We start from the raw sequence: 105,320 nt of genomic DNA on the forward strand, positions 1-105,320 counted from the left end.
ACACTCACATGTGAGTGGATGTTTGAGTGGGCACTGTGGCACACACTCACTCACATGTGAGTGGATGTTTGAGTGTCTGGGCACTGTGGCACACACTCACATGTGAGTGGATGTTTGAGTGTCTGGGCACTGTGGCACACACTCACATGTGAGTGGATGTTTGAGTGGGCACTGTGGCACACACTCACTCACATGTGAGTGGATGTTTGAGTGTCTGGGCACTGTGGCACACACTCACTCACATGTGAGTGGATGTTTGAGTGTCTGGGCACTGTGGCACTCACTCACTCACATGTGAGTGGATGTTTGGGTGTCTGGGCACTGTGGCACACACTCACATGTGAGTGGATGTTTGAGTGGGCACTGTGGCACTCACTCACTCACATGTGAGTGGATGTTTGAGTGTCTGGGCACTGTGGCACACACTCACATGTGAGTGGATGTTTGAGTGGGCACTGTGGCACACACTCACTCACATGTGAGTGGATGTTTGAGTGTCTGGGCACTGTGGCACACACTCACATGTGAGTGGATGTTTGAGTGTCTGGGCACTGTGGCACACACTCACATGTGAGTGGATGTTTGAGTGGGCACTGTGGCACACACTCACTCACATGTGAGTGGATGTTTGAGTGGGCACTGTGGCACACACTCACTCACATGTGAGTGGATGTTTGAGTGTCTGGGCACTGTGGCACACACTCACATGTGAGTGGATGTTTTCCCCACTCCTGTCTGTGCTCCATCCCACGGGGGTGGCATTGTCCCCGTGCCTCTTTTGTGCAGCATGAAAATCTCTCTCTCTTATTTAGATGAACGCTGAGGTACCAAAAATGCTCATTTCCTAAGAGGCCACAGGGAAAGTGTTTCAAAATGATGGAGTTACAATAACTTAGTAAGAAAACTTTGGATTGCTCAAAGCTACAGATGAGATTGGTCTGAACTGAGAGGAAAATGTTCTTCAATTGTTACTACTGGGTCATGGAGAAGAGCTGTACTCCTAATTTCTTCAGGCAATTGTAGCTCTTGGGGCTCTCTTGGAAGAGGCACAGGATTTGTCTGCATTTCTTGGCCAGGTTTGAACAAGGTGATCACATTTTACCTCCGGGGAGGGAGAGCCTTTCCAATAACTCCAGAGCACCTGTGCATTTCCATTATGAAATGATACAAAAATGTACATTGCCAAGTTTTCGTGTCTCCCACAGAAGGGAGTGCAAGTGGTTTCTCTCTCCAAGGGAGTGCAGAGTAAGTGGAGCAGTAATGACCTCTCCAGGCCCAGCTCTGATGGATTGCTACACTCAAACAGCCTGGGGACTGCACCCACCGTGTGTCAAAGATTTCAGTGTCCTCTAAAGGAAACAAGAAGATTTTGTGGACCAAGATGAGGTGGATCCAACTATCAGAGTCAAAGTAGCCACTGTTAGAAAGTCAGGCCTTCTGTGCCCGTAGCCAAGCTTCCCCTGCCAGTTAATCAAGAAGGAGCAGCATCTCAGATATCACCTTAATGGTTAATAGGAGCAATTCGGGCCGTCAGATGCTGGATACAGACAATGCCACAGGCTGCAGTAAATCTGCATAATTGGTACTTAATCAGTAACAGTGGAATCAGTTAGAGCTGTAATTAAGAGAGTGAAATTTCAGTGTTTATTCCATAGGTGTAATGAGGCCAGAGCCTCTCTCCCAGGCATAACTCTGCCACCAGCCACCACCAGCACCTCCAGTGTGACCCAGTGGCACAACTTCTGTGGTGAGACACAGCCCTGCCACCGGCCAAGGAGCAGCCTTTCCTCTGGGTGCTCCCACTCAGGCCCAGCAGAGCCCAGAAGAGCCGTGGAGAAGCCAAGAACACACATTTGCTCTGTCCTCACCCTCCTGAGGCTGCTCTGGGAAAAGCCCGAGCAGCAGGGCTGACATCTCCGAGCTGAGCTGGGAGGGCAGGCGTGATGGAGACACGGCTCTCTGGGGACAGCAGGAGCTGAAGGCTTTCCAATTAGCACTTTGGAGTGGAGTCAAGGGCTGGCAGGGCCTTAATTTACTGAGCAGTGTCCCTCTCCCCATATATCCCTGTGACAGCTCATTCCTTTAGGCTTGATGGAGTGCATGGCTGGCCTCTAGCTGTTCTCCCATCCATCTCCCTCCCCAGTTTGCTTCCTCAAAAACATTTTCCAGAGGAGAATTTTCATGGCTTGTGGTCACCCAGGTTAATTTATGCCAAATAGTTATTCCTGCTGTAAAACAAAAACTCGAATTTCTCTGAGTCCTTTCCATGCCCTGAGGTGAGGATGCTGGTTGGTGTAACTCACCATAGAGAGGGGACAACAACAACAGGGATTTGTTGATGCCCCATTCCTGGAATCCAAGGCCAGGCTGGACACTGGGGCTGGAGCAGCCTGGGACAGTGGGAGGTGTCCCTGCCATGGCAGGGGGGCACTGGGTGGGATTTGAGGTCTCTTCCCCCCCAAAGCAGTCTGGGATGTTCTGACTCAGAAAATCTGCAGCTCCAGCAGAGGCACTGCCCTGGGCTCCTTTGGTGCTCCAGGGAGTCAAACAGGGGGTGAGGCACCCGGTTTGGTTTAGGAGTTTACTCAGGATGGGACGAGCCATTCCTGGAATATCCATTTTGTTCCTGGATGGGGAATGGAGGGTGGGCAGCTAATTTGGATGGAGATGTGAACACCCATTTAAAGCCACAGAGATTTTAAGTTTTGAAGACCTGAAATGCTGTGACTCCAAATGAACGTAATTACAGGGTGCATAGGAAGGAAGGACGCACCAACATCACCGGGAGGCTCGCAAAAAAAAAAGCAACAAGAACACAAATGCAGAGCCAAGAGCACAATTCTGCTGTGAAAGAGGCATCAGGGGTCAGATCACGTCTGGTGGGACCTGCTGCCCCCCTCAACTCCTGCACTGCCGGGATGAACCCAGCGCCAGGCAGAGGTGCAGCACGGGCAGTGAGTGCATGGGTTGGAAGGGCAGTTTGAGATCCCACATTTCCTCAGTGTGGGTGAGGTTTCAGGGACACAAAGACACCTGTGCCTCGGGGCACACTGCCGGGAAGCAAATCCCTCCGAGCCTTTGTGCCTCTGCATCTTTTCTATTCAGCTGCGTTACAATGAAAAGTACTGTAAAGGCAGAGTTGGGAGGGGGAGCAGGGATCAGGAAGCACTGAGATCAGTCTTGTTAGTTGTTAGACTGACAAGAATAATGGAAAGGAGGAGGAGAGGGCAGGAGAGAATGCAAAAGCATTAGGCAGAAATTCTGTGAAGCTTGTGCAACCTAAAATAAACCACGCTCTGCACGCAGTGCCGTTTAACCTCCCGCCCCTGTGACTAATGAATTTCCAGTGCTGAGGGAAAGAGAAAAAACCCAAACCAGCACCACAACAACGACAAAAAGCCGCTGTAACCCACAATTAACTGGCCAGCAGCACAAGCCCTGTTTTCCAGGCTGCCTTGCAGAGCTGTTCCTGCAGGGTATCTTCGGGGCCATCGCTGGAGATGGACAGGCTCAGCTCAGGGCTTCAATTCCCCGGCATTGTCTGGCTGATAAAGATTTTAATTGCGGTGTTTATGTTTCCAGTTCTCCAGCAACACAAATCTGTGCTGATAATGTGTTTTAAGGGACCAGAGGTAACATTTGGAAGATAAATGTGATGTCAGCTGCCCACTGGGTTACACAGACATTACGGCCAACGAAGGATTCATTATCCATTGTAGTTTGAGGGTTTTTAATGGGTTTTCCAGGCATCCAGCTCTGGTTTTATGGAACTTTGCCTCTTTCCTCTGCTTTTAGACACCAGTTGAGATTATCAACTGATGTAAATCAAGCAATTCTCCTTGACTGGCTTAGGTGGGGTCTGGGGTAGGATCCTGAACAGCAGAGTTACCCTGAAAACAGGACACTACTGTTCTTATTATGGCCTGGGATTTGGGGCTGGAGCCCCTCTGCTCTGGGAGAGCTGGGAATGTTCCCCTGGAGAAGGGAAGGCTCCGGGCAGAGCTCAGGCCTGGAGGGGCTCCAGGAGAGCTGGAGAGTGACTGGGGACAAGGGACAGATGGACAGGACCCAGGGAATGGCTTTGAACTTAAGGAGAATAGATTTAGATTGGGCATTAGGAAGAAATTCTTGGCTGTGAGGGTGGGGAGGCCCTGGCACAGAGCAGCTGTGGCTGCCCCTGGATCCCTGGCAGTGCCCAAGGCCAGGCTGGACACTGGGGTTGAAGCAGCCTGGGACGGTGGAAGGGGTTGGAAGTAGATGATCTTTAAGGTCCCTTCCAACACAAACCATCCCATATTTCCATAATTCTGGGAGTCCAGCAGCTCTCAAAATAGGGGCACCAACAAGATAAGGGTGTAAGTGGAGGAGCACCAATTGGTTCTGAGCTTCAGGAGACAATCCTTGTCTGCGTAGGAAAGGGTTTCACCCTCTGCCTGAGGGGCAGCCCTTGGGGCTGTGGGTGCCTCTGGACCCTGGCTCAGAGGAGGGCAGAAATTCCTGGGTGCATTTCCTCCTGGTGGGGAGTTCCAGGCCGAGTCCCAGCCCCAGTGTGGGGACAGCTCTGCCTGGGCAGCCGTGGGGGCTGCTCCAAACCCAGGGGTCCTGGAATCATTCAGGCTGGAAAGGGCCCTGGCATCACCAGCCCTGGTGCACCCAGCAGTGCCAGGGAGGGCTCCCTGGCAAGGGCAGGTATTGTAAAGGCAGGTGAACCCAGAGGGAAGAAATGCTGATGTGTGACCCCAGCTCAGAAGGCTGAATGATTTCTTTATTATAACTATGCTGTAATCCATTAATATACTATTTAAAGGAGATACTAAAACTACAAACCTACTTCTCTAACTACCAAATCTAACTCACAACTCGTGACCCTCTCTGAGAGTGCAGCCACAAGTGGGTTGGATTGGCCACCAGGCTCAAACAATCCTCACCTGAATCCAACCAAGCAATCACCCCAGGGAAACAATTCTCCAAACACATTCCACAAGGGAAAAACAAGGAGCAGAAATAGAAATTGTTTTCTCTTTCCTCTGTGCTGCTCTATGAAAAATCCTGAGAGAAAGAAGAATATCCCTGCAACAGGCAGGGATGTCCCTCCCTCCCTCCCTGGCAAGCACAGGCCATGCCCCACATTTGCCTCCCCGTCTCCAGTGACTCGATTAACATGAGGAAGTCAGTCCAGCACAGATTGATTTGGGTTAAGTGCCTGTGGGACGTGTTCCAAAGTGCCTCCCTGATGCTGGGAAGCTGGGAGAGCGTGGTCCTGGATGTGCCATGGAAGGAAAACTGCTGGGCAAGCTCCATCTTGTTCGCCCAGCAGCTTTAGTTTGGAGCCACCCATGGGGAAGATGCACTCCCAGGTAGGAGAATCCTTTCCCCCAGCCTTCAAAGTGAATTTGAACCTGCTCCAAGGAAGTTTCTGGGCCTTGTACAGAGTTCAAACCCTCTCAGGTGAGTGAGACGTTTCTTTGTGTCTTTACAGCTGGATTTCAACAGTAACAGTGCTGGAACCCTCCCGTTGGTCCCCCCCAAAGCCCACATTTGTCTAAAATCAGAAGAAAACCAGAAGGAATATTTTCCCTTCAAAGGTGCTGAGAGGTGAAAATTTCCCCCCACGATTTCTGGTCTGCTTTGGTTCTTCCCTTGCAGCTTCCAGAGCCGTCAGACTCATCTGAGCTTGGGAACACAGAGACAGAAAATATTTAGAATTGGCACTGGATTTATTTTCAGTCTTCCAAAGGCAGTCCAGAAGGGAAAAGCAGACTCTGAAGATTTGTATGTTCTTTGGATAAGCAGTGAGCAGAGCTTTTAATTGATCATAGCTAATTTAAAGTGAGAGCTGAGCAAACCTGGGGCCGTTGCAAGGCCAGGACTAACAAAGATACACTTCCTCATGGCCTGGGAAATCCCAGTGCTAGAGGTAAGGTCCTCTGCTGCTGGAAAATTCTTACTCCTAGCAGTATCCTTCAGCCTCAAGTCCCTGGGAATGACGTGCCCACCCGTGGGCTCATGGGCAGATACCAAGTGCCACAAAAGAATGTCTTTGGAATCTCTTTAAGGCTTAATGAGAGTCTTCTGCTTCTCATTTTGGGCTGCAACCCCCAAATTATGGCTGTCCTTGCCATTGCTGGTGAACAGCAGAATCCAAGGGAAGACAGCAGAAATTAAAAGCAGTCGTTAACCAGCTGGGACCAGACATTGTGTCGAGACCTGTGGAGCATTTTTCACTGGGAGTGAATTCAGTTAGAAGTGGAGGGATGGGGGCTGTGGGTTACTGCAGAATATGGGCTGAGGGTAGCTGGTGGTTTGAACTGAAAATAAAAGTAAGGCGATGATGGAAGTGAAATGTCAAAATACTTCTTTTCAACCTGTCTTATGTTTCACATCAGAAACACCAGAGCACTTTCAAAGCAAAACCTTTCCGCTTCCATTTGTCATCTGAAAGAGGAATTTCTTTCATAGTGTGCCTGGTTATTTTTAAAAACTTGAAAATTAAGCAAAAAATTTAATTAGGAGGAAAAGGGAAATATTTTGGGTTGACCCCAAATGATCTTTTTTTCATTTTTTTTTTTAATTTCTCTGAAAATAAGAGGGGAAATAGTTGGGCTTGATTTACTTTAGTTGTTTTTCATTGATTGCAGTAAAATCAGGGGCTTGAAAAAAAATTATTCACAAGCTCTGAACCTTGCTCTGAACCAGGCTGCATCTCCTGGGGGCGTGGGTTAAGCACCTTCTCCTGATTATAAATAGTCTCTGCTTATAGACAGTAATTGAAAACATGAAGATGTGAGAAAAAAATATATTCCTTCTGAACTTCTGAGCAGTTTCCTGCATGCTGGCAGGTCTCAGATCCACTGGGGATGTAGCTGGACGCACATCTGTACCTGGGAGATGGACAGGGCTGGAGAGAGCCCTGGGACGAGGGGCTGGCTGTGGGAAGGGTGGGGACGGAGCCCCGGGCTGGCTGCAATGAGTGGGCTCCAGGCATGGCCACCCTGCTCCCTTCCAGAGCAGGAGGAGCACCAGGGGGGGAATCTCAGCTCACATCAGCTCCCTGAGCATCATCCCTGAGCATCATCCCTGAGCATCATCCCTGAGCATCATCCCTGCCAGTAGCACCCCATGCCACACTGTGCTGTGCCATCCCCATCCCATCCCATCATCCCACCCCAGCCCATCCCGGAGCTGCAGGCTCTGTGTGCCTCTCCCCACAGGAGCTGTTGATTTGTTTCTGTTTCCTGCTGAGATCTGCAACTCCTCCTGCAGGGGCTGGCCCGGATCTGCTGGGCAGCCCCATCCAAAACAAGCCAGAAGGTTTGAAGTCTGGCCCCGTGCCAGTGGTGGATGTGGAGCCCCTGCCTTGCAGACTTCTGTGAGCTGCAGGGTGTCCCCGTTGTCCACCCCAGGCTGCCACAGCCACACTTACATCCCCCAGTGCCTGTCTCCTAAAGGACTGGGGCTATTTCTGCCTCTTTCTGCTCCTCCCTTTCCTCCTTCTCCCAGCAACTCCTGAAACCATTTCTTTCAGCCACCTTCAAAGCAGAGAGACTTTTTTACAAGAGCCTGGAGTGCAGGACAAGGGGGAACAGCTTCCACTGCCAGAGGGCAGGGCTGGATGGGACATTGGGAATTAGGAATTGTTCCCTGGCAGGGTGTGAGGCCCTGGCACAGGGTGCCCAGAGCAGCTGTGCTGCCCCTGGATCCCTGGCAGTGCCCAAGGCCAGGCTGGACACTGGGGCTGGAGCAGCCTGGGACAGTGGGAGGTGTCCCTGCCATGGCAGGGGTGGCACTGGGTGGGCTCTGAGGTCCTTCCCACCCAAACCACTCTGGGATTCTAAGACAGTTCCCTAGAGGTGGAGCAGGTCCAAGGCAGCATGTTTTCATTGGGGGATGATGGTGCAAACACCTCCCCACCACACCAACAGGGAGCTGCTGGCTCCCAGCAGTGCTGCTGCAAAGGTGGAAAGAGAAGATTTCCAGTGCAAAACTTCTCAGTGAATCTCCCTTGTAGACTGACACATGTTGGGGCTGTTAGCACTGAAATTTGAACAGCCTGGGATCTCCTTTCCTCACACGTTTGCGCTCTCTGGAGAGTCCTCTGTTCTGTATCTGTCACCTTGGCATTGAATCCACACTCCACACCTTGCTCTCACCACATACAGATACAAAAAAGAGAAAAAAGGAATAAAAATCAACCAAAACAACAGCCTAAGGAAACAGTTTCTTCTGCAGGACCAGAGGGACAGCACAGCAAGAGAGGCTCTTTGGAGGAAAGAGCAGCTAGGCAGGCAGCGATTCTCTGCACCGAGGCTGTGAGCTGCAGAATCCCACCCGTGCTCTCAGCCTGATTTCTGGGCAGCTGCACCATGAAAAAAAATTGCAAACTAATCAATCCATACTCTGTGCTGTTCCAGAGAACACTTTGGGGAAATTGCTCTCCTGTATTGTCTGTCACGGAGAAGGAGGAAAAGAGAGACATCTTTTTCCACAAACATTTCATTTTACAGGCTCACAGGGAGGACCAGGAAGGGCAGGAGGAAGGGGCTGGTGCTCACCCTGGGCTCCAGCAGAGCTGGGGGATGCACAGCCATTGACCCCAGCTGAGAAATCAGGCCCAGGCCTCATTATACAGGCAACACTGAATCCTGATTTATTGTTTTCCAGGAATGAGGGAGGGAGATGGAGGTCAGGCAGCATAAAATCAGATAAATAGGAGATGTGAGTCATCTGGGGCCAGCTGGCACTGCTACAGACTCAGGACAAGCAACTTGTTTGCTGTAGGAAAGCTTCCTCCAACACTGCAGGGCAGAGGGGCCTCCACGCCAGGGCCACAGAGCCTGTGCTGCACATGGGGGCATCTCCTGCCTTTCCCATCATCTCCTGCCTTTCCCATCTCCTGCCTTTTCCACCGGAGCAGGGAGCTGGACAAGGCTCCAACCAGAGGCAGAATTAAGCAGAAGGAAGATCCTTGTCAGAGGAACCAGAGTTTCTGATGAGAACCACAATTAGTCCAGAATACAGAGTCCAGAGTAGAGAGTCATCAAATTATGGAAGGGTTTGGGATGGAAGGAACCCTAAAGATGATCCCATCCCACCCCTGCCATGGCAGGGACACCTCCCACTGTCCCAGGCTGCTCCAAGCCCAGTGTCCAGCCTGGCCTTGGGCACTGCCAGGGACCCCGGGGCAGCCACAGCTGCTCTGGGCACCTGTGCCAGGGTTCTTCCCCACACAGAGAAAAATCTCTCCCTAATATCCAACCTAAATCTCCCCTCCTCCAGCTGAACCCATTCCCCCTTGTCCTGCCAGACTCTGCTGAGTGGTGCCACAGGAGGAGCAGGGGGAGAGCAGAGCACCTTCCTTTTGAACCACAAAAGGATCTTTAGGAGTACAGGGCAGAGAAAATAACTGCAGCTCCTCTCTGGACATCCGTCCCTGACTCTGCCTGGCCTCCTGGAGCAGGTGGAAAATCACCACGTCTGATGGACTCCTGGGCTAGGAAGCTGTGCCTGTGGCCCAGCCCAGGGGGAGATGAACTACAAGGGCATAGATTATAATTGTCAGGGGAAGCAAAGAACATCCTCCAGTGCTTCCCTGGAGGGAAGCCACACAACGTGTAATTTAAAAGGTGTGAGAGTAAATGGGAGAGAATAAAGGCCTGGACAATAATGCTCTCCCTCACATTTGGAGTGGTTATTGGAAACACCAACTGGAGAGCACAGAGCAAGGTCTAGCATGCTGTGCTTTTAAACAAAACAAACACATAAAATGTCCTGCTTAATGAAATGGAAGTATCTCCTCTGATAAACTGGAAAGTGCTCTCTGAAGGAGTCACACCGTGAGTTGCACTTCAGGAGAGGATACAGGGCACAGGTGTATGCTGCAGTCAGAGGGATCACAGGGCCAGGGGATCACACAATAGTTTGCCTTGGAAGGGACTTAAAAAATGCTCTTGCTCCACCCCTGCCATGGCAGGGACACCTCCCACTGTCCCAGGCGGCTCCCAGCCCGATATCCAGCCTGGCCTGGGACACTGCCAGGCATCCAGGGGCAGCCACAGCTGCTCTGGGAATTCCAGCCCAGCCCCTCCCCACCCTCCCAACCAGGAATTCCTTATTCCCAAGATCACGTCCAGCCCTGAGCTCCCTCAGATTAAAGTTTAAAAGTCAGCAAAGGAACATGACCTGTGCACAGGCTTGCCAGAAGTGTGGGAAGTGTTCTGTGCCAGAGGAAGGATATAGAGTGCCATGCCCTGGGCTCCTAAAGGTGAATGGAAACAGCTGTGACATCCATCCATCCATCCATCCATCCGTCATCCATCCATCCATCCATCCATCCATCCATCCATCCATCCATCCGTCATCCATCCATCCATCCATCCATCATCCATCATCCATCCATCCATCCATCCATCCATCCATCCATCCATCCATCATCATCCATCATCCATCCATCCATCCATCCATCCATCCATCCATCCATCCATCATCCATCCATCCATCCATCCATCCATCCATCCATCCATCCATCCATCCATCATCCATCCATCCCATCCATCCATCCATCATCCATCATCCATCCATCCATCCATCCATCCATCCATCCATCATCCATCCATCATCCATCCATCCATCCATCCATCCATCCATCATCATCCATCCATCCATCCATCCATCCATCCATCATCCATCATCCATCCATCCATCCATCCATCCATCATCCATCATCCATCCATCCATCCATCCATCCATCCATCCATCATCCATCCATCCATCCATCCATCCATCCATCCATCCATCATCCATCCATCATCCATCATCCATCCATCCATCCATCCATCCATCCATCCATCCATCCATCCATCATCCATCCATCCATCCATCCATCCATCCATCCATCATCCATCCATCATCCATCCATCCATCATCCATCCATCCATCATCCATCCATCATCCATCCATCCATCATCCATCCATCCATCCATCATCCATCCATCATCCATCCATCATCCATCCATCCATCCATCCATCCATCCATCATCCATCCATCCATCCATCCATCCATCCATCCATCATCCATCCATCCATCCATCCATCCATCCATCATCCATCCATCCATCCATCCATCATCCATCCATCCATCCATCCATCCATCCATCCATCATCCATCATCCATCCATCATCCATCATCCATCCATCCATCCATCCATCCATCCATCCATCATCCATCCATCCATCCATCCATCCATCCATCATCCATCCATCCATCCATCCATCATCCATCCATCCATCCATCCATCCATCCATCATCCATCCATCCATCCATCATCCATCCATCCATCCATCATCCATCCATCCATCCATCCATCTATCCATTATCCATCCATCCATCATCCATCCATCATCCATCCATCCATCATCCATCCATCCATCATCCATCATCCATCATACATCCATCATCCATCCATCCATCATCCATCCATCCATCCATCATCCATCCATCCATCCATCATCCATCCATCCATCATCCATCCATCCATCATCCATCATCCATCCATCCATCATCCATCCATCCATCCATCATCCATCCATCCATCCATCCATCCATCCATCCATCATCCATCCATCCATCCATCCATCCATCATCATCCATCATCCATCCATCCATCATCCATCCATCCATCCATCCATCATCCATCCATCCATCCATCCATCCATCCATCCATCCATCCATCATCCATCCATCCATCCATCCATCATCCATCCATCCATCCATCATCATCCATCCATCATCCATCCATCCATCCATCATCCATCCATCCATCCATCCATCCATCCATCATCCATCCATCCATCCATCCATCCATCCATCCATCATCATCCATCCATCATCCATCCATCCATCATCCATCCATCCATCCATCCATCATCCATCCATCCATCCATCCATCCATCCATCCATCATCCATCCATCCATCCATCATCCATCCATCCATCATCCATCATCCATCATCCATCCATCCATCCATCCATCCATCCATCCATCCATCCATCATCCATCCATCCATCCATCCATCCATCCATCCATCCATCCATCCATCCCCTGATCACTTGACTCAGGAGGAAGGAGCCTGGGTGGTGAGGATTTAAGAAAAGCAGTGTTTGGCAGTATTTCTACTAGAAAATTATCTAGTAAGTTAAAAATTGGCAGTGTATCCGGGGGATAGCTGCTGAAATATATGCAATTATATCATTTGTAAGTGATCTGAGGGAAATGGAACAGTTTACTTTTTTTTTTTTTTTCTTTTTGGTGTGTGTGGAAAGTGTCTGCTTCCTTTGAAAATACTCACATTGCTCATTGAAGACTGAACCTGGGGAGGCTTTTTTTGCCAAAACCTCACTAAACACTGGGTTCAGTGAAAGGTTGATATTTTTTTATCCTTGAAAGAACAGAAGCTCTTCTGTTTTGATTTTATCTCTGTTTTCAGGAAAGAACAAAACATTTGCTAACCATATCCACCTTAAAGGCTGGTAAGGTCAAAGTCTTGGAATATCTTAGAGAACTTGGAAGTGGTCTCAAAAGTTTCAGTTCAAACCTTCCTCTGGGCTGCTCTTACACCCTCTGAGGTAATGAACAAATGGATGACACCAACATCAAGGCCCTGGAGAGGTGTGAAAAATCCCTTTGAAATCGACACCAATTTCTGGCTCAGAATTCTCCAAATTGTTGAGACAGCTGCTAAGGGCAGATCCAAATTCTTCCTAATCCAAGACAAGTTCTGAGCACTTTGAAATGTAACTTGATTCGAAGCTTGGATCTGAATTCTGCTGGAAACACCTCCCTCCTCTCCTGCAAAGATGCTTCAAAGAGCATCAAAGGTGCCGGAACATTCCATCAGGACAAATCCAACTTGTGCAGTGAATTTCTTTTTGAAAGTTGGTTTTTCACTGCTGGTTAGTGAAAAGGAGGACAGCTGTGTGGCAGGAGGAACGTGCACAGGAAGGTTGTCCGCTCTGGGATGGTTTTGTGGGTTGGCTCCAGCATCTCCCAGCCCAGGAGAATCAGACTGGGTTGACTGGGGGCCAGGCAGGGACCCGGTCCTAGCAAGACCTCAGGTGCAGATGATCCAAATGAGAATGGAACTCAGTTCCCTGCTGGTTTGTACCATCCCAAGACTCGATCAAAGAGAATTACAGAATCCCTAAGGTTGGACAGGACCTCCAAGATCATCCAGTCCAACCTTTGACCAAGTCCAAAGTAAATGAATCTGTTCCAGCACAGGGCTGAGCTGGGCTTGCAGTGCTCTTCACCCTGCTGCTGAGGCACCTTCCCACGCCAGCACAGCCTCCCGGCCCCACAGCTCCAGCCGTCCCCCACAAAGCACCCACCTGAGCATCTTCCAGGACTTCTGGGATCACAGAATCATAGAACAGTTTGAGTTGGAAGGGATTTTAAAGATCCTCCAGTGCTACCCCTGCCATGGCAGGGACACCTCCCACTGTCCCAGGCCGCTCCAAGCCCCAGTGTCCAACCTGGCCTTGGGCACTGCCAGGGATCCAGGGGCAGCCCCAGCTGCTCAGGGCACCCTGTGCCAGGGCCTCACCTCCCTCCCAGGGAAGAAGCTGTCCTGCTATCCCACCTAACCCTGCTGTGTCAGTCTGAAACCCCTCTCCTGCAGGGTGTGAGCCCAGCTCTGGTCCCACGGGACTCTGTGGGTGCAGCTGGAGGTGCCATCCCCGTGCCTTTGCTCCATGCCTGGTTCCAGCAGTGGGGCCAGTTCTTCCCTGGCCATGAGCGCAGTTCTAGCACGTGCCTGGCCCCGGGATCAGAGGAGAGGAGGCAGCCTCGGGGAGCTCTGGAGTCCTTGGCAGCATCCTGAAAGCCTGTGCAGCCACAGACACAACACTCGGCTGTCCACGCCTGGCAGATGGAAAATCCGACACCTGATGGCATCAAATCAGCACCTGAAAGCTCTCTCTTTGTAGCCTGCAACTGAAAGCGTGCATGGAGCAGCACTTCACCCCAGGAAATCTCTCCTCCCTCGGGCACAGCTTTGGCTACTGCTGCTGACTCTGCAGCTGGAACATCTGCCTGTCTGCTCAGGGCAGAAACACCAGCACGATCCAGCCCCTCCTGATTCGTGCAGTAGCAAGAGACAGCAGTCTGGGCTGCTGGTTTTTGGAAGGGGGGGCCTGTAAAAATGTAAATGCACGCTGGAAACCAGCTCCCATGGAGCCATGGCCTTGTGCTTTCCTGTGGAAGGTTCCCTGCCCACGGCAGGGGGTGGAACAAGGTGCTCTTTGAGGTCCCTCCCAAGCCAAACTGTTCTGTGATTCTGTGAAACCTCCATTCCTGTCGAAGCCACTACCTCATCCTAGCCCTGTGTGGGCAGGTCATACAACAGCCTAGTTCATGTTTGCAGGACCTGGTGTTGTGAGGCTGAGACCAGAACCAGTGAAACATCTCTGACACAGCTCCTGCAGGGGGTTTGCCCTGCAGGAGAAGGACAGACAGCCCTGGACACCAAACATTGGTGCTGCTGACTTGTGATGGGCACAAGTCTAGCACAGAGATCAGAGTCTAACAGAGAGATCAGAGCCTAGCACAGAGATCAGCCTAGCACAGAGATCAGCCTAGCACAGAGATCAGTCCAGCACAGAGACCAGCCTAGCACAGAGCCTAGCACAGAGATCAGTCCAGCACAGAGATCAGTCCAGCACAGAGATCAGCCTAGCACAGAGCCTAGCACAGAGATCAGTCCAGCACAGAGATCAGTCCAGCACAGAGATCAGAGCCTAGCACAGAGATCAGAGCCTAGCACAGAGATCAGCCTAGCACAGAGATCAGTCCAGCACAGAGACCAGCCTAGCACAGAGCCTAGCACAGAGATCAGTCCAGCACAGAGATCAGTCCAGCACAGAGATCAGTCCAGCACAGAGATCAGAGCCTAGCACAGAGATCAGCCTAGCACAGAGACCAGCCTAGCACAGAGTCTAGCACAGAGATCAGCCTAGCACAGAGCCTAGCACAGAGATCAGTCCAGCACAGAGATCAGCTGCCGTTGCAGAGCCAGGGGACAGCCCCATGGCCAGCCTGTGGGTGTCTGCAGGGAGGTCCCTGCTCCCGGCTGCTGCTCTTCAGAGCCCGGGGAGCTAGGAAGACACAGCTCATGGGAGCAGATGCTGACATACCTTGGGACAAGAGGAGTTGAACCCTAAACCCCCTGCTACTCCCCTCTGACTCGGAGGGAAATGTCAGTGCCTGCCCCCAGCAATCAGCCTGACACGTGTTTGGAGTTCCAGCCTTGTGTTTGCCGGGGAAGGCACACCCCGGGCACACCCCGGGCACACTCCGGGGACACCCCGGGCACATCCCGGGCACACCCCGGGCACATCGCAGGCACATCCCGGGCACACCCCGGGCACATCCCCGGGCACCTCCCCGGGCACACTCCGGGCACACCCTAGGCACATCGCAGGCACATCCCGGGCACATCCCCGGGCACATACCGGGCACACCCCGGGCACACCCCGGGCACATCCCCGGGCACATCCCGGGCACATCCCGGGCACATCCCGGGCACACCCCGGGCACATCTCCGGGCACATCCCGGGCACATCCCGGGCACACCCCGGGCACATCCCCGGGCACCTCCCCGGGCACACTCCGGGCACACCCTAGGCACATCGCAGGCACATCCCGGGCACATCCCCGGGCACATACCGGGCACACCCCGGGCACACCCCGGGCACATCCCCGGGCACATCCCGGGCACATCCCGGGCACATCCCGGGCACACCCCGGGCACATCCCGGGCACATCCCGGGCACATCCCGGGCACATCCCGGGCACACCCCGGGCACATCCCCGGGCACATCCCGGGCACATCCCGGGCACATCCCGGGCACACCCCGGGCACATCTCCGGCACATCCCCGGCACACCCCGGGCACACTCCAGGCACATCCCGGAGCTGTGGGTGCAGGGAACACTCCTGGCCCTGGGGCTCTTTGCTGCCACTTGTCTCAGCAGGCACAGGCACTGCCAACATCTGCCTCTCCCACAGACACGTGCGTGTGCTGCCCCAGAGATGTGTGACGGGAACGTGGACCACGAATCCTGGGAAGAAAAAGGGTTCATAAATGAGCACAGGGCATGTATTTGTGTTCCTGCAGAAGCACGTTCCATGCCATGGTTTCTTACACCCAAGCAATTCTCAGGTCCCTGGCCCCTCTCCCGAGCACTACTCGTTTTTCAGTCGGGGAAACTGAGGCAGGCTGTGGGAGCAGCAGTGACTGTTCCGAGGAGGTCAAAGCAAAGGGGGGGACGCTAGGCCAGTGCTTTGAGCGTTACAAAATGTCCCTTCCGGGATGTGACACGGCTCCCTCTCCGGCCTGGGAGGCAGAACGTCGCCTGCAGGTGACAGCCGGCAGCAGATTTAAGGCAGGGGAAAAGGAGGAAGATCAAAGGACAGAACCAAAGCTCATCCCCCGTGGCATCTTTAACACAACCATTTCCCTTTGCAAAGTACCGAACATCCATTAAGGAAGCTTTTAGGACCAGCCCTTCTTTTGTCTTACAGAGGAGCCCAGATGTCAAACCCCCAGGAGTGGCAGCGGCCGAGCACAAAGTGAGCCGGAGTCCCCTCTGAGCCTGCCAGCAGCACGGGGCCACCCCAGCAAGGTCCTCACGGGACCGTCCATCACCCCACGACATCGCTGCTGCTCGAATTAAAAGGGAGACCGTAAAGATTTGGATTTTTTATCAGATATTGGAAAGCAAAGGCACTCACTGCCGGGGCGGTTGGGGCCGTTGATAAGGAGGAGTTCCAGTCGATCAGCACCGCTGAGGGATCCTGGAGCGCTTTTGCTTCTCAGGAGCAAAGGGGCTGGTTCAGCAGGGATCAGAGCATGGAAGGAGTTTTATTTTGGTAGTCTTGCTTCTAGTTCAATAACAGCTTGTGAGAGGAGGGGGCCACGTCTCATCCAGCTGTGACACGAAGCAGACCCTAATTATCTTCTTTTACATGAAGGAAAAGGATCCAGGGGTATATTTATTTGCTACCTTTTCCTCTGAGCATCTTCATCTTCTTAACCCCTGCCCCTGCTGCAGCAGTAGTGAGAGTGTGAACCCCAAACCAAAACTCAGGGGACCTCCTGAGCTCTCCCATTGCAAAGTCACCCATGCCAGGACAGGCAATGAGCAACCAGCTCCTTTCTAATGCTCTCCTCTCCTGACAAAGCAGCTCTGGTTTAGGGAGGGTTTGAGCCATGGAGGAGATCATAGGATTGGGAAAGAGAAACGTGTGGGGTTTTTAACGTTTAATTGAGCAGGTTTCCATCAGGAAAAAAAAAAAAAAAAAAGCCTAAATTGACAGTGAGCAATGTGTTCATGTTTCATTATCAAAACTTAAACTCATTATTAAAACTATTAAAACATTAAAATGAAGGAAGTCATCCTTCACTCCTCAGTGGCAACTTTTGTCCTCTTCCAAGGAATCTTTTGAGATGTGAAGGGAGTTTTGAACTTAGCACAGAACCACGGAATATCCTGAGCTGGGAGGGATCCACCAGAGTCACCCAGTCCCACCCCAGGCCCTGCCCAGACCCCCAAAATCCCACCCTGGCCATCCCTGGCAGCGCTGTCCAAAGGCTTCTGGAGCTCTGGCAGCCTCGGGGCCGTGCCCATTCCCTGGGGAGCCTGGGCAGTGCCAGCACCCTCTGGGGGAAGGACCTTTCCCTAAAATCCAACCTAAACCTGCCCTGCTCCAGTTCCAGCCGTTCCACCTTTGTGAAGAAAAGATAATTCTTTGCCCTTTTATTCCACCTTCTCAACCCTTCCTCCTCCACCTGCCCTGCATCTCTGCAGGGCTGCCTGGACCTTGCTGCATTTCCCATCCCAGCTCCTGTTTTCCTGTCCTGCTGGCAGTTTTCGGGAGCATTTCCATTACAGTGCAAGGGACTGGAAGTCACTGGGTATCGGTGCCCTTGAAGCCAGACCTCCCTCTGATGTAAAACACAGCCTTTAGGAGAAGTTAAGGACAAAACCCATCCCTTACAGAAGCACTCCCTGTGACAGCCTCACTAATTAGTTGTTATTAACAGTGATAACAGAGCTATCCGATCTAATCGACAGCAGATTATGGTAATTACAGGCATTCGCCGGCTATGGGAGCCTTGGCTCTGGGGACAGGCGGATTTTTCAGGCAGCTCCAGGGAAGGGTGTTCCCCGTGCAGGAAAGCACGGCTGGGAAGAGGCACCAGCCGCTGGAACCTCCAAGGGTTTTGGCAAGCCCTCATTCCACGGCCTGTCCAATAACCACAACCATGGGAACACTCCTGAGGACCACCTCGTCCTCCTCCAGCACCAGAGGCATTTCCCTCCGTGCTTGCATTTCCTTTTCCATGCTGGATTTTTCTTGATGAAATCGGCCTTGAGGAATAAAACCCAACACAGCACACAGACACAGCAACGCATCCCCGCCGGGGAGCGTGGTTCCCAGCGGCAGCCCCATCCCTGTTTTCCCACTGCCACTGTCACTGCCACTGTCACTGACACCCTCCCTGGTTCCTGTAACCCCCAGTCCCACCCCACACCGTCCCGTTCACCAGCCCTGGAGCAAACCCCTGCCTGGAGCCACGGTGCACTGAGAGCCCCTGAGGGGCCACTGCTTCTCCAGCCTGCACCCCGTGGTGTGAGCAGAGCCCAAACATTCCTTTGCCATGAAAGAAGTGCCCTGGGCTGCACGGAGATGGAGGTGAGAGGCTGAGGGGATGCACAGGGGGGCCACACCACGGTGCTCCCTGCACTGGCCTTTCTAACCCAGATCCAGGGGTGTCTGAAGATCCCCCCTGAGTTCAGCTCCTTGTTAGGCACATCTGGAGATCAGCACCTTGCTGGGCACATCTGGAGTTCAGCACCTTGCTGGGCACATCTGGAGTTCAGCACCTTGTTGGGCACATCTGGAGATCAGCTCCTTGTTGGGCACATCTGGAGATCAGCTCCTTGCTAGGCACATCTGGAGTTCACCTCCTTGTTAGGCACATCTGGAGTTTGGGACCTTGTTGGGCACATCTGGAGATCACCTCCTTGTTGGGCACATCTGGAGTTCAGGACCTTGCTGGGCACATCTGGAGGAAGAGTTAGAGCCTGCTCCAAAGCACTGGGGACACCACAGCGGGAGGAGGAATCCACAGAACCTGTGAGGTTGGAGAAGCCCCCTGGGGTCCCCGGAGGGATTTCCCAGCCCTGTGGATGTGGCAGTCGGGGACGTGGGGCAGAGGTGGCAGTGCTGGGGGGGGCTGAGCTGGCTGATCTTAGAGGCCTTTCCTCATTTATTGCTCCCAATGTGCTGCACAGCTCTGCTGGGGGCTCACGGGAACAGGAGCTGGGGGAAACAGCCCAGGCAGCTCCTGCCCGCTTCCGTGGGTTGGCTGCTCTGGGTCTGCATTAAATCAGCCTTTTTGGTATATCCAGAGTGATCCAGAGCTGACATTTACGAGGGATTTTGGTTCAAAGGGGTTACAATAGAGGTGCAAATACTGATAAATTATCTTCCTCATTTTTTTCTCTCTCACAAAGCAGAATAAAAATGCCACAGACTCAATTTCTATAATGTTCTGTTTTCATCTGTAAGAAGAAAATTTTCAAGCTTAGGTGCCAAAAGCAGGAAAATGAAATCTCTATTTAGACAGTTAAATAAGAGGCTCAATTTTCAAAGGCATAATACCTTGTATTCTTAATTGCTGCCAGAAGAGACTGAAACCTTACTTTACTTTTAAAAGGGTATTTTCTAAGTCTATAAAGAAAACTTTCTTATTTGTAAGCATCTCAACAGAAAATGTCCACCGGAATGAAGGACAGATGTTCACTGAAAAACAACGTGCTCATTTTTCCTTTTAAAGTTCAATTCCGTGCAATAGGCAACTGAGATGGATTCAGGAGCAATGGAATAATAGAAATCAGAGGGAAATCAGAGGGAAATCAGAGGTCCCATGCTCAGCTCTTCTTCCACTCCTCTGCACTGAGGGGCTGCACCCAAGCTACTGCCAGTGGAAATCAGGAAATTTGGGGAAGGGTTTGGAGCCTCAGGAGAGGCTGAGGGAGCTGGGAAAGGGCTGGAGAGCTCCTGAGGGAGCTGGGAAAGGGGCTCAGAGAAAAGGAGGCTCAGGGGGGACCTTGTGGCTCTGCACAGCTCCTGCCAGGAGGGGACAGCCAGGGGGTCGGGCTGGGAACAGGGAACAGGGACAGGAGGAGAGGGAACGGCCTCAGGCTGGGCCAGGGGAGCCCCAGGGTGGGCACCAGGAGGAATTTCCTCATGGAAAGGGAGGTCAGGCCTTGGCAGTGCCCAGGGAGGTCTGGAGTGCCCATCCCCAAGGGATTTCCCAGCCCTGTGGCTGTGGCACTTGGGGACATGGGGCAGTGGTGGCCCTGGCAGTGCTGGGGGTGGTTGGGCTGGATGGGCTCAGAGGGATTTTCCATCCTGAAGGATTCTGTCATTCCAGGTTTGCTCTTAGCTCCATTTCCCCAACAAGCTCCTTGCTGGGGGCAGCTGCCTTTAGTGCCAGTTCTAACCCCTCCCCTGAGAGCAGTTCCAGTACAGACAGCTCTAAGTCCATTTGTCACTCCAGCCAGGGCAGAGGCACCACGGCAAGGCTCGGCACGGGGAAGGCTCAGTGCCTGCAGGAGGGCAAGGCTGTGCCCCACACTGGGCCAGGCAGAAGAGGGAGAAGCTTTTATGGAAATACTTCCAAATCCCAGCAATAATATGAGAAAATCATAGTTTAAATTTGCTTTCAAATTCATTCCTCCCCACATCCAATGTAACTTCTGCTGACACCTAGTCCCCTTCCTGAGCTAAGTACATTCCTATGTTCCCCAGGTTTTAAAAGTATAATTCTGTTTTAGCCAGTCTTGGTTTTAATGGTGATCTCCTTAGCCCTCAGCGCAGGCAGGGAGGTCTCTAAGCAGACAGGAATGCTGGCAGAGTGCAAGCCTCAGGAGCTGACCTTGACTGGACCAAGTCATGAAGGGCTGTGGAACTGGGTCTGTGCTAAACACTTCCCATCATTCCTCCCCAAACGCCCAGGCCCAAGATTAACACTGACGGGAGATCAGATGCTCTGAGATAACTTAATGCATGGTGAAAGGGCTATCAGGGTCAGAAAGCAAACGAAAATACAACCCATAATTCTGAGGGGAAATGGAGATTTGTCATGAGCCACTGAAAAACAGCCTGGTGCTGGAATGAATAACGCTGTCTGGAGAAGAGCTGTCATCTCCTGATGGGTGCACTTCGTCCCCTTGTCCTTCCAGCAGAGCTCCGGGAATGCCAGCACAGCCGTGTGGGAAATGTTTCCTGTGTCAGCCCTCCAGGCAGAGGACAAACAGAGGGCTCTGCTCCCCAGGGCTGTCCGTCAGCCTCGAGACCATCCCAGCCACCCCAAATAAACAAGTGTGGAAAGCAAATGCTCAGGCTTTGCAGGAGGCTCTCCCACACGGGGCAGGTGATCCTTTGCCTGTGTTTTGCGCTGTATTTTGTGCTGTGCTTACACTCCTCTTGGCTCCAAGAGGACGGTTTCAATGTGGGTGATGTTGTGCAAACCAAGTGAACAAGTGAGATTTCCCTTTCAGAAAGGCTCAAGGGTGCCAAACACACATTTCAGGGTGAAAGTTGTTCAAGCTGCGGCTGTTTCTGGAAATACAAACAGGTTGGTGCTGCTGTATCACTGTTTTCATAATGCTGGGGCTGTTCTCCAGCACCTGGTACCTCTAATAACTCCTGGGATGAACTGTGGGTCACTGGGTGTTGACTGCTGAGGGGTGGAAGTGCACTGGGGGCAACTGAACGGGGCTCTGCGCCCTCGAGTACGCTCCTGCATTACCCAGGACAATGATGGCAAATCTCAGTTATGAGCCAGTTATGAGCACCTGGATAAAGCAGCAGGACACAGGCTGCTCTCCAGGTCATTAGAGAAAGTTAGAAATGAGAACAATATCCCCTTGTTATTAACAAAAGTAGGAGGGAAGGAAAGCATTTCAGCAATTAAAAAAAAAAAAAAAAAAAATCAGTCTCTGGTTTATTTAAAAAATACTAAAACAATGAACAATGAGCTGCAAATGGGGAATCCAGAAAACTCCTTTGATAAATGTCAGTACTTTTAAATTAGGACAAAGGAATTAGAAAAATGGAGGCTTATGTTTAATTCACTTGAAAGCAAATTAAAGGGTTCAGCTTATGGATGAAAGAGAAAATTAGGTTATTTTTTTCCCTGAGAGTTACCAAGGCTACTGCAGCCCAGAGAAAGCCACACAGCTTGGCGAGCCGCTGTTGACAGGGCTGTTAGCACATCTTAAGTGGATTTAGGAGAAGTGGTTCCATCTCAGGAACTGGGAGCTGGACCAGACATGGTGTCACACCCTGGCAGGGACAGCACGCTGCTGGGCCTGTCTAACCCAGGGATCTTCCCCAGAGCAGTCCTTCTTTCTCCTCACTTCACAAGGGCTGATGAGCAGGAAGCCTCCAGCAGTGGGTGGTTTGATTTTTCAGAGGCTCAGGTGCTTGAAAAGCACATCCTGCACCTGGGCATGGTGCCTCCAGCGTTTCCATGTCAGCAGAAATGTTCCCCCCAGTCCACGTGTGCCCAAGGCCAGTTCATCCTGCCATGGCTCACTGGGAATTCCATCCGGCAGAGAAAGGGTGTATGAGGGCCCTTTTCAAGGAAACTTTCACGTGCAGGTGCATGGCTTCAGAGTCTGTACTATGTCATCCTGTTTCTTGAGGTCTTCTGTGAGATATTCAGCTCCTGCTACATTTCATGGAGGTTTTTCATTGGAACTTAATTTCCATCTTGGGAGCCAAAATTGTTATGGCAAATCTTAAACAAGTCAGGCGTTCAAGGCCAGGCTGGATGGGGCTTAGAGCACTCTGGGACACTGGAAGGTGTCAGGGGCTGGAACAGGATGGGCTTTAAGGGCCCTTCCACCCTGAACCATCCCATGAATCTATAATTCTCATTTCTCAGCACTTTTCTTTCTCAGTGCACTTTGCATTTTCCACCCTCTTCGGTGGTTCATATTACAGAAAGCAAAGCTGTCACATTGATTTTTTTTTCTAAGGGATCTTACGGACACCAAGGCAAACACAAAACTGGGTATGAGCCATGATTCTTCCTTCATTTCTGGACAGTGTCTGTCCAGCTTCCGTTTTGTCCTTTTGAGGTATCCCCTGAATGAATATACAAAGAGTACAGGGAGATTGGGGTCATTACATCACTCAGATTCCCTTTTCCCTTTGGAAACATCAAAATTATTGCAAGCCATGGCAAGTCAAACCTGCTTGGCAGTGAGTTTACACACCCTTCAGGTGCTGGGACCCTCCAGGGTCCTTGGGAGAATGAAGATATTCCTGAAAGGTTTCACAGCAGCTGCAGTTACTGGGGTTTGCTTTGGTTTTATTTGATCCTAAATGTTAACAAGCAACTCTCCACTCAGTCCAGTTTCAGAGGCTGAAGTGTTCCAGAAGTTCAGCAATGAGAGGGTCCCATAAGAACACATCTGCAAGCAATAAAGAGGAGCAAGAGGAAAAGTTCCTGAACACAACCCCCAGGTCTCAGTTCACAGCTCCTCCACCCTCACAAACAGCTGACAGGCCAGAGCCAGGGCCCTCCTCCTGCCCATCCTTCAATCAGGAGCAGCAGCACCTGACCAGAGAGGTGCTGCAGATCAGGTGAGCTGGGGCCCGAGCAGCAGGGGATGCAGGTCCCAGGAGGGGATGCAGGTCCCAGGAGCAGGGGATGCACATCCCAGCAGCAGGGGATACAGGTCCCAGCAGGGGATGCAGGTCCCAGAGCAGGGGGTGCACATCCCAGCAGGGGATGCAGGTCCCAGAGCAGGGGGTGCACATCCCAGCAGGGGATGCAGGTCCCAGAGCAGGGGATGCACATCCCAGCAGGGGATGCAGGTCCCAGCAGGAGGGGATGCAGGTCCCAGCAGGAGGAGGATGCAGGTCCCAGCAGGAGGGGATGCAGGTCCCAGAGCAGGGGATGCAGGTCCCAGCAGGAGGGGATGCAGGTCCCAGCAGGAGGAGGATGCAGGTCCCAGCAGCTTCTCCAGGTCAGGAGAGGGTGGCTGCTCTCAGCTGTCACCTCACTGCCCATGGAAAGTGGCACTGCAGCTCTCTTGCCTTGCTCCCATGGCTGGTTTGGGAGTTGGAGACCATCTCCTGCCATGGGATTGTGCATGGCAGAGTCCTGCACAGTGACCTGACTCGAGAGCACACACCAAAGTTGTCCTCAGTTTCCAGTGGGACCAGTTTGACTCTCACAAGTGCATTTCTTTTAATCAGCATATTTTATTTTCTTTCTCTGCCCGGTGATTTCTCCACGGACCTACCCAAACAATCCTTTCTTTCATTGCCTTTGCTAAATCTGTTGTCTGGAGCTCTGGGGAGCAGCTTTTTGGGATAGGTCTAACAGGAGCACCAATGGGATATTTTTCTAGCTGACTGATCAATACCTTGACTCATTTGCACAGAAAGGGAGCAGGTGATTTCGGGGGGTGGAAGGAGAGGCTTTACTTCACTCATCCCAGCACCCACCCAGGAGGAGGAGAGAGCCCAGCTCTGATGAATGAGGCAGCAGGGAACAATGGTTCCTCTCTCCCCACAGGATCTGTAGGATCTTTTCTGGGCAGCTTTTCCCAGTGCAACTCTTGTCTGTCCTGGTTGTCCCACGAGTAATTACAGAAGGCAGGAAATGCCTCCCTGCTGGGATGGCTGCTGGGGGTTGTCTGTGCCGGGACTTTCCACGTCCCCAAACCTCCCTGTTTTTTTTTTTTTTTTTTTTTTTTCCTCTTCAGACTTAGGAAGAAATGATGCTTTCATTGCACAGATTCCTTGGCAGCCTCCCCTTGTCCAGAGGGGGAGGCTGCAGCTTGTCCTCAGCCCAAGAGGTGACACCAAGGCAGCCTCCACGCTGTTCCTCCGGCTGTGGCTGAGGGCGTGCAGGAATTCCGTGCAGCTTCCCTGGTTTGACCAAAGGGAAGGATTTCCTGCTGCTCTGACCTCAAAGAGGGACAAGACAGAGCCAGGGAAAGCAAGTCCTCACATGCCAGCTCTCTCGTGTGAGGTGGGACACTGAGCTAAGCCCATCCCTTCCTCGATGTGATGGGGCTCAGGTCACCTCCTTTGGTCCAAGAGCATCAGAATTCCTCATTCCTGAGGGAGGCAAAGATATTTTCCAAGGAAAATATTTTTTTTTTTCCATTTGTTAAAAACCCCACTAAAACTCACATATGTTCCAGTGATTTTTTTTTTCCTGGACAAACAGCCACTTCAAAAATAGCACACTGAAAAAGAATCTGCAAAATAATTAAAAATAATAATAAGCAGAAAAATCCAATCATTTCCCCAGTTTCCCAGTTGATGTTTCGACTGCAGCTCAGTGCAATTTCAGCTTGAAATTTGCTTAAACATAATCATACTCTTCTTAAAGAAATCAAAAAACCCAGCTCCAGAGCAATGTTCTTTACTCCAAATGAGGCTTTATTAACATTTTCTTTTTCCCCACTGAGTAGCTCATTTTGGGTGTGAAATACAGTTGCTAGAGACATTCATGTGTTTACAACTTTTCAGTTCTGGCAGAGGACTGTTAAATGGATAGTTCCAGACTGGAACATGGTAGAAGCTTTCAAAAGGAGAGGAAGGCCGGGGAGGAAGGCCAAGGATTACACTTTCCTTTTGATTTGCCAAGTGGGAAGAAAAAAAAGGAAAAAAAAGAAAATAAAAAATACTTTCTTGACTTTTTCTGTTTGATATATAACACCTACAAATGGCTGTATGAATTATTTCCCTTCTCTGTTTTAATCCTGAAAAATAAAAGTGTGCAGCTCCTTTGCAGGAAGGATTAATGAGGTGATGCAACGAGGAAATGCAAGTTAAGAACCCTGAACAGCTCCAGCGGAAAAAAATAAAAACTTCCCAGAGCATTCAAATACCTGTTCAGTGAAAAGATCTGAGCCAGCAGTGGGAAAAAGCTCTCTCTGCAAATATCCAAAATCACTGCCTGGGAGGGGTGGGGAAAGTGTCCTGGTCATCCCTGAGTCATCCAGGGAGCCAGGGAAGGGAAGGGAAGGGAAGGGAAGGGAAGGGAAGGGAAGGGAAGGGAAGGGAAGGGAAGGGAAGGGAAGGGAAGGGAAGGGAAGGGAAGGGAAGGGAAGGGAAGGGAAGGGAAGGGAAGGGAAGGGAAGGGAAGGGAAGGGAAGGGAAGGGAAGGGAAGGGAAGGGAAGGGAAGGGAAGGGAAGGGAAGGGAAGGGAAGGGAAGGGAAGGGAAGGGAAGCTGTGTTAGGAGCAGGAGGTGGCTGAGCACAGCACACTGACTCGGGAACGAGGCTGTCCCTACTCCATCATTCAGTTAATTACTGGGGAGCCTGAAGATGCCACTACATGTTTTGTGTCTCAGGTACTCCATGCATGAAATGGAGGTGGTGAAAAATGATGCTCACTCATCATCATAAAGATGAAGGAGCCAGGCTCTGCTGCTTGGCTCCCTAAAACAGGGTCACTTGCTGGGCCGTAGGGATTAGAGCTGGGGGAAGCAGCAGGGAATGGTGGTGAGGGACCAGAGCACCACGATGAAGGAGGTGTGGGGACCTGGATGGAAAGTTATGGAAGCACATCACCCGAATTTACAGAGGGTTTTGGAGGAGAACTGGGAGGTCATCACGTTCCAGGGGATTCTGGAAGGTGCCGTGGCCGGGAGGGGGGTAGGACGTGCCCAAGTCTTCAGGGCAGTGTCACTGCCAACAACACTCGGGAGTAGGACGCATCTGCGAGGCGATGAGGCCGGTGCTTCCATCCGAATGGGAGGGTTGGGGAGGAGGGGAGAGATGTCGGGACCCTCCAGGAGGGCAGCGGGCAAGGAAGAAGCCAGCCTGGGGCTTGCAGGGTGACAGAGGACATGAACAAGCACTGGAGAACCCCCGCCCGGGGCCGGGGATGCGGGGCCGCGGAGGAGGAGGCGGGGGCCGGACCACCAAGCCCCTCCCCGAGGCCGCGGCGGGGCGGGAGCGGCCCGGGGAAGGCGGCGAGGCTGCCCCGGCGCTCGGGCACGGCGGAGCTGCGCCCGCCGCGAGTTCCGCTGCTGAGAGGGGAGGGAGAAAACAAAACATAAAAACACATCACAAGGGAAAAAAAAAAAAAAAAAAAAAAAAAAAAGGAAAAAATATAATAAGAGGAAAGGAAAATTGAGTAATTAATACGCATGAAATAATTGTAAGCAGCTCGGGAGCGGCCCCTCCGCGGAGGATGGGGCGGAGGGCGGCCGGCAGCCCGCGGTGCCCGGCGCGGCTGCGGGCATGACCCGGGGCCGGAGCGGGGCCGGGCCGGCCGGGGGAGCGCTCGGGCCGGGGGGGCCGGGCCGGGGCGCGGGGCCGCCTCCCTCCCTCCGCCCTGCCCAGCCCTCCGCGCATCCTCCGGCACCGCCGAGCCGCGCCGAGCCGCGCCGGGCCGGGCCGGGGGTCCGAGCCGAGCCCAGTCGGTGGGGCCGAGCCGTGCCGAGCGGGAGGATGAGGGGCGTCCTCTGCTTCTGCACCCTGATCCTCCTGGGTGAGTAGCGCGGCGCGGGGGGAACGGGGGCACAACTTTCTGCCGGGCTCGCTTGCGGGGGTATTTCGGGCACCCCCGGGCGGGGGGGGGGGGGGGGGTCTCCTCTCCCCAGCGCTCCGGGAGCGGCGATGAACCCGGGTGGCATCACCGAGGCCGGGCTGGACGGGCTTGGAGCCGCCCGGTCTCTTGGAAGGTGTCGCTGCCCGTGGCAGGGGGGTCGGAACGAGATGCTCGCGAAGGTCCTTTCCAGCCCAAACCATTCCACGACTCCGTGCTCATCAGCTTTCTGTCGCCTCCTCTGCTCTGCACCCGAGCGCTGGGCTCTGCTGCTGTCATTTCGGGTCGTCCTGCTGGCCGCGGGGATGCCCAGATGTGCCCCGGAATTCAGGCACTTCTCGGGGCAGAGGGGCTCGCACGGGCAGTGCTGGGAGCGGGGAGGCAGATGTGCACAGCGCCGGGAATGCCCCGGTGCCGAGGCCGGGAGATGCCGGGGTTCGGGGCAGGTGTGTGCGGGGTGGCAGCCCCAGCTCTGTCACCGCTCTGTCACCGCTCTGTCACCGCTCTGTCACAGCCTCGAGCGAGCCGCGCGTGTGGCGGGGTGCGCTCGGGGGTCCCTCTGCGGATTCCCTCACACCCCCCGAACCCAGCTGTCCTCAGGGCTTTGTTCTTGCACCGAGAGCAGGGAGTGAGGACCCCAGATGTTCCCCCCATCCCTGTGGAGCGCTAAAGGCAGCCCTCGTCCCCTGGCGTGGCTGGGAGCTGCTGTCCCCGTGTCCGCGGGGATGTGGCTGCAGCTCCCGTGCTTTGAGCATCCCGCTCGCATCCTCCCTCTGCTCAGCTCGGAGCGGCCGCTTCTCCTGCGCGGTTCTCGGGGCTCCCGCGTCCGGGAAGAAGGAAACGCGGGTGAAGGGGCTACAGCCCCCGGCAGCGGCTGGGGATGGCCTGGGTGCCACCCCGGCTCCTCCCCTTGGGGCATTTTGTCCCCTCCCTGTGCTCCGTTGAGGCAACAAACCCAACATTGAGCCTGTGCTTAAATGGACCTGGAAGGGTTGTGGGGAGGTTAGGAATAGGATGCGCCTGTTCTCTTCGGGTGCCACTGCAGGAGGAAAAGGTCTTGGGGTGACTGCAAGTGGCTGGGACATCGTGGGGCGCCCGGCACTCGCTCCCTGCACGGCCCTCCTCCCGCTGGAGCCCCGCTCCTGGGGAGAACCGAGCTCCTGGGCAGGACCGAGCTCCTGGGCAGGACCGAGCTCCGGGCAGGACCGAGCTCCGGGCAGGACAGAGCTCCGGGCAGGACCGAGCCCCTGGCAGGACAGAGCTCCTGGGGAGAACCGAGCTCCGGGCAGGACCGAGCCCCTGGGCAGGACCGAGCTCCGGGCAGGACCGAGCTCCGGGCAGGACCGAGCTCAGGGCAGGACCGAGCTCCGGGCAGGACCGAGCTCCTGGCAGGACAGAGCTCCTGGCAGGACCGAGCTCAGGGCAGGACCGAGCTCAGGGCAGGACCGAGCTCAGGGCAGGACCGAGCTCCTGGCAGGACCGAGCTCCGGGCAGGACCGAGCTCCGGGCAGGACCGAGCTCCGGGCAGGACCGAGCGGGTTCTCCCGCGGTGGGGAGGCTCTGCCGGAGCTCCAGGTGACTCCCCGTGCCGGCTCTCCCTGTCACTAGATGTCAGCAGCACCAACTCTTCCAAGTCCCAAAGGCGGGTGGAGGGCGAATTCGACCCCCCCAGGAGGGACCGGCCATGCTCAGCCAGGGCCCACTTTGCTCCAGGGGCTCGGAGTGCCCCGGAGCTGGGCACGGCCGGGCGGGGATGGCCGCTCCTCTGGGGGCACGGGCTGTGCCCCGGGCTGGGCTCAGCCTCCCGCAGAGCTGCAGTTTTCCCTAAGGCTCTCGGGGCTCGGGGTGCGAGTCCCGGTCCCTGCAGGATCCGTTTTCCCAGCGGCTCGGATTGGCTGGCTCATTGATTGACTGCTTGATTGACTGGTGGCCTGATCGATTTCTCTAGAGAAAGTGGACTTAGAGAAAAGAGCAAATGGCCAGTTCCATTGTCGGCAGTGCCATTGGGAATAGGGGACAGGTGTTAGGGATACTTGTCACCTCTGCTCCAAGCCAGAGCAAAGCCATCAGCTGCTATTCACCCTTTGCCCTTCTGGTCCTGGGGTCTCCGGCAGGACCTTTTCACCCCTGGACTGGCATTTGACCCCTGCAGGCACAGCAGCACCCCAGCAGATGCTCCTGGACACCCTCAGCCTTTTCCCTAGGTATTTTTGGGATGTTTGTGTTATGGATGGACACAGAGATGTCCCTGGGGGATCCCCTGGGGGATCCAGGGTGCAGGGCTGGAGAGGGCAGGCACGAGCCCGGCAATTCCCAGCCTCATCCCCGCTGGCTGTGCACCCTGTGGGCTGCAGTATGAGCTCCTCGCTTTTGGTGTGTCCCCCTCTGGCATTTTTGGGATGATCCTGGCTGGGGGAGGCAGTTTTTGGTGAGATTAGGGCTCTCCTAATGGCAGTGTCACCATCAGCCAGCCTGGATGAAGATCACAGGTTCCTGCTGGCACAAGCACACAGGGTGGCCCAGAGCAGGCAGCTTGCAGAACTGAACAATGTTTTTATTTTCCTCAGCTGCTGCTCAGCCAGATGAGCTCCCAGAGCTGTTTCCCCAGCAGCCACGCTGGTGGCAGTGTGAGGACAGAGCAGGAGCACAGTCCCACCCCTGAGGATGAGGAACATGGCTTTGGGAAGCTCGTGGCTGCTGTAGTGTCCCCTGATACTTACTTGAATTCATGGCAATGGCTAGAAATCCCACTCACGGGGCACTGGTGAGGCTTTCAGGAATACTTTATGGAAAATCAGGGCTGCAGGAAGCACTGATACAGTTAAATATAAAGAGTTAATGAATTTGACAAGGACACTGGGCTACACCTGGAAGCAGCTCCCAAGGAGCTGCCCAGATCCCAGAGGACACATCGGTCCCTGCACTTCCAGAACAGCAGTGCAAGGGGAGGATGGAACGCCGGGCACAGCTGGAAGCAGCAGTTTGCTCCTGAACCCCCTGGCACCAGGAGTCAGCTCTGGCCCTGCTGGAGGGCAGGACCCCCAGGTGGCCGATTCCTGCTGCAGCTTTTCCTGCACTGCTCTCTTGCAGAATTCCTAGCCTGTTTGCCACAGGCTCTTCACAGATGCAATCAAACACGAGATCGTTTGGTGGATTTTCACCTGGTTTGGGAACTCAGATCCCAGGGGAAAAGCAGAACCAAATCTCTTGAAAAATGCATCTGTGTGTGTGAGAGAGGGAAACACTCTTAAATTAGTGGCTTTGTCAGTTCTGACAGGAGCAATCCACTATTTGCATCAACAGGAATGTGATATTTATGTCTGTCCACGTTGGTGCAGAGGAGAAATAAAACTTCTCCCTCAACAGGCTGCCGCAAATGCTGTGCAGACTCCTCAGCAAGGACCTTACCACACCCAGAAAATATTTTTTCCAGAGCTCTAGGGCCTTTAATAGTAATTATTGCTGGGTAAAAATTAGTACTACTTAAGGCTAATAATTAGTATGAATTACTGTGAATAGCATTTTATTTTGCTTTTGGAGACAGAAATGTCTTCCTTGCTCTCCTAGCAATTTTTACAGATGATTTCTATTGTGCCTGAAATTCCCTTCATCATTTTCACACAAGACCTGTTCATTTTTATAACTTTCCACTTGGTCATTTTAAAACATGACTTCTAATGTCTCTAAAGTTTTCCACCTTTTGATAAAAATACCTTGCTATCAAGATAGTCATGATTTCTTTTTCCCTGTAGTAGGGACTTTATATTCCTTTTGCTTCCTTAAAAAATATATAAATGACCTCTTTCTTCTCAACCCAAAAGTGAGAGAGGACAAATTGAAAGGTAGTTCTCCTGCTGGAAGAATTTTTTTTCAGAAGAATATATTTCACTGAAAAAATAAAAAGCAACAAAACTATGAAAGGTTTGTTCCTGTCAACCTTCAGTTCAGTACAGCTCCCTTGTTTCAAAAAGCACCTGTGAGGATCCCCTGTGCTAGCACCTCCTGGCAGAGACCTCCGTGCCTGCTGGGCTGAGGCAGGAGGGCAGGGCAGACCTCACCCACCCGAGTCCCTGCCTTCCCCCTGTGCTCCATCCATCCCAGCTGGGAGGTGCAGCTGGGGCTCTGTGGGGCTGCACTCCTGGGAAAGCCCACTGGAGCCTCTGGCTGAGAGCGTGGGTCTAAGGAGGTGGACGGGAAGTGGAGCCACGGATGGATGATTCCTCCTGCAGAGGGAGAGGGAGGAAAGCCAAGTCTGTGTGGCTGGGCAGGGGGGTGTCCAGGAGGGGCTGTGCTGGTGGAGGACAAGGACCCAGGACTGCCTCACACAGGGCAAGGAGGGTTTCCAGAGGTGAAGCCACCATTTATCCTGGGCAAGGAGAACCTGGGAGTGCCCCAAGGAAGGAAAATGAGTCTGCAGGAAGGATATCTCACATTTAAATCACCCGTGAGTCATCCAGCACCTGGGGCTAATACCAGGGGATGCCACAGCTGGCTCTGGCTGAGCTGGGTGAGCTTGGTGGGTGTTGGGAGAGGCTGTGGTCCTCATGGATGTTGCCAGGCATCTCCCTGCATCTCAGCAGAGAGGTGGTGGAGGCCCCACCTCTGGAAGCATTCAAGCTGAGGCTGGATGGGGCTGTGAGCAACCTGGAGTAGTGGGAGATGTCTCTGCTCTTGAAAAGTTCCTTTCAACTCAAACCAGTCTGTGACCGGGATTTTCGATTAAATGAACTTTAAAAGGTCCCTTCCAAGCCAAACTCTTCTGTGACTCTGTGGTGAGAAGTCCTGCCCCAGCTGCAGGTCTGCCTTGGGGCCCTTTAGTCCCTCAATGTCACATCTTTCCCTGCCCTTGGGGACGATCCTTGCTCAGCACACAGCCGTGCTGTGCTCAGAGCCTGCTCATCCCCTGTGTCTCTGCCCCACTGCCTGCAGCAGGTGGCTGGAAGGGCTGGATGACCCCAGAGAGGCAAAATAAACCTCACTGTGCCCTGCCTCAGTGTCCTCATGGGGAAAAGTTCTTCCCTGTGTCCTGTAGTATTAGACAAATATTCCCCAGCTCAAAACTGCTCTGGCCATATCCTGTCACTTCCCTTCATGTCAATCCATCTCCTTCCTCCACAGGTGTCCCCTCCAAGCTCAGGGGGGACCTTGTGGCTCTGCACCGCTCCTGCCAGGAGGGGACAGCCAGGGGGTCGGGCTGGGAACAGGGAACAGGGACAGGAGGAGAGGGAACGGCCTCAGGGGAGCCTCGGGGTGGGCACTGGGGAAATTCCTCATGGGAAGGGCAGGGCTGGAGTGCCCATCCCTGGAGGGATTTCAAAGCTGTGTTGGTGTGGCACTCAGGGACATGGGCAGTGCTGGGGAATGGGGGGAATGGTGGGACTCAGTGGTCTTTTCCAATGTAGAGGGCTTTTCCAATTTAAATTACTCTGTGACTCACTTTTTCTCTTTCTATGCAAATCCATCTGGAAAGCAGTTTGCATGAAAGATTCAGTACGAGCAGTTGTGCTGTGGCTCTGATTTATAGAATCCAAGTGGCAAAGCCTGTGTGTGATACCTGTCCCCACGAGGGCTCTGGCAGAGTTATTGCAGCACTCCCCCTCTGCTGATGACATATGGCTCTGAGGGCTGCTTTGACACACAAGAGCAGGCAGCTGGGCTTTGAGGGGAGAGGAATGGGACAGATTTCTCGGTGCTTCTTCCAAAAGGAGGATCAAATTGCTCATCTTTCAAACACCTCCAAGCTCAGGCATCTCTTTGTTACCCTCAAGGGGTGGCAGTGCACTTTGGGATGGGAGTTTAAACACCTCCAGATGCTAACGGGCTGTGAGTTAAGGCTTGAGAAACCGGAGGGTTTTCCCTCCTCACCTCCTGTCACTTGTGCAGTCAAAAAGAAGGCCAGGCACACAGTTTGGGTTAGACCCCACCCGCAGTGCTGCTGCCCATGCTGCTCAGGGGGCTCAGCTCTCCTCTGCCTCCAGGGACCTGGGCCGCCCGTGGCTGCAAGCCAGGAGGAGTGGGAGCGCCCAAGGAAGAGTTCAGCTCCAGACAGTCAGCAAGGAGGAGCTCGCGGAGCCCTGCGTGATCTGAGGTCTCTGGAGCCTCAGAAATGAACTGGACCCAGCAAGTGTTCAGGACAGGTCCTGAGAGAGCTCCGGGGTGCCTTAAGAGGTGCTGAATTGAACTCCTTCTCTGTAAAATAATCAGGCTTTGCTTCGAGCTTTGCATCAAATGAGGCTGGCTGGTGCCTCCTGGGAAATCCCATCCTCCTCGATTAATCAGAGCAAAAGAAATACAGGGCAGCCACAGCCTCGTGGGAAGGGAGCCTTCACTTGGAACATGGCTGTGAATTCTTGTTTTGAGCAAACAGCGTGTCTGGGCCACCACTCTGCAGAGTTCATGTGGTCCTGTCCGTGAGAATTTTACATAAACAGCCAAATCAATCATAAAGGGGTCGGAATTTCTCCATTCATCTTCTTTTACTGTTGCAGTCTTTATTGAACACTTTGCTCTCATTTTTTCCTTCCTGCTGCCCAAACTGGACCCCCCTAAGTGTCACCTCCACCTTATTTAACTGCTGCAGCCTTTATTGAACACTCTGTTTTATTTTTTTCCTCCTGCTGCTCTAATTGGATCCCCCAAAGGCATCACCTCCACCGTGATTACAACTCAAATGTTTTTCTGTGCCTTTCTCAGTCTAGACAAGGTGTCCCTGCCCGTGGCAGGGGTGTAAGGGGATGAGCTGTAAGGTCCCTTCCAGACCAAACTGTCCCACGGTTCCATGGCTGTGTGCTGTGTCCCCATAGCTGCTGTCTGGGATCTGCACTCCCGCTCCAAAGTGCTGGCTGTAGAGGCAATGATTTGTCTTGCAGCCAACCCACCCCCCTTCCTCAAGGCTGCTCCAGTAAGGAAATGCAGGAGGAAGCTCACAGCTCCCCAGTCACCTGTGTCTGGCTCTGGATAAACAGCTCTTGGAGTCAGAGTACCTGTTTCCCCTGGTGCTGTCGCTTCCCTGCGTGTGCAGAGCGATAAGCTGCCCGTGCCAGCCTGCCCAGGGAGCTCAGCTCTCCTGCCTCAGTCCTGCAGCCTGCAGGGAGGCAGCAGCTGGCTCCTGCACAGCTTTGATGTTGGTGTGAGCAGCACGGGCACCTTAAAGAGCTGTTGCAGGGCTGGAGGTGACAGAAGCCCCTGGAATCTTCTGCAAGGAGGGCTGCAGGTGAGGCCATCATGTTAGTGCCTGTGAGTGGAGAGGAGAGCAGACCTGCATGCTGAATTCCCGGGGCTTGGGAAGAACCAGAGGTGTTTGAGCTGTTTGTGTGAGCCCAGCCAAGGCTGAGCATGCTGAAGCGTTCCCTGCCTGCCGAGGAGCTCGCTCCTCCCTGCAAGGTTAGCTGATCTGACACGAGTCACAGCAATTTCACGGCACATTCTTCCCCCCTTCCAAGACATTTGTCTTGTTTCTTCCTCTTGGTGAGAGATCATAACCCAGCGAGGCTGCTTGGGAGACAAACTGCTCACCTTGGGCTGTGTCACAGCCCTGGGGGAGCACAGAGCTTTCCTGCAGTGTGGGAAAAGTGCTCAGGGGTGGTGGTGCTCAGAGCCCGGGAAAACCTTCAAGGTAACGTGACAGAGGTGTCTCCACAAGGAGCTGGAATGAGGAGGAGCTCGAGCTGTGTGTGAGGAATGTAATAGCTTCAGAACAGACAATGCTGTGGCTCTGACACCTCCTCCTGAGCGCCCCAAATTTGGGCAAGACTGTGGGCTCACACCTTTTGTCTGCTGCCTGGCAGGGAATTGCTGCAGGAGAACGGAAATGGTTGCACTCTGTGATCTCAGAGGTATTTTCTAACCTAAAAGATTCTATGGTTCTCTTAATAAAAGCTTCGAAGGGAGAAGAGCCAGTTTCCCCTTAGCGGGCCGATGGGTTCACTGGAGGATTTGTCAGGTTTTGGAGAATTAGCAAACCTTAAACCAAAAATGCTGCCCTGTGGCACTCCCCAAAAGTGCCTGGGTGCCCCATTCCCTGGGAATATGCTGGTTTTCCCTACCCAGAGAGAAATCTTGTCTCCTTTTTGCTATCACTTGGAATGCTGAAAGGAAATGTCCTGAGATGAGAAACCCCCTGTAGGACGGAGCTTTAGAGGCTCTCCTGCTGTTTTGGGAACTCTGCTGAACTTGCACTACAGGAGCTCTCTGTTGGGGCCAGAGGTTTTGGGAAGGACACAGTGGAGAAGGCTCTGAGCAGATTCTGCTCTGGAGGTGGGATGTGGAAGAGAAGAGGCTCCTGAGGTGTCAGACGGGAGATGCAGATGGAGCTTCCCATGGTAACGGAATTCAGGAGCTGGGAGGAGGAGCATGCAGGGCTGGGAAGGTCTGAGAGCCATTCTGGATCCAGGGAAGCCCTGGGGGCTGGATTTTCCTTCTGTGGGAGGTGATGTGTTTCCCTGCAGGTGAAGTGACAGCTCTGGGAGTCTCTGTCAGTGTGGAGTGTGGACACATCCCGGGAAAGGCAGTGGCAGAGTTACCTCCTCCTGGGACTAGTGCAGGGAAATTTCTCTCCCTCTCCTGGTATTGCTTCGTGCCTCCTCCCAACGGAGCAGCCAGGGCAGCCCTTAATGTGTGCTGGAAAGCCTGTTAGTAATTAAGCACCTGACTCCAGGGGTCCAGATCTCTAATTGAGTTCATTAGATTCTATTGCATTACCAGTAAGTTTTGATCATAATGGAAGGGCTGGAGCAAAAAATGAACTAACAAACAGGAATTAAAAGAAACCCAAATAGCAAGAAGAAATCCAGTGAACTCCCCCAGAAGTGTTTAATCTGCAGGGTGAGTCTGTCCCATGGGATGAGGAATTGCAGCATCTGTCTCTGGGTCTCTCAGGTTTTGGATAATGATGCAAATTCACTGCATCCACATGTAAAATCAGGATATTTTTAAAACAGGGGAATTCTTGTGAGGCAGAACCAGGAGTGTTTGACCCAGGATATTTGCGTTTGTGGTCAGCAGCAAACTCCAAGCTGGGACCAGGAGCAATGTGACTTTCAGCTGCACCTGCCTGAGCACAGAGCCCACTGAGCTCTTCCTCTGTGCTCAGGCAGGACCAAAGTCAAGAGGAGTGCTCTGAGAACCAGGGGGAGCAGGGATCCTGCCTTGCACTGGGACTGGGTGTGCTCTGCTGAGGGCTGCTCAGCCACACAGGGGGAGCAGCCACGGAGCAGGACACGGAGCAGCCTCTGGCAGAAGGGCAAGCTGGAAAACAGAAGCTCATTTCCCAGAAAAATATTGGGCTTTTGGTACAGCTTGACTTTGGAACAACAATGACAGATCAGGAACAGTAAAATTGGAAATAAAAGATAGCAAGTGGAAAATAAAATGCTTATTAAGTATAATTCCAGGGGAAGAAAAATGAGGACTAAAATGAAGCCGCAGATGTTTCTCTTCTGTTTTATCTGCTTTTATTAAGACAACAGAAAATGGTCTTCCCAGAGGGACCTCGGACAGGAAGAGAAATGGAATCTGTCTCTCACTTGTCCCCTGCCCACACACCAGACAGGGATGGTCCCAGAGGCTGGAGGAAATGGTTTCCTCTCACCTGGTTTTCACTTGGTCTTCTGAGCTTCTCCTTTCAGTTGAGAGACGTTGGCAGGCCTGGAGGGACACTTCTCCTCCCTGCAGATTGGTGTTATGAAGTCAGTCCCAGTGACACTTTTGGCTCTTTTCTTGATCTGTGAGATGAACCCAGCTGAAGCCACCAAGTTCTCATGCCCTCCAGGGAGCAGCTGATGCTGGAGGGAGAAGTCAAGAACCCATCATTTCAATCTGCACAACTGAAACAATGAAAGATAAAGAAAATTAGATTAAAACATTATTTAGCATTTTGTTTTTCTACTTGCAAAGCCCAGATTTCCCCAGGGAACATATTTTTCCATGGTTAAAAGAGAAAGAAAGAAATCCAATTAGAAATTTCTGTTTCACAAACCTGATGGCTCTAGTCCTAATGGTGGTTGGAAGTACATGGAGTTGGTGACTTCTGGTGGTCACAGAGGCCACCCAGAGCCCAGGAGCATTTGGAGCCATGGGAGTTTGCTTGTCCCACCTGTCAAATCCCTGAAGAGGTTTTGGCCATGGCCAACCAGTCCTGTCCTGGGCACTGCTCCCAAGCCAAGGACCATTCCCAGCTGGCGTGTGAGGGCTTGCTCTGCTTTGCAGGGGAGGGGAGTTTACAGCCTGGCTGGGGCAGTTCTGGGCTGTTGGGACCTTGACTTTCCTGGATTCAGGAGCGAGGCAGGGCACTGAGACCTCCCTTCCCCTCCCTGCCCGTTCCCCAGGCAGCTCCCAGGCACTGCTGGACAAACACGTTTCAGTTTGGTCTCCTCCAGCCCTGCGTGCCTTCCCTTCCTGCTGCCTCCAGCCCCCAGGGCAGAGCGCTGGCCGTGACAGGAGCTGGCAGGACACAGATGGTGGCCCTGGCTGATGGATGTACGGGGAGCAGACCAATCTGCCCAGGGGTGGAGGTGTGAGCAAACCCAGAGCACCTGGAGCCAGCCCCAGGCCAGGCCGGTGCCTGCGAGGCCACCAGGAGCTCCCTGCAGAGCTCCGTGAGCTCTGCCCTGCCCTCTCCAGCAGGAAAAGCCTTGCTTGGCTTGCACTGCCCTGAGCACGGCCTCAAAGAGCAAGAGAAGGCACGGGAGAGATGCCTGGGGTGCCTGGTTTATCCACAGCTGACGAGGGAAGAAAGACACAGCAGAGAACATGATCACACTCTATAAATACCTTCAAGGTAACAGTGCCAGGGGAAGAAGAGGATTAGTCACACTCCTGTTAAGACAGGGAGGGGAGGAGAGACAGCAACAGCGTGAAGCAGTGAAGGAAAAAGTTTTGAGTATTAGGAGTGAAATGTTTAGGCTATTTTTCTTTCTCATTTATAAAGAAAAAAGAAATTGCAGGGTCTCAGTTGGAGCTATCCTTGAGGCTTGATGAATTTCTTCAGGGGAGTTGTGAGTCATAGGCATGAGGAGTAACCAGTGCATGGTTGTGTAGGGCCTGCAGGCCCTGGGTGCACCCAGGAGTCAAACAAGGGGCCAGAGTGGCCTTTGAGTCAGCAAGTGTCACCAGGCAGAGGGTCACCCTGCTGCCTGCAGGGCCTCCAGGGCTGGCCACAGCTCCTTCCTTTTCCCCCAGTACATCCCAAATTCGTGTGGAAGGTGGTGCTGCTCGGTCCCAGTGCCACTGGATGCTGGAGCTGGGTCGGGGCAAGCCCTGAGCTCTGCCTTGGCTCCTCCTCTGCACTAGAGCAGTGTGGAACCCCACACCAGTGTCCCCCTCTGCACCTCCCAGGACAGGAGAGCTCCTCCCTCACACCTGGCCCTGTTCTCCCTGGCATGGAGCTGGGCCAGGCAGGAGTTTGGAGGTCCCCTCCCTAGGGGTTGGCTCCAAGTCAAGCTTGGACAATCACTCCCATTGTCACCTTCCATTATGCTGGGACTCAAAAGTAAATGTTTTCCAAAAAATACAGGTTGCTGCCGCCAAGATTTTTCCCCCTCTCAAGTAAGGGCCAAGAACTCTGTCTTCTCATAACAAATCAGCTGGGCAAATATAAGTGTCCCTGGAGAAAACCCTCCAGGCTGGTAAGAATTAACACGTTGATTCAACTAAAGGTAAACAATTGAATTGTGTTGGTCTTCCAACTGTTTTTCTGAGGAAATGAATCTTGTGTATGTCAGTCTGTCCCCCCCAGTAGTTTTTGGGCCAATCAGACAGAATCACAGATTCATGGAGTGGTTTGTGTTGTAAGGGTTCCAAAAGCTCATCTCCTTCCACTAGCCCAGATTGCTCCAAGCCCCATCCAACCTTGTTTGATAAGAAGTTTCAGAAGAAGTTCAGATCCCACAAGCTTTGGAAATGGGATTGAGCTCCTTGTGCTCCCTACAGTGGGAAAAGTTAGCTCAGAGCAGAAGAGGAATGTGTGGAAGGAGATGTAGAAATCCAGCTGCTTTCCTAGTGCTGCCTATTTTGCGCCAGGTTGCAGGCACACAGTTTGTGGTGATTGGGAGTGGGATAAGCCCCATCCCCAGTGGGTGCAGCTGTGAGGAGCAGGTGAGCAGCACTGACAGCAAAGGCACACGGAGTGCCCAGGTGTGCTGAGCAACCTCACAGGGCACAGAGGGCACACGGGTGCAGGGTGTGAACGGGAGGGGATAAAAGGCTGGGCTGGAGAACAGGAGGTGTGGTGTTCCTGTGTGTGGGGTGAAGCTTTCTGAAACTGTGTGGTGATGCTCTGGGTATCATGGCTGTCTCAACTGTGACATGTGCTGCAACACCAGGTGAGTTTTTTTTTCTTAGGAGAGTGGGTGGCTTGTTGCAGGAACTCCCCAGGTTGTATTTTCTTGCTGTGGTGTCACCTTGGACGTGTCAGGGGTGTGGGAGGGTGGCTCGGGGGCAGCAGGAGACTGCTGGTGAGGAGGGGAACTGGGGAAAGAACAGGCTCAGGTAGAAACTCCCGGGGTTTGAGTCCCTCCTGGTGACAGAGCCTGGGGAACAGGGAGCACCTGGCTGTAGCAAGGCTTTTGGTCAGCTCCAGCCCCAGGTCTGTGTGCCTCCCCAAGCTGCTGGCTCGGGGGGGACACAGCTGTGTCCAGCCCACACTTTGTGGGTGGCAGAGGGCAGGGCCAGGGCAGGAGTGGTGAGGAACTGGCTCCAGCAGCTCCTGTGACCTTGCACAGGGAAGGGGCAGGGATTAGGTTAGAGGAACTGCCTGGTGCTTTCTCTGCCTCTGGGTGTTTGAGTGGTGTGCTCCCATCTGAACCTCACTGCCCCTTCCCTTCGTTCCTGGTCCTGCTGGCCCACAAATCCAGGCAGCAGAGCTTCTGATCTGCCCCTCTGTGTGTTATACAGAAATCACAGGGTGATAGATCACAAGGAAAAAAGGGTGAAAGAGAGGGAGGGAAAAAGATGTTCCTTCATGGTGCTTTTGTTTTCTAACAATGTTGACATTATGTGGAGTAACCGAGTAGAAAATCTGCCTATCGTTTGGGAGCTGGTGAGCAGGAAGATGTTATTATCCCAGCCTTTTATGCCTCTTTACCCTGTCTGGATCAGAGGAGATAAATGTGTAGATAGGAGCCTCAGCTCCTGTCTTTATTTAAGCTGTCAGGTACTGCTGTGTTATTTTATGATGATTGTTATAGAAAGCCTCCACAAAGAGATATATGTTTCTATATTCACCCTTGTTTCCTATTTTAATCTATAATTTAAAAACAAGAGATGCATTTCCCTTTATTATTTTTATTTGTAGCGTTAGTGTTTCTCATTCACTCTTATTTTTCAGATAAACATTCACAGTCACAAAGCACTTAAAATATGCACATAATCAATCTTCTCTGTTCTCTTTTGGGCTCCCTTTTGACTGTTATTGCAGTCGTACTTTAATTTACACATTAATGCCAAAGCATCTTTAGTGCAGAGCGCGTTCCCGGCGGGACACACGGACACGTGGCCATCACCTGAGCCACACCCACGCAGCTCAGGCCAGGCACACCTGCATGTGGAATGAGGCCAGAGCCACTTCTGTGGAGGTGACACAGCCCACGGAGCTAGGAGCAGTTTGGAACAGGGTGCCCAGAGAAGCTGTGGCTGCCCCATCCCTAAAAATGTTCAAGGCCGGCTTGGACGGGGCTCTGACCAACCTGATTTTGTGGAAGATGTCCCTGCTCATCACAGGGGGGAGGACTAGATGACCTTTGAAGGTCCCTCCAACTCAGACCATTCAATAATTCTGTGTTTCTCTCGCCCCAGAGGCAGACATGCTGCCCAGGCTGGTTTTATGTGGGCATGCAGCTAAAACCCCAGAGCCTCAGCAGCACGGGGCTGAGCTCAGCCTCCAAAGAAACGCTTCCCTCCAGGAGCTGGTCATTTCCCTCTCACTGCTCCTCAGCCCCGCGTTTCCCTCTCACTGCTCCTCAGCCCCACGTTTCTCACTCGCTGCTCCTCAGCCCCACATTTCTCACTGCTCCTCAGCCCACATTTCTCACTCACTGCTCCTCAGCCCCGTGTTTCTCTCTCACTGCTCCTCAGCCCCACATTTCTCACTGCTCCTCAGCCCCACATTTCTAACTCACTGCTCCTCAGCCCACATTTCTCACTCACTGCTCCTCAGCCCCGTGTTTCTCTCTCACTGCTCCTCAGCCCCACATTTCTCACTGCTCCTCAGCCCCACATTTCTCACTGCTCCTCAGCCCCACATTTCTAACTCACTGCTCCTCAGCCCACATTTCTCACTCACTGCTCCTCAGCCCCGTGTTTCTCTCTCACTGCTCCTCAGCCCCACATTTCTCACTGCTCCTCAGCCCCACATTTCTCACTGCTCCTCAGCCCCACGTTTCTCACTCACTGCTCCTCAGCCCCACATTTCTCACTGCTCCTCAGCCCCACATTTCTCACTGCTCCTCAGCCCCGTGTTTCTCTCTCACTGCTCCTCAGCCCCACATTTCTCACTGCTCCTCAGCCCCACATTTCTCACTGCTCCTCAGCCCCACATTTCTCACTCACTGCTCCTCAGCCCCACGTTTCTCTCTCACTGCTCCTCAGCCCCACATTTCTCACTGCTCCTCAGCCCCACATTTCTCACTCACTGCTCCTCAGCCCCACGTTTCTCTCTCACTGCTCCTCAGCCCCACATTTCTCACTGCTTCTCAGCCCCACATTTCTCACTGCTTCTCAGCCCCACATTTCTCGCTGCTCCTCAGCCCCACGTTTCTCACTCACTGCTCCTCAGCCCCACATTTCTCACTCACTGCTCCTCAGCCCCACATTTCTCACTGCTCCTCAGCCCCATGTTTCTCTCTCACTGCTCCTCAGCCCCACATTTCTCACTGCTCCTCAGCCCCACATTTCTCACTGCTCCTCAGCCCCACATTTCTCACTCGCTGCTCCTCAGCCCCACGTTTCTCACTCACTGCTCCTCAGCCCCACATTTCTCACTGCTCCTCAGCCCCACATTTCTCACTGCTCCTCAGCCCCGTGTTTCTCTCTCACTGCTCCTCAGCCCCACATTTCTCTCTCACTGCTCCTCAGCCCCACGTTTCTCACTCACTGCTCCTCAGCCCCACATTTCTCACTGCTCCTCAGCCCCACATGCGCACTCTGAGGCCGAGTTGCAACGGGACAGCAGCCAGCAAATGTGAGCAGTAAATACAAGGGGCACGGAGCTTTGCTGGTACATCCATGTTCACCCTCCTGCTTCTTCACAAGCATGGACAGGGACTCTTTCTCTTCCTTTTTTCTGGGTGAATTTCTACTGGTTTTTTCTGTTCATACCCCAGGTAGCCAAAGGCTGTGTGCTGGTGAAAGGGGTTTTGCTGGAAAAGCAAGTGATTGGCATATCAAAGGACAGAATGACAGACTGACAGACTGGTTTGGGTTGGAAAGGACCTGAAAGCCCATCCAGAGCCAACCCTGCCATGGCAGAGACACCTCCCACTGCCCCAGGCTGCTCCAAGCCCTGTCCAGCCTGGCCTAGGACACTGCCAGGGATCCAGGGGCAGCCACAGCTGCTCTGGGCACCCTGTGCCAGGGCCTCACACCCTCCCAGGGAACAATTCCTTGCCTTTTATAATACCTTCCAGAATATTGAGGTATTTTCATTGTATCAGGGCACTGAGCTTCCCATGGGTTCCTGGGAGAGCTGGGTACCAGAGAAGGAGGTGAATCTGTGGGCCTGAACCGGATATCTACTGTACATCTAGATTTTGGGTGAGTTCGCTTGAGCTGAGCTCATCTCCATGATTCCTCTGGTTCTTGTTGTCTCCAAGTCCTGTGGCCTTCCCTGCTTAAAACATCCCTGTATTCTGCAGCCATGGGCTCCAGACAGCACCACAGGAATGACCATGGCTGAAGCCAGCGCAGGGCTCGTGAGCTGGTGGTCTCCTGGGTTAAACAAAGGTTGTTGAAACCATCTCATCCCACTTCTTCCTCTGCAAATATGTCTTTCATCCTCTGCAGATACTTAGAATCCTTTGTCTTTTGGGAGAAAGTATCTGCCTTCTGTTTTGGTTTTATTTTTGGATTTAAAATTATGTCATGATATAGCCTTTACAGAGCTAAAAATGTTTCACAGGCAGAAACACGGCAGCCTGTCCATCCCTGGGATGGACATGAGGAGGGGCTGTGTGACTGACCCCTGTCCCAGGTCCATCCCTGGCAGGGGCTGTGACTGACCCCTGTCCCAGGTCCATCCCTGGCAGGGGCTGTGACTGACCCCTGTCCCAGGTCCATCCCTGGCAGGGGCTGTGACTGACCCCTGTCCCAGGTCCATCCCTGGCAGGGGCTGTGACTGACCCCTGTCCCAGGTCCCAGTGACCACGTGCTGTGCAAACATCCTCCCGGGGAGCCTGGTAACGACAGCTGCTTGAACAATTTCCAAGCAGGAACTTGGCACCACTTCAGGTTTAAAATACAGACAATTAGTAGAAGTGGTTTCAGTCTCGATTATTTCCCTCTTATGGCAGAGAAAGCATCTGTGGAAAGCTGGACAGTTTCTTTCCAAGAGTGTTACAATCATGTCCAAGGGGAGCAGGAGGGAATCCCAGAACTGGCTCAACATCTCCTATTCCTTCACATCTGAACCCTGTGCCAGGCAGTACCCACCTCTGTCCAACATTTTCTCAAGTCCTGGGTCTAGAAACTGTAATAGGAATTACAGGGGTTGCCAGCAACATTTTTGCTCTGTTTAGTTTAAATGCAGTCACTAACATCCAAATCAAAGGAGCTACATTTTTTAGAAAAAAAATTAGGAAGACTGAACAGCTATAGAAAAGATTCCTTCTGCTCCCAGGCTGAAACTTCCAAGAGGAAAAATCACATGAGGAGAACCCTGGTGCACACAGAGTCTAACACAGACATGTCTCTGTTCCAGAGGGGATTTTTCCCTGGGGTAAGCTGATATTTCTGTGTTGGCACTCAGCTCGTGCCCTGCTGTCAGGTCACAGGGCTGCAGGATGTTTCCCCACATCCATCACTTCTTGCAGGGGCAGTGGGAGGGTCCTTGGAGGTGTTCAGGAATCTGGATCCATGGGGAGGCTAGGGCACAGAGCTGCTGTCCCCACAGCCCTCAAAGCAAGGGGCGAGTTTCTCTGCATCACAGGAGAGCAGAGCTGCAGAGCTCAGCTCTGTCCTCTCCCTGCCAGTCCTTAGCTGACCTTTAAACTGGAAAGGTGCACAGAGCACCTTTTCCAGCACGCTTCCCAAGACTCAGGAAAAGTCTGTGCAAACTCTAGACGTGTGCTCCCTGCATCCCTGACCGTGGTGCTGCTCCCTGGGATGTGAGCCCCCAGGCTGGCACACCCGAGCTCTGTTTCTCCAAGGACAAGCTGCAGGGCAGGCTCCAGCAGAGGCTGAGGCATTTCCTTCCCCAGGGAGCTGCTCAGCAGTCAGGTCTGCAGTGTTCTGCAGGAGGTCCCTGTTGAGGTGCCCTGCTGCAGTCCTGGGCCCCCCAGCCCAGTGATGTCCCTGCCTCCCAGAGGGGTCCGTGTGGGGCACAGCACAGGCAGTGGGTGTGAAGGACCGGAGTGGTCTTAGCCTTGCCAATGGCCTGAACCTCTGAGCAATGACACTTATCCACTTATCACTTATCTTATTTTGTCTTCCTACGTGGGCAAGGAAAGTGCAGATCTTCTGGCTTCATGTAGGAAATTAATCCAAAGCTTGTGTGAGGGAATGACCCCTCTTGGTCCCACTGCATAGCCTTGTCCTTCTCCACCCCTGGCCACTTTTCCTGGCAGTTTGTGACAGCCAAATCCTACCTGTGGCTGTGCCACAGGCCCTGAAAACCCGCCCATCTCCCCAAAGCCTGCCCCACCAAACCTCAGAGATCTGGTCTAGTCAGAAGGTTTGCAGGGAAAATGAGGGTTTTTTCCTTCCTGGCTGGCTTCCATCAGCAGCAGCTCCCACTCTCCAAGGCACATCTCAATTAATTAATACAGTCAAACCTTATTAGAGACAATCGTTGGGCAGAAATTATCCAGTCCAGAGTTCTCTTTGCTTTTCTCCTTGTTACTTCTCACTGCTGCTTTCCTCCCTAGTACCTTTCTCTCCAGTGAAGCCTCTCCTGCAAAGCCTGCTGGAAGTGGAGTGGGAACTTTCTAGAGTGGAGAAGAGGCTCAGCCCTCCTCCCAGCCCAAAGCCCAGCTGCAGTCGGGGATCCTGAGTGGATCCCAGCCCAGCTGGACACATGACATGCCACCACCCACGCTGGGCAGCAGCAGGTTGTGGCTCTCAGGTGCCAGCAGCTTTCGTGTCACCTCAAATGTGGCGTTGTGGCACGAGCAGCAAGTTGCCTTTCTGAGAAAAGTGAGAGATGACCCCCAAGGCCTCTGTGATGGGTGGCACTGGGAATGCTGAAAATCCTCCAGGCAGGCTGAGGTTTGACTTGAGAGACTCTGAGGAGCCAAGGAAGGAAGGACAAAACCCAGACCCAGCACACTCAAAACCAAAGCACACATCAGCAAAAAGAAACAGGATTTGATTTTGTGTCAGCAGCCCCAGCAGCTGCAGAGTCCCTCAGCTTTTGTTGTGACACTGAAATACCAAAGTGCAGCAGGCCAGGGCATGGTCTGCAGGGCAGGATGGGATGGGGGGAGGAAGGTCCAGGACAGGGCCACGAAGGTGGAGGCAGCAAGAGCCCCTGCCACCCTCCCTGGTGAGAGATGCTGCTGCCCTGGAGCCTGTGCTGGGGCTGGGCTTTGCTCTGCAGGAGGACCTGGGGTGCCCCAGCTCCAGGAATGTCCCCAGCCCTCAGCCCCTGCCCTACCAGGCTATGACCCAGGGCTGTGGGACACCGGGCACAGAGCTGGCGGCTGCCCCCTGCCCAGCCTGGGACAGGGGATGCAGGTGGCTCAGAGGGATGGAGGCCATCCTCAGCAGGGAGCAGCCGTGTCCCAGAGCAGGCAGGTTCTCTGAAAGCAGTGCAGGCACAGCAGGAGCAGAGGCTGCTTTGTGTCTGTGGGTAAATGAGAGGCATTTTCCAGCGCTGTCAGGGCAGAGCTGACAGCCTCAAATTATTGTTATTATTTTCTTTTAACAGCAATGCAAATATGTCAGCCTTGCTAGGTGGCTTCATTAAGTACCCAGCACATCACTCAGAGCCTCACAATTCTTGTCAAGTAGCAACATCCCCATCCCATGTCCATTGCAGAGTCTGAATTCCTCTCACTCTGTCTCGTGATGACAAGCAGGTTCAGAATAGGATTAAAAAAATATCCAAAAGATAATAACAGTTGTTTTTCTTCCTTACAGCTGCTAAATAGCAGAGAAAATACGTGGCAGGGTCAGTGCAGCTCACAGCCGGGTAACTCAGTGCTGGGTCGTTGTGAAACGGGTGAAGAATTAGGGATTTAATGGATTTGGGCTGAAACATGGGGCAATGCCTCGTCCCCTCTGTGTGCAGGAAGGAGAAATTCCTCTTTTCCATTTTGCTTCTAGATTGAACAGGAGGGAACAAGAACAGTGCTGCAGGACCAGTATTAAAGCTGATCAAACTGAGACAAAAATAAATTGACTAACAACAGAAAAATCCTTTTATTACATAAAGGTCTTGATTAGTCTGTTTATTTTCACAAATACATTGAACTGTTCTTTAACCCTCAGTACATGACATTCCATTTCCTGGGATATTGCCCACCTTCTCCCCCAGGTATCAAACAAGGGATGTCCATTGCTTTGCCATGTCAGAGACCACCGTGGTCAGAGACCCCACAGGTCTCACCCATGTTTGCTGCACCATTTGGGCTGCCCCAGCACCTCAGAACATTCCCTCTCCTCGAGTCTACCTCAACCCTTTCAAGGTCTGTCCAGGCTGGTTTTCCTCTTCCACTGCAGCTCCTTCCTGTGTCTTGTAAGAAGCTCCTTCTCCTCTCAGGCTCATCCCACTGAGAACTCCTTCAGAGCCCCCAAAAGATGGGACAACTCAGTAAAATTCCTGAATAAGTGAAGCTTGGAGAGGTGCTTTCTACATCTCTGAGTGTGGGGACCTCAACTGAGAGATTTTGGAGCATAGAAGAAAACACAGTTAAACTCAGGGGGTTTTAAGAAAGACAAGTCATGACCAGTCACCCTGGCCCTGCTGCATTTCAAGATCAGTCACAAGAATGTGTTCAGTATTTGAGCAGAAGGGACAGCACATGGATTGGCACAGAGGGGGGATTGCTCCAGATGTGTGTGGAGAAGTCGGTGCTGGCTGATGAGCTGGGAGAGGCAGATTCAAATGTATTTTAGCAGCACTATGTCTTAAATGCCTGAGCCTTGACCTCCAGCTGTACAAAAAAAAATTAGGTATTTCAGGCTCCAAAGTCTTTCAGACACTTTATTTTAATGAAGGATAAGTACTCCAAAAATTACAGACTGAACTGGCAAAAGAAATGAAAGAATCTGGAGGCGCTAATTAAACCAACACAGGCACTGTTCTGTCACTCACACAGCCATGAAAGCTGTGGGGAGCTCAGACCAAGCTTTGCATTTGATGATGCAGTAATATTTGATAGCTGAGCGAACTTTGGCTGGGCTGGTTTGTTATCAGCCTCTGCAGGCCCACACCTGGTTTCTGGGGGTTTCTGTGCCCCCCTGCTCTCAGGGCTGCAGGTCACTGCTGGTGGCCCTTGTCACATCAAAGCTGCTGTGGCACAGAGCAGGGCTCAGGGCTCTGAGAGCAAAGGCACCTCTGCAGAGCCAGCAGTGAAATTCTGAGTGCACCAGTGGGGAGCAGGGCACTGTCCATGGGATAACAGCCTGCCAGCCTTTGGAAAGGAGGGCTGGGAGCTGCAAAACCCTCTGTGGGTGCAAAAGCAAGCAGAAGTCAGGGAGGAAGAAAGACCAATCTCCTAAGGTTAAATTCTTCCAGCTTGAGCAACATTCAATGCATACAATGTCAGCACCTCAGGGGGTGTTGTAAAAAAGATGGGGACAGACTTCTTTACAAGGGCCTGTAGTGACAGAAAAAGGGGAATGGTTTTAAATTGAGAAAGCATAGATTCAGAGTGGCTGTAAGGAAGAAATGTTTTACAATGAGATTGTGAGGCCCTGGCACAGGTGCCCAGAGCAGCTGGGGCTGCCCCTGGATCCCTGGCAGTGCCCAGGGCCAGGCTGGACACTGGGGATGGTGGAAGGTGCCCCTGCCATGGCAGGGGGGGAGTGGTGACCTTTAAATGTCCCCTTCAAGCCAGACCTTTCTGTGGTTCTGTGACATCCACTGGCTTGCAGCAAGCATTGGGAGAGCAAACCCCTGGGGAAAGTAGCCCTCAGCCAGGCTGGGAGAGGAGAGTGGCTAGATCCTGGGGCCTGCCCCGAGCTTGGGGTGCCTGGAGCCATCAGAGTGCTCCCTGATCCCCAGGAGTTCACACAGGGGTGTCCCAGAACCATGGAATGCTGTTTGCCTGCCTTTGCAGCCTGAGGACTGGGCTTTGACAGGAGGAGAAATGGCACTGGGAGGAGGGCTTAGCCGTGCTCCCAGCAGTGCTGACACTGCTGGGGGACAGGCACAGGAGGCTTCAGTGTCCTCTGCTCTGCTGCTGTGCTTTGCTTGGCAATTGTCCACACCTCAACACACCCTGGGCTCTTTACTCATTGTCTTTGCTTTTCACAACAAAACATTGCTCATTTCCAGAATTAGCCAGCTGTGTGCTTCTCCTCACTCCCCACCCCGATGATCTGCATGGGAATTGTCAGCATCAAATCTGACCAAGTCAGAAATCCACCTTTGAAACACGCGTTCCTTCTCACCAAAGCCTCCATGGCAGAGGAGACCTTGTGCATCCCAGCCTCCCCTGGCACGAGCCCCATCTGTGGGTTTAGCACCTCTGTCTCCTCGTGCAGCACCCCAGCCTGGAGGCCTCGGCTGTGTGGGTCTTCTTTGCTCTCTAGACCTCAATATGCAAATGGATTATTCTTTGGGTTTGGAGTGGTTTGCGGTGTTCTTTGTGTGACCCCAAAACACTTTGCTGGAGCAATGCTCCAGGCACAGCTCCGTGCAGGCTGCTGCTGAGAGGGTTTTATCTGCTCTGCAAGCAGAGGTGGGAGCTCTGCTGTGCAGAGATGGGAGCTCTGGAGAGCCCGAGTGCTGCGTGTGCAGCCTGGGCTCCAGCAGTGTCTGAGATGTTCCAGGGCTGCAGCAGGAGCAGCCCTTCATCGTGGGAGGGTGGGGCTGGGCAGAGGAGCAAATGAGTTGAAAACAAGGATTTTTAGCTCAGCGACTAAACTAAAATGAAAATCCATCTCAAGCTCATAGTTAATGAGCAAAAATGGGCTGTGCAGGCTGCAGTGGCTCTGCCACCCTTTTCTTAGTGTCTGGGAAAGCACTCCCCCTCAACTAAAAAAATGAACTCCTCACATTCCTTTAAGAGCAAGTAAATGCTGGGGAGAAGCTGCTGCTTGCAAGGTCCTACCTGGGGGTCCTGTCAGGGATTTTTAGTGCAGGTTTCTCAGCATCCCAAGACTAGAAATTTGATAAACTTGGAAAGGAAAAGGAAGATGTGTGCACCCCAGCAGAAGGACCCCCTGTTCAGTGCTGCAGTCCCCGTGCAGGGGGCCTGGGGCAGGGGGAGTCCTGTTCTTTGGGATTTCTGACCCTGCTGGGGGCAGTGCAGAGGGGCTGCCCTGGGGGAAGGACTCTCACAGTGCCCCCTTCAGAGTCAGGGTCACAGACACGACACTGACAGGGGTCTCTGAATCCGGGGTCTGCTTCTCCAGGTTGTTTTCTTGTCCCTTTGTCCCCATGGGAAGCGACTCCTTTCAAATCCAAACACAAACACCTAAAAAGCCATTATGTATTTTACATATTTGCAATGGGTTTCCTCATACTTTCACTCTCATTTTCACTCTTTTTCCCTTCAAAGGTCTGACCTTAAGGCAGAGAGAGTGATTCTGGAAATTTTACTTATGGCTGCAGTTGTCCTGTGGCTCAGGGCTGTTGTTACATGGCCACTCCAAATATCTTTTGATATTTTCCCTTCTAACTTCATTTTTTCCTATCCAAGAAAAGATCCAGGAACCAAAGCCAAGTAGTAAAATCATCCAACTCTATTTCCCCCACATACCCCCTTCCATTCCTGTTGTTTGCACAGGACAAGTCTGTTGGCATCACAAAAGGTTATTTCTCTTTTTTTGCAGCCTTTCCATAATTTTTTTTTTTAATTTAAAATATTTTAAGGAGGCTTTTTACACACTGCACTACACAGCCTTTTTTGCCCATGGTATCAAGCACCCATCTGTATCATATTTTTAGTGTTTAAAACATCAGGAGAACTTTTCTTCTCCTGAGCAACCTTTCAGTAGGGACAGCCCTGGGATGGATGACTTTTTTTCTCTATATTTTGCCTCTATCCAGGAAGAAGGTTTACAGGCTGGTAAGTCACTTTTTTGGGTTTTGGGTGTCATAGGACAGACAGAGGAGCCCCAGGTGAAACCCTGCTGCAGCAGCAGCACCGGCAGGCACCCAGGGAGGAAGCTCCCTGATGGGAATTTCAGCATGAAATATCTGTCAGAAGTAAAGCTGAAGAGATGGAACGCCCCTCCTGTGTCTCTGCTCTGTGCAGACCCTCCCTGTCACTCCAGGAAGGACCATTTTCTGCAAGTTCTGAGGTTCACAGGAGTGGTTCCAAGGTTCTGGAGTGGTTCAAGGGGCAGATGTCAGGTACAGAACCCGTGGAGCTCCTCACAGCAGGACACCGTGGCTGTTCACATGGGAGAAACTGGACATGTTCCCCCAAGAGAAACCTTTGAGGGTCACTGATCTGCACAGAAACCTCTTTTTGCTCAGGGAGGGTGTCCTGTCCCTAGCAGTGTCCCAGGCCAGGCTGGACAGGGCTTGGAGCCACCTGGTCCAGTGGAAGGCGTCCCTGCCATGGCAGGGGGACTGGACTGGAAGACCTTTAAAAGCCCCTTCCAACCCAAACAATTCTGTGGCTCCACGTCCACGGGGTGGGAAGAGCTGGAGCTGGAAAGGTACCAGGGGCAGCACCATGTGCTGGGCCCACCCTCACCATCCTCAGGACCTCCCCTGGGTGAGCACAGCCCTGCTCCCGAGGGGAGCTCAGCCGGGCAGGAGGGGCTTGGAGCAGCAGCCTGGGCTCTGCCAGGGTCCTGCAGGCTCCTCCAGCCCCGGGGGAGGAAGGGAAAACAGACAGAGATGGGCACAGCAGAGGTGCCTAGCTAGGACCCGCTCATGAGGTAACAGAACACGGGAGATGGAGAGGGAGAGCAGGAGGAGAAGGTGCTCTGGAAAGTAACCGGGCACAAACAAATAAATAAAGTTAATTTGTGAGTGTGGAGTTTGGGCTGGCACAAAGAGCAGCAGAGCAGGACCCGTGAATGCTTGGCAAGGGTAGGAGGAAGGAGTGCTTGTGTCCTGGGATTAATTTAAATCACAGAAATGTGATCCCAAGCAAATGAGCTGATTTCCAATGCCCGGGGCAAAAGGAAGGGGAAAAAAACTACACAAACCAAATTAAAGAGAATGGCAGTGATATAAAAACAAACATGGGCGTATCCACACCCAGCCCCCAGATTCCCAGCGAAGTTCTTAGTTTTGCATCCCCGTGTTTATGAGGGATCTCTGCTGATTCAGGTGTGCTGGAGTTCTGGCTCGACAATTTTAAGTGGCCAGCATTCCTTTAAAAGATAATTGGTGCCTGCAAAGGCTTTTCTTCCTCTTATCCACCTTCCCACCAGAATAAAAGATTTCCCCACATAGTAATTGGCCAAAATGGAAATTGCCCACGTTTTTCCCTAAGGTTTGCACAGCCAAGCATATGTGGTGTGGTCTCAGCTGGGAAGTTCGATTTTATTCTGCCATTCAGCCCAGGTGCTCAATAAAAAATGCAAGAGCGACAACAACAACAAAAAAATCAAAAATCAAAGGGCAAAGGAAGGGAATATTGCTGCCAGCTAAACAGCTCCTTTTAATCTGGGCTCCGTCCTCCTGCTTTTGAGGGGAATGGTGTTGCTATTAAAGTCAGATGAGAGGGAGAGATGGGATCCCAGGTGAGCGGAGCTGGAGTGGTTTTGGGAGATAAGATTTGATGTTGAGAGGCAGAGCTGGAGCTTTGTTGTTGCAGAAGGAAGGCTGTGAGTGCTTGGGAGGCTGGGGGGGCACCAGGGATGTTTGACTTGGCTGGGGGTCAGTGCAGGGCAGTGGGGGCTGGGTCTGTGTGGGTGTGCAAGGGCAGACCCAGCTGGGAAAGGAAACGGCTCCTGGTGGTGATTGGGTCTGGAAGCTTCCACCCCTTGTTGGGAAGAGCTGGGAGCTCCTACTGATACAGCCCTGCCTTCCTGAAGGGACCCAGAGGCACCTCTGGGTGGGAATGTGGGGGCTGCCAGAGCCTGCACTGCTGCAGGGGGAGCTGGGGCAGCTCCAGAGACTGTCCTGCTCCTGCATCCTCCAGGTGGCACTGAGCTCCACCCTCCCATCCCAAACTGCTCCTGCAAGTCCCTTCCTGTCTGTGGCACTGGGGTTCCCCCCTCCTGGTCCCTGGTGGTGGCTGGAAGGATCTTCTGCTGCTGCTGAAAGTGCTCGAGGACTTTTGGCCAAGGATGTTTTGGAGGAGGGTTGGAGATCCCGAGTGCAGTGCAAGTCCAGTTTTTCCAGACAGAGGAGCCCAGGTGGAATCCCTGGACACCAAATACCCAGCTCCATTTGGACAGGTGCTCGCTCGCCCTTTTGATGCCTTGGTTTTGGAGGAGCATGGACAGGGTTTGGCACCTCTGACAGGCAGACCACTGTCATGCCAGAGCAGCAGGCCCAAAGCAGAGGCAGAATGGATCCAAGGCTCAGCTGGACTTCTCAGGTCAGGAGTGAATACAAACTGGAACCACAGGACTGCTGGGGAAGCTGGGACTGTCTCTTCTCTGCCACAGATTTTTTGTGTTCCCTGGGGAATCCTCTCCACCCTGCCAGGCCCATGCCTGCCTTGTCTCTTTGTATGAAAAACCCACAGGGATGGATGGATGGATGGATGGATGCTGTGTTTATTATTTTGAAAAGGCTCTAGAGTACAATAACTGCCCTCAATGCAAGATATTCCAATTTTTAGCACTGAAATGGAGCAGAAGTTCAGCAGTAATCTCAACTTGATGAGAACTAGGTGTTTTCCCGTGTTCCAAAATGTCTATTTTTTTTTTTATTTTATTTTTTTTTTTTTTTTTTTTTTTTTTTTTTTTTTTTTTTTTTTTTTTTTTTTTTTTTGTCCCATGGTCCTTATGTCTACTGGGAAAAGAGGGGAATGAAAAGGGGAAGATTTTCTTGCTCTGTGAAAATGTAGTAGTCTGTGCAGTAGTCTGCTAAGGAAGAAAGGGTGAAAGCATCAGTCAGACATGGGCTTTATGAAGTCCAGCTGAATTTGACACTGAGCCTGCTGTTGCAGTCCCAGCTGAAAGACCCAGCAGGGTTAAGTTTGTGTCTCTTGCCGCTCACCCCAAATGCAGCCTCAGAAACGCAGTGCTTTGGGTAATGGTTTGAGTTTGCCCATGTATCCCCACTAGAACCTCTCAGAGAGCTGCTCCAGCTGCCTGTTGGGCAAAGAAAAGGACCCATGTGTGTGTCCTGGCAGGAGGGGATGGAGGGCCCGTGCAGGGGCTCAGCATCAGGTACAGCACACTGCTGCTGCCCGTCCCCAGCTCTGTCCTGGGCCGTGCTGCTCTGAATTGCTGCAGGATGGGCACCAGAGACGTCCCATCATTACCTGCTGTGGGCTGGGATCCCTTTAATGGGTTCCCAGAAAAGGCACACGCAGCCCTCCCAGACTCTATGGCAAGAATTGGGTGGGGCTGGTTTGAAGCTGAGAACTGTGTCTGGGGATCCCCACATCCCAACACCAGCTTCCCAATTATCCTTTTTTTGTTCAGATCAGGGCTTTCTGTTTGGTCTTGAAAACCTTCATAGCAGGGGCCATCTCTCTGTGGTGTGGGACAGGCTGCCCAGAGCAGCTGTGGCTGCCCCTGGACCCCCAGAGCTGTCCCAGGCCAGGCTGGACACTGGGGCTTGGTTTGGTGGAAGGTCCCTGCCCGTGGCAGAGAGTGGAACTGGGTGATATTTAAGGTGTCATTAAGGATGATATTTAAGGAATCATTCCATGATTCCATGCTTTAAAGACAGGTGGTGATGTGGAGGGGAACTTCACTCAGTCCCAGAATGAGCTAACAGAGAAGGGAAGTGACTTGTCCAGGGCTGTGCCACCAGCCTCTTTCAGGAGTGGGAACAGCCCCGAGGATTCCTGGTTGTGTTTGGTGCTTATTAAGAGGCTTTTCAATGACAAACTCAACCTCAGTCCTCACTATCTTGATGAGCTTTTTTGTGTGTTAACCAGCTGCCAAACACTTGCTCAGGAAAGTGTCTCTGAGCTTAACAGGGTGAGAAAACAGCCACACACTTCCACAAAAAGGCAGGGACTGAGCTCCCGCAGCAGACACTGGTGTGAGACAGTGAGAGCCCTCCAGATACTGAGTGTGTAACATCCAGACATCCTCCTGCATCCATAAAATTGGGGTCAATAACACCATTATTGATGCTAACTATGGCAGCCCCATTTCCCAGAGTGTCAGCTGTAATAAAACAGCTCCCCAAATGTCAGGCTGAGCATAAAGGGTATTAGAAGCCTAATGGAGCACATTCATACTTCTAATTGAGAGTAAAATATCATCAAACAACCGAGTACTTTGACAGGGTTGTTTAATAATTAGGCCAGGATGCGAGAGAGAGAGTTCAGCTTGCTGCTGAAAATGAGGCAGGGCTTATGATGAGGGGAATAAAGACAGTCTTTTACAAAAGCAATTTGAGAGGAAATGTTGCTGAAGAGTGCTGTAAAAAATGTCATGGATATGGTCTCAGCCTGCATAGTCCTGGGGAGGGAGAGTCCAGTGCACAGACTGCCCAGGGAGGTGAGTGCCAGAACTAGATGCTGGTGAATAAGCTACGTTTAAAGAGCAACTTTGTCATGTTTGCTTTCATTTGGATTTTTACATCAAAGATCTCATTTATCCTCTCCTCCAAGCAAAGGCTACAAGAGGCAGAGCCGCCCTTCTACCTGAGCAAAAAAAAAACTCCAGAGGCTTTGAGCTAAAAACATGAAACACCATCTTTGTGACCCTGCTTTGACTTTGACAGTCTCTGGAGATCCTCCCTGTCCTTTGGTGACTGAACTTCTCCAAGTGACAGTATCCCTCCTGGAGCTACATTCAAGTGGCAGGGAAATGTTTGGCACTGCAGAGATGAGAAGTTTTCCTTGTCCTACATGTGGACACAGCACTTTGAGCACCTCCTCTAGCAGCAGCTGCTGCCTCCAGGGGCTGCACCCCACACCAGCTCCATCAGCACCCCCCCGGTGGGCAGAGTTTGGCCACACCTGGCCCAGAGGGTCTGCGGGGACAGGGGGGGTTGTGAACACACACAGGGAGTGAGAGAGGCACTGCTGTGACAGAGCCTGTGACAGAGGCTGTGACACAGACAGGAGATGGTTGAGAAGAGCAGAGTGGTTTTAGCGTGCAAGTTTCCTGCCAGCACAGTGCTGGATGGATTTTAGGGTGCAAGTTTCCTGCCAGCACAGTGCTGGATGGATTTTAGGGTGCAAGTTTCCTGCCAGCACAGTGCTGGATGGATTTCAGGAGAGGAGGACAAAGGGATGGAGCACTGGTCCCATAGGAAAAAGCTGAGAGACTTGGGGGTGTTCAGTCTGGAGAAGAAAAGGATTGGGGGGTAGCTTTAAATGCCTTCCTGTGCCCAAAGGGACTGAAAGAAGATGGGGACAAGTGTTTTAGCTGGACCTGCTGCAATAGTATGAGGGGTGATGGTTTTAAAATAGAAGAGGGTTGTTTTAGATTAGATATAAATAAAATGTTTTTAGGATAAGGGTGGGCAGGCCCTGGCACAGGGTGCCCAGAGCAGCTGTGGCTGCCCCTGGATCCCTGGCAGTGCCCAAGGCCAGGCTGGACAGGGCTGGGAGCCCTGATCTAGTGGAAGGTGTCCCTGCCCATGGCAGGGGGTTGGAAATGGATGGGCTGGAGAGGCCCCTTCCAGCCCAAGGCATTCCCTGAAGAGGTGAAATGATCTTATCTTGCCTCCACCGGCTGTGCTCACAGAACAGCTCCTGTGCACTTCTGCCAAGACCAGCAGTGGGATCTCTGGCACCCTGGCCCTGCTCCAGCAGTAATAATTCTGTCCTGCCTCCCCAAATTCCTCCTGTTCTCTCAGTTAGAAACAATTTTCTTCTTCACTTCATGACCCAAACTGTTGCCTCAATTAGTTGTTCAGTGTTGATTAAACAAGCCAGTTCCTATAGATGGCTAGAAAGGAGTCTGTGGGGATTCGAGCACTAATGGAATGCACAATATTAACTGAAATCAATAGAATTAATGGGTTAATTCCGTGCTAATACATAGTGCTGGAGGAGAAGTTAGGCTAATGAAAATGCATGTATTCCCTAAACCATTCCATGTGCATCAGATGATTCATCCATCCCTGCTTCTTTCAAACACTAATGAGATTAAAAGCACATTTACTGAGTGTACATGCCCAGGCACAAGCTCTGCCTCACCAAGTTCTCCGGGTAGGTGCTGTCTCTGTAGCTGTTTCTCTGCAGGTTAGCTGGGTGCAGAGAGAACTGGGGATCTGCACAGGGGATTCTGCTCTGAGGGCAAGCAGCTCTTTGCTGCTGGCTGCAGGACGATTTGGCATGGACCCATCCCTGGGTCTGCCCTGGCCTTGTGAAGTGGTGGTGAGGAGTGAGAAAGGAGAAGCTGTGGTCATTCTGATGCCCAGCTAAACCTTGCCTTGCATCAGCTTTTGTTTTCTTATACTGGATAGACTCACTGGAAAATAAAACTTCTGGGTTTTTCTTCTTCTCATGCTGATTTCTAATTGGAAATGGGTCTCAAAATTTGCAAATGTTTGGGTCTTCAGGAAGAAATATACATTTTCATCAGAGTCATGGAATTATAGAATCATTAAGGCTATCACTGGGCTCCAGCCCTTTTCAAGGGGGAACCAGAGGGGCAGTGGGATTCATTTGGTCTGGATGTGTAGGGGGATGCAGCTGTGAGCAGCAGAGGAGGGGATCCACCCATTGCACACTTTTATAAAGGGCAAGTAGTCAATGACTTATCATAAGCAAAGATTAGAAGTTTCTGAGCACTGGGAGGAGAAACACTGACTTTAAGATATCATGGAAGTGTGCCAGGTGCAAGTGAGGTGCACATCTGTCAGGGATGCATGTGGAGGGCTCAGGGAAGCCCGGGTACAAAACTGCCCAGTCAGTTTTTCAACCTTCTCTTGTTCTTGCAAAATCAAAAGATCCCTGAGGTGAGTCTTGATGGCCATAAAGCCAGGTTTTCATGTATAAGAAAGGATTGATAGAAACATCAAAGAATCATTTAGGTTGGAAAAGCCCTCTAAGACCATCAAGTGCAGCCATTCTCCAGCACTGCCAAGGCCACCCATGTCCCCAAGAGCCACACCCACACAATCCAGGGATTCCATACCCCAGTGGCACATGAGTGAGCAGGCACTGCAGGCACTGATCACCCCTGGATCCTCACCTCTGTCCCACGAGCCAGTGGCACAAGCTGCCTTGCACTGTTGTGCTGCACATGGTGGGTAACACACTTGCATCATTCCATGTGCGGGGCCAAAGAGCATTTTGGCTCTGTGTGGTGGGGCTCAACAAACAGCCCTTCGTGGCCTGCATCCCCAGGCCACCCAGGAGGATGTGACTCACCCCAAAACAAGGCCAGAGCCTGCTGTGGGGCCATTCTGACACGGCCCACGGGGCAGACCCAGCCCAAAACCAACCCCAGGGAGCAGGTGTGGGCTTTAATTGAGAGTGGGCTGCAAAACCTTTGGAGTTTTACTCTGCTCTCTGGGAAATATTGACAAAATCAGGGCCAAGAAAGATGGCCCCAGTAATCTGATGAATTTTTGGCAAAAGAGAAAATGGTTTTGGCCAAAAAAAAAGGTGGTTTGGCTCCTGAGCTGAATCTGTAGAGATGAGCTCCAGCTGCAAAACTCTGAGCAGAACTGACCGGATTGGAGGACAGCCGGTGGCAGCAGTTCAGAGGCCACATTTGTCTTAGTTTGGGGATATTTGGGTTTTCTATTTATAGGCAAAAATATGTCATCTTTTTGTCTGTGCACCTCCATTTTCTCTGTGGGTGAGTAAAAAGAAATGTTTGATCCCACAGCACTTTGGGAGATCTTTCTTGGAGAGATTATTAGCTGGGAGTTGTAACTAGACAATCTTTAGGATCCCGTCTGACCTTTAATCTATGATTCTGTATAATAATTCATTCTATGATTCTATAAGAAATTTTCTTTAAAAAACTTTTATTTGGGACAATTTTTCCCTGAGAATAGGCCTTGCCCAAAATAAAATGTATGGAAGAGTTTGTTTCAGTAGGGGAAGGGAAGGATGGGTTACATAAGTTGAAGCAAACCCTTCCTTTTTGGTTTCAGTGAGGTTTCTTATCAAGTCTGCTCTGTGGAGTGACTACACAGCTGAGCTTGGGTCCAATCCTCTGATTCCAGCACTCTGTGGTGGGAGCAGCAAGGCAACAGAGGGTCTCTCACCCTCCCCATGGGCAGCCACGAGACAGGGCTTTACCCAGCCAAGCACATGCAAGGTCACTGCAGTGTTTTTCTTCGTTTACAAGAAGTGACATCGATTCCCACGTGAAATCTGTCATTTCTCTGGACCCGAGCCCCACTGTGTTTTTCACATGAGGAGCTCTGTATCCAGAAACACTGAGGGGAGGTGGGAGCCTCATTCCCAGAAGTGCTCTATGGTTTTAGGAGCATGTCCCTCACAGAACAGAGTACCAGGGGAAATCCCTGGTTGCTGTGCCCATTGCAAGGCCTTGGTCCTGGCCAGCCCTGCACCGGGCTCAGCTCTGCCTCTGCTTTGACCTGTGTATGGTATCCACAGGAAGGCAAGCCAGGAGGCACAGCCTGGAAGGACCTGGGGAGCGTGCAAAGCTCATTTCTCTCAGTCTTCCTCTCCTGTCTTGTAATTGTAAAATCCCAGAATGGGTTGGGTTGGAAGGGACCTGAAAGCTCATTCAGTTGCTGTCGTGGGCAGGGACACCTTCCCCTGGAAGAGGCACGGGTTAGTTTGCTAGTTTGCTGGGTAGAGGTGGATGAATCTCCACTGGGGCTGCCTTGAGTGGCTGCTTGGCCAAGTCGTGGATGTGAACCACCATGGCACAGAGTCCCCCTGCTGGGGGGCACAGCCAGGCCTTGTTCACACTCCAGCAAGAGGCAACACAGGCATGAGGTGTCTCTACATTTCACCTGCACACGACAGTGCAGACCCTTCCCCTATTTCCAAGCCAAAATGGGTGATCCCACCTAATCCCACGTGGCCTTGGTGACACCAGGAAAGAGTCTGGGCTGCAGAGGGTGAGTCTCTTGTAAAAGGTTCAGGAAAGGTGCCACAAGGCAAGGGATGGGACAGACACATCCAGCACACAATTTTCTGCTGCTCAGCACGGATTGGACTCTTCTCTGCTCTCAGAGCAGCTGAAGTCCTGCAGTGCTCAGCAGCATTTTGGTTGTGATGCTCCATTTGGTACAGTCCTGTAAGTGGCAAATGAAAACCAGCATTTGGATTTTCATTTCCTTCACTTCTGATTTTCACCACAAAGAGGATTTCACTAAGGATTAGGAAGAATTTCTTCACAGAAAGGGTGGTCAGGCCTTGGCAGGGGCTGCCCAGGCAGGTTTGGAGTGCCCATCCCTGGAGGTGTCCAAGGAATGCCTGGATGTGGCACTCGGTGCTCTGGGGACAAGGAGGGGATCAGTCACAGGGTGGACTCAGTGGTCTTGGAGGTCTTTTCCAACCTGAATGATCCTGTGATTCTGTGATTCAGAGCAGAAACTCTGCAACAACCTTGCTGACCACTGGCAGGGCCAAGGCCTCCCCAGGACACGCTTGTGTGTCCAGAAGAGGAAGCAGAGCTACCCAGTCACACCAGCTCATGAAACTTGCCTTTGATCTCACACTTTTATGCACCACTGACTTCAGTGCAGAACTGACACCATCAAAAATAAGATCAAAGCCTGTTCCTTGTGCACTAGAGGCATCTGTGATGTCAGCAAACACCCAGAGTCACCAAACTGAGCTCTGTGGAATTTCTGTGGTTTGAAAGTGGTGTAACTATGATTAAAACCTTGTCCTTACATTAATTCATATTTCAGAGGCCTGTTCTGGGATCTTTCGCATTGTGAGTCTGCTGGGGAAACTCCAGCTGTGCGTTCTAGATTCATGATCTCTGATTCTGTCATCTGTTCACTCTCTTGTCCCCATGGCTGCTCAGTCAAAGACAGGGAGAAGCAGTGTGCCTTTCCCCCAGGCCGGTGTAGATCAGCGTAACATCAGAGCAGTCTGAGTCAGCCCTGTCCTCACCCAGCTGTGCCAGCTTTAATTTCATGAATTGGGGTTTCTCCGAATGGCATTGCAGCGAGCTGGGAATACGCAGCACCAGTGTAGTACAAAATTCCCAGCTCACAAAAGCAGACCAGAGAGGGACAGCCTGCAGGGGGTGGATGGACAGGGATGGTGCTGGCCCATGGTTCAGAGCCAAAGGACAATGGAGTTTGTGAGCAGCATCTGTTTGTGATGCAATCCCAAATGGAGTTTGTGACTGCCAGGGGGACTGTGTGCTTCAATACCTGGACCCCAACCATCAGCCCAGACTTGTAGTAGATGTAGGAGGCTTGAGGATGCTTGTTGAACTCAGGGGAACTTCTCAGGTCAGAGTTCAACCCACCTCCTTGTGTTTCCATGAAATCTGTCTCTGAAAATGCCCCATGAGAGCTCAAAGAAAACTGGAATTGGGAGCAGGATGAAATAGGCACTTCTGAGGGGATGTGGCCTTTGTGACAGAGGCACCTTGAAAGAGAGAGGATTCAGCTCCAGAAAACAAAGTTAGGCTGAAATGATCAAAACCCCTCCAGGATTTAGGAACTTCTTCCTTATTTAATCACACATTTCTGAATTGGCTTCTGGCTCAGCACTGGAGGCTCCCTGTGTCCCGTGGGCACCGAGTGCCATCGGTGGCCCTGCACTTTGGGATCTGCTCCCTGGCACAGCCGTGCCAGGAGCAAATGTCCTTGGCCAGCTGAGCCAGCCATGCACAGACACCACTGTTCTGTGCCTGCTCCCAGCTCTGCAGTGCTCCAGCTCCACTCCAAGACCAACAGAAATAAATAAACACCTTGTGACTGTCACCTACTTGGCAGAGCAGCCAGGCTCTCAAAGCTGCGTGCCAGCACCTCCACACTCACTGCCCAGCTGGAGAAGCCAGGGCATGAAGGGGTTGAGCAACTCCCATTGCTAGCAGCTATGCCAGGAGCCCTCACCCGAGGAGCATCCCAGCAGGCACACGTCCCAAAGCAGGCTGAGCGTCCTCCCCTGAGAACGTGGGGCTCACTGCTGACCCCACGTGTGCTCTGCAGGCGCAGAGGGTTCAGGGAGGGAGGAGGTTCAGCAAGGCAGGATGAGATGCTGCTCTCTAAGGCAGCTTGAGGAGTGTTTATTGTTTATTCTGGATTCCTGAGGACGATGGGAGGTCAGCACAGGCACATTACCCCCACTAGTATCTTGTGAGGGAGGATGGTGTGATATTATCAGAGAAGGTTGAGGCAGGAAAGCCAAGCAGTCAGGAGACAGGTGGTGACAGATCCAAGGCTGTCTGTGCCGTGTAATTCCTTTCCTCCCGTGCGTTTCCATTCTGATATGGTCTTTAACTGCATGATTAAAAATATTGATACTCTTCTAGGACAAGATAAAAATCTGTAGTGTGGAGATATTGAATAACTGAAGACACAAATCCTCATCTTTGGCAGACAAGCGAGGCAGATGCTGTGAGCGTTTTCTTTAGCTGAGTGCAGGCTCCGGGTTTCCAGGATGGGAGGAAAACACAATCCCTCATGACAGCATGGTGATATTTCAGCAGAGAGAGGAGTCAGGGGCCATGGCAGACAGGCAGTGCTGATGATTTGCTGAGATGTTGTGTGCAGTACTCAAACCCTTCAGGCACACAGATGAAAACTCCACACTGGAGCAAACCAGCAGAGCTGAGGTGGATGTCAAAAAAAGTGGGGATGGGCACCTGCCCCATGCCTGGGAGGGCAGATTTTGAGACACTGGATCAGTGGATTGAACGACTACAGAAATTGTCTAGAATTCTGCAAAGACCTCCCAGGGACAGAGGTTTTAAGGAGTGAAGTTGTGGCAGAAGGAAGATGAGTGATTGTGTTATCAAAGGGTTTCCAAGAATTTAATCCTCACAGGAAAGCAGCAAAAAGAGGTGGGGGAAGAATTTGGGCCAGTTACAACCAAAGGAGCCAAAGAAAGCACGTTTTGGCAAGAGGGGTGATTAACCTTTGGAAGAAACTTCCTGGGATGATAACAAACTTCTTTCTCTCTTGAGCTTTTCTTGTCAATGAGAGCTCTTCTCTGGAAAACAAAGACAAGTTCTTGGGGCCATGACCACCGTGAGTGGATGCAATGCTTTGGGCTGTGTGAGGGGGGTCAGCTCTGCCTCAGCCCGTGCTCTGTTGTCTCAGGACCCTGCCTGGCCCCACTGCAGACCCCATTACATTGGATCAGCTGCGAGCTGATCTCAGCAGAGCCAGTCCAGCATGTCCTGCTGCAGTGCAGGTCCTGCCAGGGGCCAGGCCAGGGCTCCAGACCTTCACCCTCTTCCACCCACGGTGGTTTGTGCTCCACATGACCTTACACTGACCTATTCCAGCCTCTGTTCTGATCAGTGAGCACATCCAACCTCTGTTCATCCTTCATTGCTACGATCCCTGTATCCACACTAACTTGGAGCCTCTCCTTGCCCTTGTTTCCTCCATTACACCTGCTAGTAATTCAGCAGAGACCACACATGCCAGGGAGCTTGCACTCACAGCCCCATCTGAGCAGGCCCCCCCTGCTCACATCCAGCGCTGTCCCCCTCTGGGGTCACACCAGCTCTCCATGGGTGGCTCTGGTGCAGAGATGGGCTCATCCCGTTCCCTCCTGGCTGTCGTCTCCTCCTCGTGGTTTCTGTCTTTTCAAACGGGTGTAGCAATCCTCGGTGCCCAGGGACAGGACCAGGGAACGCTGCAGCTGGAGCAGGGCAGGATTAGGTTGAATCTCAGGAAAGGCTCTTCCCCAGAGGGTGCTGGCACTGCCCAGGGAATGGGCACGGCCCCGAGGCTGCCAGAGCTCCAGGAGCCTTTGGACAGCACTGCCAGGAATGCCCAGGGTGGGATTTTGGGGGTCTGGGCAGGGCCAGGGGCTGGATGATCCTAGTGGGTCCCATTCAAATCAAGGTATTCTTTTAACCAGGACACTGCAGTCCCTACCTCATTTGGTGATTCCCAAATGGTGATAATCACAGAATCAGATATTCTGAATTAAAGGGGACCTTCCAGCCCTCTCCTGCATCAGAACCTCTCTGCTGTTGAGCAGAAAGGCCAACATTGAGGGTGCCATGGGGAAATGCTGTAGCAGCTTAATTCTTCCTTGGGCGCTGGGATCCTGAGTTCATCCACAGCTGAAAAAACACTTCCAAGGTGGGAAGCAGCCATTGCAGCCCTTTGCTTGTGCCTGCACTCAGCCCAGAGCGTGGCCCTGACTGCAACTGCAAACAGAACTGTGACTGTGAGGTGAAAGGCACAGAGGAGCTGGACTTGACCAATGCTATGGTCCCTGGCCAGGCCCCAAACATGCCAGAGTTCCTTTTCATCGTGAGCTGGAGGAAGGGGGTCCTCACAGCCAGTTGCTGGCACAGTTTTGTGTTTTCTGCAGCAGAGCAGCACAAGGCTGAGAGCAGCTCCATGTGGGGGGAAAAGGATTATTGAAATTACCAACACCATTCAAGGAGAGCTGTGATTAGCTGGAATTTACAGACAGTTAGGATGAAAGCTGAACTTTATTACTTCTGGCTTTTTCAGTTGCCTCTGGTCTATTCAAACTTCATGACACTTAAAATTAGATTGAACTCTAAGCTTCTCTAAATTGAGAAGCTGAAGTCAACAGGGAACAGGGAAGAGAGACCAACAACTCTTTTACCTACATTGATTAGATGATAAAAAATATTATTTCCCTTTAAAGGTTCTGTTGATTTAAGTGTCTGAAATTCACTGATGTGCACTGAGTTTTTAATAGTACACATGTTCCTGGTAAATCTTCATAATCAATTTCCTTTATGCTCTTCTCTTGCATTTTCCATCATAATCATCTTTCTTCAACTCTCCTCAGCAAGTAATTCTGAATTTCAGGCTTGTTTGCAACCTGCTGACCTCTCCCCGCCCCCAGTATGAAACCTATGAATAATCATTGAAAGCGTGTCATAAATAATTGCGTGTGAACTGCAGCCAGTAATTAAATATTAGGATTCTGCTCCTGTTGCTGAGTGAACTCTTGTTTTACAAGGGTAAAAGAAGCCTTCAAGCAAGTTACTAGACCTTTGTATAGCTCAAGTTATCTTGGATTACAAGATAATTTCTTACAGCAAAATTCATGTTTGGTTATTTAAGCTGAGACCAAAAACAGATTTCCATGGCAGAAATACTGAGGAAATAAGGAGAAAGTTCAGCACAAAGGTTCAAACCATGCTTAATAACGTATTATTATTTCATTTCCTTCCATCCCCTGGGATCTCTGCGATGGAGGGAACAGGTCATTGCTGTGACTGCAGGTCTGGTTCAGGTGCAGACACCGTGGCTCGAGGCTGCTGCTCCTGCCATGGGGTATGGGAATGCTGCCGTGTCCATGGCAGGGGCACTGCTGGCTCTGTGCTGCCGTGGGCAGTGGGAAAAGCCTGTCCCACCCTCAGCAGACTCTCCATCTGTCTGGCTCCAGGTGCTTTTTTAAGCCCTGACACAGGGCAGGGCCCTTCTCTGAGGCTCATTATGGCCACATTTGACACCTGGGACTTCATTTTCACAATCACCTCTCTCTGTTTCGCTGCACCTTCAGCAGGTGTTGCTGTGGGACTAGGACTGGGCTCCACGGGCTGTGTCCCTCCAATTTCATCTGTCAGGCCACAGCTGAGGTGCTGCCCTGCCTGAAGTTCTGCTCAGCTGCTGCTCCAGAAATGGGCAGCATTCCCATGGACTGTGTCACATCTGTAGCCCCATTCCTGTCTTTGGAGCATCCCAGGTTGCACTAAACACCCACAGGTGGGCTGCTGGCTCCTCCAGTGACACAGAAACAAAGACACCCATCCGGGGGGGGGGAATGAATGGTTGCCAACACAATTATCAGAGAACCATGGAATGGTTTGGGTTGGAAGGGACCTTCAAGCTCATCTTGTTCCACCCCCTGCCATGGGCAGGCACACCATTCTCTAGACCAGGTTGCTCCAAGCAGGCCTTGACTTCTTTTCCTCTGTACCACCCTTATGTGACAGATAATTTACTATTTGCTTTATACTGTATATTTTATTTTTTAACACGCTGCCTTTGTTGTTCATTATCTGTCCATTTCTGCCCAATGCCTCAACTCAGCAGCCCTAGGGGAAACCAATTTATCATCCTGGTTTTGGAGCCACCCAAAGATATGATCCATTCGTCTTCTCTCTTTGTCACCATGTTTCCACTGTTTTTCCTTATTCTGTGTCCTCCACATTGGTTTTATGCTTTTTATGATTCAGTTACCCAGCTGAAATATCTCTTTTGCTCTCTCTTTTATGAGATGTATTAGGAAAGACTTGCCAAGGCTGTGCAGGTCCCGCCATGCAGCCTCTCCCTGCTCAGCACAGCACTCTAAATATTACACCAGGTACAGACACAAGGCTTGCACTGCTTCCACAGGTACAGTTCTCACCCAGGTCTGATGATTAAAATAGTGTCTCTGGTCTGACTGTCAGCCAGCAGATGTTCTGGGCAAGGCAGATCCATGTAATGAGAATCCCTCCTGTGTGTGAGGCTGTGTTAATGCACAGACTGGGGCTGTTATGTGACTGTGCCCTTGTGCTGGTGTGGGATGGGAGGATGGATTTCAGCTCCTTCTGGATTATTCATGGCATGTCTCAAATTGTGAATCCTTGCATTTACAACCTCAGTGCCTCTCTAGTGTGGAGTCTTGTTAATTCCAATGTCAGTTCTCATGGTTTTGTGTTTTTGCTGTTCCAACACATCCTGCCTTTTCCCTCCATGCCCTCCCACCCTCTGTTTGTAGTCTGACTCCCCCAAGAGCCCCACAGGCTGTGGGAGTTGTCCCAGCTAAGTGAGGCTCCCCAGGCTCTCCTCAAGTCACTGAGGGCACAGGAGTGATTCCAGAGAGTAACTGCCAGTACTTAATTTAGGTTCCTCTTTGTATTTCCTAACTATTTTCCTATATGTGTAAATACATATGTATGGCTGTATGCCTAAATTCCAGTTGTCTTGTGTCACCACTCACTTCTCACTGCCTTTTCCCTTCCTCAGCTAAAACCTTCCCTGTTTTTTCTAACTTGGCTTCCCCTTCCAATTTCACTGTATGTCTTATTCATCCTCACTTGTGATTTGGCCTTACAGACTCCAGCCTTTGTGCCTAATATTTAGTGTCAGAGGCAAAAAAAGGTCGTGAGAGATGAAGGGATGATGGATAGATGCAATGACCTGTGCTGCTACAGACATGTACACAATTTTGTCTTTGAACCCAGGGTTGCCTGGAGAAGTGTCACTGGAGGACATTTATTGGAGCCCTGTGGCTTCGGAACGTCAGGAGGAGAATCTCTGCTCTTTGATTTTAATCATCATTAATCTTCATAAATCTTCAGGAGGGTTTAGCTTTTGTTTGAATGAATTTTGCAACTTCCAGAGAAAATAGAGGCGGGGGAGTATAATTGAGTGCTTGTTTAGTGCCAAATTCATCTTAAAGCAGGGAATGCAAATCGCATGGCAAGTGTTGAATTATATATGATTAAAACTGCTTCAGCCCTTGCAAAGAAAAATAAAAAATGCCCTTTTTATTCACCGGTTAATCATGTACAAAAAAAATTGAATGGAACAAAAATGAACTTAATCACAGAAAAAGGGGTCACAGTCGCTGCTTGACATATGGCTGGGATCCCCATCATAACCATGCAGCACAGAACATGCTGGCATTTAAGTGCTTCAAAGAGGTGCATTAAGAAGAGAGTTCATTGATAAATGACCCTTTAAAAACGGGTGAGAGTCTGTCCTTAGCAATGAATGCTCAAGGTCTGCACAGTTGTCTTGGCCCATCTTGGCTGCTCTTGTGTTTTGCAGGCAGAGCTGGAAGGTTTTCCAGTGCTTAGTTATATGGAATGATGTGCAGGACAGATAAGAGTGTTGAAACTGCTGAAGGCAGGATCCAAATACTGTCCATTTTTGCTAACAGTTGTTGGTCTGGCAGCAGTTCAAACTCAACACCCGTCGACTTTTCTGATCCAGCAAGTGCCGGAGATCAAACGAGGAAAACGTCATTTTCTCCTCACTTCTCTACAGCAAGAACAGGGACCTGAAAATGACTGCTGGACCCTGCTGAACCAAAAGCATCAGACGTTTTTAGGGCTGTTTGATGCAGCAGGCATCACAGCTCCCCTGGAGAGCTCGATGAACTCTGTGTTCCGAGAACTCCGTCTCCGAAGGCATTGCCCTTACTTTGTTATTGGCAGCGTGGGCAGGGGATGCTCCGTGCTCTGCCTTCCAAGCTGCTCCGGGCACAGAGGAGGGTGTGGGGTGTGCAAATGGGCTCAGCTTGCCCTGGAACAACAGTTCCCTCACATCTCTGGCAGGGAAGGCAAAGGAGGACATAGACCTCCAGCATGTGCTTTAAAAATCCAGCCACCTTTCTGCAGCGTGGTGGAAGTGTCAGCGTTTGGTGGGAGCCAGTGGATAGAAACAGAGTGTCAGTAGCTCTGTTGGAGCCTGGTGAGGCAGGGAAGAGCTACCCAGGGAGTGCTGGCCAGGGACACCTTCCACTGTTGCAGCTTGCTCCAGCCCCAGTGTCCAGTCTGGCCGTGAGGAGGGAGATGCCTTTTTCTGGGAGGGCCACACTTCACACAGACTTTATTCCCCTTCCACTTGGGCCTGTCTCCAGTGTGGTTTGTTTGGTTTGGAGGTGCCTGTCCTCGTTTTACAAGTCCACACCTGCCGCAGTGTCTCCCGTGGAAGGTGTCAGAGGGACAGGGAACAGGAAGGGACCACGTGTACGACACCTGCTGCTCCAGCAGAGAAGGGAGGATGCAGGAGCTGCTTCTGACAGGTGCTTTTGCAAATAATTCCACTGCTGGGGATTAAACAGACCCTCCGTAATCTGTTCCACTTTTTAACTTCCCATGTAACATTTTTCTTAATATTGATCTAAATCTCCCTTGCTGCACATTTACTCAGAATTACTTCTCATCTCATGTCCCACAGCCATGGAGGGATATCTATCACTATCCACATCTAAAATGTCTTGTTTATGTATTTGAGTGCTCTGATCTTGTTTCTTCACAGCCTTCATCCTAAACTACACAAATCCTTTTCTTTCATCCTTACCTCAGCTTACAAACCATTTGTAATTGTAATAAAATTCCTCTGGGATCTTGTCATCTTCCTTAACATGTGTTGTCCCATCAAAAGATAACCCAAACTCCAGCTAAAGCCTTACTGGGGCTGAGAAGTGCAGAATAATTTCTTCCTGTGATAAACACATACCATTTATGCCCAGACCACATGCTTTCTGGTTTTCATCCTGTTTCTTTTCCCTGTTCAGCCTGTGACCACCTCTCTCCCCACGGCCTTGCTTCTATTTCCTAGGTTTGCTTTTCTCTCCATTCTTTTCACATTCACATCTCCCAGTGCCACTTTTGCTTCTGGTCAGTGTCATCCTCCTGATTTCATACACTGCCTTGAACAGACCAAGATAATTTTGAATTCCACTCTTGTCTTGCCCATTGCTTGTGACCCCCTCCTCACCTTCTGTCAGCCACAAATTACAGAAATCTGTTCTCTGTTCCATCACTGGAGCCAGTATGGGAATATTGAACACTACCAGACTCAGGACAGACTCTCAAACACCTCTGAGTCTGAAAATGTGCCTTTTCTGGTTTTGGAGCTCTGTGTTCATGAGCACCCACTTGGCTGTGACTGCTCAGAGGCCAGTCACTCTTGGACCTGTGCCAGATATCTTGGAGAGGTCAAATCATGTCACACCTACTTCCCTGGACAGTGTTATCCATGAGATTGATCCATGATTCATCTGGTTCTTTTGCCTGCTTCTTTAAAAAGGGCATTCCTTTTCCACTCCTTTGGGATCTCATTCTTCATAAGACTTGGAAAGATAAAGATGTTACTTTTCTACCATCTCTAGTAGCTCATATACACACACTCTCTGACAGGTTCCAGCAACCCCTGGGAGAATGTATTTCTGTGTAAGCAGTTCTGTGGCATGAGGGGAAATGGATTTTAAAGCAGAATTTGGAAGGGAAATCTCTTATTCTGTGGGGAGTGTGGTGAGACATGACAGAAGCAGCTTGGATGTCATTCCAAAGGTCTTGTCCAAAAGCGTCCATGTCCTCAAATTACTTTATCTCCTTGGAACTGTTGCCCCTCTCATCACCCATCACATGTTCTGACCTGTGCCACAGCAGAAGTTCAAGGTCTTGTTTTTGGGTGTGCCAGAGAGGGAGAAACCCATGGCATGAATGCCAGACCCATTTCTACTCCCAGTTTATGAGTCAGCAGCTGTGCAGCAATGGATCACCAGCACAAACCATCCCTCTCCTCATCCTCAGCCTCGCTCCATCATCTCTTTTTTTGGTAAACAACTCCTCCATGGGAACTGGCTGCAGCCAGAGACTACAGCAGACGGAGACACCTTTGTGAATGTGAAAAAGGATGTGAACAACCGGATGGTATCTGGAAAGTGATACACTGCAAGGAAGTGTAGACCGGGCAAAAAGAGAAAATAAACCAGTGTTGAGATGCCTTTAATAACACTGGTGAGCAGGGCACAGGGATCTGTGCTGTCAGATCCTGATCCCTCAGTGCTTCAGCCTCCAGAAATGCTGCTCTGTTCATGAGGCAGAAGTTAAGAAAGGGTTTGGACTATCTGTAAACACTGAAAACAATTTTTCAAAGTAGAAGTCGCTGCAATATGCCTGCCCCTGGGAGCAGAGGGAAAGAAGGACAAGTCCCTCAGACGGAGATTAGATCCCAAATAACTCAATAGGAATATTCAGAGAAAATTTGTTTCCCTTGTGTACCAAGGGAGGCAATAGCTGGAGATGTGGGGTTCCTTCATCCTGTGATCTGCCCCTCTTGGGTCTTTGCAAATTGCCCTGACCAAGAAGATTTTGCAAGTCTGCATTTCCAATGCCCCTGATGGGACATGTTCCTTATAAAAATTTCCCTCTGGTTTTTAACTTGCTCCTAAGGTTTTTGACAGGAAAATGCAAGAATTATTTGAAGGAAATAAGGACATTGCAGTCCACATAGACTGGGGGTAGGGGAGAGGGCAGCAAAAGGGTCAAAAATGGGGCATGGCAAAAGAAATTTAATTTGAAATCAGAAATGTGGGGTATTTGGGAGAAAGTGTAAGTATTGACGTATACACAAACTCTGGCCAAAGCCATGTGAATACAGAAATGCTGCTTTGACAGCTAAGAAAGATTTGCAGGGTTTGGCTTCTGGAATTAAATGAGCTGACTGTTCTTTCTGGGCTGTTATTCAGGATTCCAAGTGAAACAGGAGTGCCAGCATGGACAGGGAGTTTTGCCAGCCAAAGAGAGGAAAGCAAGCACCTGAATTTGGGCAAGCTGTGCCAGAGGATTAGAGAATAGTTTGGGTTTTGAAGAGGTCTTTAAAGGTCATCTGTACGACCCCCTGCAATGAGCAGGAACATCTTCCACTAGATCACACTGCTCAGAGCCCTGTCCAACCTGATCTTGAATATTTCACCTCAAGATCAACCACCTGGCCAGTAAATCCCTCTGTGAATGACTCAGGACAGAGTGACAGAATTCCTGTGCACTTTGGTGGAATTGTTTTCTCAACCACTCTGCAAAAAGCACCTTCATGTACAGAGGGATGCCTTTGCTGCAGGAGTTGTTAAAGAAAAATATTCAGGTAGGGCAAATGGATCTCAAAAAAAAAAAAAAAAAGTGACCCCAGTTTCACTGTTGCTAAAGAAATAGCTCATTCACCTGTGAGAAGGCAGGAGGGTGTTCAGCTTCGATTTTCCAGCTGCATCCATGGAGTTTGAGCAGTGTAAAGCAGGAAAACAAGAGCTGAGAGCAGGCACTGCTGTCCTGGGAGTGCTTGAGCATCATTCTTGAGTGCTGGTGGAGAACTGCACAGGCCATGGAAATCTGGTGGAGGAGATTTCTCTCATCTCAAACATCATTGGGAATAAACTTCTGGAAGCCATGGCAGAGGAGAAGGCACTACAGAAAGCCTTTAACATGCCACTGGGAGGAGGCTTGGGAGCTGCACATCAATGCAGATCAGAGCTTTCTGTAATGAAAGCACAGCGCACAGATGCAAGAATTAGCAGTGTCAGTGCTACAGCCCCAAGGGATTCTACAGAATCTGTGAGATCATGAAAATCCATTGCAGTGTCCACCAATGCACGCAGGGATGGAAGAAACAGATATGTGTGAAATGTGTCAGGAGTTTCTACCTTGGAGACAAAAAACAACGTTGCTGGGTCAGATGTGGTGGACCTGTGGGATCATCCATGGTACTGAGACTGCATTATTAGAGACTCTCATATTAAGTTACCCCGTAGGAAACAATAAACCTTTATGTGGCACATATGGGCTTCCAGAAATGGTCATTTTTTACATCAGTGCACAGTTAATTAATAGGACTTTGCAAGATTTTGAGGAGATGGTGAATGCTAGAACTCTTCAGTCAAATTATTTGAAGCAAAATGGAGCTAAGGGAGTTAAAAAAATCTCAGATATTTAATTCTATATGTGTATAAAACCATTACAGGCACTGAGAAAGATCTGGATCTCATTCTGCTGGACTTAAGCAGACTGCCTTTAAGGCATTGGGTGTTGTTAGCTGAAATTTTGCTCAGAAAGATGAGAATTAGGCTGCCTTGCTTATCCAAATCTGGGCTAGGAAGCTGAGCTGATCTTGATGCACAGATAGAGAAATAAAAATACATGTACAAAATCAAGTGATGTTTGAGGAGCTCAGTTACTTCAGACTCTGTGGCTGATGACTCCTGAATGCTGCCTTAGTGGCAGACGAGCATAAACTGCAACATGAGAAGAATTTTTGCTTGTAAAGGGAGAAGAAGCAAAGGATGTAATGAGGATGCTGTCTAGGAAAGACACCAGGAGAACATGTCACGGTGTGTGCTCCAGTATCCAATCACAATATTGGCCAATGAAATTTTTTTTTAAAGATAAATCTTGCTCCAGGTGTGGACGGTTGAGGAACCCCAAACTCCACAGTGCCGAGCTCTTTGGGGATCTCAGTGACTGCAGCTAAAGGATAATTTGTTAATATTTTGCCTTGAGCCCTGCAGCCGTTTGGAGCACCAGGGACATGCTGCACCAGGAGCTGCAGCACACAGCACTTTCTTTCCTCTAAAGGCTGGAAAATCAGCCCCACAGCAATTACTGATCAGGAAGTTGAACATGTTAACCCCAGTGGGGGCAGACTGTTGTGGGTGTCCAGCATGCTGCTGATAGCACAAATACTGCCCTGCTTAAATTATTCCTTAGTTCTCCCAATTTCCACATATACAGACCTCCTTTGTCTTGGCATGCCTCTGCACATAACCAAGCCCCCTTTCTCCTGTGCTTCTGACATCTGCAGAATGCTCCTTGCCTTAGACTGATATCCTTCTGCTTGTTCCTTACCTGAGACTTACATCTAGGGCATGGAATTTTGGTTTCCTTTGTGTGACAAATCCAGCTGATGACCAAGGCCATCGGCCTCCCAGAGCTGGCACAAAGAGTCACCAACATTGCAATTGTGGTTGTTGTTTGCCCAGAGAGGTGTTGGCCGCCCCATCCATGGAAGTCCATGCTTGCCCTTCTGCAGCCATGGCCAGTTGCACTGCCTGGCTGTTCCATGGAAAACACATAAGGGATTCCTCTTTGTGACAGGGTGCTCACAGTGTCCTCTTGGGATCAGCCTAACTGGGAGAGTAAAGATCATTTGAATATCGAGAATCCTCAATGTTCTTATTGAGTCACCTTCATTGAGAATGTGCTTTCTGCTGCATTTTGGTCAGGCACTGGAACAGCTGCCCAGAAGAGTGTGGAGTGCCCATCCCTGGAGGGATTTCAAAGCCCTGTGGATGTGGCACTTGGGGACATGGGGCAGTGCAGGGGGGATGGTTGAACTTGGTGATCTTAAAGGGCTTCTCCAACCTAAATGCTTCTGTGATTCTATATGCAGGTGAAATTTTAGCCCTGCAGCCACAGAAAGACAAGGGAACAAACTTCCTGCTCACCATCATCTTTCAGATGAACAGGGACTTGTCTGAGCCCTGTCCAGCACATGGGGAGATCTTCGGATGGGGAACATGACAGGTCAGAGGGGGGAAGGAAGATCACAAGGTAATGTGACTGAGCAGATCCAGGCAGAGTTAGACCAAAAGAGGAGCTGTCTCCTGGTTCTAAGCTTGTTTTTCTCTGCCTTTATCTTTGCTCTGCCTTGCATCTTTATGTCTTTACCATCAGCCAGGACATTTTAAAGTCAAATTTAGGTGGAACTTAAGGTCTTATATATCTACTGTAAGTACTTAAAGATCACCTCTGGCCCTTGAGACCTCAGTTGTCCTTACTGCTCTCTGCTAGATGTTGTCTCATCTCGACATACAGGGAGCTGATACCCAGAGAGCACCAGTTATCCCACAGGATGGGATGCTTATTTTTAGGCACCAGTGTTGAGACCCTGGTGATCACAAACCCCAGTCACCCTGTCTGCTATGACTGCCTAGTTTTGGGAGTGGGAGAAGAGCCTCTGTTCCAGGAGAAATGAGGGACTGAAGCTTCCCAATACACCAATATCATGGTGTCCTCAGCTTTCAGCAAGGAATGAATGTGACATGGATCATTTTCTCTGCCAAAACTTATCTTAACTTTGTGTGATCTGTGTTTCAGATACCCAGTATTTCAGAATAACTTGTACCCACTTTGAGACTTCATGGATCCACAAAGGTTTTAAGCCTTTTTCCTGGTCTGATGGATTAAACTTATCTAAAATAGATACACAACTATTTGCAACCAGGTCATGCACTGAGTGTGATGGTCTGATTTTCATCCTCCTTTCATAAAAATATTGTTTATAGCTGATTTGGTGGTTAGTCTGGCTGAGTCAGTCCTGCAGGATGGGGCATTCCAGAGGCATCTTTAGAAAACAAAGGCTGAAGCCTTGTCAAAAAGGATGTGTTAGTGTAGGGGAGTAATGCTATCTAGGGAGACTTTACCCCAAGTCATCATGAGGGCTTTCATGATGAATTCTGTTCTCCTTAAGGGTAATGGAGACATGATACAACTTGTCATGGTATCTGGGTGTCATGTATAAATCTATGATAAACAGCCAGAAAGATCAGAGAAATGTTTTCTTCTGGGTTTGAGGCCATACAGCGAGTGGTTATCTCCTACATGGATCAGCCATTAGAGGAGAAGGAAATATTCAGTGGGTGTTGCTGTGGTTATTTGTATTTCCTCGGTGCCTGTAAAGTCCTGGGTGGAGGCACAAATCAAATACAGACAAAAGATTGCTCATAACTTGGAGAGAAGGGGTGAAGGGTCAGAGCTGGAGGGACGAAGAGTCAGGCAGCACATTTTTAATGCCTGATCAAGACACGCAGCACGTTATTGGTCTGAACTTTCCAGGATTGCTTTAACACCCTCAGACCTTACATTCCTGAGATGTTCTCAGCAAATTCCACCACCCCAGTGCTGGCTGGGAAGGGTCACTAGGAGAAGATGCGTTTGCAGTGTGGGATTCCATTATGTGTGTGCTATGTTGGTAAAACCATCGAAGTCCACAGAGGACAGTCAGCAAGGAGTGGTGTTGTCCTCCTCAGGTGAGCTGCTCTGAGTTAGCACAGGAAACACTGGGGCAGCCCTCAGAGAGGCGTGGTGTTGGAGCATGGATCCTCCACTAAGATCAGGGCAAGACAGGTGGAAGGGAAGGAAACTTCCACTTGCGTGGGGAACAGCATCCCAAAGGAGGTTTCTGGGCATTACAAAATCCAGGTGACAGCTCTGAGTTCTGGACAAGGTGTGTGGGATCTCGTGGGAGGGCTGTTCTCAAGCAGGCTGGGGGAAGGAGCATGAGGTATGGCAGAGGTATTCATTGGGGCTGCTCTGCAGGTATTTCAGCAGCAAATGGGAAATGAAATTTGAGCTGTGTACAAGAGTTTGTTCCTTGTGTGATCCGGAGCATTTGGCTATAAAATCATGACTTGAAAACACAGTTTAAACGTTTAGCAGGGGCCACCTGCATTAGCCACTGGGCCCATGCATGCATGACTATTGGTTTATGGATAGTTGTGAAATACTAGGAATATTTCTTCAAGACTCCCTTTCCCATCATTTTTCACTCCAGGATGACTTTTTGTAATAACTTGTTTCTGACAGCTCTGGGGAAGTTCAAATGTGCCGCATATCAGACAGTTGCCTATTGACAAGTACCAACATTTAGTTTGTGTTTGATTTAATCTGTTTTAATTCAACCTGGGCTGTGAGGATTGTCCAGTGGTGGCCATTCCTAGCAGCTGAACACCAAGGGTGGTCTGGTGCCAGTCCCTGTTTCTGCCCATGTCTCTCACACCAGCACAGGATGCAAGTGCTCCTTGCAGTGTTCTCTCCCAGCCATTCACAAGGCTTGGCTGGAAACCCAAATCTGGCACAAAGGCCAGGCTGGGTGGGACATGGAGCAACCTGGTCCAATGGAAGGAACCAGAGGCGCTTTAAGGTCCCTTCCAACCCAAATGTTATGTGCTTCTGTAAAGACAACCATCCACCTTTGCAGGCAAAACAAGGCTAACCTAGAAGGGTAATAAATCACTCCTGTTGCTTTCTTGGAGGTTTTGGGTGGTTATTCTCCTATTAGCTGCAAATATTGTAAAAGCAAACACCAAATGTTTTTGAGTCAGCAGCTTGTCATGGAAATAAAGTGTTCATCACTCCATGAACTGTGTGTGAATCACAGAATCATGGTGGAGTCACTGAGGCTGGAAAAGACCTCCAAGACCATAGATTCCACCCTGTGACTAATCCCCACCTTGTCACCCAGCCCAGAGCACCGAGTGCCACATCCAGGCATTCCTTGGACACCTCCAGGGATGATGGAGGCTCCACCACCTCCGTGGGCAGCCCCTTCCAAAGCCTGACCACCCTTTCCAGGAAGAAATTCCTCCTGGTGTCCAAGCTGAGCCTCCCCTGGCCCAGCCTGAGGCAGTTCCCTCTCCTCCTGTCCCTGTTCCCTGGAGCAGAGCCCGACCCCCCGGCTGTCCCCTCCTGGCAGGAGCTGTGCAGAGCCACAAGGTCCCCCCTGAGCCTCCTTTGTTCCAGGCTGAGCCCCTTTCCAGCTCCCTCAGGAGCTCTTCATATGACTTACTGTCTAGACCCTTCCCCAGCTTTGTTTCCCTTTTCTGGACATTCTCCAGCCCCTCAAATGAGGAGTGTAAAAAGATTCATGCTGAATTCATATATAAACTGGAGGGGAGGGAAGGGGGATGTATCCCAAGGCCCCAGTGGAACTGGTGTGGTTCCTGCTAAAACATCTAAAGCCCAAGTTAAGTAAGAAAAGGAGAGTGACAGGACTCCACATTGGTGCTCTCCAGGCATTTTATTCACTGTTTCCAGACCACATGGAACCACCTTCACACTTCTGTACCCCAGACACAGCTGCACTTCCTTGAGAAAGGAAATTATGTCCTTGGAGGAGAGTCAGACCTGCTTGGTCAGCATAATGCACTTTGAGACACTTATCTGAGAGGAGCTGAGGGTCTGTTAAAATGGGAAGAGACAGGTTTTTCTCTTGCTCCCACACTTGAAGAGAAACTCTGGGTGAATGGCACTGAGATAAGAGTGAGCAGAAACAGATGTGAAGCACAGCTACAAACAGGATGTGAAAATAAACTCATTACTCCATCTGCCCACCGTAAACAGCGTGAAATTAGCAGGGAGTGAGGAATAAAACTCCAGACAAATGGCATTTTAAAGGGAGCAGAGGGAGCTGGAAGGGCTGCTATTAGAAAAGCAGAGACACAGAAAGCCCAAGCTGCGCATAGCTCCATGCATATCCCAATTCCCTGGCCAGTCAAGGAGGAGGAAAGTCCTGTGGCACAGAGCCTGCCAGGAGCTATTTTTGAAGGCAAAACCAGAAAGGCCGCTCCATCTTGGGAGAGAAGACCTAGTATTGCTCTTGTCCCTGCCTGTTAGGAAGCACTATCAATTTTATAAGTCATGGAGATTTATTTTTTTCCCTAAGAGGTGCTGTCTTAATGTTGCATAAAATTACTCTCTCAGGGGCAGTGTGAGGAGAAAACCGTGGTGTTATGTTGTCTCAGTTGCAAAGACACCGCTAACAATAAAAGCCCCTGAATGATTTGGTTTTTAAGTGACACAATTACGGAACGGGTCATTCATGACACTCCAAGTGGCTTCAAGCACTTCTGTCATAAAGTCTGAATGGAGGTGTTTTATGCTGTGGGTTTGGACTGTAAATATTCACCCCTGGCCTTTGTTCTATGGAACAAGGCTCAGTTTGAGGATATATTTACTTAAAATTTTGCAGGAAAATTTCTCAAATGGTCAATCTGCTTGATTTATTTAAAGTGAGATCCCAGAGTGTTTTACAGCTTTTACAGGCTGGTTGTGTTTATAACCATCCTGGGGAGTATCTTCTGCAATTCATGTAGCAGAGAAAGGGAAGGAAGGTCATAATTTCTATTTTAACCTACTTTTCTGACAGATGACAGGACACTGACAAAGTCATCTCTTCTGGAATACAACCTGCTGGGCTTTATCCTCATTCAGAGGAGACCCTTTGGAAAAAGCCAGAGTAAAATAACTATTTTTTCCTATGGAGTCTGCTCAGATATGTTCTCTAGCTCATTTGATGGATCTCAGTGAATTTGCAAATTGCCCAAATGATATTTCAAGGAAACTGGTTCCCTGTGTTCGAAGTTCTTCAGTATATGACAGCCCAAGGCAGAGTTTCCCACATGTTGGAAATAATTTCTCTCTCCACGTTTGGCAGATCCAAACAAGCCTTGAGTGCTAAATAAACTAGGTCTATGAATAAATCAGAGATGGTGTGAGATTTGAAATACCTGAAAGCTTGACATTGGCCATGAGGCACTTTGAAATAGTCTGCAGTTAGATGGAAGTTTTTCATTTGAGATTCCACTGGGATACTTGAGGAGGAAACCTCCTAGTGGGTTCACCCAAAGTTTGTAATAAACGTAATTGAAGTATCAGAACTCCAGCTGCTACTTTCTACTCTAATCAAGAGCAGCAGAGGCAGCTCCTTCTTAACAAACACACTGTGACTGCTGAGGGAACAGAAATGGATCTGTTGGGCTCGAATGCTGAACTGGGAGGTGCAGAAATTAAGGAGAGGTAGCAGTTGGAGGGCAGAAAAGGGGACTTTATGAAGAGATCTGTAGAGTCTTGGAGAAAGCAGAGATTTCATTAAGCCCTCAGAGATGGGGATCAGGGACTCACATTTTTCCAAGGAATTAGGATTTTCTAATATTGTCCAAGCTGAATCTCACCAGAAACAGACACCGGAGGGAGTCAAAAAGCAGATGGTCTTTTCTGTCCTTCCCCTTCTGGTTCCTACCCAAAGGGAAAACAAGTTATGTTAGAGACAGAGAGTTCCTTTGGAAAGTATTGGAGAAGTTCTTCAAGGTCATGGCATCAGTTTCTGTTTTGATAGTAGCAGGATCCAAAATTACTGTACAGTCACTGGAACTGATTCTCCCCTTCCATAAACCAGGTTTGCCTCTTCCTCACTCTCCCAAGCCGTGGAGCAGTCCTGCCTGACGTGTGTCAAATGCTCCAGACCATCACACCAGTCCCCTCTCTGCCACCTGGGTGCCACACAAGCACATCTGAGCACGGCTGAGCCGCTGGCCCTGCCCTTTGCCAGGAGCAGTGATGCAGCCATGAGCTGGGCTGAGTATATCCCAGGAACCAGTCTGGATGTGTCCAGCCTGCTTGAGCGAGGAAGAGCAATAAATAACACGGGATTGGTCTGCTCCTGGCACTGAGGCACAGCACCACTGAGCCCTGATGAGATAATGTATTGGTGTATGTGTAGCAATACCATCTTCCTCCCATGCTTTGGGCTCTCTTCTCCAAATGGAGAACACAGCATTTTGTGTTGGTAAAGGAACTCTGAAGACAATTTACAAGAGCTTGGAGAAAGCCAAGACGGAAACACTGGGAGTCCTGGGGAGATGGAGACAGTGAACAAGGGCCAACTCCTGGGATATATGTGGGCTGACTCCATGTCAAAACACCCACAGAGAGCCATTTATAGCTCTAGGAAGGTGTAGGCACAGTTAAACTATATTCAAGGAGCAGAGGCCAGGGTCTCTGTAACATTGGTCTACTGTTAAATTAGGAGAGCAGAAATGAAATAGAGAGCTGGGAAAGAAATGATTTGAAAATATTTTTGTTTTCCAAGAAGGAAAAATCAACCACCAGGAACTGGTCAAGTTTCTCTCACTTATAAACTTGCTACCAGGCTGATCTTGTCATAGAACCATGGGATGATTAGGGTTGGAAAGGACCTCAAAGTTCATCTGGTTCCACTCCTCTGCCATGGGCAGGGACACCTTCCACTATCCCTGTTGCTCAGAGCTCCATCCTGAATGCTTCCAGAGAAGCTCCCAACTTCTCTGGGCAACCTAGAAGAAGGAGATGGCGGGAGACACACTGCATTTCCCCCGGGCTGCTCCACGGCTCTGACCGCCTCTCCCCTTCCCTTGCAGAAGGTATGGCAGCAGCTGTGGGCTCGAGCAGGGACTGCCTGCAGGCGGGCGAGGCCTGCACCACCGACCCCGTGTGCAGCGCCAAGTTCCGCACGCTGCGCCAGTGCATCGCGGGCAACGGCGCCAACAAGCTGGGCCCCGATGCCAAGAGCCAGTGCCGCAGCACCGTGACCGCCCTGCTCTCCAGCCAGCTCTACGGCTGCAAGTGCAAGCGCGGCATGAAAAAGGAGAAGCACTGCTTGAGTGTCTACTGGAGCATCCACCACACGCTGATGGAAGGTCAGTAGAAGGGGGCGCTCCTTTCTGATGATCTTCCCACAACGGAATGGCTCACGGGCCGCTCTGCAGAGCGCCCCAGCTCTGAAGTTGCTGCAAAATACCCGTGTATCATCCTGTTCTGTCCCAAGACATGCTGACTGCACCCAAGGGAACAGCATGAAGCTGTGTTGGAAGGGCTTAGGTTGGACGTCAGGGAAGGCTCTTCCCCCAGAGGGTGATCAGACACTGCCCAGGCTCCCCAAGGAATGGGCATGGTCCAAAGGCTGCCAGAGCTCCAGGAGCGTTTGAATAACGCTCTCAGGCACAGGGTGGGATTGTTGAGGTGTCCTGTGTAGGGCCAGGAGTTGGACTTGAGGGTCCCTGTGGGCCCCTTCCAACTCAGATTTGATGATCCTATTGATCCCCATGGTATTGGCATTTTGGAGACTGCACTACTGAAAGCCTGAGATGCAGGTTTCACAATGATTTCACAACGTGATTTGTGAAAATCACGCTACTACTATTCGTAACAAAATTGAGAACCACAAAATAACTGTTTTTTCCTCTTGTAGAGAAGACACCATAACCTTAACAAGAGAGATGTCTCTCCCTCAGTAAACTAAAAGAAGACTATTTTAAAAATAGTAAACTGACTAAAAATCTTAGGTTTAGTTTCCTTACATTGTCAATAAAAAAGAAAAGGTTGTGGGAGGGGAGGAAAAGTGTTCTGAAGAGTTTGGTTTAATTCTTACTACCTTTTTTTTTCCTTCTAATTACTTTTAATAAAATTCTCTTTTATACCCTTTCAAAGTTTTAAACCTACTTTATCTTTCTCCTAATCATATCTCGCAACAAGAAGTAAATATATTAGTGATAAACCAAGACCAAACCCATCACATTCGTTAATACATTAACCAAAAAATTTCAAAATTGAAAAAATCTTAAACTAACAAAAACCACTACACTCCTTCCTTTTTTTTTTTTTAACACAACCTCTTTTTTATGACATTCCCAGTATACATTGAGATCTTTTGCTGGAGAAATGCACAGCATATTTTGTATCTAAGTATGTTAACCAAGACTATGAACACTGTATATTTTATAGAAACACAGCATAAAGCGCAGGCATTGAGGAAAAACATCATGAACTTCAAAAAAATCACTCTCTTAGAATGTCTCAAGTGCACCAGTGTCTTTGGATTAGTGAAGATTTGGGGCTGGTGGCATCAAGTTGGAACTTAAAGTGTTCCCAGAGCCAGTATTCAATAAGTTTGGATTTTGACGATTTTTAAGAGTCACCATAAAATTGCACCTCAGTGACCATAACTCTTCCTTGTCAGGCTGGTGAGTATTTTATGCACCATGAAAATTAAAATGGGGAATAAAACAGGCCCTTCCAGCCAAGGGCTCTGAAGTAGATTAATAAAACACTGCTGGCTGAAACCTGAAAGGAAAAGTGCAGGGGTGAAACCACAGGTCAAAAAGGCCAAGCAAAACAAAGAGGATGGACACTACAGTGCACAGGCTTGGCAGGATGGAAACTGGTTGATCAAGTTCCTGGGCAGCTTCCAGGTGCCACAGCTTGCAGGGTGCAGAGCATGGTGCTGTGAACTGGCTGGGGAAATACAAGACCTCAGCACCCTCCAGTATCTGGTCTTTCCCATAATTATGTGCCAGATTTGTTTCCTCTGAAGCCTGGGGAGGAGGTTGCAATCCAGCTTCTCCATTCATCTCAAAGGGTGGTGTCACAGCTCCTTCCCAGCTGATCTTCATGGCTCAAACTTGGAAACAGGTCACCTGTGCCATGGCTGTGCAGGGCAGTGCTGTCATGAGGGTTTCCAGCTCTGGGACACAGGATGGTTTATGTTGGAAGGGACCTGAAAGACCCTGAAAGTTCCAAGCCCCTGCCATGGTCAGGGGGAGACATCTTCCATCAGAAGGAAGACAAGAGAGAGGCTGGCAGGGAGTGCTGAGAGCAGACAGGGGCCAGCTCTGGGTCTCCAGATGCTGAATAGCAGTTTGGTGCTGGATGGCCTTCCTGCCCAGTGGCTTGGGACTTCCACCTTGGGAATGACTGGGAGAGGGCTATTCCTGGAGGCTGACAACAGCTCTGCTCCACTTCTCCTCTGTCATGTCCTGAGCCTCATACTTTTTCAAACAACTGACTTCATTTGCAATGCAGATTCACACACCAAACTTTTGATTTCCTTGCCTTAATTTCCCCAGGGAGATATATTTCGTAGCAGTCCCATGTTTCAGAGTCTTTACATATGTTTAATTGACTGAGAAAGGAAGCCAATCCACACAGTCCATGTAGAGCTTTGTTTCTCAATCACACATACCCAGGAGGCTGCAAAAAGCTTCCTAGAAGCCCTCTTGCAAAAACAATTGTGGAAGTGCGTGCTCAGGGAATTTACAAAGCACACTATTTACTCAGCTTCTCTTGAGCACATCCGTGTTTAGCCACCTTCCCACTTAGAGACACAATAACATGATGACAACCCGATAACAGCTCTCTGATAAGGTGCTTTATCATCAGGACATGAAACTGCTATGCTGGAAAATACAAATGGGCCCCTCTCTAGTCGGTAACGATGCAAGATATTTCAATGAAGGTGTAAAGCTGCCTTGAATTGTGCCGGTGGTAATTGCACACCGGGAGCCATTTCTTGCTGCCTCTTGCTGCAGCTGGAGGTCAGCACGTGCCCAGAGCACATGCCAGTCCTTTAATCCCAGCCAGCACATCTGCTGCTGCTGCTGTCCACATCTATCTACATGTCTGATAAAAAACCAACAGAAACTGAGCTGTTTGCTTCAGTAATATTCCATGGTATCCATCAGGATGACGGGGCATTACAGACCATTGCACAGATGAAAGGGAAGCACCAGTTGAATAAAATCAGGCTCCCAGAGACTTAAAAACAACGAGAGGAAGTTTCTGCGGGAGCTGTGGGTCATTAGCTTGGTGCCAAGTGAGAAAAGGCTGTGGGCAAGGAGAAAGGGAGAGGTGACAGTAAATAAGGAGCGTGGCATCACCCACATAATCCTGTGCACAGCCCTGTCTGTGTCCTAAAAAGAGGTGAGGACCTTTGACCCAGGGAGGGACATAGAAGAAACTGCAATAATGGTGATGAAACCCTGTGTGTGTGGGAGCTGGTGATTTGAGCTGTGCCCATGAACAGGAGCCTGTGCTGCAGTCTGGTGTCCTCTCTGGCAATCCCTGCAGTGTGCCCCAGAGCTTGAGCTACAGAGAGTTGCAACTCAACAGCTCCTGACAGGCTGCCCCGCTCCAAAATGGAGATACATTTTTAAAAGCCAGTTACATTCCATTCTCTTCTCCAAGGATGTGTCCACACACCTGTTCCCATGACTCTGTGTGTCCATTTACTCGTGGCCTTTAGAGCATAGTCCCCTTGGACCCACCAAACAACCTTTCACTGCAGATGTTGAACCTTGTGCATCTCAGCCGTCCCTCAGGAGCCTCATCTGCCTTCTCACCAGCTTCTCTCTTCCCCAGGCATGAATGTCCTGGAGAGCTCCCCTTATGAGCCGTTCATCAGGGGCCTTGACTACGTCCGGCTGGCATCCATCACTGCAGGTAGGTGGGTCGGAAAGGCTCTGACACCTCCTGTACACACAGGGAGGGCCCCAGCTGGGGGGTCAAGGGCTGCAGACAGGGAAGTCCTTTGTGCTCCTTGTGAGCATTGCATGGTTTAGGTCTAGCAGTTGTTTTTTCCAAGGAGTTGCCTCTGATTCCTTTGCTGAACTGTTACATGTTCTGGGAAAAACTGCTTGTGATTTTTGTCTTTTGGCTGTTTCATGTCTGTACTCTGAAGGACTGGGACTTAGAGATGTGGTACAAAGACCCCTTCCAATGACCCGTCCCAGGCATACTTTTTCTCCATAGCAGGTGGATGATCTGCTCTATGCAGACACCTCATCAAATAGGAGCTGCTTGGGCATTGTTAGGTTTGAGAAGGTGCTTCCACATCAGTCACAGGATCAAACTCTGCAGGAAAAAAGGTTGATAACTCAACCTGTGTGTTGATCCCAGCCACAGCCTTTAACCACCTGCCCTGAGGGCAACCTCATGCCCAGAGCCGTGTTCTGCTGTACATCAGAACCCTGTTAATGGCTGAGCAGAGCAGCCTGACACCTTTTAACTGCTCGAGGGCTCAGCAGTTCAAAGGTCGGTGTGGCCGCCAATAACCCATCCATCACCAATGGCACAGCTGCCACCACAACCAGCCTGTGCTCTACAGCCATGGGGAAGCTTTTCAAGAGTGGCTATTTTACCAAACTACCTCTCTGGGAGCAGGTAATGTGCTCCTCCTGTGTCTCTGGTAGATGTGCCCAAACAGCTTTTCCAAATGAGTGCCTTGCTGTGGGGTGACATCCACAGCTGGAGTGCACCCAAGCGAGGAGGAAGCAGCATGTCCCTGCAGCTGGAGAATGTCTGCAGTCCACACCATGGCCAGGCACTTGTTGGGTGAAAATGTCCTGCAGCAAATCAACTCATCAGCCCTGGACAAGGGGAGTGGAGGGGATGGAAGGTGCTCCTTGACCTCGCTCTTACTGACTCCACCTGGCAGATTGGTGCATGGACAGAGAATTTTTTTGCTGGGTCATGGTTTTCTTTACCGGAGTTCTTCCCCTTCTGCTGAGTCCCAGAAAGCTTCAGAGCACAGGCAAATCAAGGGATGGGGATTTTTATGCATGGTTAACACAGTCTCAGGTTTTTAAAGCAAATTGAAATAGGTTGTGCAGCAAAGCAAATGGGCCAAGAGCAGCAGGGATTCTTCAGAGGACTTGGCATCCACTTAGGGACACAAAATTTCTTAGCCTTTTTGTCCTTATTAATACTAATCAATATCTTCTATTACATAACTTATGACCTGTTGCCCTCTGCCTATCCAGTGTCCAGGGTCATATGGTCAACACTGCCAAAGGACCCTCTTTCAAATCTACCAAAAAGAAATTTCAATTATGTTGAAACATAAGACACCCCTGTAACCATAGGCTAAGTGACCAACAGGTATATTCAACTAAATTTTACATAAAAAATATATGGCCACTACTAAAACTGTACAAATGGAACCACATCCCTCCACTCTAATTGTAGCAGTGATTTAAAAAGCATATCCGCTGGTGTTGTGTGGGAGGAGGAGAAAACCTAGCATGTTCCCTGTGATTTATTGGCTGAATGGGTAATGAAACCCTTCCAAGTAACTGTTTCCTACACGTTAGCTGGCAGCTTCCCAGCATAAACTGATGCTCTGACAATATTCATCTCTGGGCAGTTTTAAAGGTAAGTATTTAGTGAAGGGATCACTAAAAACTTTCGCCCATCATAAAATAACTGAGAAACTTGTCATTTGACTTCCAGTTCACTGTAAGCAGCAGGGGCCAACAGGAAGGGTAAAATAAATGCTGGGAGAAGGAGCACCTGATAAAATCAGGGAAATAAGGGAGGGCAGCCAGCTCTGAAGGGCTCAGGGAGACTGTCAATGTTTTAATACTTGTCAGCAGTGACTGGTTGGTTCTAACTCCTAATCAAAGATAGGGCTTGACTCTGCATTGGAAATTTATGATTCTGGGGATTTTTCCTCAGTGGAAAAATCTTTCTCTGCTGGGGAGAAAATCCTTCTGGTGTGCTGCTGATCTTTAATTCAGAGAGGTGAAAACCAGCTTCAAATTAATTTTCTCTCTCAAGCTTGAAGGACCCTTGTTCTGTCTGCTCAATCAGACACAGTCTGATGTTTCCACTGACTCCTGCCAGGGACTCTATAGCATTTTCCCCCTCTATAAAACAGACCCCCATCCACTTTTGAAGCACCTCTACATCCAGTGTTAGACAAATACCTTTCCCTCTTCCTTTTCCCTACTTTTACAGAGAAGGCTGTTGGTGTATAAACTCACGAGATCACTACTTTCCCACTGAGGACACTGTTTTTCTCATCCATCTACAGTTTTTGCTTTATTTTCCTGACCTTTTCCCTTACTGCAGGTTTCCTCCACCTTCCCTGCATCCCACAACACATCTCTGCTCTCCCACCCAGACTGGGACATTCTTTCTCCTCTTGTTTAGGAGGGTGGACATGCAGAGTGATTTTGCTGATGTAAGTGAAGGGTGACGCTGCAAAGGGTGTTGTGGGGAGAGACCCACATGCACTCATGTGCAGGCAGCATCAGGTCCCAGGGGCACGAAGCTGGATGGTACCTCTGATCCCACCCTGTGAAGTCACTGTCACTACTGGGGACAGGGGGATACTGGCTCAGACTGGTCTGGATGGGGCACACTGCGGCCCACACAGAACTCGCTGAGCTGGGCAGATCCTGGGGGGAGCCAACAGAGCTGCTGCCAAAGCCAGACGTGACCTTTCAGAGGCAGGAGAAACTCCCTGTCCAGGGCAGTGAGGCTGAGGTGCCAGGAATTAGTGCAGACCACCCATGCAGCAGAGACCCAGCTTTGCCACTGACAGCCTTTGATCTTGAGCAACTTGCAGAAACAAGAAGGTCCATTAGTGGAGGTCCCAACACTCGATGGATCCACTCATGGCCATAAGCAGATGCGCTTTCTAATGCCTGTTGTCTTCCAGGCCTCAGGTTGGTTAATCTGCATTAGTAAAGTGTTACCTGATGCCCAGATTAAAGCAAAATTCATTTTTTTAAATATACGAGCTTGGTGAAGTGAGCTCTGAGGGGTGAAGTCTGGTATGTGACTGTGGCACTTCTTGGGAAAAGATGAGGATGGAAAGGGGATTTGGTCCTCCCACGACACGCAGAGCAAACCTGCACTTCACGCTGGCTGCGGGTGTGGTGTCACGGGGTGGCCATGGATGGGAGCGGGGGGGATGAAGGCCTCAGGGGTGGTGCTGCTGGTGGGGAGGTCAGCGCAGAGCTGCCTCACCGTGTCCCACCACCCCACAGGGTCTGAGAACGAGGTGACACAGGTGAACCGGTGTCTGGACGCCGCCAAAGCCTGCAACGTGGATGAGATGTGCCAGCGGCTGCGGACGGAGTACGTCTCCCTCTGCATCCGCCGCCTGGCCCGGGCCGACACTTGCAACCGCTCCAAGTGCCACAGGGCCTTGCGCAAGTTCTTCGACCGCGTGCCCCCGGAGTACACCCACGAGCTGCTCTTCTGCCCCTGCGAGGACACGGCCTGCGCCGAGCGCCGGCGCCAGACCATCGTCCCCGCCTGCTCCTACGAGTCCAAGGACAAGCCCAACTGCCTGGCGCCTCTGGATTCCTGCCGGGAAAACTACGTCTGCAGGTGATGCTCGCATGCAGGGCCGGTCCCCACGGAGAGCCCTCCCTGGGACCAGGGCCTGGTGACAGCCCTGAGAGCCCTCCCTGGGACCAGGGCCTGGTGACAGCCCTGAGAGCCCTCCCTGGGACCAGGGCCTGGTGACAGCCCTGAGAGCCCTCCCTGGGACCAGGGCCTGGTGACAGCCCTGAGAGCCCTCCCTGGGACCAGGGCCTGGTGACAGCCCTGAGAGCCCTCCCTGGGACCAGGGCCTGGTGACAGCCCTGAGCCGCCGCCCTCGCCCGCGGGGTGTTCCTGGGGGCCCTGTCCCACCACAACCCGCTGACAGGCCATGCGCAGTGGGCCCTGCCCATGGGCCCTGTCCCTGTGTCCTACAGAGCGTGTTCACAGACAGAAGGAGGTGTGACATGATCATGCTGAAGGTTTTTAGACATTTTCTATGGATTTTTGGCTTTGGTTCTTGAGAAAGACCTGTTATGGAAACAGTTCCAGGAAGGTGCAGGCTAAGCAGGAATATGGGGGAGGGGTCCTTACAGCCACTTTCAATCCATCTCCTTCGCTGTTCCTCTTCCCCAACTCAGAGCATCCTCAAGGAGCATCCAAGGTATCCTGACAGCCACAGGCACTTGTGAAGGCCTCAAAACTATGTTTGTTTGTTTGCTTGTTTAATTAGAAAAATTAATCTACATACATAAAAAATATATCCTTCTGCTGCGAGGCTGTGTTGGAGAGACCTTATAGCAACTTCTAATACCTAAAAGGAACCAGCAAGAGAGCAGGAGAGAGCCTTGGACAAGAGCAAGAAGTGGCAGGACAAGGGGTAATGGCTGGAAACTGAAGGATGGTAGATTTAGATGGGCTGTTGAGAAGGAATTCCTGGCTGGGTGCCCAGAGCAGCTGGGGCTGCCCCTGGATCCCTGGCAGTGTCCAAGGCCAGGCTGGACACTGGGACTGGAGCAGCCTGGGACAGTGGGAGGTGTCCCTGCCATGGCAGGGGGTGGAATGAGATAATTTTTAGGTCTTTTCCAACCCAAACAATTTGTGATTCTGTGATTCTATGTTTTGGTGATTGCACCAGAAGTCTCTGAGTCCTGGTGTCATTCCAGATCCACCGCACAGTCTGTGGCCAGCCTGGTTTGCTCTTCTGTTTCCATCCAGCCCCAGTCACACACACACAGACCCATCCCATGTGCACACTGACAGCAGAGCCCCTTCAGTGCTTTTCCTTCATCTGCACTATTTTCTCCTCTCTGTTTCTCAAAAAGCCTTTGATATTCCAGAAGGTTAATGCACACAGAGCTCTCGGGAGTGGAGCCCAGCTGGCAGTGAGAGATGTAAGGCAGTAAGAGCACCATGGGGCCCCAGCCCAGTGCCCTGTGTGCAGCTGGGCCCTGAGCAGACACCTGGGGAAGAGCACAAGAACAAGTGTAGGACACACCTCCCTGTATTGTCTCAGTCTCTAATTGCTGTGGGGCTTGGGATTTCCTGAGCTGAACTTCCAGCAGCCATCCCCTACCAGCACAGCATCTTTTAATTACAATAAAAATATTATGTGTTTTCACAAAGGAAGGTGAGAGCAGTGGCATCCTCTTGGAAGCGTGAAAGTGCAAATACCCTCAGCACTCTGCACCCCAGAAACATGGAGGCAGGAGAAGGACTGAACTGTGCAGAAGTAGACTCTGAAAGATGCAAAGCCCCTGGACTGACCAGGCCCTGCTCAGATGTTGTCCCCTGGCTACCCAGGGAATCCAAAATGGACAGGTACCACCCTGTCCCTAACGTGACAAGAGGGCCCAGTGGGGAGGAAGAGGTTCAAAGGGGAGAGTGTTACTCCCCAGGAGACTGGAAACTATTTCCTGCAAGCAGCACAGCTGTTAATTATCTGGTCCCTTGGTCTCTGAATATATAATATAAAATATCCTCTAGAGACACAGAGGGAGCAAGAGGTTGACATGTGACCTGGTCAAAGCCAGCAGTGCAGAATCCACAAGGAGAGCCAGGAATAAATCATAAAGAAAGGGAGTGAAACACTCCAAGTCTCACCCTATCTGCACTGCAGCTCCTGCACAGCTCTAGCCCTTTGAACTCCCCAGCTCAGAGGGGTGGGTTCTACTAATATGGATTATATAAAACCTGCAGTCACTATCTCCTTTCTCTAAATCTCCAAACAATGCAGCAAGTTTTGGGAAAGAAGATTTTGCCTGTCCATGTTACAGGAGGAAAGGGTTGATAAGGGGCAAATATGGGAACAAAGATGAGGAAAAAAATAAGGGTGTAGGGGAGAAGTGGGCTGGAAAGTGCAAAGCGGGCTGGAATGCTGACACTGATCAGGAGCAAGAGCAATGTGTCCAGACAAGAGAGGATATCTGGGAGGAAGAACATGCTCAGTTTTTCTGAGATTGCCTAGGCAGGGTAAACATTTGAGGTTCTCAGTTCTCAGCTCAGTGCAGGTTGTCACCTAAAGAACCCTCCCTTCAGGTGTTGTCAGTGCTGGTGCTTGCTTGAGTTTCCGAAGCAGCTCAAATGACATGTGAAATCCCTTCCTGCCTAGCCACGGAATGAGTATTGAGATGGATCTGGATCTCCAGCTGTTGCTGTGTCCTGCCTGAAAACCTTGTGTTGATGCCTCAGATACCCTACGAACTCCAAACACCACCATGTGCCAAGAGCTGACTCATGCCTAAAGAGTTTTGTGGCAGATAACTGGTTGGCAGATGATTTGCCTGCTCCACGTGCTGCAGAGAGTCCTCCTGAGAATGGGCATCTGCAGCAGAGGATGGGCAGCAGCCCTGGTGATGGGTAGGACATGGCTGTAGGATGGGTAGGACTGCTGGCTGTCTGAACCTCTGGACATTTCCCTTGATCAGAGGTGACCTCAGCTGTATTTAGAGTCTTTAGAGACAGAAACTGGACCAGAGCAATTCTCTGTTTCATCAAATCAGATTAAAAATGAAAGCCGGGGTCTTTAGGCAAAGTTATTACCCAAAAGATAGAAAACAGCAACATAGACTGATTTCCTTCCTGACAACAGCCCTTCCCTCAAAAACCAACCTCACACAAAAGAAAGCAAACATTTCTTCCAAGACTGGACTTACCTTGCAGTCCTGGAGGAAGCCTGTAAAACATTGACTGCAGAACCTGTTCAAAACCTCCTTCCGGGTTTGTTGTGGTCGGCAGGAGATTGTAAAAGGACATCTGTTTGAAGAACACCTACGGCAGCATTTTGCAAACGTGTTCCCCTCTGTGAACACCACGAGTGTGTTGTTACATCCCCTTTTGCTGCAGTTACTCGAGGTAACGTGTCCCGTTTTGTGCTCTGGCTCCATCAGGTCACGCTACGCAGAGTTCCAGTTCAACTGCCAGCCGTCCCCGCAGGCCGCCAGCGGCTGCCGCAGGGACAGCTACGCCGCCTGCCTGCTGGCCTACACCGGCATCATCGGTGAGGGCGGCCTCCTCGCCGGGCTCCTTCCCAGCCTGGCAGGGAAACCTCTCCTTTGGGTGGGAAACCTCTCCTCTGGGTGGGAAATGTCTCCTCTGGGTGGGAAACATCTCCTCTGGGTGGGAAACCTCTCCTCCAGGTGGGAAACATCTCCCCTGGGTGGGAAGCATCTCCTCCGGGTGGGAAATGTCTCCTCTGGGTGGGGAATGTCTCCTCTGGGTGGGGAATGTCTCCTCTTACTCTGGCTATGAGGACAGTAAGGTGGAGAACTGAGCTCTCTGGGACATCACAGAGTCATGGAATGGTTTAGGTTGGAAGGGACCTGTAAAGCCCATCTCATTCCAACCCCCTGCCATGGGCAGGAACACCTTTCACCAGACCAAGTTGCTCCAAGCCACATCCAGCCTCATGCTGGTCTTTCTCCCTTCAGTGACATGACAAAGCCATGGGCATGGGGTAACTTCAGGATGGCTGCAGTGGAGGGAGAAAAACCATGGGCTACTGCAAGATTCGAGCTTCTCTCTCTGGTGGAAATAGACAGGCTGTCCCAGGGTGTCTGCTCTGCCAGGGATTCCCTGATGCCATCACCAGTGATGCCACTGGAAATCACCATGCACTGCCATTTTTCCAACTTCAAAGGGTGTCAGATTGGGGTTTCAGATGCTGGAGAGCCCAGCTGGCAGCAGTTGGCACAGGCACAGACAAGAGTCCAAAGAGAAGTGCCAGTGGCCTTTGGACCAGGTATGTCCTGATAGATGAGACAGACTGACATTTTTTGGGCCAACATTTCATTCCGTTTTAATCCTTCATTCTGGAGATTGAGATATTGGCTTTTTCAATGACAGCATGAAAACATTTATATACACATTCACATACAGTTTTTGAATGCTCAGCCTGGAGAATAAAAGGCTTCAAGAAGACCTTAGAGCCTCCCCCCAGGGTCTAAAGTGGCTCCAAGAGAGTTGGAGAGGGACTTCGGACAAGAGCCTGGAGTGCCAGGACAAGGGGAAATGGCTTCCCACTGCCAGAGGGCAGGATCAGATGGGATATTGGGAAGGAATTCCTGGCTGTGAGGGTGCTGAGGCCCTGGCACAGGGTGCCCAGAGCAGTGTCCAAGGCTGGGCTGGACAGGGCTTGGAGCAGCCTGGGACAGTGGAAGGTGTCCCTGCTATGGCAGGGGGTGGGACTGGATGGGCTTTAAGGTGCCTTCCAACCCAAACCATTCCATTATTCTCTGAATGTTATTAGGAAACCTGAATTCCCAAAAACTGCCCATTCCTTGGACTGATAGCACTTTTTAATTGACTGAAGGCTTTGTTGATGGTGATGTGACCAAAAGGGTTGTGACTGCTCCTCTTCTCTTCCCTGGGAGCAAACCAGACCCATGACATCAGCACCTGAAGGGTTTTGCTGCTGTCATGGAGGGGCTTGGCTGAAGCAGAGTAAGCCAGGACAGCAGCACGAGGGGATGTCACTGACCCTTCCCGGAGTTCCTGCCCTGCAGTAACACTTGTCCGTCGGTCCCGGCAGGCAGCCCCATCACCCCCAACTACATCGACAACTCAACCTCCAGCATCGCCCCCTGGTGCACCTGCAACGCCAGCGGGAACCGGCAGGACGAGTGCGAGAGCTTCCTGCACCTCTTCACCAACAACGTCTGTCTCCGTAAGTGGCACTGCTGCACACTGGGGAAGCTTCTTGTGGCTGGGGACGTGGAGATGCCGTGATGCTCTAGGGTCTGTAGCTGTCCAGCTCCATGTATTACCAACAAAGGAGCTCTGAAGAGCCTCAGGCATCCATTTGGGCGATTCAGAGAAAGAGGCTGGGAAAAGGAGGCATCCCCCTGCCCTGACAACCCTTTTCTCCATCTTCCCCACACCAAGAAAACGCCATTCAGGCCTTTGGCAATGGGACTCACCTGAACACAGCCGTGGCCCCGTCCGTCCCCCCCACCACACAGATGTACAAGCAGGAGAGAAATGCCAACAGAGCTGTGGCGACCCTCAGAGAGAACAGCTTGGAGCACCTCCAGCCCACCAAGGTAGGAGAGGGCAGGCCTGGCCGGGAGAGATGATCGGCCGTGTCTGTGCCTCCTGTACCCTCCTCACCTCAACTCCTTCTTCCACTTTTGTCATTTCAGTCTCATGCAGGCATCCAACCTACCCTCCACCTCCTGGAGGCCTGATCTCCTTTCCCTTCCCTTCCCTTCCCTTCCCTTCCCTTCCCTTCCCTTCCCTTCCCTTCCCTTCCCTTCCCTTCCCTTCCCTTCCCTTCCCTTCCCTTCCCTTCCCTTCCCTTCCCTTCCCTTCCCTTCCCTTCCCTTCCCTTCCCTTCCCTTCCCTTCCCTTCCCTTCCCTTCCCTTCCCTTCCCTTCCCTTCCCTTCCCTTCCCTTCCCTTCCCTTCCCTTCCCTTCCCTTCCCTTCCTATTCAGAGATATGTTTCATTTAGAAATACTGGGAAATCCATGGGGTTTTCACCCAGGACCACTGGCTTGGCTCCTCACCATCCTTCAGAGCATCAGTTCAGCTTCAGACAAGCATTTCAACTTCCCAGGACACAAGTTCCACCCTTGTTAGATGAGGATTCTAGAGGTCATAATGCAGAGGTTTAAGGTTTGCTAAGCATTGGAAATTTTGAAAGGAAAGGTTCTTTTAATCAGTAAATTATTACTATCAAAATAATACTAAATTGAAATTATTTTCAAACAAATAACATGTTCATTTACTGACGATGGCTGTGATAGGCATTAAATATTTTATTTTTAAATAAAACAAAATGACCTTGACTTGCCACACCAGAGTAATTTTCAGATTCAATTATTTTCCTATTGAATAATTAACAGTGACCCTGATTTGCTGAACGTTCAGATTACAGAAGCTGTCAGTTTTAACTAGACTCCAAGGACTGAGCGTGGGCTTTGCACTGGGCTGACTGATACCTTCAGAGCTTCCAACTATGGGTTATTTTAAGGCTTACCACTGTTTTTTTGCTGGGAAAACACCCGATTCACCTCTCTCCACCCTGTTTTCACAGAGCAGCAGGCTGGGAGGTGGAGAAAAGTGGCCTCAGGGTCCCTCACTGCTCTCCAGGGCACTGGTGGCACTGTTGAAGGGTGCAGGGACACCTTCACCAGGCCATAAGCTTGGCACCCAACAGATCTGGAGGGCTTCCCTCCAGCTGGTGATCCCCAGATCTTAGAGAAATCCAAGTAGTGGCCTCAGGTCCAGACCTAGCACTGAGAACTTCATCCTGGAAGTGAAGGAGAAGCTGTGAACTCTCTGACCAGGACAGTATTCCCAACAGCAAGTGGGAAGCTGGAAAAAGCAGCTGCAGTAGAGGATGGCCCTGCCACATCTCCAGCCTCCTCGTGGCAGAGCACATCCCTTCTCTGAGGTGTGAGTGCTGCTGGAGCATGGTCCCTGCTGGAAACCAGAGATTTGGGTCTTGGCTTTGGACTCAGCTTCAAACACAGATCCTGTTCAACGTTTAATGAGGCTGGCACCTCTGGACCTGAGGGGGAAAGCTGCTGAAATGTGTCCCAGCACCATGGAGGTATATTCCACACCCACCTTTAAGGTCACCTGGTCAAGCCACTGGCCAGCAGTGGCTCCATAAGATACATGGATGGCCACTGACCAGAGAGGGCATCCAGGCACCCACCTCACACAGACACCTCCAGCCAGTGCCCAAACAAGTGCTGTGCCCACAAATGACTCTGCTGCTGTGACACCACCTTCACCAACACCTCCTGAAGAGCTGCACTGACCTCAGTCCCGAGTTTGGGTGCTGAAATCAGCCCTGGCCCCCTCTGCACATGCACACACTTGGGGCTGCACAGCCCCTGAGCCCCAAATCCTCTGAGGCACCAAGGAGGGGCATCAGTTTGGTTAGAGAGATGGAGTCCCTCTCCTATGAGGAAAAATAGAGAATTGGAATTGTTCATCCTGGAAAAGGGAAGCTTCAGGGTGACCTAATTGTAGCCTTCCAGTGCCTGAAGGGGCTCCAAGAGAGCTGGAGAGGGACTGGGGACAAGGGCTGGAATGCTAGGACAAGGGGAATGGCTTCCCACTGCCAGAGGGCCGGGTTAGATGGGATATTGGGACTAAATTCTTGGCTGTGAGGGTGGGAAGGTCCTAGCACAGGGTGCCCAGAGGAGCTGTGGCTGCCCTGGGAAGCTGTTCCAGGCCAGGTTAGACAGGGCTTGGGGCAACCTAGGATAGTGGAAGGTGTCCCTGCCCATGGCAGGGGGTTGGAATTGGAAGGTCTTTAAGGTCCCTTCCAACATAAACCATTTCACGATTCCATGATCAGCCACAGCTCCCACCCCACGCTGTCTCCTTTCTCTTTCAGGCGGCTGGAGAGGAGAGGCTCCTGCGTGGCTCCACTCGTTTGTCCTCAGGGACCTCCAGCCCAGCAGCCCCTCCCTGCTGGGCGGCCTCTCTGCTGCAGATGTGCTTTCTCCTCGCCCCTGCTGTGCTGAGCCTCCCTGTGATGTGAGGCAGGGCTGGCACACACCAGGCAGAGACTCGATTTGTGTTGGTTTCTTTACTGAACAACCAGACCAGTAACTTTTTCAGGAGGAGAGCAGGGAGAAGGGAGGGGAAGGGAAGGCAAGGTGAGTGTTTGGGCATCCCTTCCTCCTCCTCATCTGTCTGCCAGTTTATTTGATTTTATATGATCTGCATTGTTGACAACCAGCTCATTATTGGTCCTGGCCACCTTTCCACACCACAGCTTGGCTGTTGTTTCTCCAGCTCTCTATGGATAGGGCTGAAGCCATGGACAATTCCCTTGGAAAAGATGAAGGAGAGAGTTGATCCACGAAATGAGAGCTGTAAAGGAAATGCTTCTTCCTGCCCCAGCCAAGAGGGGAAAGACTTTTGATGGATGGGTGACTGGATGACCTGTCAGGAGGTTTCCTGAAGCCCACATTGAGGGGCTCTTGACAGAACACGTGGAGTTCAGACTGTCTGCACGGTTGCTCAGGACCTGAAGGACAACACACCTGGTTCCTTCAGACTGAAGAAACCAGAAAACTGGTGGGAAGGTGGTTGGTTTTGTTCACTGGAGAGGAACTTGAAGCACCTCTGGGGAGGACCAAGTAACCACACTCTGAACTGGCTGGCAGGGATTATCCACCCTCTCAAAACCATGGCCAGAGTGCAACCAGCATCCACATCCCAGCTGTCACCTCCCCTCAGGCCCTCCTTCTTAGGGAAACCTGTGTCCTGTATTGATGGTGTTCAGGAAGAAACACGTGTGTTGCATTTTGTTTACGGCTGAATTTTTTGTGTCCCAACCCAAACATCTCTATCCACTGGTCCTGTTCAGTGTTTTGGGGCATTTTTGTCACATTCAAACAACCAGAGGCCAATATTGTCCCACTCCAGGCTACCCTTTCTCCATCAGGGGCCAGTGTGTGAGCCCATGGGCAGGGTTTGACATGAGCCCAACACATCCCACTCTCACCTGCTACCTGTTCATCCACTGGTCTCATAGGCACAGGGTCTCCAGCCAAAGTATTTTGTTCATTTTCCTGGGAAGAGATAGAAACCACCCTGAAGACAGAAATACCCAGCCAAGATAGGCCACATCATGAATTATACCGTGGGTAGGAACTGGATTGCTACAATTTCCCCTCCTTGAAAAACTGACAGAGGCAACCACCTGTGTCCAGGTGAACAGGTCAAGGGCTTTGCCTCTGGCCAGTTCCTGCTTTTTAAGTGAGGATGTCATTTAAGCAAGGGCTGCTGAAGTGACCCTTTCTTCCTAGCCACAGCCAGAGCCCAGAGGAGGAAAGTGAGGATCAATGTGTCTCCAGTGTCTTGGAGCACAGGGAGGCAGGTGTGTGACCCTGGACTACCTGAGCCTCCCAGGGTCTTTCCTCGAGGAGGAGAGCTGAGGAGTCCCAGTGCCCTCCTGGGGGGCTGAACCCCTTTACTAAAGCCAGGAAGGAAGATGGTAAGGGTAAGAGTGAGAAGGTTTCCCAGGATAAATGCTTACCCAGGCTGAGTGCCATGGGAGGAAGAGCAATAGCCCCAGAATCCCCCTGAGTGTATTTAGGCCTGACCTTTGCAGGAGTCCATTTATTCCTTGGTTTGTGCTCCTCCAATAAATATCATTAATTCCTTGGCATTTGAATGCATGGAAGGGCTTAGGAAGCATTAGACACAGCAAAGTCCATTGCTTTTTATTCCCATTTCCTGCAAAACCTCTCCCATTGTTTATTGCTTCAGATTTTCTGAGAAACTGCAGCAACTTCCTTGGCTTTTGTTCTAACAAGAAAGCACTCTGGTTTTCAGCTGAACACCTGTGGATGTGTCTGACATGAACAGAAATCCTCCTGCTGCATCCTGTCCAAAGTGCTGCTCCTTGAGGGCCTCAGGGCTGTAGCACCCGGGTTTCCTGATCCAAGCTGTGCAAAGGAACACACCGAGTTCCAAGGCTTGTGTGCAGGGTGACAAGTCACACCCTGGGCTAAAAGCTGTATGTGAGAACTTGGTGGCCAAGGGGCTCACTCCAATCAGGCAAGCAGACCAGGAGGGAGAGCTGCAGGCAAGAAAGCCCTTTCAAAGTGACCTCACACGTGCACAGAGCTGCTGTGAACATCTCCCCAGGACAGCAGTGTTCCTGAGAGACCAAGCGACGCAAAGCTACAGGTGGAGAGCAATGAAACCCTGACTGCTCAGCCCTTCAAAGGCAAGGAACTACCTCAACACCACGAGGTCATGCTGGGAATTGCATCCTTTCCTTCTTCCCTTTCCCTTTCCCTTTCCCTTTCCCTTTCCCTTTCCCTTTCCCTTTCCCTTTCCCTTTCCCTTTCCCTTTCCTTTCCTTTCCTGTAGTTATGCTCTGCTTTTCACACATCTGGCCCCATCAAAGCAGTCTCCACCAGCTGTCAGTCGTGCACAGGCTGAGTGTCTGCACAGGGTGGGGATACAAGTGTCAGCTGCTTTCCAGGAGCACCCACTCCTGTGTCTCTCACATGTCAGTGTCGGTGATGTTGAAGTGCCACTTTGCCATTTCTTTCTCATTCAGCAGAGAAGGAGTTTTTCTGTGTGGTCAGGATGCCTGGTGGCCCCACCTCACCTCTCCCTTCAGACTGGTATGCTGTAAAAAGAGGTGTGGAGAATCCTTCTCAAGGACTGGATGGGATGGAGGAGACCTCCAGAGGTTACCTCATCCCAGCACCATGTCCCACATCAGCACCTACTTTAAAGATTTCAGTGAGACATCATCATATCCCCTAGATTTATATCATGGGATCATGAAATGAGTCAGGTGGGACCTCACAGCTCATCTTGTTCCAGCCCCCTGCCATGAGCAGGGACGCTCCCCTTAGACCAGGCTTCCCAAGCCCAATCCAGCCTGGCCTTGGACACCTCCAGGGCTGTCTTGCTTTAAAGGCTCTGCAGATGTTAGTTGTCTCATGCATCAGAGCCCAACCAGATCCTCAGTTCCCATGTCCTGTCCTCCAAGGCCTGTCCCAGGCCAGGTCCTGCCCTCCTGGGGGTTCCTTGGGTTCACGAATGCTTTAGGATGAAATGAATGAGGCACAGGGCAAGGAGCCTCTCACCCAGCAGGAAAGAGCTGGGGAGTTGGAATTAACAAAAAAAAAAAATCCCAAAACTTTCATGGCTTTGTTCTGATTATTTTACTCTTTTCACCAATATTTAATGTTGATTCTCCCTCCAAGCCTTTTCATGAATCAAATTTTGCAAAAAATGATGACTTTCGAACCTTTCTTTTGGAGGAGGCAAACATGATTACTCTCCTCCCACCCACCAACATGTGTGCACAGACCACTGCTTTTTCCTTGTGAGAAGTCAGTAATTTTTTTTGATGAAATTCCATCTCTGCTGAATTCTGTGAAGTGAACCATGGATCTTCATTTTTAAGTCTCTTGATTAACCACAGAAGTCATAGCAGCTGCTTGCAAAGGCAAAAGACTGAGTGAGCCAAGAGACAGAAAGGGAGACAATTTTTTTTTTTAGGAATCACTCCATTCCTGACAACTTCCATAAGCACAAAGAAGAATCATGGGAAAAAGAAAGGAAAAAAAACACAGTTAAAGAACCAGCCACATTTTCTGTAGCCACTGAACTCTATATTTCTGGCTGCACAGCACTATTCCCAGTGGCTGGCAGCCCTGAGAGCCTGTGAAATATTGTGTATGTACTTATACCTGTCATGTCACGTCATGTCCAGCATTGTCCAGGTGGGAGCAGGAGTTGGGAGGGAGACCCGGGGCTGGGAGATGGTGCTGGAGCAGGAACCCCATGTGTGCCCCTGCTCAAGGGGAGGGTGGTGGGTGCCAGCCCAAACTGGGGTCAAACTTGTACTTACCTTTTCTGTACATGTCAATATTCAAACATATCCATGAATAAAGCACACACGCATTTTCCTGAGCCCTCGCTCCTGCCTGCCATGCCAGCTTGTCCCTGTCAGCACGTCCTGGATGGTGCTGAGCTCTGCTCCTGTGCTCAAAGTGCAGCTGGAAGAAGCTGGGGATGTTCTCTGGGGGTTGGAGAGTGGTGGGGCTCAGGTGAGCCATGCTTGGCTGGAATTATGGAATCCTAGAATATCCTCAGCTGGAAAGGACCCACAGAGATCATCAAATCCAGCCCCAGGCCCTGCACAGACCCCCAAAATCCCACCCTGGCCATCCCTGGCAGCGCTGTCCAAAGGCTCCTGGAGCTCTGGCAGCCTCGGGGCCGTGCCCATTCCCTGGGGAGCCTGGGCAGGGCCAGCACCCTCTGGGGGAAGGACCTTTCCTTTTATCCAGCCTGACCTGCCCTGGCCCAGCTCCTGTTGTTCACTCAGGTCTTGTCCCTGGTCCCAGGGAGCAAAGACCGGAGCTGCCCTTGAGAGGAGCTGCAGACAACCCTGAGGGCTCCTCTCAGCCCCAAACCCAGCCCCAAACCCAGCCCCAAAACCAGCTCCAAACTCAGCTCCAAGCCCAGCCCCAAGCCCAGCTCCAATCCCATGTCTCCCAGCAGGGAGAGGTGACAGGTGAAAACCAGCTCTGCTGAGTTGGAGAGACACCAGTGTCAGCAGGGAAGGAGACACAAGCCCCCACACCAGTCCTGGGGCTGTTTGTGTGGCTTGTGGGGGTGAAACATGCGAAGGTTTGGGAGAAATTTGGGGCAGGTTTGGCTCAAAGCTGGTCCCAGCACAGGAGGAGGGAGGCACTACAAGATACAGCAGGGATGGGAATAATTGGACCTGCAATTAAGGGCCTGTGGAGCCACTGGTGCCAGGATGTCACCAGTGACCCACAGAGTGGAAATAACTGGGAAGGGCTGGTGCTGAACCCTGTGCTGGGCACAGGAGGAAGGGAGATGAAGGAGAAGGGACGGTGGTGGTTCATGCCAGCCAGGAAGTCTTCTGTTCATGCCACGAGCATCCATGAGCTATTTTTGGCAACTTAAAAAAAAAAAATCACAAGAAAATTGATTAGAGGTAAATGTAATGTTTTCTTGCCAATTCTAGGTAGAGGGAAAAAATTGAAAATAAATGTACATAAAATTTATATTAAAATAATGAGTAAAATTCAAGTCAGTTCATAAAGTGAGTTCTAGGTTGAACACATAAATGTTGTATTTTTTCCTCTCGGAAATCATATTTGCCTCCATGTGTGCATGGAGCAGCTGAGGATGCGGACGAGGAGCAGAACCTGAGGGTTAGGGAAGGACTTAGACTCTCCTCAAAGCCTTTTCCCTCCCCACAGCACCCAGGCTGGGTTTTGCTGACTCAAAGGAAAATTCCTGTGAAGGTCCCAGCCAGCTGAACCTGAAACATGCCGTGGAAGCCTTGCAGGTCTGAGGGATTTTCCCTGGCTCTTGGCAAGCAGCTGCTCGACCAAGGTCAGCACCCAAAACTGGTGGGGCCAGTCCAGGGCCACACAGTGCGGGGGAGAAGGAGCTGCAGGGGGCTCAGGGGTCCTGGCATTCAAGGAGCTCTCAGGACTCCCAATGGGACTCCCCCAGGCTCTGCACAGGGACAGCACCTGGGGCTCAGCTCAGGGGCTGGCTGCAGCAGCCCTGCTCTGGGATGGAGCAACTGGCTCCCAGAAAGCCTGAAAATCATCCTAAATTTAGGGTGAGGAGATTCTGGAGCAGGAGAAGAACTAATAGCTGGAAGAAGCTTTGGCTGACCCTCAGTTCTGCCCTGTCTCTGGGTCTGGGTATGTTTTTGGGGGTGCTGGCTGTGCCCACAAAAGAACTGAGCCCCACTCCCTCCTACAGCCACAGACATTGAACACTGAGGAAAGAGCACAGGAAGTGATCTTTCCACATTCCCAGAGAAAAGGTCTTACCTTTTCTTACCTCACCTGTGTAGCCCCCAGGACAGGATGGACAGAGCTTGGAGCAGCCTGGTCTAGTGGAAGGTGTCCCTGCCCATGGCAGGTGCTTGGACCAGATGGTGTTTAAAGTCCCTTCCAGCCCAAACCATTCCATGATTATTCCCTGGCACACCAGAGCCTGGGGCAGCACGGCAGGCTGGAAGGAGAGACCTGCAGAGAGGACCCACAGTCCCCATCACAGCACAAGTTAAATCCTGCAGCTGATGTTCAACTGCTGCAAGGGGATGTTGAAATCAGAAACAACAATTTACCACACGTTATCTCCAAGCAAACAGTGCTAAAATGCTGATAGGGATGGAGACGTTTTGCTTCGGTTACTAAAACACTGAATTTCTGCAAAAATAGTGGATGTTTGCCAAAGGGAAAAGCTGCAGAATTAGCTCTGACATGAAAAATGTTCAAGACATTTTGTGGTGGTTTTTTCTAAGGGGAAGTGGAAATGATTTCTGGTGGGAGCAAGGATCCCAGGGAACATGTCAATGGAAATCCTGCCAGTCACTCTGTTGGAGGCACATTGTGGCTGCAGTCTGCAAAGCAGAGCTGATAGAACAGCCAGCAAACTGCAGGTGGGATGGATGGATGGATGGATGGATGGATGGATGGATGGATGGATGGATGGATGGATGGATGGATGGATGGATGATGGATGGATGGATGGATGGATGGATGGATGGATGGATGGATGGATGGATGGATGGATGGATGGATGGATGGATGGATGGATGGATGGATGGATGGAGACCCCAGATATGTCCGTGCTCTGCTCCAATTCCCCAGCCCCATTCATGGTCAGCCACCACAATCCAGACCTACCCACTGAATTTCTGCTTCCAAACTGAACTCAGGGATCAGCATGAGGACCAGGAGAGATTAAATCCCATCCTCCCATGGCATTGCTGGTCACCATGGATGGGAGGAGATCAGAAACAGCCCCTGCCCTTACAGGCTCGTGGAGCTGCACCTGTGCTTCTTGTCAGCAGCAGGGAAACAAAGAGGGGAAAGGTGCTGTCCTTCTTGGCAGAGCCAGAGTGGCCCAGTCAGTGTTTTTTTTTTGGCTAAATTCCCTGCAGATGTAGTTTCTGAGTGATGCATGTGGCCCAGGAACACAGAGAAGAGGGGAAAGGAAGGGCCTGATCCTGCAGCTGATCATAGAATCATGGAATAGTTTGAGTTGGAAGGGGCTGTGAAGACTCTCTAATTCTACCCCCTGCCATAGGCAGGGACACCTCCCACTGTCCCAGGTGCTCCAAGCCCCAGTGTTCAACCTGGCCTTGGGCACTGCCAGGGATCCAAGGGCAACCACAGCTGCTCTGGGCACCCTGTGCCAGGGTCTTACACTCTCACAGGGAAGAATTTATTCCCAATATCCCATCCATCCCTGCCCTCTGGCAGTTGGAAGCCATTCCCCCTTCTCCCAACCCTACATGCCAATGAAAAACATCCCATTTCAATGCAGTTTGAGCCCTGAGATCTTGTTCTTTGTTTGTGGGGAAAATTTATCTTTTCTGAGACATCTCTAGTGCAGATCCCAAATCCCAAGCTTGTCACTGAGTCTCAGGAATCACCAAGGAGAAGAGGTGCCTGTAGGACATCATGTTCCTTACCTCAGAGCTTCCATAGGGTGACAATGATGTCCCAAAATCCCAAGGCCAAGGGCGTTGGGACTCTGACACAGTCTGGGGATGTGTTGCTGTTCCCAGCCACCCTGCAATGGGCAACGTGAGGAGCTCAGCCCACCTCCAGTGATGCTGACACCTGGGTCCAGCAGCCAGAAAAATCATCAGCAGGTGCTGTCACCTCATTAGAAAATCTCCCCCCACCTTATGCCTTTGGCAAGATCTCAGTGGTACCACTCTGCCCCTGCAATCCCTGCTTTGCTGCTTGATTAAGAAACCAAAACCCCAGGGAGAAATTATTTGCTCATTCTTTTTTCCCAAATGACAATTGGCTATGGAACTCTGGCTCTTTTGCACACCTCTCTTCCTCCTCTCTTCCCATCAATGGGGAAAAAGGGAAATGCTGGTGTTTCTGCAATGTTGTAGATGATTTATCACCAATCAGCCATGTGGAACTACCCAAGAGCTGCCCCAAACCCCACCTTTTCCTGGGTGGAAGAAACACCACTCAGCCTCCACTCCAGGATTTCTGGGTGAGTTAAATTAGTTTTAAAAAAGACTTAAAGTCCTTTCTTGCTGTGGGTGGTTGATATTTAAGGTTTGTGGAAAGAAAAGCTGGACTGTAAATTCCTCTCTAGCTCCTTACCAAAATTATTCATTAATGACAGCTGATAACAAAGACCATCATCCTGGATGGACACAAAGCCTTGGAAAACCTCCATGCTCTCTTCCCTTCCAACCCCTTTTCTTTGCTACGACACAAGAAAAATCAGAGCAGGGATGAAAAATGGCTCCAGCTCTCTGTGTTTTTTCCTGCTGTCCAAAATAAATTTAAAGCAGCTCTAAAACCACTACCCCCTACCCATTTCATTTCAAGTCTGGACACCCCACGCTGTGCTGTCAGCCTGGCATCCTCTGCTCAGCTCTGCAGCAATTGCTGGAACTGGGCTCCTGCATCCCAGTTTAATGCCATGGAATGAAGCAGCACAACAGCCTTCAGAGGCGACCGTGGCTGAAACCCTCATGGCTCATAAACGTCAGGTTCAACTCTGCTTCATCCCAGCAGTGCTTAATTCCAAAGTTGGAGAGTGACATAAAAATAAATGGAGAAGAGCGGACTGCGTCCCGGCAGGACTGGAACCGTGCATGCCTGGGTGTCACGGAGCAAGTGACAGCTTTAGACAAACCCTGCCCCAGGCTCAGATTTCTGGCAGCAGCTCTGCTTAGGTGACCTGCACCTCAATCCCTCTGGCTCACAAGATCTTAAGGCTGGCTGATTAGGGCTATTATAAAATGTGTTATTTATTGAACAGACAGGAGGGAACAGACAAAAGGCCTTGAACAGTTACTACACAGTACAAAACAAGAGAGCTACTGAGAGAGTACATAAAACACTGCACAACATTAAGGTTATTGCTATATATTTAATATATATTGTTATAAATTATTGTTATATATATTAAAGCTAGCAAAGACACAGTAGAGAATAGGAGTCAGTGGAACTTACCACCCATAGAGTACACAGAGTCCTTCCACTCAGCCCTTGAGAGAGTAACCACAAAATTGATGTCGCAACTTTGGGGAAAAGCCCCACAAATTTCTAGACAATGTGCAGAAGACTTTTGCTTTGTGTAAGTTTGTTGTAGCTTTTCTAGTTTGTAAAGTGGAGTGTCTGTCAGTCAAAAATTCCAGCTGATCTTCCACAGCAAGATGTTTATTGTCAGCTAGTAGTGTCACATCCCCAGTTCCTGAATATGAATGAGACAGG

At 50.9% G+C, this 105,320-nt stretch overlaps 1 protein-coding gene across 4 annotated transcripts; it reads left to right on the forward strand.

Moving 5' to 3' along the window:
- The first annotated feature begins 27,238 nt into the window (after positions 1-27,238).
- Positions 27,239-99,978, forward strand: LOC128786750 (GDNF family receptor alpha-4). Of its 4 annotated transcripts, none has more exons than XM_053940319.1 (8): positions 27,239-27,599; positions 80,603-80,881; positions 84,378-84,458; positions 87,791-88,136; positions 91,460-91,569; positions 93,100-93,234; positions 93,453-93,610; positions 95,921-99,978. In XM_053940319.1, exons 1-8 carry the CDS (start codon positions 27,350-27,352, stop codon positions 96,065-96,067), a joined length of 1,506 nt encoding a protein of 501 aa, XP_053796294.1. In that variant the 5' UTR covers positions 27,239-27,349; the 3' UTR covers positions 96,068-99,978. The 4 variants fall into 4 exon arrangements, with proteins under 4 accessions (XP_053796294.1, XP_053796295.1, XP_053796296.1 ...); XM_053940320.1 differs by lacking the exon at positions 95,921-99,978 and adding an exon at positions 94,019-94,310; XM_053940321.1 differs by lacking the exon at positions 95,921-99,978 and adding an exon at positions 93,710-93,789.
- Positions 99,979-105,320: the final 5,342 nt, after the last annotated feature.

The sequence above is a fragment of the Vidua chalybeata genome, chromosome 4 (assembly GCF_026979565.1).
Source record: "Vidua chalybeata isolate OUT-0048 chromosome 4, bVidCha1 merged haplotype, whole genome shotgun sequence".
NCBI classification, from domain to species: Eukaryota; Metazoa; Chordata; class Aves; order Passeriformes; family Viduidae; genus Vidua; species Vidua chalybeata.

Excerpts from the sequence above, each read along its gene's own strand:
- LOC128786750 (XM_053940319.1), top strand. The coding sequence starts at position 27,350 with ATGACCCGGGGCCGGAGCGGGGCCGGGCCGGCCGGGGGAGCGCTCGGG. Across the intron at positions 27,600-80,602 it reads CTGCACCCTGATCCTCCTGG|AAGGTATGGCAGCAGCTGTG; the intron begins GTGAGTAGCGCG and ends CTTCCCTTGCAG. Across the intron at positions 93,235-93,452 it reads CACCAACAACGTCTGTCTCC|AAAACGCCATTCAGGCCTTT; the intron begins GTAAGTGGCACT and ends CCCCACACCAAG.